General features: G+C 43.3%; 1 protein-coding gene across 1 annotated transcript; it reads left to right on the top strand.

The window, feature by feature from the left end:
* The first annotated feature begins 4,064 nt into the window (after positions 1–4,064).
* Positions 4,065–89,263, top strand: fbxo8 (F-box protein 8). Its single transcript, XM_070896176.1, has 6 exons — positions 4,065–4,395; positions 63,237–63,547; positions 68,534–68,660; positions 74,885–75,003; positions 82,291–82,487; positions 88,252–89,263. Exons 1-6 carry the CDS (start codon positions 4,210–4,212, stop codon positions 88,437–88,439), a joined length of 1,128 nt encoding a protein of 375 aa, XP_070752277.1. The 5' UTR covers positions 4,065–4,209; the 3' UTR covers positions 88,440–89,263.
* Positions 89,264–124,020: the final 34,757 nt, after the last annotated feature.

Raw genomic sequence — 124,020 nt, 5'->3', positions numbered from 1 at the left:
CTGTACATAGTCTTCAATGCTGGGAATATTAGCCTGAATGAAGACACTGATGTTGGTGCGCCTGTCTTCCCAGGGGATTTGTAGGATCTTGCGGAGATATCGTTGGTGGTATTTCTCCAGCAACTTGAGGTGTCTACTGTACATGTCCATGGCTCTGAGCCACACAGGAGGGCAGGTATGACTGCAGCCCTGTAGACCATGAGCTTGGTGGCAGTTTTGAAGGCCTGGTCTTCAAACATTCTTTTCGGCAGGCGGCCGAAGGCTACACCGGCGCATTGGAGGCGGTGTTGGATCTCGTCGTCGATGCCTGCTCTTGTTGATAGGAGGCTCCCGAGATATGGGAAGTGGTCCGCGGTGTCCATGGCCGCGCCGTGGATCCAAGGCAAAAATGAAAAAGGGCCACATTACGGCAAAATTCTAAAGGGACAAAGAGTGTTAAAAGACAAGCCTGAAGGCTCTGTGCCTCAATGCGAGGATTATTCGTAATAAGGTGGATGAATTAACTGCGCAGACAGCTATTAACGATTATGATATCATTGGGATTACGGAGACATGGCTCCAGGATGACCAAGGCTGGGAACTCAACATCCAGGATTATTTAATATTCAGGAAGGATAGACAGAAAGGAAAATGAGGTGGGGTAGCGTTGCTAGTTAAAGAGGAAATTAACGCAATGGTAAGAAAGGACATTAGTTTGGACGATGTGGAATTGGTATGGGTAGAGCTGCGGAATACCAAAGGGCAGAAAACACTAGTGGGAGTTGTGTACAGACCACCAAACAGTAGTAGTGAGGTTGGGGATGGCATCAAACAAGAAATTAGGGATGCATGCAGTAAAGGTACAGCAGTTATCATGGGCGACTTTAATCTACATGTAGATTGGGCTAACCAAGCTGGTAGCAATGCGGTGGAGGAGGATTTCCTGGAGTGTATTAGGGATAACTTTCTAGACCAATATGTCGAGGAACCAACCAGAGAGCTGGCCATCCTAGACTGGGTGTTGTGTAATGAGAGAGGACTAATTCGCAATCTTGTTGTGCGAGGCCCCCTGGGGAAGAGTGACCATAATATGGTAGAATAAGATGGAGAGTGACAGTGTTAATTCAGAGACTAGGGTCCTGAACTTAAGGAAAGGTAACTTCCATGGTATGAGACGTGAATTGGCTAGGATAGACTGGCAAATGATACTTAAGGGGTTGACAGTGGATAGGCAATGGCAGACATTTATAGATCACATGGATGAACTTCAACAATTGTACATCCCTGTCTGGAGTAAAAATAAAACGGAGAAGGTGGCTCAACCGTGGCTAACAAGGGAAATTAGGGATAGTGTTAAATCCAAGAGGCAGAGAAATTGGCCAGAAAAAGCAACAAACCTGAGGACTGGGAGAAATTTAGAATTCAGCAGAGGAGGACAAAGGATCTAATTCGGAGGGGGAAAACAGAGAGGAAACTTGCAGGGAACATAAAAACTGACTGCAAAAGCTTCTATAGATATGTGAAGAGAAAAAGATTAGTGAAGACCAAAGCAAGTCCTTTGAAGTCAGAATCAGGTGAATTTATAATGGGGAACAAAGAAATGGCAGACCAATTGAACAGATACTTTGGCTCTGTCTTCATGAAGACACAAATAACCTTCCGGAAATACTAGGGGTTCGAGGGTCTAGCGAAAAGGAGGAACTGAAGGAAATCCTTATTAGTCAGGAAATTGTGTTAGGGTAATTGATGGGATTGAAGGCCGATAAATCCCCAGGCCCTGATAGGCTGCATCCCTTGAAGTGGCCCTAGAAATAGTGGATGCATTGGTCATCATTTTCTAACATTCTATTGACTCTGGATCAGTTCCTATGGACTGGAGGGTAGCTAATGTAACACCACTTTTTAAAAAAGGAGAGAGAAAACCGGGAATTATAGACCGGTTAGCCTGACATCAGTGGTGGGGAAAATGTTGGAATTAATTATTAAAGATGAAATAGCAGCGCATTTGGAAAGCAGTGACAGGATCGGGATAAGTCAGCATAGATTTATGAAAGGGAAATCATGCTTGACAAATCTTCTAGAATTTTTTGAGGATGTAACTAGTGGAGTGGACAAGGGAGAACCAGTGGATGTGGTGTATTTGGACTTTCAACAGGCTTTTGACAAGGTCCCACACAAGAGATTAGTGTGCAAAATTAAAGCACATGATAATGTATTGACGTGGATAGAAAACTGATCGGCAGACAGAAAGCAGAGAGTCGGAATAAATGGGTTCTTTTCAGAATGGCAGACAGTGACCAGTGGGGTGCCGCAGGGTTCAGTGCTGGGACCCCAGCTCTTTACAATATACATCAATGATTTAGATGAAGGAATTGAGTGTAATATCTCCAAGTTTGCAGATAACACTAAACTGGGTGGCGGTGTGAGCTGTGAGGAGGATGCTAAGAAGCTGCAGGGTGACTTGGACAGGTTAGGTGAGTGGGCAAATGCATGGCAGATGCCGTATAATGTGGATAAATGTGAGGTTATCCACTTTGGTGGCAAAAACAGGAAAACAGAATATTATCTGAATGGTGACAGATTAGGAAAAGGGGAGGTGCAACGGGACATGGGTGTCATGGTACATCAGTCATTGAAGGTTGACACGCAGGTACAGCAGGCGGTGAAGAACGCAAATGGCATATTGGCCTTCATAGCTAGAGGATTTGAGTATAAGAGCAGGGAGGTCTTACTGCAGTTGTACAGAGCCTTGGTGAGGCCACACGTAGAATATTGTGTTCAGCTTTGGTCTCCTAATCTGAGGAAGGACGTTCTTGCTATTGAGGGAGTACAACGAAGGTTCACCAGACTGGTTCCCGGGATGGCAGGACTGACATATGAGGAGAGACTGAATCAACTGGGCTTGTATCCACTGGAGTTTAGAAGAATGAAAGGGGATCTCATAGAAACATATAAAATTCTGACAGGATTTGACAGGTTAGAGACAGAAAATGTTCCCATTGCTGGGGAGTTCCAGAATCAAGGGTCACAGTCTAAGAATAAGGGGTAAGCTATTTAGGACCGAGATGAGGAGAAACTTCGTCACTCAGAGAGTGGTTCACCTGTGGAATTCTCGACCGCAGAGAGATGTTGAGGCTAGTTCGTTAGATATATTCAAAAGGGAGTTAGATATGGCCCTTACGGCCAAAGGGATCAAGGGGTATGGAGAGAAAGCAGGAAAGGGGTACTGAGGTTGAATGATCAGCCATGATCTTATTAAATGGTGGTGCAGGCTCAAAGAGCCAAATGGCATACGCCTGCACCTAATTTCTATGTTGATGACTGGGGGGGCAGTGCTGTGCGGTGAGGTCAGGCTGGTGAGGACCTCATTCAGGCTAACATCCCCAGCAGTGAAGCACTGAACACACTCGATCAGCTGCGCTGGGCAGGCCACATTGTCCGCATGCCAAAAGACTCCCAAAGCAAGTGCTCTACTCGGAGCTCCTTCACGACAAACAAGCGAAAGGTGGGCAGAGGAAACGTTACACGGACACCCTCAAAGTCTCCCTGATAAAGTGTGACATCACCACTGACACCTTGGAGTCCCTGGCCCAAGACCGCCCTCAGTGGAGGAAGTGCATCCGGCAGGGGGGGGGCGCTGGCGCTGAGCACCTCGAGTTTCAACTCCGCGAGCATGCAGGAATCAAGCGCAGGCAGCGGAAGCCAGTCCCATCCACCCCTTGCCTCGACGATCATCTGTCCCACCTGTGATAGAGTCTGTGGCTCTCGTATTGGACTGTTCAGCCACCAAAGAACTCACTTCAGGAATGGAAGCATGATGTCTTCCTCGGTTCCTCGGGTCTGCCTATGAGGATGAGGATAATGATGATGATGATTGATGATGATGATGATGACATGATCCCTAAATCAGTCTGGAGCAAAACTTGAAGCCACAAACTTTCTGACTCGAGGCAGAGCCAGAAGAGCTGGTCACGTGAGCTGCCATCCCAGCCCAGCCCCGCCCTCTCTGGGGAGCCATGACGTCACTTCCACCAATAACAAACGTCCAGCGCGATTGCGTCACGGGCTTGACGTCGGACGTCGCTTTGACGCCGAGAGCAAGAAAAAAAAGTTAATGAGACGCAGGAGGGGTTTAAAGTGAAAGTATTGCGGCGGTTTTTCAAACATGTTGATTTTTTTTGTCCTCCTCCTCCCCCCTCCCCCTTAGCGCCCGCACTCGGATGGATTTGAATGAAGACCTTTAAGCGACTGATCTCTTTTTTTTCCGTCGGCCGATTTTACTTTCATTTTTTTTCTTCCCTCACCCCGGACCCTTTTTTTTTCCCTCTCCTCCTCCGCCGCCGTTGTTGTTGTTGTTGTTGTTTCGGAGGCCGCCGCCGCCGCCGCGGAAATTGGAGGAACTGCGGCTCCCAACAGGTAGGAGGGATCGCACGGCCAACCGAGCGCAACCCCGCTCCCCCCCCCAGGGTGATTGACAGCCGCCAGCCGCCAATCAGAGGCGGCGGCAGGCGGCCAATCGGCCAATCAGCGTGGAGATCCGTGTCTGTGGGGGGGCGGGTCATTGTACCCCGCCGCAGCAAGTTAGGTTGCGTCGTGGTGTATCTGGCAGGGTTATGTTGTGGGGGAGGGAATGGCTTTGCATTGCTGATGCTGTGTGGAGGGGAAAGGTTTGATTTCCGGGAGGGGGCAATTTAGCTCCAAATGTTATTTGTATGCATTTTTTTTTGTCATAAATACTGCTCAGGGACATGCTTTTTATTGAATAGCAAATCATTTTGTGTGTGTATATAGTGTCAGCAACACTCTCACCCCTAAATCTTGTGGGTTGTGGGTTCAAGCCCCACTCCAGAGACTTGAGCACATACATCTCTCGGCTGACACTCCAGTGCAGTGCTGAGGGAGTGCTTTACTGTCCGAGGTACCTTCAGATGAAACGTTAAACTCGCTCTCACAGGTGGATGTAAAAGCGGAGTTGAGGTAGAAAATCAGCCATGTTCCTATTGAACGGCGCATCAGGCTCGAGGGGCTGAATGGCTAACTCCTGCTCCTAATTCTTATGTTCTTAAAAGATCCCATGGCACTATTTTGAACAGCGCGGAAGTTATCCCACATACATCTCTAGGCTGACACTCCAGTGCAGTGCCAATCTTTATCCCTCAATCAGCATAACAAAAAACAGATTATCTGATCATTATCGCACAGCTGTTTGTGGGAGCTTGCTTGTGCGCAAATTGGCTGCTGCATTTTCCCACATTAAAACAGTGACAACACTCCAAAAGTACTTCATTGGCTGTAAAGCGCTCTGAGACGTCCGGAGGTCATGGAAGGCGCAATCGAAATGCAAGTCTTTCTTTAATTGTAGAAAACCTGCACAGTGAGTTTCGCAGACTCATGAACCAATGACCGACCCATCATTTAAAATTCAATCAAATTAAACCTAAAATTTACCTCTATTTTATCCAATCTACAATGATTCAGAAGGAATTGCACACTGTGCTCCTGTTTGTTTATTTTTTCTAAACTTCATAAACAGCTGAAGAAACCCAAAGTTGCTCCTCTAAATATTCAATCTGCAACTTTTTGAAAGGAATTTCAAACTATGCTCCTGTTGCTAAATCATAAAATCATAGAAATTCACAGCACGGAAGGAGGCCATTTCGGCTCATCGTGTCCGTGCCGGCCAACGAGGGGTTATCCAGCCTAATCCCACTTTCCAGCTCTAGGTCCGTAACCCTGTAGGTTACAGCACTTAAGGTGCACATCCAAGTAAGTACTTTTTAGCCCTCCTCAAATGCATTACCTCACACTTCTCTGGATTAAATTCCGTTTGCCACTGTTCTGCCCAGCTGACCAGTTGATTGATATCTTCCTGCAGTCCGCAGCTTTCCTCTTCATTATCAACTACACAGCCGATTTTAGTATCATCTGCAAACTTCTTAATCATACCTCCTATATTCAAGTCTAGATCATTGCTGTATATCACAAAAATGGGGTGTCTGCAGGACTGATGAAACCATAGGAATTTACAGCACAGAAGGAGGCCATTCGGCCCATCGTGTCTGTGCCGTCCCACTTTCCAGCTCTTGATCCGTAGCCTTGTAAGTTATGGTTTTAAGTGCATATCCAAGTACTTTTTAAATGCTATGAGGGTTTCTGCCTCTACCACCCTTTCAGGCAGTGAGTTCCAGACCACCACCACCCTCTGGGTGAAAAAAATTCTCCTCAAATCACCTCTAAACCTACCAGTTACTTTAAATCTATGCCCCTTGCGAAGGGAAATGGGTCCTTCCTATCCATTCTATCCAAGCCCCTCATAATTTTATACACCTCAATTAGGTCTCCCCTCAGCCTCCTCTGTTCCAAAGAAAACAACCCCATCCTTTCCAGTCTTTCCTCATAGCTAAAATGTGAGTGGTGCTGGGAGCAAATTGAAGTGATTCTAAGAGCAGGTTAAGCCTGAATGTGGTATTTCTTATAGTAAACAAGTCTGGTGACAAATGCTAACACAATGCTGAGGTTATTTAATCCACGTCGGGAAGTATTCTCACAGGTGGATTTGTCCCTATCACTGTGTGATCATGAATGCGGTGGTGGATTGACCGTGTTACTTTGTGGCTATTTTAGGAGATTGCAGTTGTTTTTAATTCTGAATTCATCATCATCATAGGCAGTCCCTCGAAACGAGGTGACTTGCTTCCATGCTAAGAAAGAATAAGTTCACAGTTGTTCCAATGAAGGACCTAAAATTCCAGGTCCTGAACTACATCCTGAAGGGTGGAAGATGCCTGTGTGTGGATTTTCTTCACATGTGGTGACTGTTGCACACCAGCCACCACACGGGCTTGACAGAGCTAGGTCTTGGTCCAGTGGCAAGGATTACCCAAGACGACTGGAGACCTGCTCTGCTGCACGGACCGAGCGTGCACACATATCGCAGTGTGGGCTGGACCGTGCTGCCCCGGGGCCCCTGGCCCCGAACTCACGCCTCTCCTACACCAAAATCTGTGCTTGCCCCAAGCATTTACTGTTGACTACTAATATGCAGTAGCAAAGAGTCACACAGGTTTTGTAGGATTTTGGGTGTATGTGAAGATTCCATGAACAGGATTTTAGGAAACATTTCCCAAGGAACTGTCAAACAAATATTTTTAAATAAACTGTAAGGCGCATAACAGCACATATTAGTATGTAAGCTGTTGTTACACTACTTTTCTCATGTCATAGTTTAATATGCATAATGTAAACAAAAAATGCTCGAAATACTCAGCTGGTCAGGCAGTATCTGTGGAGAGAGAAACAGTTAACGTTTCAGGTCGATGACCCTTCATCAGAACTGGAAGAAATTAGAGGGAGTGCAGTGTCAGGGAAAAGGTGGGAGGAGGAGTGGTGGGGAGTGAGGTGCGGAGGTGGAGAGATGACGAGAGAACAAAAGGTGAGGTATGTGATAGGGTGGAAGGCAGGAGTGATTAAATGACGAAAGGGATGATGGTCCGAGACAAAACAAGGTGGTAAAGAAACAAAAGATGCATTTAGAGGAGCTGTAAGAGGCAACACCAGAACCAGTAGCAGCCCCGCTGTCTGAAAACACAGCATTATACACATAAGCCGCTTTAACGTAACTATTCTGCTTTAGCATTCTGTTCAATATAATTTGTAAAGCACAAACATAAGAATTAGGAGCAGGAGTAGGCCATTCGGCCCCTCAAGCCTGCTCCACCATTCAATAAGATCATGGCTGATCTACCTCCAATCCACTTTCCTGCACTGTCCCCATAGCCCTTGATTCCCAAAATTCTGTCTTAAATATACTCAAAGACTGAGCCTCCACAGCCCTCTGGGGTAGATAATTCCAAAGATTCACCACCCTGAGTGAAGAAGTTTCTCCTCATCTCAATCCTAAATGGCTGACCCCTTATCCTGAGACTGTGGCCCCTGGTTCTAGACTCCTCAGCCAGGGGGGAACATCCTCCCTGCATCTACCCTGTCGAGCGCTGTAAGAATTTTATATGTTTCAATGAAATCACCCCTCATTCTTCTAAACTCTCGAGAATATAGTCTACTCAATCTCTCCTCATAAGACAATCCCTCCATCCCAGGGATCAGTCTGGTGAACCTTACTTCCTCAATGGCAAATATACCCTTCCTTAGGTAAGTAGACCAAAACTGTACACAATACTCCAGGTGTGGTCTCACCAGGGCCCTGCAATAAGACGTCTTTACTCTTATATTCAAATCCTCTTGTAATAAAGGCCAACATACCATTTCCTTTCTTAATTGCTTACTATACTTGCATGTTAACTTTCAGTGATTTGTGTACAAGGAAACCGAGGTCCCTCTGAACTCCAATCTCTCACCATTTAAAAAATACTCTGCTTTTCTATTATTCTGACCAAAGTGGATAACTTCACATTTCTCCACATTATATTCCATTTGCCATGTTCTTGCCCACTCATTTAGCCTGTCTATATCCCCTTGAAGTCCCTTTGCATCCTCCTCACAACTTACATTCCCACCTAGCAAACTTGGATATATTACATTTGGTCTCCTCATCCAAATCATTCATATAGATTGTGAATAGCTGAGGCCCAAGCACCGATCCTTGCGGCACCCCACTAGTTACAGCCTGCCAAACCAAAAATGACCCGTTTATTCCTACTCTCTGTTTTCTGTCCATTAACCAATCCTCAATCCATGCCAATATATTACCCCCAAATCCCATAAGCCCTAATTTTGTTCAATAACCTCTTGTGTGGCACCTTATCGAATGCCTTCTGAAAATCCAAATACACCACATCCACTGTTCCCCTCCCCCCCCATATCTATTCTGCTACTACAATCTCAAAAAACTCTTAACAGATTTGTCAAACATGATTTCCTGTTCATAAATCCATGCTGACTCTGCCCAATCCTTTTATTATTTTCTAAGTGCCCTGTTACCACGTCCTTAATAATAGATTCTAGCATTTTCCCTACTACTGATTTCAGGCTAACTGGTCTACAGTTCCCCGTTTTCTCTCTCCCTCATTATTTAAATAGTGGGGTTACATTTGCTACCTTCCAATCCGCGAGAACCATTCTCGAATCTATGGAATTTTGGAAGATGACAACCAATCTATCCATTATCTCTATAGCCACCTCTTTCAAAACCCCAAGATGTAGGACATCATATTGAGACTTTACCAATTGCAAGGCAATTGTTAGCTGGGTTTGTTTTATTTTATATATGTCCTGTGACGACAGATTACATGGTTGCAACTATTCCTCCTGCGGGTTCCTCACTTCCATGAGCAGCCGCTCCCATGAACATTATTTCATCTGCCTGGGAACCGCCCCTGAGGCCTATATTTTAGGGCCCAAATTTCAACCGACCCGAAGAACAGCGCACCTCCGAGAGGTCCGCCGACTTTCTAGAACGAAAAGTGCGCCTAATATTTACCTCGGTATTCTCCGCCATGATCAGGCCTGCTTTGGACTCGGCGCAGCGCAGCAGAAGCAGCGTGGGGGGGGCGGAGCTACAGTCCTGCACCGAAAAGAGTGCCGGCAGCTGAGCGCGTGCGCAGTGGAGTCTGCGTGCGTGCGCAGTAGCTCCTGGCCCTCCCAGCGCATCCTATATCTGGGCAACCCTATCCCTGGCCGAAGGGACGACACAATGTTCACAGCCCCTATCCCGGGTCGAGTGGCCTGCCGCACAGGCCGACCGCTGCCTTCCCGCAGTTCCCATGGCAGTATGGAGCATGTACAAGGGAGATTTAGACCACTTTGTTTGCAGTGCTCAGGAAATAATATTGGCAGTCTATATAATATATACTCCAGTATATAAACTTAATTACTTTGTGCATGCATATATGACATATTCACCTAGCACTCTTTTCAGGAGGCAGGACCTTTTGTTCTTGGATTAGCAGCCCTGTCAGAACTTACCCCTTTGATGTCTATGTATCTCAAATAGTATCAGCATTTTACACGATGACTAAGTATGCTACAGTAGGTGAGGTAGGAACTTTACATTTTTTATTTATTGATTTTTTAATTAATTTTTTATTGATTTTATTTATTATTTATTATTGATGATGGTTCTTTATTTTTAAAAGTTTAATGCTTTGGAAAACCCCCTAACTTCCCTTCCCCCCATCCCCCCCCATCTCTGGCTACCTGTGCCTAATTTCTAAAGTGTACGCTAGGTTTTTCTGAGCGTACAAAAGTCGACACTTACTCCGTTCTAAGTTAGTTTGGAGTAAGCTTTCGCTGCCTAAACTTGCAAAATAGGCGTAAGTGTCTGGACACGCCTCCTTTTGGAGAAAAAAAAACTGAACTAAAACGAAACTAAACTAACTCACTAGAACTGGAGCAAACTAAATGCCGAGAATTGTGATTTCTAAGATACTCCAAACTAAACTAGTTGCTCCAAAAAAGAAAGGAGCCACTTAGGCTGAAACTTGGGCCCTAGAATCTAGTGGCCTGGGCGGAATTATGACCAGCAATCTGGTGCAGGGTGACGGTGTTTATTTTTTTCTTTCTTCTCCCGCCTCCACCCTCCGCCCCACCCCCACCGTAGTGCCTCCCTTCTGCTGGATGTTGTGTCATAGTTTAACAACTGTATTACATGCTAAGATGTGCTGATACATGTCTTACAGTTCAGTAAAAATGCTGTAAAGTCAATTGGCAAAAGAACCAGAGGTGAGAAGAGGAGAATTTACTTTATGCAGCGCGTTGCTGTGATCTGGAGTGCGCTGCCTGAACGGGTGTTGGAAGCAGATTCAATAGTGATTTTCAACGGGGAATTGGAACAATACTTGAAGGCCAAAAAAAATTGCAGGGCTATCTATGGGAGAAGGCCATGGGTGGGGGCTAATTTCAGGGAGCCAGCACAAGCACGATGGGCTGAATGGCCTCCTGTGCTGTATCATTCTATGATTTGTTTGACAGTTCCTTGAGAAATGTTTGCTAAAACGATTCTCCTGATTGTTCTGTGATTTCTGCTGGTTCAGTAATAGTCTGTTTGGAGTGTATGAGCTTGCCGGCTGAATTCCAGCGCATCTTAGTCAAGGCTGGAAGTCTGCCAGCTACATGTTCAGTTGCGTTCCCCTCCAGGTTTTGCGGTTCAGTTGTCCTTTGAGCTTAACTAAATTCCCATTGCAAGAAAGTGTCAGCGGCAGTATGAAGTCAGGATGGACGTGGTGCACTTGCACCACTGTGAAGTGTAGTCGTGCAAGGGGAATGGACTCTGATGGTTGAAGTGGGTTGGATGCTGTACTTTCACCTCCAGGACAGTGACTTAAATCCAGCACAGATTAATGGGATTAAAGTCTTTGTTCGCTGGCTGTGAGGATCCTTTGTGAACTGAATTTGGGCAGTTTGAACCCAGTCCATCACAGGGCTGGACTTAACCTGGGACAAATTGTCCGTCTCATTGAGGCACCGCAGGATAGTTCGTGTGGTAAGTGGAAATTGTCACACTGGCTGAATCAGGAACACCCTTTTGGGATTAGGTCACAGTAGACTGAGGTTTACTGTTCATTTGCAGCTGACTCGGGAGCGTTTTATTCTGGCACTGCACGTTCAATATAATTTAATTCCCCAGCGCTAACATCCCTTATCATTCTGAGCATAAGTATTCATCGCCCTGCTCCCTCAAAATAATAGAGAACTAGTCTCTCTCAAGCTCGGCTTGAAAAGGCCTTATTGACCATTTTAGATCTTCAGTACGGCAGTGGGATTTTCCAAAACACCATGCCTGCAAAGTTCAAAAAGGCAAAACCAACAGTTTTTTGCATGCATATGTGCAGAGACGAAATGAGCCAGCAGGGATTAGTAGGATGAATCAGCAGAGCTCACGGGTTGGATAAAGACTGCACCTTGCAGTTTTGACACCCGAGACTCTGAAGGTACAGAACAGATGGAGTGGATTACAAAGCAATAATCAGATTGAGGTGTTCAGATGACATTACAATACAGTATCACATTCTTTGCCTTGTGAACGCTGAGATTGAATGATTGTCTATTATCCTCTTTGACGCTCATTTAATATTTTTATCATTTGTGATTTTCTTTTTAAAAACAATTACTAGTATCAACAACAACTTGCGTTTATACAGCGCCTTTAACTTAGTAAAACATCCCAAACTGCTTCAGAGGAGCGATTTATCAGGCAAAATTTGACACCAAGCCACATAAGCAGATTTTACAGGTGACCAAAAGTTTGGTTAAATAAGTTGATTTTAAGGAGCATCTTAAAGGAGGAAAGAGAGGCAAAGAGGTTTAGGGAGGGAATTACAGAGCTTGGGCCTAGTCAGCTGAATGCATGACCATCAATGGTGGAGCGATGAAAATTGGGGATGCGCAAGAGCCCCGAATTGAATGAGCACAGAGATTTATGAAGGGGAAATCATGTTTGACAAATTTGCTGGAATCCTTTGAGGATGTAATGAGCAGGTGGATAAAGGGAAACCAGTGGATGTGGTGCATTTGGATTTCCAGAAGGCATTTGACAAGGTGCCACATAAAAGGTTACTGCACATGATAAAAGTTCACGGGGTTGGGGGTAATATATTAGCATGGATAGAGGATTGGCTAACTAACAGAAAACAGAGAGTCAGGATAAATGGTTCATTCTTGGGTTGGCAACCAGTAACTAGTGGGGTGCCGCAGGGATCAGTGCTGGGACCCCAACTATTTACAATTTATATTAACGACTTGGAAGAAGGGACTGAGTGTAACGCAGCCATGTTTGCTGACGATACAAAGATGGGAGGAAAAGCAATGTGTGAGGAGGACACAAAAAATCTGCAAAAGGATATAGACAGGCTAAGTGAGTGGGCAAAAATTTGGCAGATGGTGTATAATGTCTGAAAGTGTGAGGTCATGCACTTTGGCAGAAAAAAATCAAAGAGCAAGTTATTATTTAAATGACGAAAGATTGCAAAATACTGCAATACAGTGAGGCCACACCTGGAATACTGCATGCAGTTTTGGCTTCCATATTTACGAAAGGATATACTTGCTTTGGAGGCAGTTTAGAGAAGGTTCACTAGGTTGATTTCAGGGATGAGGGGGTTGACTTATGAGGAAAGGTTGAGTAGGTTGGGCCTCTACTCAATGGAGTTCAGAAGAATGCGAGGTGATCTTATCGAAACGTATAAGATTATGAGGGGGCTTGACAAGGTGGATACAGAGACGATGTTTCCACTGATGGGGGAGACTAGAACTAGAGGGCATGATCTTGGAATAAGGACCACCCATTTAAAACAGTGATGAGGAGAAATTTCTTCTCTCGGAGGGTTGTAAATCTGTGGCATTCACTGCCTCAGAGAGCTGTGGAAGCTGGGTCATTGAATTAATTTAAGACCGAAATAGACAATTCCTTAAACGATAAGGGGATAAGGGGTCATGGGGAGTGGGCAGGGAAGTGGACCTCAGTCCATGATCAGATCAGCCATGATCTTATTGAATGGCGGAGCAGGCTCGAGGGGCTGTGTGGCATACTCCTGCTCCTTTTTTTTATGTTCTTATGTTCTTTTATCGGAGTGTTGTGGGGCTGGAGGAAGTTACAGAGATAGGGAGGAGCGAGGCCATGGAGGCATTTGAAACTAAGGATGGAGAATTTTAAAATCGAGGTATTGCCAGTATAGGTCAGCGAGCACAGGGGTGAACAGTTAGGATAAGAGCAGCAGAGTTTTGAATGAGCTTAAATTTACAGAGGGTGCAAAGTGGGAGGCTGGTCAGGAGTGCATTGGAATAATTGAGTCTAGAGGTAACAAAGACAGGGATGAGCCTCTTGTACAGCATAATACAATACAGAATATTTTATCCATTACATTTATAATGTGATCTCATCTCCTCGAAGTGGTACCTTACAATATGATAGATACAGGTAACTTTATCATATGAAAACAAATAATTAATTTGAAAATATTAGAATATTACATGAATGCTTAGACTGTTACTGTCAAATAAAATGTCGTTTTTCTCATGATTTCAGGAGTGATATTGTTATCAAGGTAAACAATCCACGGAAAAATACTGAGGTTTAATTGTGCCACCAGAGGGTTTGTTTAATGAAGTAACTGGAATTGATGCATATGATTCTCACAAATAACAGAATATAATAAGAACATAAGAAGTAGGAACAGGAGTAGTCACTGTTGTAGGAAATACTGCAACCAATTTGTACACAGCGTGCTCCCACAAACAGCAATGTGATAATGACCAGACTCTCTTTTAATGACATTGATTGAGCGATAAATATTGGTTAGGACACCGGGGATAACTCCCCTGCTCTTTTTCAAAATAAAAAAGAATGACTTGCATTTATACAGCACCTTTCACAACCACCGGATGTCTCAAAGCGCTTTACACCCAATGAAGTAGTTTTGGAGTGTAGTCACTGTTGTAATGTGGGAAACGCAGCCAATTTGCACACAGCACGCTCCCACAAACAGCAATGTGATAATGACCAGATAATCTGTTTTTTGTTATGTTGATTGAGGGATAAATATTGGCCAGGACACCAGGGATAACTCCCCTGCTTTTCTTCGAAATAGTACCACGGGATCTTTTACATCCACCTGAGAGAGCAGACCGGCCTCCGTCTAACGTCTCATCCGAAAGATGGCACCTCCAACAGTGCAGCACTACATAAATCTGGAGTGTCAGCCTAGATTTATGTGTTCCAAGTCCCTGGAGTATGATTTGAACCCACAATCTTTTGACTCAGTGTGCTACCCACTGAGCCATAGCTGACACAAATAGTGCTATGGGATCTTTTACGTCCACCTCCGAGCACCTCGGTTTAACGTCTCATCCGAAAGACAGAGCTTATTTAAAACTCTATCCAATATCCTAGCCTGCACCAAATCACACTCATCCATCACCCCTTTGCTCACTGACCTACATTGGCACCCTGTCCATCTACAACTTGATTTTAAAATTCTCGCATCGAAATCCCTCCACATCCTTGCCTCTCCCTATCTCTGTAACCTCCTCCTGCCCTACAACCTCAAAATGGTCTATAGGTCAGCAATGGGGTGATGCCAGCCATTTCTGTCCAGAGCTGCTCGTGACATTTCATTCATGTTAACGTTATGCTTGTTTACATCTCCAGAATTGTTTTAGCTTCTTCCTTGAGGTGCATCTATCATTCATTGTCATTACAGGTTGCACTCCCTTATCCAGAACCCTCGTGATCTGGTCTGTTCTGGATAAAAGATTTTTCCGGACGAGGGGTTAAATTGGATGGTACAGGTATTGAGCAAGGTGATATCGGGGCTGACTGGCTTCTGGCTGGGAGTGCGGCCGAGAGATCATGGGGTGGACAGGGGAGGCGGTGGATCGCAGGGTCAGGCCAGCGATTGCAGGAGTCGGCAGCGAGTAAGGACTCCAATTTGTTCATGTCGGAGCATGCGCCACTCGGTGGCTGGGAATGGTTCTGGACGAGGGGTGGTTCTAGATAAGGAAGTTCTGGATAAGGGAGTTTCAAGTTGTACATGACCATAGAATTGCTATTACAGAATTTCATCTTCTGTATCTTCACATTCGGCCTGTCAGAACTCCATATTGAAAGTCATTGAAAGTTGGCATGCAGGTACAGCAGGCGGTGAAGAAGGCAAATGGTATGTTGGCCTTCATAGCCAGGGGATTTGAGTATAGGAGCAGGGAGGTCTTCCTGCAGTTGTACAGGGCCTTGGTGAGGCCCCACCTGGAATATTGTGTTCAGTTTTGGTCTCCTAATCTGAGGAAGGACGTTCTTGCTATTGAGGGAGTGCAGCGAAGGTTCACCAGACTGATTCCCGGGATGGCTGGATTGACATATGAGGAGAGACTGGATCGACTGGATCTGTATTAACCGGAGTTTAGAAGGATGAGAGGGGATCTCATAGAAACATAAAAAATTCTGACGGGACTGGACAGGTTAGTTGCAGGAAGAATGTTTCCGATGTTGGGGAAGTCCAGAACCAGGGGACACAGTCTAAGGATAAGGGGTAGGCCATTTAGGACGGAGATGAGGAGAAACTTCTTCACTCAGAGAGTTGTTAACCTGTGGAATTCCCTACCGCAGAGTGTTGTTGATGCCAGTTCATTGGATATATTCAAGAGGGAGTTAGAATTGACCCTTACGGCTAAAGGGATCAAGGGGTATGGCGAGAAAGCAGGAAAGGGATACTGAGGTGAAGGATCAGCCATGATCTTATTGAATGGTGGTGCAGGCTCGAAGGACCGAATGGCCTACTCCTGCACCTATTTTCTATGTTTCTATATCTTGCCAAGCTTTTTGAAGATGTAGCCTTTCCATCTCTCCGCATATGCCTCCACTTGAAGGAATACTTGGTAAGCTAAGGCTCTTCAGCGTCAAAAAGACTTCTTGGTGAGGAACTTGCAGAGGTATATAAAATATTGACTGGTGCAGCAAAAATAAATTTCAGATTGGCCAGAACAGGGGCAGAAATGTGAGAAGAGAATGGCAAAATCAGGATAGTTGTTCGCCTGTAATGACATATGTTCCAACAACTTCTGGAATGGGTTATCAAGAAGGCTGGTTGAAGCATGGACACTGGACTAATTTAAGAAACTGATGCTGTAATAGGAAGACAATAGAGTTGGTATTCTGGAAGGATGAGTGTAAACAGGCTGATAGGTTCTCTGATGAAGAAGCACTATCTTGTTAATTCATTAAGTGAATTATGAGATTATGGGGTTGTTTTCCTTGGAACAGAGGAGGTTGAGGGGAGACTTAATTGAAGTGTATAAAGTTACGGGGGAACGAGATAGGAAGGACCCATTTCTCTTCATGAGAGATCAATAACCAGGAGACATAGATTTAAAGTAATTGCTGGAAGGATTAGAGGGGAGTTGAGAACTTTTTTCACCAGAGGATGGTGGGGGTCTGGAACTCGCCTCCTGAAAGGGTGGTAGAGGCAGAAGACCTCATCATATTTAAAAAGTACAAGGCTACGGACCAAGAGCTGGAAAGTGGGATTCGGCTGGATAGCTCTTTGTCGGCTGGCACGGACATGATGGGCTGAATGGCCTCCTTCCTTGCCATAAATTTCTGATGATTATGGTATTTGGTTTACACTGGATGGAATCTAAATTTTGATTCAGCTTTTATTTGCCACTGTAAACATAAGGAAGTAGGGAGAGATGGGGCTCATCTTTTTGGTGCCTTTCGTTTGTGAATGTTCTAAAGTTCTTGCCTGTAAGAGTATAAATGAGCTCCACAGGAGAATTAGCAATGACATCAGCCCTGCAGTCTTTCTATCTCCATCCCAGCAGTTTGGTGAGACCTAACCAGAGAATGGCATGGTGTTGCACTAAAAAGGAACACCTGTTATTTTTAAGCAGTGTTAATAAAGTGTTTAAATGACTAAGTACCAACACACCGACAGGCTAAACCTGTAAAAGGCAGGGAGAAGAACAGAAGTTGATGACGGTAATTGTTTTCCTTTGCTGCTGCCCTGTTTGCTTCCTGCATCCTGTTCGATGCTATCCCGAAATATGAACCAGGCAGATTAACTAGCGGTGGAGAAAGTCTTCCGTACCACAAGGTCCTTTCCAATGTGGCCATGTAGCACAAGCTCCGAGCTACTGGTGTTCTGGATAATGCCATCTGCATTTTATTTACACAAGCGTCTTACTCTGTTTTTAATACGATAAATCATACAGGGGCTTGAAAAACGACAGTGCAGTAGAATCAGGTGAAATTTGAGCTCCTAGACCTCCAGATTATTATTCATAGAAACATACATTATTCACGCTATGTCCCCTAATAGCAGCAACTCTGTTGGTCAGAGCATAAACCAGGAAATAGTGGGGGCTTGTAAAAAGGAACAGCAATAATCATGGGTGATTTTAACCTCCATATTAATTGGACAAATCAAAGTGGTCAGGGTAGCCTTGAGGAGGAGTTCATAGAGTGCACAAGGAACGGGTTCCTTGAGCAGTATGTAACGGAACCAACCAGGCTATCTTAGATCTGATCCTGTGTAATGAGACAGGATTAATAAACAATCTCCTCGTAAAGGATCCCCTTGGAATGAGTGATGATAGCATGATTGAGTTTCAAATTGAGTTGGAGGGTGAGAAAGTTGGATCTCTAACCAGCGTACTAAGCTTAAATAAAGCAGACTATGAAGGTATGAGGGCAGAATGGCGGAGCAGGCTCGAGGGGCCATATGGCCTACTCCTGTTCCTCTTATGTTCTATTGTTCTTATGTAGTCTAGGTATATGCCCCCCCCCCCCCCCGAGAAGCATTGAGGCAGAAATTGCAGTATCTTCCAACCAATAACCTTCCTCACATCTAATTGTATAAACCCATCAGGACCACACAAGCAATTTATAACCTCGCTCTTCCGACTGGGGACAAGATGGGCCTAAGCCAAATTTCAGCTGCACTGATATGCTATGCCCAACATCCACAGTATTGTATGTTGTCCTAATTCTTCTGAAAGGCCCCGCAAACTCCGGGTTTCTCCATGCATTGCGCAAGCGCGAAAACCCAGAACTTGTGATCTGTCACAAGATCACAAGAAATAGGAGCAGGAGTAGGCCATTTGATTCCTCGAGCCTGCTCCGCTATTTAATAAGATCATGGCTGATCTGATCATGGACTCGGTTCCACTTCCCTGCATACTCCCCATAACCCTTTATTCCCTTATCGCTCAAAAATCTATCTCTGCCTTAAATATATTCAATGGTCCAGCCTCCACAGCTCTTTGAGGCAGCGAATTCCACAGATTTACAATCCTCTGAGAGAAGAAATTCCTCCTCATCTCAGTTTTAATTGGGCGGCCACTTATTCTGAGACTGTGCCCCCTAGTTTTCGTTTCCCCTATGAGTGGAAATATCCTCTCTGGATCCAACTTGACGAGCCCTCCCATTATATATGTTTCGATAAGATCACCTCTCATTCTTCTGAACTCCAATGAGTATAGTCCCAACCTACTCAACCTATCTTCATAAGTCAACCTCCTCATCTCCGGAAGCAACCTAGGGAACCTTCTCTGAACAGCCTCCAATGCAAGTATATCCTTCCTTAAATACGGAGACCAAAACTGTACGCAGTACTCTAGGTGTGGCCTCACCAATACCCTGTACAGTTGTAGCAGGTCTTCTATGCTTTTATACTCTATCCCCCTTGAAATAAAGGACAACATTCCATTTGCCTTCCTGATCACTTGTACCTGCATACTAACTTTTTGTGTTTCATGCACAAGGACCCCCAGGTCCCTCTGTACTGCAGCACTTTGCAATTTTTCTCCATTTAAATTGTAATTTGATTTTCTATTTTTTCTGCCAAATTGAATAACCTCACATTTTCCCATATTATACTCCATCTGCCAAATTTATGCCCACTCACTTAGTCTGTCTATATCCCTTTGCAGATTTTTTTGTGTCCTCCTCACAATTTGCTTTCCCACCCATCTTTGTATCATCAGCAAACTTGGCTACATTACACTCTGTCCCTTCATCCAAGTCATTAATATAGATTGTAAATAGTTGAGGCCCCAGCACTGATAGAAACATAGAAAATAGGTACAGGAGTAGGCCATTCGGCCCTTCGAGCATGCACCGCCATTCAATAAGATCATGGCTGATCATTCCCTCAGTACCCCTTTCCTGCTTTCTCTCCATACCCCTTGATCGCCTTAGCCGTAAGGGCCATATCTAACTCCCTCTTGAATATATCCAATGAACTGGCATCCACAACTCTCTGCGGCAGGGAATTCCACAGGTGAAGAAGTTTCTCCTCATCTCAGTCCTAAATGGCCTACCCCTTATCTTAAGACTATGTCCTCTGGTTCTGGACTTCCCCAACATCGGGAACATTCTTTCCGCATCTAACCTGTCCAGTCCCGTCAGAATCTTATACGTTTATATAAGATCCCCTCTCATTCTTCTGAACTCCAGTGTATAAAGGCCCAGTTGATCCAGTCTCTCCTCATATGTCAGTCCTGCCATCCCTGGAATTAGTCTGGTAAACCTTCGCTGCACTCCATCAATAGCAAGAACGTCCTTCCTCAGATTAGGAGACCAAAACTGAACACAATATTCCAGGTGAGGCCTCATTAAGACCCTGTACAACTGCAGTAAGACCTCCCTGCTCCTATACTCAAATCCCCTAGCTATGAAGGCTAACATACCATTTGCCATCTTCACCGCCTGCTGTACCTGCATGCCAACCTTCAATGACTGATGAACCACGACACCCAGGTTTCGTTGCACCTCCCCTTTTCCTAATCTGCCACCATTCAGATAATATTCTGCCTTCGTGTTTTTGCCCCCAAAATGGATAACCTCACATTTATCCACATTATACTGCATCTGCCATGCATTTGCCCACTCACCTAACCTGTCCAAGTCACCCTGCAGCCTCTTAGCGTTCCCCTCACATTTACACCGCCACATGGCGATCCTTGCAGCACCCCACTAGTTACTGTTTGCCAACCGGAAAATGACCCATTTATCCCAACTCAGTCGTATGTTAGTTAGCCAATCCTCTATCCATGCTAATATATTGCCCCCAACCTTGTGAACTTTTATCTTTTGCAGTAACCTTTTATATGGCACCTTAGCGAATGCCTTCTGTAAATCCAAATACACCACATCCACTGGTTTCCTTTATCCACCCTGCTCGTTACATTGTCAAAGAACTCCAGCAAATTTGTCAAACATGGTTTCCCTTTCATAAAACCATGCTGACTATGCTTGATTGAATTATGCTTTTCCAAATGTTCTGTTACTGCTTCCTTAATAATGGACTCCAGCATTTTCCCAACGACAGGTGTTAGGCTAACTGGTCTATAGTTTCCTGCTTTCTGTCTGCCTCCTTTTTTTAAATAATGGCGTTACATTTGCGGTTTTCCAATCCGCTGGGACCTCCCCAGAATCCAGGGAATTTTGGCAGATTACAACCAATGCATCCACTATCTCTGCAGCCACTTCTTTTAGGATCCTAGTTTGCAAGCCATTGGGTCCAGGGAACTTGTTTGTTCGCCTTTAGTCCCATTATTTTACAGAGTGCTACTACTTTAGTGATAGTGATTGTATTAAGTTCTTCCCTCCCTATAGTCCCTTGATTATCCACTATTGTGTTGTTTTTAGTGAAGACCGATACAAAATATTTGTTCAAAGTCTCTGACATTTCCCTGTTCCCCATTATTAATTCCCCAGTCTCATCTTCTAGGGGACCAACATTTACTTTTGCCACACTTTTCCCTTTTATGTATCTGTAGATACTCTTACTCTCTGATTTTATATTTCGCGCTAGTTTACTTTCAGAATCTATTTTCCCTCTATTATTTTTTTTAGTCGTTCTTTGCTGGCTTTTAAAAGTTTCCCAATCCTCTGGCCTCCCACTGATCTTGGCCACATTGTATGCCGTTGTTTTCAATTTGACACCATCCCTTATTTCCTTAGCTGGCCATGGATGGTTATCCCTTCTCTTACAATTTTTCCTTCTCATTAGGATATATTTTTGTTGAGAATTATGCACTATCTCCTTAAATGTCTGCCACTGCTCATCAACCGTCTTACACTTTAATCTATTTTCCCAGTCCACTTTAGCCAACTCTGCCTTCATACTTTTGTAGTCTCCTTTATTTAAGATTAGGATACTGGTTAGAGCTCCAACTTTCTCACCCTCCAATGAATTTGAAATTCAACCATGATATGGTCACTCATTCCTAGAGGATCCTTTTTTCTAGTGGATCGTGTATTAATCATGTCACATTACACAGTACCAGATCTAAAATAACCTGCTCCCTGGTTGTTTCTGCAACGTACTGTTCAAGGAAACTATCCCGGATATACTCTATGAACTCTTCCTCAAAGCTACCCTGGCAATTTGCTTTGTCCAATTTATATGAAGGTTAAAATCGCCCAAGCAGGAAACTATAGACCAGTTACTCTAACATCTGTGGTTGGAAAAATGTTGGAGTCCATTATTAAAGAAGCACTAGCAGGATATTTGGAAAATCAAAATTCAGTCAGACAGAGTCAGCATGGATTTATGAAGGGAAAGTCATGTTTGACAAATTTGCTGGAGTTCTTTGAGGATGTAATGAACAGGGTGATTAAAGGGGAACCAGTGAATGTGGTGTATTTGGACTTCCAGAAGGCATTTGACAAGGTGCCACATAAAAGGTTACTGCGCAAGATAAAACTTCACAGCGTTGGGGGTAATATATTAGCATGGATAGAGGATTGGCTAACTAACAGAGAACAGAGTGTTGGGATAAATGGTTCACTCTCTGATTGGCAACCAGTAACTAGTGGGGTGCCGCAGGGATCAGTGCTGGGCCCCCAATTATTTGCAATCTATATTAACGACTTGGAAGAAGGGACTGAGTGTAACGTAGCCAAGTTTGTTGATGATACAAAGATGGGAGGAAAAGCAGTGTGTGAGGAGGACACGCAAAATCTGCAAAAGAACATAGACAGGCTAAGTGTGTGGGCAAAAATTTGACAGATGGAGTATAATGTCAGAAAGTGTGAGGTCATGCACTTTGGCAGAAAAAAAATCAAAGAGCAAGTTATTATTTAAATGGAGAAATATTGCAAAGTGCCGCAGTACAGCGGGACCTGGGGATACTTGTGCATGAAACACAAAAGGATAGTATGCAGGTACAGCAAGTGATCAGGAAGGAAAATGGTATCTTGGCCTTTATTGCAAAGGGGATGGAGTATAAAAGCAGGGAAGTTTTACTACAGCTATATAAGGTATTGGTGAGGCCACACCTGGAATACTGCGTGCAGTTTTGGTTTCCAAATTTATGAAAGGATATACTTGCTTTGGAGGCAGTTTAGAGAAGGTTCACAAGGTTGATTCCAGGGATAAGGGGGTTGACTGATGAGGAAAGGTTGAGTAGGTTGGGCCTCTACTCATTGGAATCTTAATGAATGGCAGAGCAGGCTCGAGGGGCCTTATGGCCTACTCCTGTTCCTATTTATTATGTTCTTCTTATGATTATTGCTGTTCCGTTTTCTACAAGCCTCCATTATTTCTTGATTTATACTCCGTCCAACAGTGTAACTACTGTTAGGGAGCCTATAGATTATGCCCAGCAGCGAATTTTTCCCCTTGTTATTCCTTATCTCCACCCAAACTGATTCAATATCTTGATCTTCTGAGCCAAATCTCAGTAACGCATTGATCTCATCCTTTATTAACAGAGCTACCCCACCTCTTTCCTTTCTGTCTGTCAAATACCTCTTGAATATTTAGTTCCCAGCCTTGGTCGCCTTGCAACCACGTCTCTGTAATAGCTATCAGATCATACCCATTTGTATCTATTTGTGCCGTCAACTCATCTATTTTGTTACAAATGCTGCGAGCATTCAGATGAAGAACTTTAAAAAAAAAATTTTTACCATTTTTTCCTGCTTTTACCCCAGTTTCTGATTCACTTTTATGTTTACACATTCTGTCCCTTGACAGATCATACTAACCGACTGGAAAATCAACTTCGCTGGCACAGAGTTGGGCTGTTTGCCCAGCAAATGCACACAAAACTCTTACGGCCTAATCGTATTATAAATCTTAAATTAAATTAAAACATTTAAATAGAAAATGATGCAAAACACTTAAAATAAATGTTTCTGCAAATATTGGCCTGGGTTAAAATGTTTGAAATTATTTTTTCAAAAAATTCCATTCTTATTGTATTTGGTGTAATGAAGAAATTTTTAATTAAACTTCAAAATCAGATCATTTTTATTTATGAGAATTGTCTATATTGTTTAATTATTTAGGGATTCCAATACATGTCATTAAGGTAAAAGCAAAATACTGCAGATGCTGGAATCTGAAATAAAAATAGAGACTGCTGGAAATCTCAGCGGGTCAGGCAGCATCTGTGGAGAGAAAAACAAAGTTAACGTTTCAGGTCGACGACCCTTCGTCAGAACTGCCGAATGTTCGAAAAGAGCACATTCTTAAGCGCATCGACCCGAAACGTAAAATTTGTTTTTTTCTCCACAGCCCGCTGAGATTTCCAGTATTCTCTGTTTTTATGTCATTAGGGATTCCGTTTAGAAATGACTGCAATGGAATCCTCCTTTCTCATTGGATGGCCTGGCCCACGTGATCCCAGGGACGCTTCCGAACTGCCTGCGTCGCTTCAATCCGTGGGCCTTTATGCAGGCGTAGGCCTGGAGACCCGAGACTGGAACTCTGCGTAGCTTTGGAGCCAGCAGTTAAATTCGGAAATGTTTCAAGGGTCGGTGGCGTACTCTGGAGGTACACATCCAACTGCAGATTCAGGGCCATTATGTTGTTAAAACATATTTTGTAGTCCTACATGTGCTATTCACATCTGTCAAATTGAACATAATTGGACTATGTAAACCCATATTTTCCCATGCCTGTTAGGTGCAAAGTACTTATTTCAACAGTAATTAGGGATGGCATCAGGGAATGTGGTCTTTATATTTCTGTTATGGAAAATGTTGTAAAATATGAGTGGTAGTATTAAATACCACTAAACATGAAATAACTTTATGGTATTATGGACTTCTTCACTAGTTTCTTGGGTCTCCCTACGTTTATGGATGTCATACAAAGCTAATAAGTCTACGTGATTTAGTGCTGCACACCACTATTCTTTTATTACTAAATTCCACTGTAGTAATTGTTGTTGGAAGAAATCAATTTTGGGGGCTTTGACAATGATTGCCACTCTTGCATTAACACTGAAGAATTTTGCGTGCATAGATGTGCAAAATAGCAGCATAATTTGGGAATCTGATTAGCTATCTGACTCTCCAGTAGAATAAAGCAATAGATGTGAGACCCACTGGTGGGTAGTTTGGCACTGCTTGAGATTTGCACTGGGTGTAGTGCAACATCAGCACCGGAGCAAAGCCAGATTGTTTTAAAAAAAAATGCTCGGCAGTTCTGGAAACGCGTACTTATTTTTCAATTATTTTAATGTGGGTACACACTGAACAGTGCCACCCAAGCTGTCCGTTGATGATGATAACATTCGATTTGGATGCCCAGAGAGCTGAACTCCACACGTATGCACGTGCAGGGCTCCATTATTGAGTTCCATGCACAGTTGCAAAATAACATGGGTCTGCCGGCTGTCTGTTGCACAGTTCAGTTACTGCTATAGTCTTAACTGCAGCCTAACATGACATTACTGGACTATTAACATATGTGTACACCAAATAATCCATCAGATCCGTTCATTCATTTTTGACGTTTATTATTTTATTTCACTGTGTTTCAACAGATCACAAGATTAGATGAAGAGCCCCCCTTTGGCCCTTCCCAACATATTTATCCAAAAAAAGCCTCCAGTTTCCCTCTCCCCATCACATTATCCAAAAATGTCTCTCATGATTCCAATAGTTTTGCCTCCAATGTCATACCCAGTAGTTCATTCCAATTGTAAGTCGTTCTTTGTGTGAAGAAGAATTTTATTGGTGCTTTGAGCAGTCTGTGGTGGTCATGAAAGGCGCTATATAAATGCAAGTCTTTCTTTACCGATAGGATAGAAGCGTGTGCTGATCGGGTGAGATAATGTGGGGTAGGAAGAGGCTCGTGTGGAGCACAACACCGGCATTGGACTAGTTGGGTCGAATGGCCTGTTTCTGGGCTATAAATTCAATGGAATTCTATAATCCACATCTTCTGAAATGTTGGTTTATGTCGTCAGTGGACAGACCAATAGCATTGTGTTTGTTCCCACAGAATTATTTTAACCTGGTGCAGTAACGGAAGGGAACTCCCAGGACATTACTGTAGTTGCACAGCATTTGCATTCATATTTGAATTAAAGCAAATTCATGTTTGCCATGATTCTTCCTTGGTGCTTTTGAGTGCCTAGTTATTTTCATTTTGTGTTCTTTTCCCCTCACTTGGATCAACTGTATGTATTATCTGCAGGTCAGGGATGCACAGTTCAATTTCAGGTTAAAAGAATACTTGTGAGAGTTTGCTTGGCAGCATCTCAGAATTTTCTATTAGCAGCATCTATCACAGCAGCAGTAAAGTCCAGGTAGGGACTTGGGCCATCCGTTGGGACTCCTGAGGGTAGAAATTAGTCAGGGCCCATCTTTGGGCCTATACATGCTCCCAAAGCAAAGAGGCCCAGGGATGGATAGAAATTGGTCCCCAGGCTTCATCTCCATACTCAGAGCAAATTGCCATCCTCTCCCTAAGCACCTCCATTTCCCTCAGCTGTCAGCCCGCAACTAAAAAGTGGGGGGGGGGGAGAGGGGGGGGGAGGGGAGGGGAGGGGAGAGGGGAGAGGAGGAGGGGGGGAGGGGAGAGGAGGAGGGGGGGAGGGGAGAGGAGGAGGAGAAGGGGAGGAGAGGGGGGGGAGGGGAGGGGAGCGGGGGGGGGGTGGCGGGAAAGGCGTCTGGTGAGAAAGGCGTCTGGTGAGGGGAAATTTAGAAATCAAAAGAGAAAGGTCAAGGCAATAGAGCTGTGAGACGATTTGGGTGAAAATAAGCAGAGTGTGACAGGAAGGGACAGAGTCTATTGGTAGCAGTGCAGCAGAGAATAAGGTCAGAGAATAATGGTTAAAAAAAAATAATTAAAGGCTCTTTATCTGTATGCACAAAGTGTTCGTAACAAGATAGACAAGCTAGTGGCACAAATAGAGATAAATGGGTTTGATCTAATGGCCACTACAGAGATGTGGTTGCAAGATGGCCAAGGTTGGGAATAAATGTTCCAGGGTACTTGACGTTTCAAAAAGACAGGCCGAATGGAAAAGGAGGGGATATCTCTGATAATAAAGGATGACATAAGGATAGTAGAGAAAAAGGATCTCGGCTTGGAAGATCAAGAATTTGAATCGGTATGGATGGAGATGAGGAATAACAAGGGGCAGTAAACACTGGTGGGAGTAATATTATAGGCCCCCTAATAGTAGCTGTACCATTGGACAGAATATTAATCAAGAAGGAACTTGTAACAAAGGTAATACAATAATCGTGGGGGATTTTAATCTTTATATAGACTGGACAAATCAAACTGGCAAAGGTAGTCTGGAGGACGAGTTCATGGACTACATTTAGGATAGTTTCCTAGAACAATATGTCATGGAACCAACCAGGGAACAGGCTATTTTAGATCTTGTATTGTGTAATGGGACAGGGTTAATTAGCAATCTCACAGTAAAGCACCCTCTGGGGCAGAGTGATCATAAAATGATAGAATTTCACCTTAAATTTGAGAGTGACTTGCCTTAGTACGAAACTAGAGTCTTAAACTTAAATAAAGCTAATTGCTAAGGTAGATTGGAAAATAGATTAAAAGGTATGGTGGTAGATAAGCAGTGGCTAGCATTTAAATAAATATTTCATATTTCTCAACAAAAATACATTCCATTGAGAAACAAAAACACCACGGGAAAAGTGATCCATCCGTGGCTAACTAAAGAAGTTAAGGATAACATTAGATTGCAAGAAGAAGCTTAGAATGTTGCAAAGAATAGTAGTAAGCCTGAGGATTGGGAGAGTTTCAGAACCAGCAAAGGATGGTCAAAAAGTTGATAAAATCATGTAAAAAGGAAGAGAGTAGCAAAAGTAAACATTGGTCCCTTAGCGGCTGAGATATGAGAAATTATTATTGGGAATAAGGAAGGAAATGGCAGAAACGTTCAACAAATATTTTGTATCTGTCGTCACACTAGAAAATACAAAAAGCATACCAAAAATGGTGGGGAACCAAGGGTCTAATGAGGGTGAGTAACTTTAACGTAATTAATACAAGTAGAGAAAAAGTACTAGAGAAACTAATGGGACTAAAAGCCGATAAATCCCCTGGACTTGACGGGCTACAAATAAAAACAGATAGTAAGAGTTTCTACGTACATGAAAAGGAAAAGAGTGGAAAAAGTAAATGTTGGTCCTCTTGAGGATGAGACTGGGGAATTGATAATGGGGAACAGGGAAATGGCAGAGACTTTGAACAAATATTTTGTATCGGTCGTCACGATAGAAGACACTAAAACATCCTAATAGGGGATAATCAAGGGGTAATACAATCACTATCACTAAAGAAGTAATACTCTTTAAAATAATGGGACTAAAGATGGACAAGTCCCCTGGACCAGAGGGCTTGCATCCTTGAGTCTTAAAAGAAGTGGCTGCAGAGATGGTGGATGCATTGGTTGAAATCTACCAAAATTCCCTGCATTCAGGGGAGGTCGCAGCAGATTGGAAAACCGCAAATGTAACGCCCCTATTTTTTTTTTAAAAAGGAGGCAGGCAGAAAGCTGGAAACTGTAGACCAGTTAGCTTAACATCTGTTGTTGGGAAAATGCTGTTGTCCATTATTAAGGAAGCAGTAGCAGGACATATGAAAAAGCATAATTCAGTCAAACAGGTTTTATGAAACCAAAATCATGTTTAACAAATTTGCTGGAGTTCTTTGAGGATGTAACGAGTAGGGTGGATAAGGGGGAACCAGTGGATGTAGTGTATTTGGATTTCCAGAAGGCATTTGATAAGATGCCACATAAAAGATTACTACACAAGATGGGGTTGGGGGTAATAAATTAGCTAGCCAATCCTCAATCCATGCTAACAGAAAACAGAGAGTCGGGATAAACAGTAACTAGTGGGGTGCCGCAGGAATAGGTGCTGGGGCCTCAACTATTTACAATCTATATTGATGACTTGGATGAAGGGACCAAGTGTAATGTAGCCAAGTTTGCTGATGATACAAAGATGGGTGGGAAAGCAAATTGTGAGGAGGACACAAAAAAATCTGCAAAGGGATATAGACAGACTAAGTGAGTGGGCATAAATTTGGCAGATGGAGTATAATATGGGAAAATGTGAGGTTATTCAATTTGGCAGAAAAAATAGAAAATCAAATTACAATTTAAATGGAGAAAAATTGCAAAGTGCTGCAGTACAGAGGGACCTGGGGGTCCTTGTGCATGAAACACAAAAAGTTAGTATGCAGGTACAAGTGATCAGGAAGGCAAATGGAATGTTGTCCTTTATTGCAAAGGGGATAGAGTATAAAAGCAGAGAAGACCTGCCACAACTGTACAGGGTATTGGTGAGGCCACACCTAGAGTACTGCATACAGTTTTGGTCTCCGTATTTAAGGAAGGATATACTTGCATTGGAGGCTGTTCAGAGAAGGTTCCCTAGGTTGCTTCCGGAGATGAGGAGGTTGACTTATGAAGATAGGTTGAGTAGGTTGGGACTATACTCATTGGAGTTCAGAAGAATGAGAGGTGATCTTATCGAAACATATATAATGGGAGGGCTCGTCAAGTTGGATCCAGAGAGGATATTTCCACTCATAGGGGAAACGAAAACTAGGGGGCACAGTCTCAGAATAAGTGGCCGCCCAATTAAAACTGAGATGAGGAGGAATTTCTTCTCTGAGGGATGCAAATCTGTGGAATTCTCTGCCCCCAATAGCTGTGGAGGCTGGACCATTGAATATATTTAAGACAGAGATGGACAGATTTTTGAGCGATAAGGAAATAAAGGGTTATGGGGAGCGGGCATGGAAGTGGAACTGAGTCCATGATCAGATCAGCCATGATCTTATTAAATGGTGGAGCAGGCTCGAGGGATCAACTGGCCTACTCCTGCTCCTATTTCTTGTGTTCTTGTGACAGATCACAAGTTGTGGGTTTTCGCGCTTGTGCAACGCATGTGGAAACCCGGAGTTTGCGGGGCCTTTCAGAAGGATTAGGACAACATACGCTATGCCCAGCATACGCAGTACTGTAACAGTGCAGTTGAAATTTGGCTTAGGCCCATCTTGTCCCCAGTAGGAAGAGCTAGATTATAAATTGCTTGTGTGGTTCTGATGGGTTTATACAATTAGATGTGAGGAAGGTTATTGGTTGGAAGATACTGCAATTTCTGCCTCAATGCTTCTCGGGGGGGGGAAATATACATAGAATACATAAGAACAACAGAACATAAGAAATAGAAGTAGACCATACGGCCCCTCGAGCCTGCTCCGCCATTCTGCCTTCATAGTCTCCTTTATTTAAGCTTAATACGCTGGTTAGAGATCCAACGTTCTCACCCACCATCTGAATTTGAAACTCAATCATGCTATCATCACTCATTCCGAAGGGATCCTTTACTAGGAGATTGTTTATTAATCCTGTCTCATTACACAGGACCAGATCTAAGATAGCTTGCCCCCTGGTTGGTTCCATTACATACTGCTCAAGGAACCCGTCCATCACGCACTCTATGAACTCCTCCTCAAGGCTACCCTGACCAATTTGAATGTCCAATCAATATGGAGGTTAAAATCACCCGTGATTATTGCTGTTCCCTTTTTACATGCCCCCACTATTTCCTGGTTTATGCTCTGACCAACAGAGTTGCTGCTATTAGGGGACATAGCGTGAATAATGTATGTTTCTATGAATAATAATCTGGAGGAATGGGAGCTCAAACTTCACCTGATTCTACTGCACTGTCGTTTTCCAAGCCCTTGTATGATTTATCGTATCAAAAACAGAGTAAGACGCTTGTGTAAATAGAATGCAGATGGCATTATCCAGAACACCAGTAGTTCGGAATTTGTGCTACATGACCACATTGGAAAGTACCTTGTGGTACGGAAGACTTTCTCCACCGCTAGTTAATCTGCCTGGTTCATATTTCGGGATAGCATTGAACAGAATGCAGGAAGCAAAGGAAAACAATTACCGTCATCAACTTCTGTTCTTCTAGCTACCCGGTTCCCTGCCTTTTACAGGTTTAGCCTGTTGGTGTGTTGGTACTCAGTCATTTAAACACTATATTAACACTGCTTAAAAATAACATGTGTTCCTTTTTAGTACAACACCATGGCATTCTCTGGTTAGGTCTCACCAAACTGCTGGGATGGAGATAGAAAGACTGCAGGGCTGATGTCATTGCTAATTCTCCTGTGGAGCTCATTTATACTCTTACAGGCAAGAACTTTAGAACATTCACAAACGAAAGGCACCAAAAAGATGAGCCCCATCTCTCCCTACTTCCTTATGTTTACAGTGGCAAATAAAAGCTGAATCAAAATTTAGATTCCATCCAGTGTAAACGAAATACCATAATCATCAGAAATTTATGGCAAGGAAGGAGGCCATTCAGCCCATCGTGTCCGTGCCAGCCGACAAAGAGCTATCCAGCCGAATCCCACTTTCCAGCTCTTGGTCCGTAGCCTTGTACTTTTTAAATATGATGAGGTCTTCTGCCTCTACCACCCTTTCAGGAGGCGAGTTCCAGACCCCCACCATCCTCTGGTGAAAAAAGTTCTCAACTCCCCTCTAATCCTTCCAGCAATTACTTTAAATCTATGTCTCCTGGTTATTGATCTCTCACAAAGAGAAATGGGTCCTTCCTATCTAGGTCCCCCATAACTTTATACACCTCAATTAAGTCTCCCCTCAACCTCCTCTGTTCCAAGGAAAACAACCCCATAATCTCATAATTCACTTAATCAATTAACAAGATAGGTTCTCTGATGAAGAAGCACTAGCAGCCTATCTACACTCATCCTTCCAGAATACCAACTCTATTGTCTTCCTATTACAGCATCAGTTCCTTAAATTAGTCCAGTGTCCATGCTTCAACCAGCCTTCTTGATAACCCATTCCAGAAGTTGTTGGAACATATTTCATTACATGCTGTCCTGATTTTGCCATTCTCTTTTCATGGTCCTGCCCCTGTTCTGGCCAATCTGAAATGTATTTTTATATATATAGTCAATATTTTATATATCTCTGCAAGTTCCTCCCCGAGAAGTCTTTTTGACGCTGAAGAACCTTAGCTTACCAACTATTCCTTCAATTGGAGGCATATGCGCAGTGATGGAAAGGCTACATCTTCAAAAAGCTTGGCAAGATATGGCGTTCTGAAGGGCAGAATGTGAAGATACAGAAGATGAAATTCTGTAATATCAATTCTATGGTCATGTACAGGCTTAACCTCCCTTATCCAGAACCACCCCTTGTCCAGAACCATTCCCAGCACCGGGTGATGGCACATGTGCTGAACTCCAACATGAACAAATTTAAGTCTTTCCTCACTGCCGATTCCCGCAATCGCTGGCCTGACCCCACCCACCCCACCATGATCTCTCTGCCGCACTCCTAGCCCCAAGCCAGCCAGCCCCGATATCCCCTTGCTTAGTACCTGTACCATCCAATTTAACATGACCACCTCTCATCTGGAAAAATCCCTTATACAGAACAGGCCAGGTCCCGAGGGTTCCGGATAAGGGAGTTCAACCTGTACTGACAATGAATGATAAGTGCACCTCAGGGAAGAAGCTAAAACAATTCTGGAAATGTAAATAAGCATAATCTTAACTCGAATGAAATGTCAAGAGCAGCTCTGGACAGAAATGGCTGGCATCACCTCATTGTTGACCTATAGACCATTTTTAGGTTGTAGAGTAGGAGGAAGTTACAGAGATAGGGAGAGGCGAGGCTGTGAAGGGATTTGAATGAGAGAATTTTAAAATCAAGGTGTAGATAGACAGGGTGCCAATGTAGGTCAGTGGGCAAAGGGGTGATGGATGAGTGGGATTTGGTGCGGGCTAGGATACGGGCAACAGAGTTTTAAGTGAGCTCTGTCATTCAGATGAGACGTTAAACCGAGGCCTCGTCTGCTCTCTGAGGTAATAGAAAAGCATAATTATAATTTAAATGGAGAAAAATTGCAAAGTGCTGAAGTTCAGAGAGACCTGGGGGTCCTTGTGCATGAAACACAGAAAGTTAGTATGCAGGTACAGCAAGTAATCAGGAAGGTAAATGGAATGTTGGCCTTTATTGCAAGGGAGAGAGAGTATAAAAGCAGAGACGTCCTGCTACAACTGTACAGGGTATTGGTGAGGCCACATCTAGAGTACTGCTTACAGTTTTGGTCTCCGTATTTAAGGAAGGATATATACTTGCATTGGAGGCTATTCAGAGAAGGTTCACTAGGTTGATTCTGGAGATGAGGGGGTTGACTTATGAAGATAGGTTGAGTTTGGGCCTATGCACATTGGAGTTCAGAAAAATGAGAGGTGATCTTTTCGAAACATATAAGATAATGAGGAGGCTCGACAAGGTGGATGCGGAAGATATTTCCACACATAGGAGAAACTAAAACTAGGGGATATATGGGCTCAATTTTCCCCAGTGATTTGTGCCGCTTTTTTGGCGTGCGCCGTTTTTTTTGGCTTAACTTTAAACATCCAAGTTTGCCCAATTTTGTGCGCCAGCGTAACTCAGTTATGATTTTTTTAGGTTCGTTATTTTGCATCATATGGGGCGTAACCTGATGTCTGTGCCGATTTTTCACAATTATGGCGAATTTAAATTTACCCTAGGACAGCGTATGTGACCACTCCTGAAAAACCTTCTGGGCACTTAAGAAAAACCACCGCACATTAAAAAATCGGCGCAGAAAGACGCTATTGTTTTTATGCAAAGTATTGGAGGGAGTCAAGAACACACACATATCCATAATCAAACTTACATTTTTAAAACTGACACGCTACCACCGAACGGCTCCAAACCGGGCTCGAGGGTCGGAGCGTCGCCCGGCTGGATCGGTCCCTCGCCCAGACACAGGGGCTCACAGCTCAGCTTCAATAGATGCCCAGTGTGGTGGGGGACTGTGAAAGGCGAATTGAAGGCATGCGAAGCCTACACTATGCATCAAATGAAGCCCGGGGGCGTGGGGTTCCCGATCATTGCGCTTGCTCAGACCTGGGTGTGGGCCATACTGTGGCGTCGACCTTGGGGAGAGAGAACAAAGACCTTGTCCTGCCTGCCATTTTGAGCTTCTTGCAAAGGTACAATTTAATCATGGGGGCAATACTGACAATGTCACACCTTGTGCAAGCCTTCTGCATGATGATGCTGCGGAGGAGACAATTGATTCGATATCATCGCATGCGGAACCTCAGAGCCTGTAGGGTGATGGGCAGGAGGCCTTACCCATGTCGGGTATATCGAGACAGGCGTTCGTACCTGCACCTGAGTGATGCAGATTGTGTCAGAAGGCTGCGTTTCCGCAAATAGGTTGTAACTGAGATCTGGGAGTTAGGAAAAGCAGACCTACAACCTAGAAGCATCAGGAGGACTGCTTTGTCAGTTGAAGTGAAGTTTACAGCCGCACTTTCATTCTATGCATCTGGATTGTTCCAGGCTACAACTGGGGATGTGTGCGCCATTTCTCAACATGCAATACATGTCTGCATTCGGCAGGTGACTGCTGCACTATATGCCTGGAGGAATGACTACAAAAAGTTCCCCATGACCGCCCAGGCAATGCATGAAAGGACTGTGGGCTTCTCCAGTATTGCTGACTTCCCAAAGGTACAGGGCTGTATTGATTGTACCCACATCGCCTTGCGAGCACCTTTTGGAGGATTCCGAGAGGTACAGGAGCAGAAAAGGCTTCCACTCCATTAATGTGCAGTTCGTGTGTGACGACATGCATCGCATCATGTCAATTGATGCGAGATACCCTGGGAGCACCCATGATGCATTCATCCTATGTGAGAGCACTATATCTGCCATGTTTCAGCAGCAGCCAGAAGGGCCGAGCTGGCTACTGGGAGACAAAGGGTACGGCCTCGCCACCTGGCTCATGACGCCCCAACGCGTAACCTGGACAGAAGCTGACCAGGAATACATGTCGCACATTGCGACGCGCAGCATAATAGAGAGGACCATTGGCATCTTGAAACAGCGTTCATTGTTGTGTGCTGCATGCTGCATTACTTAGCCATCATGAGGCAGCAGCAGCTCGTAGTGGAAGACCCACCTGAGGTGAGAGTGGCTGATGGTGATGAGCAAGATGCAGATGACGAGGACATTCCCTCCCTCATATTCCCGGACAGTGTTCCCATTTCTCATGAGAGTGTTGTTACTTCTCCCGACAGTCCCGATACCTCATCACCCATCCCACTGATGGTGTCCAGGATGATCGGGTAAGGTCAATGCTGTGTCTGCACTCATTGCCATCATCTGAACCACATTTGTTACATCCTGCACCTCAGGAGAGCGCTGTCAAGCTCTCCTTCCCCTCCTTACCCTGAGTGTGGCTTGCTGCATCCCATTGGGACCCGCAGCCTGGGACGGTGGGGCCCTGAGTGTGCTTCGCTGCACCCCACTGGAATCCCCAGCCTTGGAAGGTGTGAAACACTCATACCACTCTGGGAAGGGGCTCGCACCTCAATGGATGGCACCAGCATCTCCTCCAGAGTGAGTACAACAGTGGGGGATTCATCCTCCCCCTTCCCCTCACCCCCATGCTCTTGGTCTGGAAGATGTGATTGGAAGATGTTCTCCTCTTCAGGCTCGTCCACATCTAAATCATCTGCATCGTCAGGGTTAGCCTCAAGTATAACAGAACAGACAAATGGTTAGCAGCAGAAGAGGGGCCAGGGTGGGTGGCATGAGTAGGCTCACACAGTGCAGGCAACAGGCTGATTTGAAGGACCACGATGAATGATGGCACATTGCATCAACCGAAGCATAGCTGATGGAGCCATCCCCATGAACCGAAGCATGGCTAGACTGCGCGGTACTTAACATTTAGCAAAGCGAGCCTGTGGAATTTGCAGGACTTACCCTCTCCCTCGATTGTGGGCCCAGCTTGTGCAGTGGTGGTTGCTTTTCTCCAGGCAGGACCCATCAAAGCAGCGACCCTCTCTTCCAAGGGTGTCAGTGGGTGCAGATTTGCCGGGCCTCCTCCTGTTTGAGTTCTTTCTTGTTTGTTGTGTACAACTTTCCTCTGCAAAGATGAAAATATAACTTTTTAGAGAGGGTGTCTTGCTGCTGGGTGGGACATATACAACTGGTCACATTTACAATTGCAATTCCATTGAATAAATGAAAATACAGGTGTGACGTCCAAAATCCGGAAACCTTGGGACCGAGGCCGTTGCGGATTCCGGCTATTTCCGGATTTTGGAACGTCTTTTCCTGGGCCGGGGAAGGTAGGTGGGGGGGGGTTGTCAGCTGGGCTGCTGGAGTTCTGGGGGTCAGTCGACTGGGCTGCCGGAGGTCGGGGAGGTGTTGATCGGGCCGAGTCCGGATGAGGTCGGTCGGACCGTCGGGGGTGTCGGTTAGGCCGGGGGAGGTTGAGCGGCTGGAGGTCGGGTGGAAGTCGGGCGGTCAGAGGCTGGGGGGGAGTCCGGGATGCCAGAGGCTAGGGAAGGCCGGGCGGTCGGCCGGAGGCGGGGCGAGGTTGGGCTGAGGTCTGGCCGAGAGGGGAGGAGGTCGGACGGCCGGAGGCAGAGGGAAGCTGGACGGGGGGAGGCTGAGCGAGGTTGGGTGGCCGGAGTTCAGGCCGAGGCCGGGAAAGTCGGGCCAAGGCGAGGTCAGGTGGCTGGAGGTCGGGCCGAAGCCGGGGGAGGTCGGGCCGAGGCGAGGTCAGGCGGCTGGAGGTCGGGCCGAAGCCGGGGGAGGTCGGGCCGAGGCGAGGTCAGGCGGCTGGAGGTCGGGCCGAAGCCGGGGGAGGTCGGGTGGGGGCAGGTCGGGCGGCTGGAGGTCGGGCCGAAGCCGGGGGAGGTCGGGTGGGGGCAGGTCGGGCCGAAGCCGGGGGAGGTCGGGTGGGGGCAGGTCGGGCTGAGCCGTGGGGCGGTCGGGAGGTCGGGCCGAGGTGGGGCAGTTCGGATTTCGGAACATTTTCCGGATGACCCCGCCACAGATCCAATGGATTCTGGAACATTCCTAATTCTGGAACTCCGGATTTTGCACCTGTATTACTTACAATAACTATTTGACCAAGATCCTGCCACTTTTTGCACTGGCCTGCAGACCTCTGGGTGGCCACCATTGCACAGTAATCTTCTGTAGGTTGGTTCCAGCATTTCTTCTTTTCTTTTGCAGTAACTTTTATGTGACCTCTGCTGGTGTCCAGCTCGTGCCATCTGCCCTCAATCACAGTAACTAGTGCCTCCAATTCATCCTGTAAGAAATTCTTGGTCCTTGTGTCGCGTTTATCTTGTATTGCAGCTCCGATTTTTCCAATGAGAATTAAAGTTCTCACACACAACTGGCTCTTTAAAAATGGCTGAATGCAGATCGGAAACTGTTTTGGGCATGCGTGCCCATAGGAATAATGTAAAAAACATCCTTTTTTTTTCCGCATGCGCAGAAGGGGCGGCATCTTTTCGGCGGAGACTTTAGGCCCACCCCCCGAGACTATAGGACAGGCTGCGCGGCAGCAATTTCAAAAAATAGAGCGGGAAAACATGCCACTATTTTTTGGGGAATAGCTGTGGCCAAGAAAAATGGGCGTAACTCTGGCAGTACGCTAAAAAACAGCACTGGAGAAAATTGAGCCCATGGTCTCAGAATAAGGGGCCGCCCATTTAAAACTGAGCTGAGGAAGAATTTCTTCTCGGAGGAGGGTTGTACATCTGTGAAATTCTCTGTCCCACAGAGCTGTGGAAGCGGAGATAGACAGATTTTTGAGCGATAAGGGAATAAAGGGTTATGGGAGCGGGAAGGGAAGTGGAGCTGAGTCCATGATCGGATCGTCCATGATCGGATCAGCCATGATCTTATTAAATGGAGGAGCAGGCTCGAGGAGCCAAATGGCCTACTCCTGCTCCTATTTCTTATGTTCTTATGTACATCCAAGGGTTCTAAAAGAGGTGGCTGCAGAGAAATTGGATGCATTGATTTTGATCTTCCAAAATTCCCTAGATTCCAGAACAGTTCCAAAAGATTGGAAGGTAGCAAATTCAAGAAAGGAGGGAGAGAGAAAACTGGGAACTGCAGGCCAGTTAGCCTGACATCAGTTGTCGGGAAAGTGCTGGAATCCATTGTTAGGGATGTGGTATCAGGGCACTTGGAAAATCGTAACACGATTAGGCAGAGTCAACATCGTTTTATGAAAGGGAAGTCATGTTTGATAAATTTATTTGAGTTTTTTGAGCATGTAACTAGATGATATATATTTTGATTTTCAAAAGGTATTTGATAAAGTGTCACATAAAAGGTTATTACACAAGATAAGAGCTCATGGGGTTGGGGGTAATATAGTAGCAAGGATAGAGTATTAGTTAATGAACAGAAAACAGAGAGTAGGGATAAATGGGTCTTTTTCAGGTTAGCAGGCTGTAATTAGTGGGGTGCAGCAAGGATCGGTGCTGGGGTCTCAGCTATTTACAATCTATATTAATGACCTAGATGAAGGAACCGAGTGTAGTCCAAGTTTGCTGATGATACAAAGTACAAAGCTAGGTGGGACAGTAAGCTGTGAGGAGAATACACCAAGAGTCTGCAAAGGGATAGAGATGGACTAAGTGAGTGGGCAGTAAGGTGGCAGATGGAGTATACTGAAGGAAAATCTGAGATTATTCACTTTGGTACGAAAGTGGTGAGAAACTTTTAAATGTTGGTATTCAGAGGACTGTGGGTGTCCTCATGCAAGAAAGCTAGCATGCAGGTACAGCAAGCATCATCATAGGCAGTCCCTCGAAATCGAGGAAGACTTGCTTCCACTCTAAAAGTGAGTTCTCAAGTGGACTGAATAGTGCAATACGGGAATTACAGTCTCTGTCACAGGTGGGATAGACAGTCGTTGAAGGAAAAGGTGGGTGGGGAGTCTGGTTTTCTGCGTGCTTCCTTCTACTGCCCGCGCTTGCTTTCTGCATGCTCTTGGCGACGAGACTCGAGGTACTCAGTGCCCACCTGGAGTGCTCTTCCTCCACTTGGGGCGATCTTTGGCCAGGAACTCCCAGGTGTCGGTGGGAATGTTGCATTTTATCAAGGAGGCTTTGAGGGTGTCCTTGAAATGTTTCCTCTGCCCACCTGGGTCTCGCTTGCCGTGCAGGAGTTCTGAGTAGAGGGCTTGCTTTGGGAGTCTCGTGTCTGGCCTGCGAACAATGTGGCCCGCCCAATGGAGCTGGTCGAGTGTGGTCAGTGCTTCGATGCTGGGGATGTTGGCCTGATCGAGGCCAATAAGGAAGGCAAATGGTATGTTGACCTTTTATTGCAAGGGGGTTGGAGTACAAAAGTAAGGAAGTCTTGCTACAATTGTAGAGGGCCTTGGTGAGACCACACCTGGAGTACTGCGCACAGTTTAGGTCCCCTTATCTAAGGAAGGGTATACTTGCCTTGGAGGCAGTGCAACAAAGGTTCACTAGATTGATTCCTGGGATGAGAGGGCTGTTTTATGATGAGAGATTATGTAGAATGGACCTATATTCTCTGGAGTTTAGAAGAATGAGAGGTGATCTCATTGAAACATATAAAATTCTGAAGGGGATTGACAGGGTAGATACTGAGAGGTTGTTTCCCTGGCTGTAGTGTCTAGAACTAGGCACAATCTCAGGATAAGGGGTGGGCCATTTAAAACCGAGATGAGGAGGATTTCTTCACTGAGGGTTGTAAATCTTTGGAATTCTCTGCCCAGATGGCTGTGGATGCTTTAAGTATATTCAAGGCTGAGATAGATAGGATTTTTGGACTCTAGGGAAATCAGGTGGAGATCGGGCGGGAAAGTGGAGTTGAGGTTGATGATCAGCCATGATCTTATTGAATGGCGGAGTAAGCTCGAGGGGCGGTGTGGCCTTCTCCTGCTCCTATTTTTTGTGTTCTTCTGTCAGCTGTGGCTCAGTGAGTAGTACTCTCGCCTCTATGTCAGAAGGTTGTGGGTTCAAGTCCCACTCGAGTAGCTTGAGCACGAAAATCTAGGCTGGCACTCCAGTGCAGTACTGAAGGAGTGCTGCACTGTCGGAGGAGCAGTATTTTGGATGAGACATGAAACCTAGGCCCTGTCTGCGCTCTCGGATGGGCGTAAAAGATCCCATAACACTATTTCAAGGAAGAGCAGGGGAGTTACGAACATAACAAAAACGAATTATCTGGTTATTATCACATTGCTGTTGATGGGAGCTTGCTATGCTCAAATTGGCTGCCGTGTTTCCTAGAATACATCAGTGACTATACTTCAAAAGTACTTCATTGGCTGTAAAGCGCTTGGGACCACCTAAGGTTGTGAAAGGTGCTAAATAAATGCAAGTCTTTTTATTTTTCTCGTTAAAACCTACCTCTTTGACCCATCCTTTTGGCTTGGCACCTATTTTATTTTGATCAGGCCTGCTGTGAGATTTTTTTTCTGCATTTAAAGGGTGCTATATAAGTGCAAATTGTTGTTGTTCAGATGGGGTGTCGGTTATGAGAGAAATAACTGAAATTATTTGTTACAAAGATTCATAAAACATAAACCTATCCTACGTAAACTAGAGGTGATCCAAAACTCGGCTACCCGTGTTCTAACTTGCACCAAGTCCCGCTCACCTATTGCCCCTGTGCTCACTGACCTACATTAGCTCCCAGTTAAGCAATGCCTCGATTTCAAAATTCTCATCCTTTTTTCAAATCCTTTCATGTCCTCATCTCCCTATCTCTGTAAGGGACGGCAGTGAAAAGGGCTACTGGATTGGACGTCATCCAAATCCAGGTCGCTGATTGGAGCACGGGCAGGTACAGCAGGAGCGGTGAGGTCGGTGCGCAGGAGCGGCGAGAGATTGCAGAGCAATGTGATCGGGGCCCAGGAAAGCTGTGAGTTCGGGGCCAAGAAGAAGCGTGGGCCCAGGGGCAGCACGGGCCAGCCCACACTGCGATATGTGTGCGCACTAGGTCCGTGCAGCAGAGCTGGTCTCCAATCGCCTTGGTTAATCCTTGCCACTGGACCAAGACCTAGCTCTGTCAAGCCCGTGTGATGGCTGGTGTGCAACGACCACCACTGGTTAAAAAAATCCACGCACAGGCATCTTCCACCCTTCAGTATGCAGTTCTGGAATATTAGGTCCTTCATTGAAAACACCTGTGCTCTCATCAAACTCATCCTTTTTTGGTGTGGAAGCAAGTCATCCTCGATTCAAGGGACCGCCTAAGAATAAGAATTTCCACCAGCCACCCCACCGAGATGTCTGCGCTCGTCTAATTCTGCCCTTGTGAGCATCCCTGATTATAATTGCTCAACCATTGGTGGCCGTGCCTTCTGTTGCCTTGGCCCTAATCTCTGGAATTCCCTGTCTAAACTTCTCTGCCTCTCTACCTCTCCCTCCTCCTACAAGACGCTCCTTAAAACCTACCTCTTCAACTAAGCTTTTGGTCACCTGCCCTAATTTCTACTTATGCGGCTCGGTGCCAAATTTTTTATCTCATAATGCTCCTGTTAAAGACGCTATCTAACTACAAGCTGTTGTAAGTATAGTGCGATGACAACCTTTTGGGCATATTTCATGTGAACTAATCCAAATTGCTGGGACTTTGGCCATTAGTCTCTGTACGGGTAGGTGGTCTTGAACATTAGTTTCACTGTAATGTAACCTGGATAGTGCAAAGGATACCATTTTATCATGGGTATCTTTAGACCCTTCTGTCTTTTTTGTGTTTGGAGTTCAGTTACAGAAGAACGAGGGATGGGGAGTGGAGGGGGCACCTCTGCTGTTGCCGAAGAAACCAAATCCTACCTGTCTCCTACAAAACCCTTCCTGCTGCAGTCTTTTGCCTTAAGTAATGACTTCTTTGCAGGACTTTTGAAGCCAGCATTTCGGCATCAGTTTCAATGAAGCCTTGAGGCCCTGAGACTGTTGCAGCCCTATTAGTGCTATTTGTACTTTGAACCTGGTGCGCAGTAAGGCCTGACATTCTCTAATTGGCTTCCCAGGCAGACGTGGACGATGGTGATGAAGTGCTATGTGGAAATGCTTAGCAGATGGGGAGAGGAACACAAATTTGCGTATTCACGCAAGCGTGCTGCTGAGCTTAAATGTGACCTGCTGCCTCCGATCTCACCATTTCATTTGCCGGGTTTATGTTGATGCCATGGGTAAACTTGCAATTCTCCAAGGGTTCCAAAACATTTCTATTTAATACGGACACATCACTCCTTTAATATCTAGTTCTGTGCACCGTCAGCTAGTAAATGATCCTGTGTGCAGGAAAAATAAGCTTCCAAGTGGATGTTTTGCACTTGCTGAGAGAGTCCACCTTGATTACCATGGAGGGAATATTAGCAGCACATGTCCACAGATGCTAATTGCTGTTGGTTGAAATTCCAGACAAAACTCAAAATTCTATATTTTAAGTAACTTCCCCCCGCCCCCCCCCCCCCCCCCGCCCCGCAACACTAACATTATCAAAGTGCAAGATACCAACACAGAACCCTTCTGTTTAATCGCTTGTAAAAAGCTGTGTTTTTTAATTTTCCTAATTACACAAAATCCCCCTCTGTTAGCATGGTGTTGCAGTGTCATGGAGCGTAAGAGGCAGACTTGAGTTTGTGATTCAAGAAACGGGCTCGAGGGGCTAGATGGCCTACTCCTGTTCCTAATTTTTATTACAACAAGTTCATGATTTCAGCAGTAGTTCAGGGAAAGATCCCAGCGGAAGACATGCAAATCTCATCGAATTAATGTCCTCATTGTCTTTAAATGCATAACTCAGCACCCTATTAAATTAAATTACTCTGTCTCTGATTAGATTCAAGTTCCACTCCAGAGACTTGACAGAGATAATCTAAGCTGACAGTTCAGTGCTACACTGTCTGAGGTGCCCTCTTTCGGATGAGTTTTTAAATCTAGGGCCCCTCTGCCCTGTCAGGTGGATGTAAAAGATCATGTGTCACCATTTTGAAGAAGAGCAGGGGAGTTCTCCCTGGTGTCCTGGCCAATATTTATCCCTCTATTATAACTTTGTTCTTGATTTTCTGTCTCTCACAGGCTTCAGGTGTTTAATACCCAAACTTCCTGATTTGTCTTTTGTCTTTTGTTTCATTCTTCAACCTTTTAGTACATTTGTGCTATTGGCATTGGCCCTTTGCCTTGGATTCTCTTTTTTTTTAAAAAGCAGGGAAATCAATCCAAATCTTTTATTGAATAATTTAAAATGAAGAATGGTGAGAGCAGATCACCAACCCACCTAGTTAGTGAGCAAATGGCACACAGGAGGCCTAATGTATGGAGGCAAAAAATTAGACATTAATAAATTTAGCGGCAAAGGCTTCTCGTATAATTAGCAGGGTAAGGAAGCATAGTGGTTCTGTTACTAGACTAGTAATCCAGAGGGCTGGACTAATGATCTGGAGACGTGAGTTCAAATCCCACCACAGCAGCTGGAAAATTTAAATGTAGTTAATTAAATAAATCTGGAATTAAAAAGCCAGTATCCGTAATGGTGACCATGAAACTACCGGATTATCATAAAAACCCATCTGGTTCACTAATGTCCTTGGGGAAGGAAATCTGCCGTCCTTACCCGGTCTGGCCTATATATAACTCCAGACCCACAGCAATGTGGTGACTCTTAACTGCCCCTCTGAAATGGCCGAGCATGCCCCTCAGTTGTACCAAAACCGCTACGACAAAGTCAGCACTGAGAGTACCTTCCCCACAAGGACTGCAGCAGTTCAAGAAGGCGGCTCACCATCACCTTCTCGAGGGGCAATTCGGGATGGACAATCAATGCTGGCCTTGCTAGTGACGCCCATTCCAGGAACAATTTTTTTTTAAAGTTATGCAAAGTTGTTCATTTCTGTGTAGCACAAAGTGACTTTTCTCAGTAGAAAGCATCAAGTTTGAGAATTGATTGCATTTCCTACTTGAAGTGATAACAATAAATTAAAACTAGCGATTAGATTTTCCAGATGTTCTTTGCGTTAAATGAAAACGATCGTGGGTCTAGACTTTAATTAGGGCTAAGAAAAGAAATGGATTTGGGGAGTATTGTGCGATATTATTCTAGCCTGAACAAAGCAGTGATGCAGACACTTCAGACCTCTTGGGAAGTATCTTGGTTTCAATTGTGTATTATGCTTGCCACACAGACCAGACATGTTGAATCTCTGCTCATTTATGTATACTATAACTGCCATGCAGCATTTCAAAACAAATTTCGGCAGTGTTGCACTGCCCAGTATTAATTAGCTCCTCCGACACAGCACAATGCCAGGTTCAGCGTGTGAGTTTGAACACTTTATACCATCACTGCATTGTTCAGGCTACATGATTTATTTCCATGTATGGGTATAACAAAATTCACCGTTCAAATGGCAGCAGCTGAGGCAGACCAACGATGCCACAGAGGAACAGCAAAACAATCCACAACAACTTTAATTAATCTGAAAGCTTTAAAATCAACATAAGGTCACAACATTGCGAAAGAATGAGGCACAGGAGCTTTCTATTGTGGAGGAACGTGTGCCCTTTCCAGATGTGCCGTATGATATAATTTTGTGTCTCATGGGGACGGAAGTAGCCTATTTAATAGCTGGAGTGGGTCATTTTTTTGGATTCATGAAGAAGTAATAATGAAGCGAGTAACTTGCGTAGTATTTTTGCTCTTTTGTATTAAAATGTTCCCGCAATTTTTTTTGTGTGCGCGGTCCCTTTAAGTTTGCTTCGTGGCTGCAGGTGCACAGTGTCTTTTCCAGCGGGAAAGGACAAGGAAAGACCAGGAACTAAAGTTCTAAATTGCGGAAAAGTCAATTTTGCTAAGCTGAGAGGTGATTTAGCCATAGTGGACTGGAAACGGCTACTTGAAGGTAACTCCGTGTCAGAGCAGTGGGAGGCATTCAAGGAGGAGATCAGGAAGGTTCAGACCAAATATGTGCTCTTAAAGAAAAAGGGTGGGACTAACAAATCAAGAGCCCCCTGGATGTCTCGGGACATACAGGGTAGGATAAAGAAAAAAAGGGAAGCTTATGATGAATACCGAGGGCTAAATACTGCACAATATCTAGAGGAGTATAGAAAGTGCAAGGGTGAAATTAAAAAGGATATTAGGAAAGCAAAGAGAGAGCATAAAAAATTCTTGGTAAATAAAATCAAGAAAACCCAAAGATGTTTTATAAATATATTAAGAGCAAGAGGATAACTAAAGAAAGGGTAGGGCCTATTGGAGACTATGAGGGTAATCTGTGTGTGGAGGCGGAAGACGTGGGTATGGTTCTTAATGAATACTTTGCGTCTGTTTTCACAAAAGAGAGGGGCGATGCAGACACTACTACCGGGGAGGAGGAGTGTGAAATATCAGATGAAATAAACATAGTGAGAGAGGGGTATTAAGGAGTTTAGCAGCTTTAGAAGTGGATAAGTCTCCAGGCTCCAGGCCCGGATGAAATGTATCCCAGGCTGTTAAGCAAAGCAAAACAGGAGCAAGAATGTCTTACTACAGTTAAACAGGGCCTTGGTGAGACTGCACCTGGAGCATTGTGTGCAGTTTTGGTCTCCTTACCCAAGAAAGGATATACTTGTCATAGAGGGAGTGCAGCCAAAGTTCACCAGACTGATTCCTAGGATGGCAGGACTGTCGTATGAGGAGAAATTGGGTTGACTAGGCCTGTATTCACTAGAGTTTAGAAGAATGAGAGAGGATCTCATTGAAATGTATAAAATTCTGACTGGGTTGGATCGACTGGATGTGGGGAGGATGTTTCCCCTGGCTGAGAAGTCTAGAACAAGGGATCACAGTCTCAGGATATGGGGTAGGAAATTTAGGACCGAGATGAGGAGAAATTTTTTCACTCAGAGGATGGTGAACCTGTGGAATTCTCTACCACAGAAGGTTCTGGAGGCCAAGTCATTGAATATATTTAAGAGGGAGATAGATAGATTTCTAGACACAAAAAGCATCAAGGGGTATGGGGAAAAAGCAGGAATATGGTGTTGAGATAGAGGATCAGCCATCGGTGAATATTGAATGGCGGTGCAGACTTGAAGGGCCGAATGGCCTACTACTGCTCCTATTTTCTAAATAGCAGAAGTTCTGACCTTCGTTTTCCAATTCTCTCTGGCTTCAGTTGTGATGCCAGAGGACTGGCGGACTGCTAATGTGGTATCTTTGTTTAAGAAGGGAGAAGGGGATAGATCGAGTAATTACATGCCAATCAACCTAACCTCGATGATGGGAAAATTATTAGAAAAAATTCTGAAGGACAGGATAAATCTTCATTTTGAAAGACACGGATTAATCGAGGACAGTCAGCACGGATTTGTTAAGGGAAGGTCGTGTCTGACTAACTTGATTGAATTTTTTGAGGAGGTAACAAGGAGGGTCGATGAGGGTAGTGCATATGATGTCGTGTATATGGATTTTAGCAAGGCAGACTGGTCACAAAACGAAAAGCCATGGGATCCAGGGCAAAGTGACAAGTTGGATCCAAAATTGGCTCAAAGGCAGGAAGCAGAGGGTAATTGTTGATGGGTGTTTTTGTGACTGGAAGGCTGTTTCACAGCCTAAGGATAAGGGGTAAGCCATTTAGGACCGAGATGAGGAGAAACTTCTTCACCCAGAGAGTGGTGAACCTGTGGAATTCTCTACCACAAAAAGCTGTTGAGGCCAATTCACTAAATATATTCAAGAAGGAGTTAGGTGTAGTCCTTACTACTAGGGGGATCAAGGGGTATGGCGAGAAAGCAGGAATGGGGTACTGAAGTTGCATGTTCAGCCATGAACTCATTGAATGGCGGTGCAGGCTCGAAGGGCCGAATGGCCTACTCCTGCATCTATTTTCTATGTTTCTATGTTTCAAGTGGGGTTCTGCAGGGCTCAGTACTAGGTCCCTTGCTTTTTGTGGTATACATCAGTAATTTAGACTCGAATGTTGGGGGTATGATTGGCTGTGTGGTTGATAATGAAGAATGCTGTAGAATGCAGGAAGGTATCAGTTAACTGGTCGGGTCGGCAGAACAGTGGCAAATGGAATTAAATCTGGACAAGTGTGAGGTAATGCATTTGGCGAGGGCCAACAGGGAAAGGGAATACACATTAAATGGCAGGACACTGAGAAGTGTAGAGGAACAAAGGGACCTTGGAGTGCATGTCCTCAGATCCCTGAAGGTAGCAGGCCAAGTAGATAACATGGTTAAGAAGTCATACGGAATGCTTGCCTTTATTAGAGGAGGCATAGAATACAAGAGTGGGGGGGGGGTTATGCTTGAACTGTATAAAACACTAGTTAGGCCACAGCTGGAATACTGCGTGCAGTTCTGGTCACCGCATTACAGGAAGGATGTGATTGCGCTGGAGAGGGTACAGAGGAGATTTACAAGAATGTTGCCGGGAGTGGAGAATCTTGGCTATTAGGACAGATTGGATAGGCTGGGTTTAATTTTCTTGGAACTGAGGAGGCTGAGGGGTGACCTCATTGAGGTGTATAAAACTATGAGGGGCCTGGATATAGTGGATAGAAGGGGCCTATTTCCCTTGGCAGAGGGGTCAACAACCAGGGGGCAAAAATTTAAAGTAATTGGTAGAAGGCTTAGAGGGGATTTGTGGGGAAATGTCTTCACCTCGAGGGTTGTGGGGGTCTGGAACTCACTGCCTGAAAGGGTGGTAGAGACAGAAACCCTCATCACATTTAAAAAGTACTTGGATATGCACTTGAAGTGCTGTAACCTGCAAGGCTACGGACCTAGGCTGGATAGCCTCTTGTTGGCCGGCGCGGACATGATGGGCCGAAGTGGCCGCCTTCCGTGCTGTAAATTTCTATGATTCTATGAGCAGGTTGTGCGGGCCGTCCCAATCGATGCAGGCCATCCTCCCACACAGCTTAGGGGGAACGCTGTTTGTAATGCATATTGCTCGCCGCAGCATCATTATCACACCATCAAAAAAGGCATTGGGGAAGGGTGGAGAGACAGTCATGAAGGCCCCGGTTTTAACTGGTGCGACAGTTTTGAGCGGGTGATGTCCGTTCAAAACTCACCCGCTGCAGCAAAACTGAGGCCCAGGATATTTTAACTCCCGGACTTCGTTTAAATGCCGCCGTCCGACTTCCCACCAGTGCGAGCGGACAAGATGTGTTCAATTATCTGCTTGCACCTAATTGGAGAAACCCCATTACAAACACACTGATGCAGTGAAACACAAACTGGAGAGTGCTGGGGTCAGTCAGCATCTGAAAAGAGAAGAGATGAGTCAATGTTTTGTCTTTTTGGAGTCCAAATCCGGACCCTGAACCCGTCTGGTTGTCTCTCCATAAATGCTGCTGAGTGTTTCCAGCATTTTCTGTTTATGTCTCTGCATTTAGCAATTTTTGCCTTTTTTTTTGTTGCAGTGATTATTCCAACAAATAGACCCAGCATCAAAACAGACTTGCAATCAATGTTCCTTTTAAGCTGCGCGGCCGTGCAGCTCTCGCGCAGCTCTCGCGCAGCCGGCTCACCAGCTTTTAAATAGGAAAAATCGCGCACGCTTTGAATTTTGAATAGGTGGCGCGCAGCCCCTGAAAGGGGCCACGCACCCAAAAAAAAATTAAAGGGAACATTGCTTGTTACTCCATCGTATGGTTTGTCCATTAATTAGATAAGTTAAGGGGTTTTATTCTCTACACTCTTTGTCATGTGATGTTGTGAGATTGTTGTGTGGTTACTGGAAAATGTTCTTCTAGCTCAAGAAGCGGGGTCTTGTTTCGAAATCCATTGTATAAAAGGCAAAAGCTTTTTTAGAAAACAAGCCAGTACGGTCTCAAAACACACCTGGGGCCCTTTATCCTTTTCCTTATCTGCCGTTCCCCTTACACATTGGCCTTAAATTCCGCAGGGATCTTCCCAGGTTTCTGATTGTTGTGCCTGTCTCCCATTTTGTTCCAACGGGAGCCCTAGAGGAAGTACCCTGCCGAAACACCACAGGAACTTTCCCAAACCACTCTTTTTGTTGGCCATTACAAGTCAAGTAAGGCAGTACTTTCTTGTTGAGCCCAGTATTACATTGACTATATTCCAGTGGCATTTTATACCTTTCTGTGCTGCAGTGTTTAGTGTAGTGACAGCAGGGTTTCCCCACAAGCTATCTTAGTCTTTCTCCACACCACTTGTATGCCAGCCTTCTCCTATCTGCTCTTTAGCAGCCTCTCGTGCTGTGTTCTCAGCTGCCTTTTTGACTAGTTTCACAAGTCGATATGGTAATATTCACAGCCTTGCATCAAATTGATTTTATATATATGTACATATATATAATGATGGAAAATATTAAATAGGAGCACTAACTGGCTCTAAGCATATGACATGCTAATGCGTGGCATTTACTAAGCTGTCGATCTCTATATAAGCAGCCATGGGGTGCTACAGTTATGATCTGGAACACACTACCTGAAAGGTCGGTGGAAGCAGATTCAATAGTAACTTTCGAATGGGAACTGGATCTGTACTTGAAAAGGAAAAATTTGCAGGTCTGCAACAACAACAACAAGAACAAGGAAAGAGCAGGGGATTGAGATTAATTGGATAGCTCTTTCAAAGAGCCGGTGCAGACACGATGGTCTGAATGGCCTACTTCTGTGTTGTATGATTCAGCTCACCTCAGTATCAGTGACTATTTCCATAATCATCCAGCGTTCCTGGTATTTAGTCAACCCTGCTAAGAATCTCTGTGGGTGTCAGGTGCTCATCTGTGATGGTCGCTATGGTCAAGTAACATACTGACAAGCCATCCCGCCCTCCCACCCCCCACCAAGAGCCTCACACATCAAGATTGGTCATCTGAGTGAGGTGTCAGGGCAACGCCATACTTTAGAAGGTATGATAAGGTTCTTAGTGTTAATAGATCCAGCATTCATCAGACTCGTGCGTGAGTTCCGATTGTTGTGATGTGTGAAGATAGTCTCATTGAAATGCAGGGGGGGAAAATTTACAAATACTACAATGGTCATTATCCCATTGTCTGCCGAGTTGTGAAGCCTATTCAGTTTGTTTGCTTGACTTCTTCAAGGGTGCTTGCTGACTTTCAAAGGAGTTCAGAGGGATTAATATCTCGTTTCTCTCTAAAAGAGAGATAGCTGCCAGTCTTTAACTTGGCTCCACTTTAGAGGGTCACATATTCCAAATGCTGAAAAATGCAACTTGAGACGACAACCAACTCTGCCTCTGAACCCCATCTCCCGACCCCCTCCACTGCCTCTCTGTTGTCTGACATTGTGTCTTGGAAGAGCCTCAATTTCGTCCAGTCTTTCCAGTTTCAGCCCCTGCTACAAACTCCGTACCCTTGGCCCTTGCCACCAATTCCATCCCTTTCCCCAGTCACTCACTCAGGTTGAACCAGACTGTTCACAACCGTTGCATCCTATTTGACGCCAACAACAACAACTTTTATTTATATACTGCCTTTAACATAGTAAAACGTCCGAAGTCGCTTTGCAGCAGTGTTATAAGACAAAACAGATAAATTTGACATTGAGCCACATAAGAATAATTATGGTAGATGAACAAAAGCTAGGTTAAAGAGGTAGGTTTTAAGGAGCGTCTTTAAGGAGGAAAGAGAGGTGGAGAGGTTTAGGGAGGGAGTTCCAGAGCTTAGGGCCCAGGCAGCTGAAGGCGCGGCCACCAATGGTTGAGCAGTTATAATCAGGGATGCTCAAGAGGACAAAATTTGAGGAGCGCAGAGCTGAGCTTCCAATCTCTTATCTTCTCCATCACAAATACCGGTTGAGTTCACCTTTGTAATGTGACCGACATCCATCCCTACCTCAGCCCATCTGCTGCTGAAACCCTCGTGCCTTTGTCTCCTACAGATTCCAATGCTGTCCGGGCCAGCCTCCTATACACCATACTCCATAAACTTCAGCTCATTCATAACTCTGCTGCCCATATCCTGTCCCACTCACACATCACCTCTATCCTTGTTGTTTTTAAATCCTTTCACAACGTGTCTCTCCCTATCTCTGTAACCTCCTCCAATCCTACAACCCCCTCCCCCAGAACTCTGCATTCCTCTGAATCTAGCCCCACTCCCTTTGCCCTAATTTAGGTGGCCGTCTTCAACCATTTAGGCCCTACTACTATGCAATTCCCTCCATGAAACACTCCACCTCTCCACCTCCCTCTCCTTTAAGACCATTCTTAAAATTCACCTCTGACTAAGCTTTTGTCATCTCACCCAATATTTTGTTCATTTGACTTGGCGTCCATTTTTGTTTGATTATGCCTCTGTAAAGTACCTTGGGGTGCGTTAAGGTGCTATATTAATGCAAATTGCTGCTGTTATTGAGACTACATCTAGACTTGACTATTCCAACGCACTCCTGGCTGGCCTCCAACATTCTACCCTACATAAACTAGAGATGATCCAAAACTCAGCTGTCCATATCCTAACTCTCACCAAGTCCCGCTCACCCATCACCCCTGTGCTCACTGACCTACATTGGCTTCCGGTTAAACAATACCTCGATTTCAGAATTCTCATCTTGTTTTCAAATCCCTCCATGTCCTCGCCACTCCCTATCTCTGTAATCTCTTCCAGCCCCACAACCTCCCCGAGATGTCTGCGCTCCTCTAATTCTGCCTTCCTGCGGATCCCTGATTATAATCGTTCAACCATTGTTGGCAGTGCCTTCTGTTGCCTCGGCCCCAAGCTCTGGAACACACTGCCTAAACCTCGCTACCTCTCTCTTTCCTCCTTCAAGAGGCTCCTGAAAACCTACCTCTTTGACCAAGCTTTTGGTCACCTGTCCTAATTTCTACTTGTGCAGCTCGGTGTCAAATGTTTTATCTCACAATACTCCTGTGAAGCGCCTTAGGACGTTTCACTACGTTAAAGGCGCTATATAGAAGAAATAGCGGGACATCTAGATAGGAATAGTGCAATCAAGCAGACGCAGCATGGATTCATGAAGGGGAAATCATGTTTAACTAATTTACTGGAATTCTTTGAGGATATAACGAGCATGGTGGATAGAGGTGTACCGATGGATGTGGTGTATTTAGATTTCCAAAAGGCATTCGATAAGGTGCCACACAAAAGGTTACTGCAGAAGATAAAGGTACGCGGAGTCAGTGGAAATGTATTAGCCAACCAATTCTCTATCCATGCTAACAGAAAGCAGAGAGTCGGGATAAATGGGTCCTTTTCGGGTTGGAAATCGGTGGTTAGTGGTGTGCCACAGGGATCGGTGCTGGGACCACAACTGTTTACAATATACATAGATGACCTGGAAGAGGGGACAGAGTGTAGTGTTAACAAAATTTGCAGATGACACAAAGATTAGTGGGAAAGCGGGTTGTGCAGAGGACACAGAGAGGCTGCAAAGAGATTTAGATAGGTTAAGCGAATGGGCTAAGGTTTGGCAGATGGAATACAATGTCGGAAAGTGTGAAGTCATCCACGTTGGGAAAAAAAACAGTAAAAGGGAATATTATTTGAATGGGGAGAAATTACAACATGCTGCGGTGCAGAGAGGCCTGGGGGTCCTTGTGCATGAATCCCAAAAAGTTAGTTTGCAGGTGCAGCAGGTAATCAGGAAGGCGAATGGAATGTTGGCCTTCATTACGAGAGGGATGGAGTACAAAAGCAGGGAGGTCCTTCTGCAACTGTAGAGGGTATTGGTGAGGCCGCACCTAGAGTACTGCGTGCAGTTTTGGTCACCTTACTTAAGGAAGGATATACTAGCTTTGGAGGGGGTACAGAGACGATTCACTAGGCTGATTCCGGAGATGAGGGGGTTACCTTATGATGATAGATTGTGTAGACTGGATCTTTGCACGTTGGAGTTCAGAAGGATGAGAGGTGATCTTATAGAAACATTTAAAATAATGAAAGGGATAGACAAGATAGAGGCAAAGAGGTTGTTTCCACTGGTTGGGGAGACTAGAACTAGCGGGCACAGCCTCAAAATACGGGGGAGCCAATTTAAAACCGAGCTGAGAAGGAATTTCTTCTCCCAGAGGGTTGTGAATCTGTGGAATTCTCTGCCCAGGGAAGCAGTTGAGGCTAGCTCATTGAATGTATTCAAGTCACAGATAGATAGATTTTTAACCAATAAGGGAATAAGGGGTTATGTGGAGCGGGCGGGTAAGTGGAGCTGAGTCCACGGCCAGATCAGCCATGACCTTGTTGAATGGCGGAGCAGGCTCGAGGGGCTAGATGGCTTACTCCTGTTCCTAATTCTTATGTTCTTATGTATATAAATGCAAGTTGTTGTTGTACTTATTATGTATCAAGAAGTAAGTGAAGACTTATCAGATTGATCTAAAGAGACTTTAAGAGCTGAAGGCAGCATTTAGAGAAGGGTATATTAACCTCTTGTGTTTCTATTTCTCTTATCCAAGTATTGTGCTCCTGAGTATTTTGTTTGTGAATCATTTTTAATTAAAAATTAATGTGGCCTGCAGTTTAGTCTGTATAAAGAGGCACTACCCTAAGCAATGGAATTCCCTCCGTTCCCCTCACCGCCTCTCCACTTCTCTCTCACCCTATGAGACCTACCAAACCTGTCCCAACATCTCCTTATGTGGTTCGTGTCAAATGTTGTTTGATAATCGCTCCTATTAAGTGCCTTGGGATGTTTTACTATGTTAAAGGTGTTATTGGATATCTTGCATATTCTCTAGAAAGTAGTATATCATAATCGGGGTTGTTAGATAGGGCCTCCATCACCTCAGAACGATATGGAATAAAGAAATAGATTTTAGTTTGCTTACGGAAAATGTCTTCAAGTAGTTTATACAGAAATGTCTAAAATCTGCTTGCAGGAAAAGATGGGCGTAGGGAGGGTGAAACAAAATGATACGTCTAACAGTTTTATTCTAATTAGTCCTTTTCCCTTGCCTCCAGCTACCTCCATTACATTTATTTTTCTACAACAGCTATACCGTCTCTAACCCAAGTCACCAATCTGAGGGAACCTAAACAGCGAGTTTCAGCAACTACTTGACCTAGGAGGGCATCACAGCTGGCCCAATCCTGCCCTTAACCTGATGTTCACGCGGTTTTTTACCATTCGAGCAGGGTTAGTGACGACAACAACAACAACTTGTATTTATATAGCGCCTTTAACGTAGTGAAACGTCCCCAGGCGCCTCACGGGAGTATTATGAGACAAAAATTTGACACCGAGCCACATAAGTAGAAATTAAGGCAGGTGACAAAAGCTTGGTTGAAGAGGTATGTTTTAAGGAGCATCTTGAAGGAGGAAAGAGAGGTGGAGAGGTTTAGGCAGGGCTTGGTGCCTCGGCAACAGAAGGCACGGCCACCAATGGTTGAGCGATTATAATCAGGGATGCTCAAGAGGGCAGAATTAGAGGAGCGCAGACATTGTGGAGGCGGGCGGGGGGGGGGGGGGGGGTGGGCTTGTGGGCTGGAGGAGAGTACAAAGATAGGGAGGGGCGGGCCATGAAAGGATTTGAAAATAAGGATGAGAATTTTGAAATCGAGGCGTTGTTTAACCGGAAGCCGATGTAGGTCAGCGAGCACAGGGGTGATGGGTGAGCGGGGCTTGGTGCAAGTTAGGACACAGGCTGCCAAGTTTTGGATCACTTCTATCACCACAGTGATCGAGAGTGGGAACCCAAACGGATTGACTGACTGCTCCATTTGCCCCAGCTCAAAATGGTATGGAGGTAACCTCGGCCCCCCTCCCCCCGAGATTAACTAACTGGGCTTCATAGCTTCGGTTTGAGCTTGGGATCCTCCTGATCTGCTGTTTAAAATGTGCCCTTTTCTCTCTGATGCATCCCCACTGTCGACACTGTGTATTGCAGCGAATAGATTGATAATTATAGTTCAGCAACCACTCCCATCCCCTCTGGGTGAACATGGAAAAGTTAAGCCTGTTCATCTCTAACACCTGACGATGATAAATGAATCACTTGGCTTCATCAACACATTAGCAAGCAATCAAAAAATTAAATGTTTTGGCCTGAGGAAGTTTAACTGAAGGCAGGAATATCTAGTTGCTATCACTTGACGCAGCAGAAAGTTTTCTTGTAGTGATCACCGAGCCAAAGGGAGTGTAAAAATGATCGCAGTGTTGCAGTTTTTAAATTTGATGCACCGTCTCAGAATACGAAAAGTAGGACCTCCCTGTCCGCTGATTATATCACCCCCTACCAAGAGGAAGCTCAAATGGCATCTGCTTCAACAGAGCACATTCTTCTTGTATCAACAGATTGTGAATGTGACCCTTTCTTTCTCCCAGAAATATTAATCATCATTTAGTGGCTGCCTAAGGTCACTCATAGAAGCGTTTCAAATGCATCTCTGTACAAAGTGAATTGGGATATCAAATGACCAGCTTTTTAAAAAGAATGTGGCTTCCAAACTATGGGATGTTCATGCTAAGAAATGGGACCTTTCCCATTCTAAGCACCCATATCAGCACCAAGCATTCCCAGGTCAGGTACAGCCCAGTTCAATTCAGAGCAAAGCTCCAACCTCAGAAAACCACCCAGACTGCTCTATTTCCCATGCCAACATATTTTACATAAAGATATGAACATAATATTTTGTTTCTCTTTCCTTCTCCCCACCCTAACTCTGCTGTAACATGGCCTTGTGTTATGCAGAACCATTGTATTTGCTTAAAATAGGCACAGTGGGTGTGTCCACCAGTTAGTAATGCACAGACACCTACAGATCAGGAAAACGTCCGACTTCCACGCCTAGTTTGTGTCAGCTGTAGCTCAATTGGTTACACTCTCACCTCTGAGTTAGAAGATTGTACATTGAAGTCCCACTCCCAGAGACTTGAGCATGAAATCTAGGCTGACACTCTGGTGCAGTACTGAGGCAATACTGCACTGTTGGAGGTGCCGTCGTTCGGATGAGACATTAAGCGAGACCCCATCTTTCCTCTCAGATGGACATAAAAGATCCCATGGCACTATTTTGAAGAGGAGCAGAGAAATTCTCCCCTGTGTCCTGGTCAATATTTATCCTTTAACTAACATCAGTCAAAAACGATTATCTGGTCATTCCTACATTGATGTTTGTGGAAGCCTGCTGTGCGCAAATTGGCTGTCGTGTTTCCTACGTTGGAACCGCAATTATGCTTCAAAAGTACCTAATTAGCTCTAAAGCATTTTGGGACATCCTGAGGTCGTGAAAGGCGCTATATAAATGCAAGTATTGTTTCATTCTTTCTTACTATTCAGTATCCCTAGAACTGAAGATAGGCAAAATTTGCTAGGATTTGTTTTACTTCTGACCCCCCTACTTGAAGTGATCATATGTGGATGTCAGGTGAGGACAGGATTCAGTTAAGCTGTGATGGATCATGTGATCGAACAACTCACCAAATAGCTCTCATTTCAGGCTTAGTGGTCATTGTACTGGACTAGCAAGAGGTCATGAGCAATATTCTGTCTAATTTTTTTTTGTGCGCTGTCCCTTTAAGTTTGCTGTGCGGCCTCGCATACGTGATGTCTTCCAGCCTGTGATCGGCCTGTGCGGGACCTCCAGATTGATGCGCGCCCTTAGGGGGAGCGTTGGTCATGAGTATTAATCTCGGCATGGCAAGTTGTGCAGTTGAATTCAATAAATCTGGTAAAATAGCCATGAAAGCTATGGATTGTCATAAAAAACCCAACTGGCTCACTTAGTTCATTCAGGCAAAGGGACCTATCCTTACCTGGTCTGACTTAGATGTGACTCCAATCCCAATTACATAGTTGACTTTTACAATGCTTTCTGAAATGACCTAGCAAGCCACTCAGTTGTAACAAAATCCCTTCAAGCAGTAGGCCACCACCTTCTCAGGCTGCTAGAATAAGTGAAGCCTTTGCAGTGTTGTTCACATTCCCAAGAACAAATTAAAAAATACGTGAAGAATGGTCACTTGGGCAAGACATCAGACAAACACTCCCAGGGGTCTAACGCTACTCAAAAAGATTAAGGAATCAATGGAGAAAATTGGAGGACAGGAACAAAGTAAGATCTGAACTTACTATGTTCTTGGAACTGATTATCTGGTCATTATCACATTGCTGTTTGTTGGGAGCTTGCTGTGCGCATTTCCCACAAGTGACTACACTTCAAAACTACTTCATTTGGCCGTAAAGCGCTTTGGGACGTCCTGAGGTCATGAAAGGCACTATATAAATGCAAGTCTTTTCTTTCAATTTATAGCATTTCCAAGAGATATGTTAATGTAAGGTTTACAGTAATAACCCTGTTTGTTACTGCTTCAAGTAAGAGTGATTTTCAGCAAACGCTACACCAATAAAATCTCACAATACCACACTTGTGGCACAGTTTTCTTTTGCAATGGTGTATTCGTGGCCCTATGACCTGCCTTACTTCTTTTACTTTATTAGTATGTATATGATGTCAATTCTGTAGAAGTGAGCTTTTTTCATAAATCAGAGGACAGTATCTTAAAAAGATCATTCTGAGCCTCCAGCTCACCATGGGGGAGAGTTACCTCTGGGCGCTGTGCGTAACAAAATGGTAAACCCATTCCTTATAACATCCATATAGCACAGAGCAAATATCCTCCACACCGTGCACACGCTCCACTTAGTTAAGGCCTCATTCTGTACCTAACCTTTTTTCTTAACTGTTCTGTCCATCGGGTGCTAAGCCCATATACGTCAATCCATAAGTCTGCTGAATAAAGATTGTAATATATGTGACCTGCCTTACTACTTGTATTTTATCAGTACAGGGTATGTATATGATGTCAATTCTCAATTTAAGTTTGTTTGCAATCCTTCAGATACTTGCAGTTATATTGAAAGCTGCATACTTGGACTGTTCTGCCTGAATAGCTATCCATCAGGCTCCTAGCTCAAGATGTATACAGTGCTATACCTTTTTTTTGGCTTCTAGCCCTAGCACCATCACGAACCAGTATGGTTACTTTCGTAAACACTGGCTGAGCCCTCTATCTTTTAGGAGGCTAGTTCTTTCAGAATGATGCATTGGATAAGTGCAGAGGGTCTTTCCACTGTTTGGCATGAAATGCAGCTCTTTGTGTTTATGGAAATGTCCGTGTTCGATAACAGAATATTTTTTGTTTGGGAAAAGTGCTAATTTATAGAGTGCAGAACTCATTTGTTAAGTTATTCTCTGTGATGTATTGTAGGTTACTAAGCTACAAGCAGTCGGCGGCGGTGCGGGAGCTGTGAGCTGCTGACTACTAAACTTGGCACTTCAGATGGCAGAGTGGAATTTGAAGAAATATTTCATTATGACGACCGTATATTGATATTTGTTATTGTTAATCACTAAACTGCTAAAGTATTAGAGTGCTTGGCAGAGCTCCATTAAATTGTTCCTCATTTCATATTTTTTCTGTCCTTAATTAATACTCTACTTGCTTTTGCATTGAAAAGGACATTGAACCTTCTGGTACTGGGCTTGCATGCATAATTAGTTCTTATTACCAACATAAAAACCCATATAACAAAGACCTTTGCCAATGTTTTTACATGCAGAGTACAAAGGAGTGAGTCTTCATTGTGACAAAGATTCTGTGTTGCTGTTACCATTACAAAATTCCAAATTTAAAATAAAATCACTCCAGTTTAATCCTCTAGAAATCAGTTAAACTTGTATAGAACCTTGTTTACACCACACTTCCATGACTGTGCTCAGTTCTGGTCTCCATATTACAAAAAGGAGAGCGAGACACTGGAGAAGGATGACACCATGGGGCCGAAATTCAGGCCCGCCAGAAACCTGGCACACTGACCGTTTTTTAAAGTGTTTTCACTGGTGGGTCGGATGAGGTCAACTCTTGATCGATTATTCAGCTCTTTGTCTTTTTTTGAAGCGGCCAGGAAGCCGGTCATAAAGGGGGCGGAAGTGCGGCGGTAAGTGCTGTTGAGGGGCGGAAGTGGAGGCGGGATGGGTCTCCACTGCTGTCGGTCAGCAGCGGCGTGGTGATGACATCATTGCGCATCTGCGTCACCACGCTCTCCCCTTAATAGAGTATGAGAGTAAGCTTGCAGGGAACATAAAAACTGACATCAAAAGCTTCTATAGATATGTGAAGAGAAAAAGATTAGTGAAGACAAACTTGCAGTCAGAATCGGGTGAATTTACAATGGGGAACAAAGAAATGGCAGACCAGTTGAACAAACACTAAGGAAGACACAAATAACCTTCTGGAAAAACGAGGGGACCGAGGGTCTAGCGAGAAGGAGGAACGGAAGGAAATCCTTATTAGTCAGGGAATTGTGTTAGGGAAATTGATGGGATTGAAGGCCAATGGGCCTGATAGTCTGCATCCCAGAGTACTTAAGGAAGTAGCTCTAGAAATAGTGGATGCATTGGTGGTCATTTTCCAACATTCTATAGAATCTGGATCAGTTCCTATGGATTGGAGGGTAGCTAATGTAATCCCAGTTTTTCAAAAAGGAAGGAGAGAGAAAAGGGGGAATTATAGACCGGTTAGCCTGACATCGGTAGTGGGAAAAATGCTGGAATCAATTATTAAAGATGCAATAGCAACGCATTTGGAAAGCAGTGGCAGGATCGGTCCAAGTCAGCATGGATTTATGAAAGGGAAATTATGCTTGACAAATCTAGAATTTTCAGGATGTAACTAGTAGAGTGGATAAGGGAGAACTAATGGATGTGGTGTATTTGGACTTTCAAAAGGCTTTTGACAAGGTCCCACACAAGAGATAGGTGTGCATAATTAAAGCACATGGTATTGGGGGTAATGTATTGACGTGGATAGAGAACTGGTTGGCAGACAGGAAGCAGATTAGGAATAAATGGGTCATTTTCAGAATGGCAGGCAGTGACTAGTGGGGTACCGCAAGGTTCAGTGCAGGGACTCCAGCTATTTACAATATACATGAATGATTTAGATGAAGGAATTGAATGCAATATCACCAAGTTTGCAGATGACTCTAAGCTGGGTGGCAGTGTGAGCTGTGAGGAGGATGCTAAAAGGCTACAAGGTGACTTGGACAGGTTAGGTGAGTGGGAAAATGCATGGCAGATGCAGTATAATGTAGATAAATGTGAGGTTATCCATTTTGATATCAAAAACAGGAAGGCAGAATATTATCTGAATGGTGACAGATCAGGAAAAGGGGAGGTGCAATGAGACCTGGGTATCATGGTGCATCAGTCATTGAAAGTCGGCATGCAGGTACAGCAGGCGGTGAAGAAGGCAAATGGCATGTTGGCCTTCATAGCGAGAGGAATTGAGTATAGGAGCAGGGAGGTCTTACTGCAGTTGTACAAGGCCTTAGTGAGGCCACACCTTGAATATTGTGTACAGTTTTGGTCTCCTAATCTGAGGAAGGACATTCTTGCTATTGAGGGAGTGCAGCGAAGGTGCACCAGACTGATTCCCGGGATGGCAGGACTGACCTGAGGAAAGACTGGATGGACTAGGCTTATATTCACTGGAATTTAGATGAATGAGAGGGGATCTCCTAGAAACATATAAAATTCTGACGGGATTGGACACGTTAAATGCAGTAAGAACGTTCCCGATGTTGGGGAAGTCCAGAACCAGGGCTCACAGTCTAAGGGTAAGGGGTAAGCCATTTAGGACCGAGATGAGGAGAAACTTCTTCACTCAGAGAATTGTAAACTTGTGAAATTCTCTACCACAGAAAGTTGTTGAGGCCAGTTCATTAGATATATTCAAAAGGGAGTTAGATGTGGCCCTCACAGCTAAAGGGATCAAGAGGTATGGAGAGAAAGCATGAATGGGGTACTGAAGTTGCATGATCAGCCACGATCATATTGAATGGTGGTGCAGGCTCGAAGGGCTGAATGGCCTACTCCTGCACCTATTTTCTATGTTTCTATGTTAACTTAAAGGGGAAAAAAGCAGCGATTATTTATGATCAGCCACTGGGCCACCAACCAGGGAGGGTTTTGGTCAGGCCAGCGGCCTGGCACCCAAGAGGGGGTGCCAGAGGCTGCCTGTTGTCAGCCCGGGGGCACAATAGTCCGGCTGACATGGAAGTCGGCCAACGAAAAAAATAAAATGGCGGCCACGCCAATGGGCCCTTGCCTTTATTGGCTGCCGCGGAAACATGGCTCACAGACAGAATGTAAGGTGCACCAATAGAAAAAACTGTCGGGAGCACCGCTCGGCGGGCATTAGATTTTTGGGTCTAAATTTTGCTAGAGGTGGGGGTCCCGGTGGTGCGTGCACTGATGACTCACTTATAGCCGCTCAGCAGCGGCAGGCGGAAGTGGGGACCGCCAGAAAACCCTCCCGTGCTAAATTTTGCTGGCGGCAGCCATTCGACCACAAATCGACGGCCATTTGATTCTGGCAGTAACGGGCCTTATTGGGAGGCTGAATTTCGGCCCCCATAACTGAGAGGTTATAACTATCAGGAACCGCCCCCATAACTGAGAGGTTGTAACTGTCAGGAAGGATTGAACAAGCTGGGAATCTTTTCTCTTTTTGGGGAGGCGTAGAGGTCTTTAAAATAATGGAAGGGTTTGATAGGTAGGGTAGATGTAGAGAAGGTATTTCCACCTGTGGGTGCGTCCAAAACTAGAGGTCATAAATATGATGGTCATTAGTAAATTCAGTGAGAAATTTAGGAGAAACTTCTTTGCACAGAGTGGTTAGAATGTGGAACTCACTAACATATGGAGTGGTTGAGGTGAATAGCATAGATGCATTTAAGGATATATAAACACACGAGAGAGAAAGGAATAACAGGATGCATTGATATGGTGGGAGGAGGCCCATGTGGAGCACAAACACTGGCATGGACCAGTTGGGCCGAATGGCCTATTTCTGTGTAATAAATAATATGTAAATGCTTTTGTATATTATTCTTGATAAAAATTTGAAATTAGTAAGTGCCAGTTTTCATTCAAAAATTCTCTTCACGTCTCTATATGCTTTTTTTATATACAGTTTGCAATATTAGAATTGTATAGGGACAACTTTTACTTAATGGCTTTTGAATACAACCATCTGTAACTTGTACAATAAAAGAGACATTGCATTTTTGACTTCATTTTTTACCTTACATAGTATTTTTATAACCATCATTATCATAGGCAGTCCCTCGGAATCGAGGAAGACTTGCTTCCACTCCTGAAGTGAGTTCGTTGGTGGCTGTACAGTCCAATATGAGAGCCACAGACTCTGTCACAGGTGGGACAGATAGTCGTTGAGGGAAGTGGGGTGGTGGGACTGGTTTGCCGCACGCTCTATCCGCTGCCTGTGCTTGATTTCTGCATGCTCTCGGCGTTGAGACTCGAGGTGCTTAGCACCCTATCGGATGCACTTCCTCCACTTAGTGCGGTCTTGGGCCAGGGACTCCCAGGTGTCAGTGGGGATGTCGCACTTTATCAGGGAGGCTTTGAGAGTGTCCTTGTAGCATTTCCGCTGTCCACCTTTGGCTCATTTGCCGTGAAGGAGCTCCGAGTAGAGCACTTGCTTTGGGAGTCTCGTGTCTGGCATACGAGCTATATGTGGCCTGCCCAGCGGAGCTGATCGAGTGTGGTCAGTGCTTCAATGCTGGGGATGTTAGCCTGGATGAGGACGTTGATGTTGGTGCACCTGTCCTCCCAGGGGATTTGTAGGATCTTGCGGAGACATCGTTGGTGATATTTCTCCAGCAACTTGAGGTGCCTACTGTACATGGTCCATGTCTCTGAGCCATACAGGAGGGCAGGTATTACTACAGCCCTGTAGACCATGAGCTTGGTGGCAGTTTTGAGGGCCTGGTCTTCAAACACTCCTTTCCTCAGGCGGCCGAAGGCTGCACTGGAGGCGATGTTGGATCTCGTCGTCGATGCCTGCTCTTGTTGATAAGAAGCTCCCGAGATATGGGAAGTGGTCCACGGTGTCCAAAGCCGCGGGGTGGATCTTTATAACAAAGTGAATAGCACTACAATGCTAGATCTAATGTTTTAGAAAATAATAAACCATTTCCTGTGGCTAATCTAAGCTTTTTCTTCAGTGTAATAACCCGGGTTAGGTTAGAACAGTTTAAAGACTGAATGATGCAATTTTGTTGGAAGTGGCGTCTTTCGGATGAGACGTTAAACAGAGGCCCCGTCTGCTCTCTCCTGTGGTTGTAAAAGATCCCACGGCACTATCCTGAAGAAGAGCAGGGGAGGTATCACCGGTGTCCTGGCCGATATTTATCCCTCAACCAACATCACAAAAAAACATATTACCTGATCATGATCACATTACTGTATGTGGGAGCTTGCTATACCCAAATTGGCTGCCACGTTTCCTACATTACAACAATGACTACACTTCAAAACGTACTTCATTGGCTGTAAAGCAATTTGGGACATTCTGTCAAATAGGTACAATAGGATACAGCAACCTACCACAATACGTTTGTCTTTAACCAGCATGTGATGGCTTTTAAAGTGGAGACATCTTTTGTAACAATTGGCAGCCAGCACCTCATTCGAACGCACCCTGATACTGTAGATTTAACATTACACCAATATCTTAGTCATAGAACAAACTTATACTGGTTGCTCTTGAGTACAACATAACAAATACGCCTCGATCACATCACTTACTTGAGTACTGCCTCCTCACCCCATTACAGCTGAGGCAGTTTCTTGTTCATTGACTGACTACTATTTGCTTTCATCAGTGCTCTGTTTGTGTTTCATGTTTACAGATGGGTCAGGCGCTGTGGAGGGTTGCAAGGAACCAGCAGCTGCAACACCGACGATACAGTGAGGAAGGCTACTACCTTGGGGAGCATGAGCGGAGGCTCGCTGCTGCGGCTCGCAAGCAGGCCCAGGTTGGGAGCGACATCTACCACGTTCTGAGAGTTGGCAGATCGAGGGAAGAGCACAGATTCCCAGACCTGGAACTATTGCCCCCAGAGCTTAGCTTAACCATTCTCTCCTACCTGAATGCGACTGACCTCTGCCTGGCTTCGTGTGTCTGGCAGGACTTGGCTAACGATGATGTCCTCTGGCAAGGGTAAGTGCCATTCTGCACTGTTGCTCATAACCCCGTCCATTCGGAAACTTAAAGCTTTGTTGCTCAAAAGTGAAGGATGGCTTTGTGAAGTGCAGATAGGAGTCAGCTTAATGTTTGCAGTCAAATCTGAGGCAAAGTCTGAGAAAAATTCTTTGTAAACCAAGACCAGAAGTTCTCTTGATTCTCTGACAGTCTAACATAGAAACATAGAAAATAGGTGCAGGAGTAGGCCATTCGGCCCTTCGAGCCTGCACCACCATTCAGTAAGATCATGGCTGATCATGCACTTCAGTATCCCTTTCCTGCTTTCTCTCCATACCCCTTGATCCCTTTAGCCGTAAGGGCCACATCTACCGCCCTTTTGAATAAATCTAATGAACTGGCCTCAACAACTTTCTGTGGTAAAGAATTCCACATGCTCACAACAGTGAGTAACATTAATAATTTGAGATGTAATCAGAGTATCCTAACCAGCACAGATACCAACTCTATACACATGCCAACAGTAGAATTATGCAACTTAAAAAAAATAATTAGACCATCCCAGTCATTTTAGAGGAACTGCTTTCACTTAAGAGTTGTAATCGTATAACGTGCCAGTTGTAATGTTATATTATCTGCCACTGAACTGTCCTTCATACCCCATTTCATAGAATCATAGAAATCGAGTCTTCCTCGATTTCGAGAGACTGCCTATGATGATGAGAAATTTACAGCATGGAAGGAGGCCATTTTGGCCCATTGTGTTCGCACCGGCCGACAAAGCGCTATCCAGCCTAATTTCACTTTCGAGCTCTTGATCCGTAACCCTGTAAGTTACGGCACTTCAAGTGCACATCCAAGTATTTTTTAAATGTGAGGTTTTCTGCCTCTACCACCTTTTCAGGCAGTGAGTTCCAGTCCCCCACCACCCTCTGGGTGAAGAAATTTCCCCATATATCTCCTCTAAACTTCCTACCAATGACGTTAATCTATGCCCCCTGGTTGTTGATCCCTCTGCTAAGAATATAAGAACATAAGAAATAGGAGCAGGAGTAGGCCATTTGGCCACTCGACCCTGCTCCACCATTCAATAAGATCATGGCTGATCTGATCTTGGTCTCAACTCCATTTTAACTAAAGGAAATAGGTCCTTCCTATCCACTCTATCTAGGCCCCTCAAAACTTTATACAGCTCAATAAGGTCTCCCCTCAGCCTCCTCTATTCAAAACAAAACAAACCCATTATATCCAATCTTTCCTCATAGCTAAAATTCTCTAGTCCAGGCAACATCCTCGTAAACCTCCTCTGTACCCTCTCTAGTACAATCACATCTTTCCTGTAACGTGGTGAATCTTTTTCATACATTTTAGTGAAATTGTCTCTGTTGCCTAAAGGGTTAGCATTACAATCAGTTACAAAATCAGTTACAATGCAGTAGAATTCTACTTTCCCAAACTGCTCCTACTATTGTTGCTATAGAAATTATGATTATGAAGAGGATTATTTCCTCAGTCAGAAGATTCATGGATTTGCAGACACAGCACAGCAGATGTTCGATGTCTAATCAGATTTAAGCTCAATCCTGCCAGCACATTTGTAGTTGTTCCCCTGACAGCTCAATTAGTATTTGTGTTACATGGTTTGAAACTTGGCTGCAAAGTTTGCAAAGCTCCCAGGTTTCCATTCCTGGCCTACATAACAACATAGGTCTCGCTGTCCCTGGAGAAAGCTCAGGTTCCCACCCTGAATTGCTACACAGTAGAAGGTACCTGTGTGGATGCTGAGTGAGGACAGGACTAGGCTCGGCTCAGAGTCCCCAAAAGTCAATTAGCCTCCTTAAATTGAATGATTAGGCCCAAACATGAAAAATAGCCACTATGATAAGGTGCCGGAGGAAACCATCGTCTTTTTTATAGCGGCAGCATTAAAAACTGTTTGGGAATGTAGAATTCTGCGACACTGTAATTCAATATGTGACTGATATAGCCCTTGAGGAGGGGGGAAAATGAGAAATAACCGCAGGAAATACAGCTGCTCTAATGAAACATGTCTTTACAAGACTAGCTTATTGTTAATGCAGTCTTTTTAAAAAAAAAAACAGTAAGACAATCACCATAGAATAATGGAAGTTTGTAGCACAGAATGGCCATTCGACCCATAGGCTTCGAGGTTGCAGGCGAGGCCGAAAACAGCTGAAGAACCTGGCAAGGCCGGAGTGGCAGAGGTGCTTCCGAACTTAACGGCAGAGCCTCATTTGTATTGTAGGTTCATCTCCCGCCCAGCAGACGGTGAAATTGACGACCTGGCTGACGGGCAGCAGGAAAAACTACCGGCAGGAGGCCGCAGCCATCTATAGAGGGGGGGAGGAGGCGTGTGATTGGGTTGGGAGGGGGGAGGGTCGTCAAATGAGGCGGGGGGGGGTGCAGGGGGAGGGGGGTCGTCAAGCTGGGTTAGGAGGAGGCTGCCGATCAGGACTGGGAGAGACCTAAGGTTTCCTTGAGAGGGGCCTGGGGGGGTAGCACTCCTGTTCCCGCCCCACCCTCCCCAACGGCTCACAAGGAGCACTAAAAGAGAAACTTAACTTGGAGAAATGACGGTTTCCCAGCCCCTGGAAAACCCACGCAGCAGCAGTAAATTTCAAATCGGGCATCCAATTGCAGTGTGGGTGCTGGATTTAATTATGTTCATTGTGTCCCGCCTCTCCACTGTGGGATACTTGGACACTCCGATATCCGCCGCTGTTAAAAAAAAAAAGGCAGCAGGCACGTACGTGACTGGTTGGGGTTGCGTTGCGAATATTTCACTTTTTAGACCCCTGACCCCTTCCAGCCCGTTGTGGGGAGCTACTGTCGATGCCATTCTGCCTGTTCCGTCTTTGCGAGAGCAATCCAAAACTACATTGCAACAGTGACTACACTCCAAAAGTACTTCATTGGCTGTAAAGCACTTTGAGATGTCCGGTGGTCGTGAAAGACGCTATATAAATCCAAGTCTTTCTTAATCCTGTTACCCTGCTGTTCATGATATTAAATGTTATATATCCATGTTACTGAGGATTTAATGTTAAATTTCACAATTTAACTTGTTAGGGTTTCTACCTGTAATTATTTTAAATGCGCAAATGAAAATTCATTCATTGAAAGTTAAGCATTTTAAAAGATAAAGTGTATTTGGTTTATATAAAACTTGTGAAATTATTTGCCTAATTGTGAATATCAAAAATATAGAACTAATTAACTAAATGGTATGCTTTATAGATAATTTGAAGCGTTTCAATAGATTGACATTTCTATTTTAGTGCAGCGCTGTTACTGTACCCCTCAAAGGGCCAATCCAAGATTAGTTTTGTTTATGAACACAATAGCTGCCAACTAACCGGAAGTAGTTGCACTTTCGCATTTCCAGTGGTTTTTTGTTTGTTCTCGCCAGATTCCCCAAAATGAGGAATAAAGAAATGGATACAAAAAAATTAAGTTGTAGTTTAATTTATTAATTGTGTGAATTGTAGAATTTATTCAGGTATGAGCCACTTGTTTGTGCATTAAATTGTAGGTGGTCAGAGTCGGCAGATTTAAGGTGGGGGATAGTTTGGCCCCAGCACCGTCTATTTTGCCGACGGGTAGTTAGGTTTGTTAATAGTTTGCAAATGACTGTTCTGAGACTAAACGTCGTAGGAACGGTCGATTGGGAATTGTAATGTATTTGCTTCATTGGTCCTTTGCTTAAGAATTCATAGTAACACATTGCTATTAAGAACTAGTTGGTTTATTAACAAAGGTTTAACAATCACACTACACATTACCAGTTCATCCACTAGGCTCACAACTGCATGCCTCCTTGTGGTTCCCTAAACCCAACTGACTGGGGTTTTATTGAATCTTAGCCATTCACAATGCAACAGCTCTACAACTATTTTTGTGGACACCAATAATCAAGTGCCCCCTTATTAAAGGGGGAACACACGCCAAAAACTTTAAGTGCCCTTTTTTTTTGAGGGCACTAAAACACAAATTATACTCTACAAACCTGTGAGCATAGTCTCACTGGTGCATACATTACAGGAATCTCTCACATTAATGAAACGTTATTAGTGATGTGCTTCAGCACGTCTCCGATCCTCCGTCTGTTATGGTGAACGTTATAGTTTACATTTGGGATCTGAGAGTTATGCGCAGAATGCTTCTGCGCAGCTTCCGGTTCGTTGGCAGCAGTCACTCCGTTTGTTTAAATGCAGACAAAATTTTCTTTCATCGATAGTCTAAGAAAGCATTAAGAGGAATTGAACGGTGGATGTTTCGCATGTTGTCCGCCTTGGTCATGAATATTATTAAAGATACAGCAGACGGGGAGGCGGGGGCGTGGGGGCGATATAATCAACTTCAGTTACGTGGATAAACTGGAGACGCTGGGCTAGTTCTCCTTCAAGCAGAGAAGATTGGGAGGAGATTTGATAGGGGTGTTCAAAATCATGGGTCTGGACAGAGTAGATAGAGAGAAACTGTTCCCATTGGTAGAAGGGTCAAGAACCAGAGGACACAGATTTAAATGATTGGCAGAAGAACCAAAGATGACGTAAGAAAAAAACTTTTTTATGTAGCGAGTGGTTAGGATTGGGAATGCGTTGCCTGAAAGGGTGGTGGAGACCGACTCAATTTTATCTTTCAAAAGAGAGTTGGATAAGTATCTCAAGGAAAAAAATTTGCATGTCTATGGGGAAAGGGCAGGGGACTGGGACGAGCTGAGAGTCGGCATGGGCTCGACAGGCAGAATGGCTGCCTCCCGTGCTGTGATTTTATAACCTTATTTATCACAAAACCTGAGAACATTACATGGATTTCTGTTCATTTTAAATGAAGATCGATCAAATGGTTGCGTCTCTATGTTAGCATTGAATCTGTGTAAATTCAGGCTGGGAGCTCTTGTTAAATAAAACCAAAAAAAAAGTGCTGAGTGAAAAGCAAGTGTTGATAAACTACCAACAGAATGCTTGGATTTTGTTTCAGGTTGTGCAAGTCCACCTGGGGTCACTGTTCCATATATTATCGAGACCATCCTTCAAATTTGAACTACAGGAAACTCTACATGCAACTAGATGAAGGCAGCCTCACCTTTAATGCTAATGCTCATGAGGTAATTCAGTGCTACGTGCTCATGTTACATTTATAATGTAAAATTTCACCGTGTCATTTGTGAAGGTTTCTATTTGTAATCCATAGCGCCTCTTGCACTTGAATGGCAATAAACTGGTCAACACCCAGAACTTTATTGGTTTATGTGTAATCTGCTAGTTCATTGAGGCTCATATAATAGCCTAGAAACTCAGTGGCCCGATTTTCAGGCGCAAAATGGATGCCTAAGCGCTCATTACCCGCCGGAAGTGTGCCTGCCGCCCGCCATACTGCTAAAGACAGAAAAAGAGACATCCAGGGCTCGCGCCTGAAACAGGCCCTTTCCAAATGTAAAAGCAAAAATACTGCGGATGCTGGAAATCTAAAATAAAAACCGAAAATGCTGGAAACACTCAGCAGGTCAGGCAGCATCTGTGGAGAGAGAAACAGAGTTAACGTTTCAGGTCGATCACCTTTCGTCAGAGCAGTTCTGACAAATGGTCATCGACCTGAAACATTAGCTCTGTCTCCCTTTCCATATCTAAATAGGGAGCCTAACACCTGTTTGAGGCCCCCTTTGCAAAATTGGGCTGCCCTGAACGGGCCAGGAAATCTGCGCGCCGGTCTAACCAGAGGTCCGTAAAGCGCCTGCTGGAGCCAAGAGGTGCAGGAGTGTTCCTCTGGGATTCACTGCAATGCCGAAGATTGTTGCCAACCCTTGTTTGACCCAATCTGGATCGCACTTCCGATCTCCCTCTCCCTCCCAATTGCTTTCCCTCCTCTCACCACCTACCTGCCGGCGACTGAGCGACCAAAAATGTAAATCCTCTTTGCCTGGGAATGCCTTACATGGAAATGAGGCCTGAAACCCAATATCTGGGTAGATGGATGGAGGATGTTTCCCTTGACTGGGGAGTCTAGAACCAGGGGTCACAGTCTCAGAATAAGGGGTCGGCCATTTAGGACTGAGAGGAGGAGAAATTTATTCACTCAGAGGGTGGTGAATCTTTGGAATTCTCTACCCCAGAGAGATGTGGAGGCTTAGTCGTTAAGTATATTCAAGACAGAGAGAGATAGATTTTTGATTATTCAGGGAATCGAGGGATATGGGGACAGTGCAGGAAAGTGGAGTTGAGGTAGAGGATCAGCCATGATGTTATTGAATGGTGGAGCAGACTCGAGGGGCCGAATGGCCTACTCCTGCTTCTATTTTTTTACATTCTTATGTTCTTATCAGGTGTGCCTAAGGCCTGCCCATCCTGCAACAGGGATTGTTCCCGGTGCTAAGTTCATTAAGCAAATGTTCTTGGTAGACATAATCTTGTACTATCAAGTTAACCAAATATTAATAGCAACGATGTGCAGAAAGTGCTACAATAAATGTAGTCTGTATTATATAACTGAAACAATATTTCTTTTAAACTGTGTTTTGATTTAATTTATGCCATTTAAAGTACCAGTTTATGCTGAATAAACATTTACATCATAAAAATAGCAGTCTAAATGCATTTCAGCTCTTGTAATAAATGTTTCACCATTCATTTATTATACAGTTTATGGCTTAAAAAGGTTTTTTCCCTCGAACTAGGAGTGGTGCATAATTATGCTCCTAAGAGGTTTGAGATGTGTTCATACTCCATATGCAGCTTTTATAAAGTTGTATCTGAAGAATTATGGAAATTAGATAAATTTGGTATGATGGCATATACCACTGAACAAGTTAAGCTGTACAGCCAAGAGATCAAAAATGCTTGACTACTGGCATGGACTGGTTGGGCCGAATGGCCTGTTTCTGTGCTGTATATCCTTTGTAATCCTATGCAACCCTTGAAATAATTTTTTGGATTGGTGCAATTTGACACCTTACCCCCATGACGTACTTTGCCACTGACCATAATGTATTGTTCCCTCTGGAAATCAGATGTTGTGTGTGGTAATTCTCTGTAGACTTGTGCTGAGTCCCAATGTAAAATCACTGTTGACTAAATGAAATCTTGCTCTAGGATTGTACGCCACAGTCAGTACTTAACTGTCAACCAGAATTTCGTAGCTTTGTTTCTGTCACACTTCCAGAGATGTAAAGCAACAGCAGCTTCCTCAGGTGAAGAAAAGTACAAAGAACGATCATGCTGAGGTCTACTTAACACACAAATCTCTGCCACCCCCCACCCCACCGAACAAAGACAATACCTTTCATTGTAACGATTAAGCATGAGAAAAGTGAAGCAATAGGCACTACAGAAATTTAAATGCGCATGATTTCAGTCAGCGACCTTTCTTGTTTGTGGATTTGGGATTCACCACAACATCCATGCAAGTTTCCCATTGGTGTGAAGCAACTGTGCATTAGGTTAAAGGGACACCGAAAAGGAGAACTAGCAATACGTTCAAAGGCCTGATACTTTGGTACAGAAGCAGACTCATTTCATCTTGTCTCTGGCTTTATGCCTTTGTCCTTTACCTGGCTCCCACCCCAGCCAAAGGCAGTGACCTCCAGGGTTACACAATGATGCCAAGGAACCACTCAACCAGGAAGCATTGGAACTGGGTCAGTTGGATTCATGAGCCATTAACATGTGGGTAAACAACTCCTAAGTAGTACTTTTCCGAAATGAGACAGTTGTGCCATTGGAGGTTTGAGGTTTACTACAGACTGTTGAATGAAGTGGATTTATTTTTACATTCCTTACTGCTGCTACTGTTTGGGCAGGGCAGGAATGGTTAGCCACTGAAAATAGCTTCATTCTTTAACTGTCAGAAAGAAATACTGGTTCATATTAATGGGCTAAATTAGTGGTACGTTACTCGATGCTGAAATGGCTTTGTGTGGATAATGCCAGTTAAGATGCCCCGATCATACACTATGTGCCCTGTATCACAGCCACAACAAGCTGCACAGTATATAGTAGGCGTGAACAGCAGAGTATGCCTTCATCATATGAAAGGACACTCGGATAAGAAATTAAGCTACTTGCTTGCAAAGTGGCTAGAATGGATTCACAAGTGGAGCAGTACAGTACCTGGGCTGGAGCGTTCAGATTGCTGTTCATCAGAAATTGCAGCGGTGCTAAAAGCTGTGGCAAGAACTATTGTAATAATTTTGATTTTTATCTGATTTAGTTTTGGACTTTGCAGTCCTGTGAATTTAAACGGGTAGAGAACCATAGCACCCAGTTCCAGCTAACCTGAAGTTTAAAAATCTTGTGTGCGCATGAACCTGTGCCTCCTATTATCTCTAAAGAAGACATTCACAAACACAGCTGTGCAATATTTAAGGACAAGGATTTACTTAGAGTTTTAGGGCAGTGGTTTGTATTCCATGTTGTGTCTTGGTATCCTGATCCTTCAAAGGATAGCTTTAACCCAAATTAGGCAAGGCCCATGCAGTAGCCAATATAGCATCCTTCATCATATTCCTGAATAGAAATGCCAGTCCACTTGAAGACTTTTGCTTATTCCATAGATCCAAATTTGGTCCATAAATGATTTCCTTCCCATTTGAGGCATGGAACAGAGGATATCAAAAACAAAAATCCTTCTCAATTATGTGTGCCCTAACGAAGCTAAAGCTGTGGGTGAGCTGGTAATCAAGGAAAGGAAAGTTCAACAATTGTGATGGCCATTTTGTTTTGCTTTTTAAATACTGGATGAAACAAAAATGGTCGAGCTGGCGATGACAAGTCCCACTCGCCCATCACTCCTGTGCTCGCTCCCCGTTAAGCAACACCTCGATTTCAAAATTCTCATCTTTGTTTTCAAATCCCTCCGTGACCTCGCCCCCTCCCTCCCTATCTCTGTAATCTCCTCCAGCCTCACAACCCCTCCCCTGCCACCGAGATGTCTGCACTCTTCTAATTCTGCCCTCTTGATTATAATCACTCAACCATTGGTGCCTTCTGTTGCCTAGACCCCAAGCTCTGGAATTCCCTGTCTAAACCTCTCCACCTCTCCACCTCTCGTTCCTCCTTCAAGACGCTCCTTAAAACATACCTCTTGAACCAAACTTTCTCTAATTTCTCCTTATGCGGCTCAGTATCAATTTTTTTGTCTCCTAATACTCCTGTGAAGCGCCTTGGGACATTTCACTGCATTAAAGGCGCTATATAAATATAAGTTGTTGTACATATTGCTGTTCCACAGCCCATTCAGCCTGCACAGCTTCTGACATCATCATGTAGTACCTGATTGCTTTTTCTTAAACACCATAACATCATAATGACAGCCACCCAGAATTATTTTACATTTTCCTGGTGCAAAGATTTCTCAGTGTTAAATAAGAACATAAGAAATAGGAGCAAGAGTAGGCCATCTGACCCCTCGAGCCTGCTCCGCCATTCAATATGATCATGGCTGATCTGATCATGAACTAGGTTCCACTTCCCTGCCCGCTCCTCAAAACCCTTTATTCCCTGATCACTCAAAAATCTGTCTATCTCTGCTTTAAATATATTCAAGACCCAGCCTCCACAGCTCTCTGGGGCAGTAAATGCCACAGATTTACAACCCTCTGAGAGAAGAAACTCCTCCTCATCTCGGTTTTAAATGGGAGACCCCTTATTTTGAAACTATGCCCCCTAGTTCTAGATTCCCCCATGAGGGGAAACATCCTCTCTTCATCTACCTTGTCGAGCCCCCTCAGAATCTTATACATATCAATAAGATCACCTCTCATACGTATCAATAAGATCACCTCTCATTCTTCTAAACTCCAATGAGTATAGGCCCAACCTGTTCAACCTTCCCCAGTGTTAAAACATGTTTTTTTTTTCCCCAATTCAGGCTTTGTCCACTCCTGACTCCCTATTCTGAATGAAAGTTGTTTTTTTGACTAGGCTGGAGTTACTCTTTTGGGATTAAAATGGAAAAAAAAAAGTAGGAAAGACAGCAGCCCTGGCTGCCAACCAGCCAGATTTTGCATGTGCTGTCTGCAGTTTTAAAAATGAACTGAAGTTCTTTTTTTCATTCTGGATCTGAGACTTGAACAAAACAAGGTTCTTCAAACATTTCTTGATGAGCACAGTAGGTCCTTTTGAGGAATTGAGAAGCGTGCTGATGGTTGTTGCAAGCACCTAAGAAGGAGACCTTGCATTTATATAGCGCTTTCCACCTCCTCGGAATATCCCAAGTGCTTTAGAGGCAATTAATTATTTTTGAAGGATAGTCACTTGTTCTTTGAGCTGATACAGCAGCCAATTTGTGCACAGCAAGGTTTCACAAATGACAAAGGGCTGAATACCCAGTTAATCTCTTTTGGTGGTGGTGTTTGAGGGATAAATGTCTGCCAGAACACCGAAAGAACTCCCTACCAATCTATGAAAAAGTTCCATGAGATCTTTTACATCCACCTGAACAGGCAGACGGGATCGCGGTTTATTGGGGGCGATTTTAACCTTACTCGCTTAGCAGAAACCTGGCGGGAGGGCAGTTAAAATCGCCCCAGGTCTTACCTGTCCGAAAGCCGCCACAATCACAACATCTGCCATATTAACTTGCTCTCCTGAGCATGCAGCAAGGACACGCACCCTGAGCCAACAGAGTCCCTCTTTATATGTACGTGTTGTGCCCAATGACAACATGAGACCTGACTGTAATTTTAACTCAGGTCTGAGCGGGGAATCTACCTGCTGTTAAAATCGGGGCCCCAGCATTTCCCGAGTACAGCACTGAAATGTCAGCTTAGATTATGTGCAGGAGTGGGCTTGAACCCAGAGGTGTGAGTGCCACCACTGTGCCAAGTTGATAGCCAGAAAAAAAATGTATTTCTACTTGTGGCCCAAGTTAGAATTTTCCCACAGCGATTTATATAACTTTATATTTCTCATTTCTGACATTTGCCTTCCTTGGCATGATATTTTCATGGTTCCCACAGTTCAAAAGCCATCATGTTCCACATAGCATTTGATCATCTTCATCTGTGCACTCTATTTATGCAGTGGTAATAGCCTGGGTGAATGCGCAGAGGCTATCGATAAGGAAACTGCCTAATTTGCAAGCTTTTACTAATCTTTATTATGTGGACAGGGAAGTTCAGGATGATGAGTGCTACAGGCTCCAAGCAGCCTCGAAGGTGTAAATTCACAGAGCCTACCTACAGCTCTCTGCTCGTTTGATGTGCTTAATTTGTAAATGATGCTGGCAAAGAACTCCACCGCTTTTAGGGAATGTTTATTTATCATGTTAAGAGCAACATTTCAGCAGTTTTATAAATGTTTAAACACATATTACAGAATATGTATTTCCTTATAGGGAATAGGCTACATTTTTCGCAAAGGCATTCTGGACAATGTTCCGAAGGAAATTGCAAAGTTTATTTTCTACACAAGAACACTAAATTGGAAGAAACTTCGAATTTATTTAGATGACAGGTAACATTCTTATAAATCTATCTGATCCCAAAACCAGAGGATATTCAGAGTAATGTGTGCTAGGAGTCACATATAGATTAGAGTGGGTACCCGTTCTGGCCTATATGTGACTCCAGTCTCACACCAGTGCTCTTGACTGTTAATTGCTCCCTGAAGTAGCCTAGCAAGTCACTGATTTGTATCAAAGCGCTGTACTGCAGTGGTTCAAGAAGAAGGCCCACCACCACCTCGAGGCAACAAGGGATGGACAATAAATGCCGACCTTGCCGGCGACTCCTCCATCCTGGGAATTAATTCACTTTTAAAGAATCGTGAGGCTGATCCCTAGTATTAAAGGACTAAGTTATGAGGAAAGACTGAGGGAAGAATTGCTCAACACCAGTCGGGAGAAGAAACCCTGGTTTATTTTCGTGTTAAGAGCAACATTTCAGCAGTTGGAACGTTCCTGGTCTGTATGGCATACTGAGACCATTTTGTAGCACCCGACCATTGACTGTCTCAGCACCAGGGATTGAATCTGGAATGTTCTTGGTCTGTATGGCTCAGCGCCTCGTGGGATAAATTCATTGAGGCTTTGGGTGGGTTTAGATGACCTTTTCAACCATAGATGTAAGACAGACCCGTGGGAAATTACTTGTCTTGCCAGTTTTTAGGTTTCAGCTCCCATATTGTAATGCTGAACTGCTAATTACAATAATAAAGGGATTGTAAATTGGATTAAGAAATAATGGGGGTGAGGAAGGAAAATGTAGTGAGTACAAAGTTTCTTTTAATTTATAAAGTTTTGTTTGATTTTGTTGTTTGGGTGAATATTACAGTAATGTGTGCCATCTCCATAAGCGGCCTGCCCATCGTCACTCTTCCATTCAAATATTCCCATGCATAGTCTCATCATTGCAGCATTGGCTTTTGACATGGTCTTTTCCCAACTGAGACCCATTCTTCCTGAGCATTTTGAACCTTAGTCATATAATAAACACTCTCCTATCTTTCAATATTTCACCTTAACGAGCCCTGTTGCGCACAAACCACTCACCCCTTCAGCCTTGGTCACTTTATGTTCCCAGCTGATACCCAGAAGCTTCCTCGCACAGTACATGCCAAAAGCATCCAACCTCTGGTTCTATACCATCGTCAACGCCCAGCTCTCTGCACCATATTGAAATGTTGATTGGGCATGAGCTTTATACACTCTCTCTTCCATATCCATTGATATGTCTCTTGCCATCCAGACTGGTCTTCCACAGTACATCAATAAATACTAATGGTTAAAGCACTTCATATCTTCACTTTCTTACTTCTCCTGTTGCCAGGTTACACGACCTCTTTCACCACCTTCACCTCCTTCACATCAGTAGCCATTCTCTTCAGTATTCCTTCGTTCTTCTGTACTTTTTTCATGCATTGAGAGTATGTTGTATATTTTGAGTCCCTTAAACGGTTCTAGTCTTCCTTTTACATCTTTTAGCTTTCTGCCTTTAGTGTGTCTGCTTTGCCCTATTCATGATCCAGTCCACTACAGCATTGAGTAGATGCAGCCCTGAAAGTCTTGTATTTTCACTTCGAATCATTCTGCCATATTCCTGTCAATCACTTCTTCCCTCATGCATTATCTTTCGCACTTTTGGCTTTCTCAGTTGCTCTACAATGTTCACAAACACCATTTTGTTTGACACTGACACGCCTACTTAAAGTTTGCCAAACAAATCTGCAGGGTTTTTTTTCCCCACAATCCTGGTGCTTTTTATCTCTGTGTGAGCATCTGATCAACACATCCACATACGGCCTTCTATCAGTGTATCCCTGCTTCCCATTCAGGAGCACTGTCGCAAAGACCTCCCTTGACACGCTAGCGGAATGGTACCTCTGAAATTCTTATACTCCTCTCTGCTCCTCTTCTCTTATAATGGAGCTCTTTCACCACTGCGGCTCCTGAAAGAGAAACTCTTTCCTCTGGTGGGGGAATTCAGAACTGTGATATATTCACAGAGCACAGCACACACAGCTCCTAACATGGCAGGCAGCTCTCTCGGAAGCCTCCGGAAATCTGCCTGGTTTTGTTTATTATTAACCCTGCAGTTGCAGTACACAATACGTCCACATCCACAGTGTGGAGTTACAAACATTACAAGCTTACAGACATTACACTTCTCCCTCCTTAATGAAGAAGCCATCATAACAAACATCATACATAACTTTCATGTTTATACATAACACAGGATATAAACTTATTTTTTTCCATATTTACAAATTTAACTTTACCACTTGTTTTCTGTTTCGAAGAGCATACCTTCGTTCTCGAACAGAACCTTCCAAACATGGTGTCGATTTCACACTCATTCGAGGCTCATCCTGAGGAACGTTTTCCTCCACGGAATTTCCTTGATTTTCATTTGAACTCACTCTAACTTCAGGCTCTTTGTTTTCCTGACTCGGACTCAGACTTTCATTCTGATTCTCTCCTGGATTTGTTTCCAATACATTGGATTTAGGATTTGCTACTGGTGTATCAACACTATCTAATGAGTCAGAAATAATTGAATCATTCCCACCTTCAACTCCTTCCATGTCTGTAGATAAAATATGATCAATATGAACAAACCTAACCTGTCCATTATCAAACATCTTTACCAAATATGTGCGAGGACCACATATTTTCACCACTCTTCCTGGTAACCACTTTACCCATTTATGGTGATGGTTCTTCACTCTCACCTTCTGGTTTAATTTCACACTTCTCTCTTTTACTCTACCTCTATCATGATTCTCTTTCTGTCTTAATTGTGTCTCTTCTACAGACTGTGTCAAATTTGGCTTTAACAACAAGAATCTGGTTTGTGGCTGTCGTTTGAAAACAACTCTGCTGGTGTTCTACTAGTAGTTGTACGAGGAGTATTTCGATATGTAATCAAAAAATTAGACAATTTGTGATCCAATGACAATTGTCGTTTCTTTGGATTTGGATCTAACATTTGTTTTATGAGGGCACGTTTTACAATTTGTACAGTGCGCTCTGTTGCACCATTCGAAGCAGGATGGTATGGTGGAACCTTGGTATGTTTCACACCATTTTTGCTTGTGAATTGTGCAGATTCTTCTGAATAAAATTGTGGTCCATTATCCGAAACAATTTCTTCAGGGAGGCCAAATGAAGAAAATAATTTTTGCAAAATGTCCAATGTTTTACTTGTTATTATTTTCCACATTGGAAACACCTCAACCCACTTTGAATGGCTATCAATCACAATGAACAATTGTTGTCCTTCTAACTCAGCAAAATCAATATGTCGCCTTTGCCACACCCTGGAAGGCCATTTCCGTGGCTGTAATGGTACTGATGGTGGTTGTGTGCTTACCGATTGACATGTCGTAAACTGACTCACGATGTACTCTATATCTTTATCAAGACCTGGCCACCATAAATAACTGCGTGCAAAACTCTTGGTCAAGCACATTCCCAGGTGCTGGTCACGGAGGTCTCCTAATAATTAGGACCTGAATTTATTTGGTATAACCACTCTTGCACCCCACATGATACAATCTTTATTGACTGATAATTCATTCCTACGAATGAAGAACGGATGTGTATCTTTGTCTGTTACCTGGTTTGGCCATCCATTTGCAATATACTCATACACCTTTGACATCACTGGGTCACGTTTGGTTGCTCTACCAATCTCTTCAGCTGTGACTGACAGTTCATCAATGTATGAAAAATAAAGCACTTCTTTCCTATCGGGTGTAACTTGGGATGAGGAAGGCAATCTAGACATTGCATCAGCATTACTGTGATTAGCTGATCGTCTGTATTCAATATCATATGAATATGCTGACAAAATCAAAGCCCATCTCTGCATTCGGGCTGCAGCTAATGTTGGAACTGGGGACTTTGGATGAAAGATTGCTGTTAGGGGCTTATGGTCCGTAACGATGGTAAACTTACGACCATACAAGTATTTGTGAAACTTCTTGACCCCAAAAATTAATGTCAAAGCTTCCCTTTCAATTTGCACATAATTACTCTCACTGGCACTGAGAATGCATGAAGCAATAGCAGTTGGTCTCTCCTCCCCACTACTTAATACATGAGAGATTACTGCCCCAACTCCATACGGAGAGGCATCACATGCTAGCTTAATCTCCTTAGATATGTCATAGTGAACTAACATGGTGCTCTCTACCAATTTGTTTTTACACTCCTTGAATGCTATATCGCATTCTTTTGACCACTTCCAATGGACCTGTTTTTTCAAAATTTCATTCAGTGGATGTAATACTGTAGCCAAATTTGGTAGGAACTTCCCATAATAGTTCAAAAGACCCAAGAATGAACGAAATTCAGTGACATTCCTGGGAGTGGGTGCATTTCTGATTGCATCCAATTTTTCCATGGTTGGATGTAAACCATCTTTGTCTACTCTGTACCCTAAGTACTCCGCTGAGTTTTTAAATAACTCACACTTACGAGCAGACACTCGTATTCTGTGCTTCGCTAGCCATTTGAGGACTTCATTCAATATGTTATTAAGAATTTGCCCATTTGGTGCTGAAATTAGTATGTCATCTAAATAACATACTACCCCTTCAAAACCTTGCAAAATCTAGTTCATCACCCCTTGGAATATGGCAGGGGCGGAAGACACTCCAAACGATAGCCTATTAAATTGATATAGGCCTAGATGAGTATTTATAGCCAAACATGACTTGGACTTCTCATCTAGTTCAAGCTGTAAGTAGGTATTTGTAAGATCCAGTTTTGAGAAGATCTGACCACCTGTTAGTGTTGTGAACAAATCTATATTCGGCAATATATTGGGGACATTACCCTCTAGAGCCTGGTTTACGGTTACTTTATAATCACCACACAATCTTACCTTGCCATCGGACTTGGGTACAACAACAGTGGGTGTAGCCCAATTACATCGATCTATCTTACAAATAATGTTCTCAGTCTCTAGTCTTTGGAATTCTTGTTCAACTTTCTCCTTGAATGCATATGGTATGGAACATGGCTTGTAGTAAACCGATTTAGTGTCCTTCTGTACCCTGACACTCGCCTTGAAGCCTTGGGTCGGACTGCCCGCTTCGCAGAACACCTTCGGATACTTCTTGATAACCTCATCTGTTGATGAAAATCTCACTTCCACACAGAAAATCTTACTCCAATCCAGCTTCAGTGAGCTCAATCAATTTCTTCCTAGTAAGGCAGGCTTGTCTCCTTGCACTACTATTAAAGGCAAGTTCTGAAATTGATCTTTATATTTCACCGGTACGGTGATACGACCTTTCACAGGAATTTTCTCTCCCGAGTAGCCTTTCAGCTCTATCTTGGATTTCTCCAGTTGAAAATCACGCAATTTGTCGCGATATAGTGACTCCGGTACTACATTCACGGATGCACCCGTGTCAATTTCCATTGGTATCTTGAATCCCGCAACATCTGTGTGGATTTTGATGCTTTCCGAATCGCTGTCCATTAACCTCGTGCTCCTAATGACGTGTAACTCTAACATCTCCTCGTCCTGTTGTTCTTCTTCCATGCTATGTAGTCTCTTGGGATTTCTACTCATAGCTTTGAACGCTGGGCTCATAGCTTTGGTCGGCATGCCTTCGCAAGATGCCCAGTTTTCCTGCAGAAGTAACACTCTGCCTTCACATATGGACAACTTTGAGCAATGTGTTGTCCCAGGCACCAAAAGCACGACTTTGACGTTCTGTTAGAATTTCCAGTTTTTGAGACTTTGGGCCCCCACCGTCTTTTACGTTGAACCTGCAGGTGATTTACCTCGGTTGACTGACGACCATAATCATTATTTAATTCTCGGGAATATTGTTCGGCCATGCCCATCGACCTCGCTGTCTGACAAGCAATCTCAAAAGTCAAGTCTTCCGTCGTCAATAACTTCCTTCTGATCGCATCATTTTTCACCCCACAAACAAAACAATCCCGTAATGTGCGGTTTTGAAAGTTTCCAAAATTACAGTGTATCGACAGCTTCTTTAATACTACGATGTAATCACTGATACTTTCATCAGCCTTTTGATTCTGAATCCCGAAACGATAGCTTTCAACAATTTCACACTTTTTGGGGTTATAGTGCTGTTCCAGCTTCGTTAAAATCTCTTTAAGCGTTGAGTCCTTTGGCTCGTCAGGCACAAGCAGATTTACAAGGGTTTCGTATAATGCCAGACCCGCCTCCGATAAGAAGATAGTTTTCTTACGTTCCACACAGTCCAGTTCTGGACTGCATTGCCTGGAACTTCGATTATGTTATTTACAGTGAAATACATTTCAAACTGATCCACGTACGCTTTAAAATGTTCCCAGTCGTGTCTATATTCCCCCAAATGTCTGATTACATCTGCTATTTTAATCTCTAGCTGTTCACACCGTGTGCTGTATTTTACCTCGGATTTTGTAGCTTTTTCCCAAAGACAGAAACTTCCAAAGTCGCTCTGTCGGCTGGCTAAATCCTTCACCAACAAAATTTAAATCATCCGAAAAATCCCATCTCAATCGCCAAATGTGATATATTCACAGAGCACAGCACACACAGCTCCTAACATGGCAGGCAGCTCTCTCGGAAGCCTCTGGAAATCTGCCTGGTTCTGTTTATTATTAACTCTGCACTTGCAGTACACAATATGTCCACATCCACAGTGTGGAGCTGCAAATATTACAAGCTTACAGACATTACAAGAACAAGGGGGCATAACCTTAAAGTTAAAGCTAGGCTGTTTGGGGTAACATCAGGAAGCACTTCTTCACACAAATGGGAGTGGAAATCTGAAACTCCTTTACCCACCTCCCCCCCCCCCCCCACCCCCCCAAAAAAAAAACTATTGAGGCTAGGCCAGTTTAAAATTTTGAAACTAAGATTGATAGATTTTTGTTCGGCAAGGGTGTTGAGGGTTTCGGAACCCAGGCGGGTAGATGGAATTAAGATACAGATCAGCCATGATCTAATTGTATGGTGCTACAGGCTTGAGGGGTCTGAATGGTCTACTCTTATTCCTGCCTTCAGTTACTTCAGCAGTAATTCTGCACACACTTAAGAGCTTCCCTCGCCTTCTGTCTACACTACCTCTTCTGCTTCCTCTACCTTAATTTCTCTCGCTGAGCATCTCTTTTTTTGCTAACTCAACTAGATAGCTCTCCAGTCCTGATGTCAGCGATTGTCTGAGCTGACAGAGGTATATATAATTTACTTTAGTGACCCTAAATCACAAAAGCTTTGTGATTGATAGAATGTTTTTCTTATCGCTGCAAACCTTTACTTTCTCCAGGAGGGACGTGTTAGATGAGCTTGTGAAGCTGCACAATTTCAGCAACCAGTTCCTACCTAATGCACTAAGAGAGTTCTTTCGGCACATCCACGCTCCTGAAGAACGCGGCGAGTACCTGGAAACTCTAATCACCAAATTCTCACACCGATTCTGTGCTTGTAACCCCGCCGTGACCAGAGAGATTGGCCTGAGCCCAGGTAATAACCTCCTTTGACCTTTTACAACCTATCCTAACCTGTAGAGTGGCAGCAGGCGTTTGCAAAGGCCGGGGCCAAAGAATTTGGCTTGAATTCCTGCAGAGATTGTATAAACATGATCTCTTCAGCTCGTTGCAGCTCCTGAGTGTTTTTGGAATCTGGCCCAGCAGTTCGTTAATGAAAGAAAAGAATGCGCAAGAGTGCAGGATGCAGTTGACATTTTGCAATCTCAGAAAGTAGGAAAAGGCAGTCGAGCTTCTGCTTTACTTTGTTAAACTGCGCCTTATTGGAGAAACTGAGCATGATGCATGTATATTTTTCCAGGACAGAGTTAAGAGTGATTAAGCTTTCTGACAATTTAATCAGCATTTGCTGAAGTATTTATTTATCATAAGGAAGTAGGGTAAAGCAAGTTATACTATTTTATAGAGTGTTCAATGTATACCAATAGTGGCACAAATCATGCTAAATAACCAACTACATAGACAGCTCCAATGTGTAATCTGATTCTTACTCTGTGCTTACACTGCACTAACCAGTCAGTTGCCAACAGCCAGGTTGTGTTGCCACTTAGGAGAGAGCTCTGCTCATGTGTGTTGGGCTCAGAACTCTGCAGTTGTGGAGGAAAGCTCCCTCCAGGTAAATATTTCACGGTTTGCAGGTACCGATGGGGAGTGCCGCTTTGTTGTCCACGCAACATTCAAAAGATCCTGAAGTAAATTTATAAAGGGCTTGTGAAAGTGCCCACCGGTTGCACACAATATAAAGCTCAACCGATGTGAGGGTTTTTACACTACTACACTTCCATATGTTCTGAAACCTAATCAGGACTTAGATCTGGATTTATGTTACCATTTGTCTGGCAATGTGCAACCAGAATTCCTACACGTCAATGCAAGTGTGGCAGTAGCGCCATTAAATCAAGTTTGTTATCGTCTTCTAAATTAAACTGCAAGTCTGAAACCCAAAGAACGGACTAATTGCAATTTGGTGTTTAGAGTATAACATCTTCACCATGAATATACTCTGTCAACTTAAATTAGTAAGAGTGAGCACCAATGAGCAGTTAAATACGTAGGGAATATGGATAGAATTTTCTGAGGCTCCAGGCCACCAGTGGGACCTCGCACACCATGGGCAGCTTATCGGGGCAGCGTGAGTGCTTTGCCCAACCTCAGAAAATTCTGCCCTTCATGTGGAAGGACTAGAAGGCATAAGCTGTCAGCTCAACTGAAGTCATAGGACTAATTCGTTGGCAACAGAGCCAAGTAGTACCATTACTAATGTAATAGCAGAGTTTTTAAAAGAAATAATTTATTGATTAAACCTACAATGTCTAACACTGGCATGGCATTAATCTAATAATTTCATCAGAGTAAACTTGAGAAACGATGTTCAGATTCTGGGCTAAGCAATATTTTGAGTTTCAAAATCTCATGAGGAGAATAAACACCGGCATAGACCAGTTGAGCCGAATGGCCTATTTATGCATTGTAATTTCTGTCAAGTCAGCCCAGAAAGTTTAATGCCGCACTGGATACAGTGCTTTTAATTCTATTTACATTTTCTGTATCGCAATAGTTCAAACCACGGCATTAATCTGCCATGACGTTTACTAGCAGTTCTTTTTTAAAAATAGGTTACAAAAATAGAATAATGCCTGTTGCAAGAACTCCTGATGCATGTTATGAATTGTATCGCAGGTTAGAATGATTTTTTATGGAATGAAGTTTGCCTGCCAGTCATCAGTCCAGGATGTTGTCCAGGTTCCGACTGGAGGCTGACATGAGCTATTTAATGTCCGAGAAGTTATGAATGGAGCTGGACACTGTGGGCTCGTCAGCAAACAGCCCCACTTCGAGCCTGATGATGGCAGGAAGATCATTGATGAGGCATCTGAAGATGTTTGAGCTGATGACGCTGTCCTGACAAACTCCTGTATGGATGTCCTGGGGCTGCAAAGATTGGCCTCTGGCAACCTCGACTCTCTTCCTGTATGTCAAGTATGGCTCCGGCCACTAGAGGGTTTTCCCTTTGACCCACATTGACCTCAGCTTTGCTAGGTTCCTTGGTGACATATTTGGTTGAGTGCTGCCTTGACGTTAAGGACAGTTGCCCTCACCTTTCATTAGGCATTCAGCTTTTCCATCTATGGCCCTGAATTTGATGCTTTTCGGGGTTCCAATTATGCTAAACGGCTTGAACATTATCCCTTTAGCTTATGCCATTATTTCAAGCCACCTGTGATAATATATTTTTTTAAATTAAAGAAATATAGATACTTGTGTTTATGTAGCACCTTGGAATGTCTCAAAGCACTTCACATAATGAATTACCTTTGGAGTGTGGTGACTGTTATATAGAAAATTTCCATACCATGGGTCACATTATGTATTGTTACTTACGTTTTCTTTTAAGATTTTAATCAAGGGAAAACTTTCAGGGCTATGGGAAAAGGTGAATGGAGTGGGACTAAATGGCTAGCTCATTCAAAGAGCCAGGGCAAGCATGATGGGCCTAATGGCCGCCTTCTGTAGACATTCTGCGCACTAAAAGGTTCAATGTAAAACCACGCACTGTGAACCCTTGATTTTCCGCAATACCTTCCTTGAGAGCATTGCTCCCCACTGGGAGAGTGGAATCTGTCCTGTAGTGTTTATTTAAAACACTTTATAACATCTCATATATTACGCCCTTAGCTGCCTAAGCTCTTGAATTTCCTCCCGAAACCTCTCCGCCTCTCTATCTCTCTCTCTCTCTCCTCCTCTAAGACACTCCGTAAGACCTACCTTTTCGGACAAACTTTTAGTCACTTTTTAAAAATTTATTCGTCCACGGGACGGGACAATTGGGGAAAAGAATTCTGGGAAAATTTCTCTCCAACCCATCCAGGCGATCGAAACTACGCCAGGAGATTATTCTGGCCGTATTAGATTCCCTGAAGTACTTACCATCATATTTGTGCCAGCCAACAAGAGGTTATCCAGTCTAATCCCACTTATCAGCTCTAGGTCCGTAACCCTGGTTATGGCACTTCAAGTGCCCATCTAAGCACCTTTTAAATGTGGTGAGGGTTTTTGCCTCCACCACACTTCCAGGCAGTGAGTTCCAGACCCTCACAACCCTCTGCATGAAGAAGCTTCCACTCAAATCCCCTCTAAACCTTCCACCAACCACCTTAAACCTATGCCCCCTCGTATTTGACCCCTCCAACAAGGGAAATAGACTCTTGCTTTCCACTATATCCAGGCCCCTCAATTTTATATACCTCAATGAGGTCTCCCCTCAGCCTCCTCTATTCCAAGGAGAACAAATCAAGCCTATCCAATCTGTCCTCATAGCAGCATCCTCGTAAATCTCCTCTGTACCCTCTCCAGTGCAATCACATCCTTCCTATAATACAGAGACCAGAACTGCATGCAGTATTCCAGCTGTGGCCTAACCAGTGTATTATACAATTTAAGCATAACCTCCGTGCTCTTGTATTCTATGCCTCGGCCAATAAAGGCAAACATTTCGTATTTCTTCTTAACCACCTTATCCACCTGGCCTGCCACTTTCAGGGACCTGTGGACAAGCACTCCAAGGTCCCTTTGTTCATCTACACTTCTAAGTGGCCTACAGTTTAATGTGTATACCCTTTCCTTATTAGCCCTCCCAAAGTGCATTACCTCACACTTCTCCGAATTAACTTCCATTTGCCACTGCTCTGCCCACCTGACCAGTAGATTGATATCCTCCTGCAGTCCATGACTTTCCTCTTCATTATCAACCACACAGCCAATTTTAGTGTCATCTGCAAATTTCTTAATCATACCCCCTATATTCAAATCTAGATCATTGATGTATACCACAAAAAGCAAGGGACCCAGTACTGAGCCCTGCGGAACCCCACTGGAAACATCCATCAATCATTACCATTTGCTTCCTATTTAAAAGCCAATTTTGGATCCAACTTGCCACTTTGCCCTGGATCCCATGGGCTTTTACCTTCGTGACTAATCTGCCATGTGGGACCTTATCAAAAGCTTTGCTAAAGTCCATATACACTACGTTGTATGTACTACCCTCATCAACCCTCCAGGTTACCTCTTCAAAAAATTCAATCAGGTTAGTCAGACACGACCTTCCCTTAACAAATCCATGCTGACTGTCCCTGATTAATCCTTGCCTTTCTAAATGTATATTTATCCTATCCTTCAGGATTTTTTCCAATAATTTACCCACCACTGAGGTTAGGCTGACATGCCTGTAATTACTCGGCCTATCCCTTTCTCCCTTCTTAAACAAAGGTACCACATTAGCAGTCCTCCGGCACCCTGCCTGAATCCAAAGAGGACTGGAAAATGATGGTCAAGGCCTCTGCTTTTTCCTCTTTTTTGCTTCACTCAACAGCCTGGGATGCATTTCATCCAGGCCTGGGGACTTTCAAAGCTGCTAAACCCATTAATACCTCCTCTCTCACTATGTTTATTTCATTCAGAATTTCACACTCCTCATTGATAGCAGTATCTGCATTGCCCCTTTCCTTTGTGAAAACAGATGCAAAGTATTGAATCATTGCAGTCCGTGTGGTTAAGGCACTCCCACAGTGCTGACTTTGTCTTAGTGGTTTGGTACAACGGAATGGCCATTTCAGAGGGCAGTTAAGAGTCAACCACATTGCTGTGGGTCTGGAGTCACATATAGGCCAGACCGGATAAGGACGGCAGATTTCCTTCCCGAAAGGATATTTTTGAACCAGTTGGGTTTTAACGATAATTCAGTAGTTTCATGGTCACCATTACTGATACTAGCTTTTTAAAAAATTCCACGTTTATTTAATTAACTGAATTTCAGTCCCCCAGCTGTCGAGGTAGGATTTGAACTAACGTCTCTGGATTATTGGTCCAGGCTTCTGGAATACTAGTCCAGTAACATAACCACTATTCTACCGTACCCTAAATATCTAAATCTTATGTGGCTCTGTGTCAAATTTTGTTTGATAACGCTTGTATGAAGAATCTTGGGCATTTTACTACATTAAAGACAATATTTAAATACAATTATTATTCTATAAAAGATAGTTACTGTATAACATTAATCGGGACTAGAGTGCTCACCTGAATTTAGAACGCCTAAAGGGGTCGGAGAGGAATTTTCCAGATCTCTGTCCCTAATTAGATTTTATCTGTTTTTCACACGTCCCAGAAGATTGCATGGCCTTTGGCTAGGCTGATCAGTGTATATTTTTGTGCTACACAAGACATTGTAGTTGTGTGTGACAGGCTGGATGGACCAGACACTCGCCTTCTATATGATGTGATCTCTGTCCCAGTCACAAACCGGTACAGCTCCCTTTTGACGGCAGACAGAGAGTCAGTACCCACCACACCAGCCGGCAATGCATTCCAGAGGCTCAATACTCACAGGGAAATGAAGAACATCCAATCTATTCCTACTCTTGCATAGTTTAAACAAAAGTGACAAGATTTTTTTTTTAACGTTCTATTGAAAGTTGGAGTTGTTTTTAAAATGTCAGTAAGATAAGTAACTGGAATGCTATCGAATGAATGCGTTATTAGATCTGACTTCCACTGCAAGTGTGAACAGGTGGCATCTGTCGATTAAATGGAAAAATCTGCCTTTGTGTAAAATGCTTCTGTAGCGATCCAGCTGCCCAACATTGTCAGCAGCAAGACAGCAATTCTGTATAATTTGGGTAATCCTATCTAATACTGCATCGTTATATAAATTGACTGCGAGTTCTGTTTCTTTCATGCAGATGCTGTTTACGTACTTTGCTATTCTTTGATCCTTCTTTCCATCGATTTGAATAGTCCGCATGTGAAGAACAAGATGTCCAAGCGGGAATTCATCCGGAACACCCGCCGTGCTGCCCACAATATTAGTGAGGATTTTGTAGGACATCTATATGACAATATCTACCTTGTTGGTCACGTGGCTGCCTAAAAGCACCATTAACAATATTTACAGAACATTAGGGTCAAACCGATAAAGTTGCACAATGAAGTATATTGACCTTTTGTAAACACGAGGATTATTTTAGTGCTGGCCATTGTAACCTCTGTGTACAATCAAATCCTTTTTGTTTCCATCTTGCCATTGTTAGCACTTTTTGGTAACTGAATACCTGTTTGCGTTTTATATTATTTAGTTATCATGAGTTGCACATAGTCGTGCCAATGACCTGATGCAGCAGTTTGGGAAATAGATTCATCTAAAACTGGCGTAAAAGTACAAGGTCTACAAAAGCATTAGAAATTGGTGGTTGGGCTTACAAATTAAGTGGGACTATGAACTCCCTAACCCCCCCCCCCCCCATTTTTAAAATGCATGTGATGTATGTAAATATTGCAAAATAAGAGAGATTTATAATCATATAATTATTTTATTGTGAAGTATTTTAACTAAAAGATTTTTCTCTGTACAAATTAGGTGACTATTTTCTCTTTATTGAGTTTGAAGATTTATGTTATAGAAGCAAAAAAAAAAGCACTTTGTTATGCAGTCTTTGACTTTGGTTCAAATACCAAAACTTTTTCTATGGGTTGATCTCCTACCCAGATTGTAGCAACAAAAGATCTATTTTCACATTTAGTACCCAGTCATAAAAGAACACTATTTTAACTTTTATCTTTGAAAATATTTTCAAGTTATGTGTGCTGGTTTAAAGGATGTATGAATGATTAACTTTGTAACTTTTATGAAATCCTATTTAAAACTTTTTCAAAGTATCACCTTTCCTCTGCTTTCTTTTCTTCTACTCTTTTTAAACATCCACTGTGATTTACCTTAGCTTTTCATGTTAGTTCTGTTTTGATAGGAAATTGTCTTGATATATTTGGCATGCTAGGAAATCGAGAAGCTCATTCGAACCAATCTCGTGTTGTAGGGTTTAAACCAGTTATTATTTAAGCTGGTTCTTGTTGGCTGCAAGAAAATCACATTCTCAAGTTTTTGAAAAGTTGCGTGCTCCAGACGCCCCAGTTTTAATGCATTAGTAGCCGAACTGTACAGAATCACACACAGTTCCACATTTGACATCTGATCTGTGCTGCATTAGCTGTTCTCAGCCGCGGTGACAGTCAATGTTCCCTCAAATTATTTTTTGGGGCCGCGCGGCCACTTTAATGGGCTATGCGGCCCATTCAAGATTCCGCGCATGCGCATTTTTTCCATTTTAAAAGCCGGTGATCCAACTGCACGGGACCTCCAGAGCACTACTCAGCCACACAGCTTAAAGGGAACATTGGTGTCAATGCAAGCATTAAAATTGGCCTCAAGTTAGAAAGGGGAAAATCAGCCAGCATTTCCATGACTGGTGCAGCCCAGTGATTCTTGCAATACGTGCACCTGAAGGTTGGATGAGGATGGGGTCAGACTTGGGTGTGGTGCCCCACGCAGTCAAATAGCCTGCCTGCAGTCGCAGTCAAGCCTTGCACATAAACAATGTCTGCAGGGGCAGGGCACCAGAAGGCAGCCATTGAGGAGAGGAGAGACATGTAGGAAGAAGATTTAAAAACTCTGTTTTTGAAAATATTTGCGAGTGAGAAAAATTGAAGTCTGGTTTCTAAAGATCACGTTTTATCAGACGAGGAGTGCAGCAGCAACGTCAGAAAGAACCGTGTATTACAGAAATCGCTATACTAAAATGTACATTGCTCCTGTATCAGTCTTTAAATGCCTTCCATTAACAACATGTGCACTCGAGGCAAGACAATTCTACAGTCACTTGAAGGAGGAAGACAAAATGTAATTCAGGATTTTACAAGTAGTGTGGATCAGATACTTACCACCTGGATTTTAGTTCCTGCACATGTCACTGGTAAATATTCCATAGAGGAGTGATTTATGTAGTGCAGAGTTACATGATTTAAGAAAAACATATACACTCAGACGGGATAAGGGTCCAAAATGGTCTTTTTTTTAATTGCTCCTCTATAATGGGCTGGAAATGGTTTCTGTTTTCTTTCATGTGATATGTTTCCAGTTCCGTAATGAGAACCCAATATCATTCTAGCGTTCCAAAGGCCTCCTGAGTATTTATCATTAGTGCACGTTACAGATTAAAGTAGATAAATTAGTGTTTTGATGCATGAAAGACACAGTGCACCAACAGATTGATGGAAAAATAATATTTAGGGTAGTGTATTTGGCTAACACACCATACTTTCTCTGGGAATTGGGGTTTCTACCTAGCCCAAACTAGTGGAGTGCAAGTCTTTCAGTTGGCTGAATGGGTTCAATGCGAGGTGGGTTTTGGCAGCCACAAACATTGTCCTGAAAGAGCACAGGCCTGCAGCACAAAATAGCAGAGATCCAGCCCACATTGGGCAATAACTTGGCAGTATCACTCAGATGTGTCGGAAAACTGACTGCAGGAATGGGGGAAAAAAACTCACGCCCGTGAGGTAGGGCAGCAGTAAGGTTAGAGAAAAAGCTCGTCGGGTCTTTATTTTGTGAACTAGGAGTACTTTTTACTAAAAATTGAAGGGGAAGAATAATTTGGTCCAACATCAGTAAACAGAGAAACATAGAAAATAGGTGCAGGAGCAGGCCATTCGGCCCTTCTAGCCTGCACCACCATTCAATGAGTTCATGGCTGAACATGCAACTTCAGTACCCCCTTCCTGCTTTCTCGCCATACCCCTTGATCCCCCTAGTAGCAAGGACTTCATCTAACTCCCTTTTGAATATATTTAGTGAATTGGCCTCAACAACTTTCTGTGGTAGAGAATTCCACAGGTTCACCACTCTCTGGGTGAAGAAGTTTCTCCTCATCTCGGTCCTAAATGGCTTACCCCTTATCCTTAGACTGTGATCCCTGGTTCTGGACTTCCCCAACATCGGAAACATTCTTCCTGCATCTAACCTGTCCAATCCCGTAAAAATTTTATGTTTCTATGAGATCCCCTCCCATTCTTCTAAATTCCGGTGAATATAAGTCTAGTCGATCCAGTCTTTCTTGATAGGTCAGTCCCGCCATCCCGGGAATCAGTCTGGTGAACCTTCGCTGCACTCCCTCAATAGCAAGAATGTCCTTCCTCAGGTTAGGAGACCAAAACTGCACCACAATACTCAAGGTGTGGTCTTACCAGGGCCCTGTACAACTGCAGCAAGACCTCCCTGCTCCTATACTCAAATCCTCTCGCTATGAAGGCCAGCATGCCATTTGCTTTCTTTACTGCCTGCTGTACCTGCATGCCTACCTTCAATGACTGATGTACCATGACACCCAGGTCTCGTTGCACGTCCCCTTTTACTAATCTGTCACCATTCAGATAATAATCTGCCTTCCTGTTTTTGCCACCAAAGTGGATAACCTCACACTTATCAACATTATACTGCATTTGCCATGCATTTGCCCACTCACCTAACCTGTCCAAGTCACCCTGCAGCCTCTTAGTATCCTCCTCATAGCTCACACTGTCACCCAGCTTAGTGTCATCTGCAAACTTGGAGATATTACATTCAATTCCTTTGTCTAAATCATTAATATATATTGTAAATAGCTGGGGGTTCCAGCACTGAACCTTCCGGTACCCCACCAGTCTGAAAAGGACCCGTTTATTCCCACTCTTTGCTTCCTGTCTGCCAACGAGTTCTCTATCAACGTCAATACATAACCCCCAATCCCATGTGCCTTAATTTTACACTAATCTCTTGTGTGGGACCTTGCCAAAAGTCTTTTGAAACTCCAAATACACCACATCCACTGGTTCTCCCTTATCCCCACTCTACTAGTTACATCCTCAAAAAATTCTAGAAGATTTGTCAAGCCATGCTGACTTAGACCGATCCTGTCACTGCTTTCCAAATGCGCTGCTATTACATCTTTAATAATTGATTCCAGCATTTTCCCCACTACCGATGTCAGGCTAACCGGTCTATAATTCCCTGTTTTCTCTCTCCCTCCTTTTTTAAAAAGTGGGGTTACATTAGCTACCCTCCAATCCATAGGAACTGATCCAGAATCCATGGAATGTTGGAAAATGGCCACCAATACCTCTACTATTTCTAGGACACTTTCTTAAGTACTCTGGAATGCAGACTATCAGGCCCTGGGGATTTATCGGCCTTCAATCCCATCAATTTCCCTAACACCATTTCCTGACTAATAAGGATTTCCCAAAGTTCTCCCTTCTCGCTAGACCTTCGGTCCTTTTGTATTTTCGGGAGGTTATTCGTGTCTTCCTTAGTTAAGACAGAAACAAAGTATTTATTCAGTTGATCTGCCATTTCCTTGTTCCCCATTATGAATTCGCCTGATTCTGACTGCAAGGAACCTACATTAGTCTTCACTAATCTTTTTTTCTTCACATATCTATAGAAGCTTTTGAAGTCAGTTTTTATGTTCCATGCAAGCTTCCTCTCATACTCTATTTTCACCGTCCTAATTAACCCCTTAGTCATCCTCTGCTGAATTCTAAATTTCTTCCAGTCCTCAGGTTTGCTGCTTTTTCTGGCCAATTTATATGCCGCTTCCTTGGATTTAACACTATCCCTAATTTCCCTTTTTAGCCACGGTTGAGCCACCTTTCCCGTTTTATTTTTATGCCAGACAGGGATGTACAATTGTTGTAGTTCATCCATGTGATCTTTAAATGTCTGTCATTGCCTATCTACCATCAACCCTTTAAGTATCATTTGCCAGTCTATCCTAGTCAATTCACGTCTCATACCATCGAAGTTACCTGTAAGTTCAGGAGCCTAGTCTCTGAATTAACTGTGTCACTCTCCATCTTAATGAATAATTCTACCATATTATGGTCACTCTTCCCCAAGGGGCCTCGCATGACAAGATTGCTAATTAATCCTCTTTCATTACACAAGACCCAGTCTAGGATGGCCTGCTCTCTAGTTGTTTCTCGACATATTGGTCTAGAAAGCCATCCCTTATACACTCCAGGAAATCCTCCTCCACAGTATTGCTACCAGTTTGGTTAGCCCAATCTATATGTAGATTAAAGTCACCCATGATAACTGCTGTACCTTTATTGCACGCATCCCTAATTTCCTGTTTGATGCCATCCCCAACCTCACTACTACTGTTTGGTGGTCTGTACACAACTCCCACGAACGTTTTCTGCCCTTTGGTGTTTCGCAGCTCTACCTATATAGATTTCACATCATCCAAGCTAATGTCCTTCCTTACTATTGCATTAATCTCCTCTTTAACTAGCAACGCTACCCCACCTTCTTTTTCTTTCTGTCTATCCTTCTTGAATATTGAATACCTCTGGATGTTGAGTTCCCAGCCTTGGTTACCCTGGAGCCATGTCTCCGTAATCCCAATTATATCATATCTGTTAACAGCTATCTGCGCAGTTAATTCATCCACCTTATTATGAGTGCTCTTCGCATTGAGACACAGAGCCTTCAGGCTTTTTTTTTAATACTCACCTTGAGTAGCCTAAATGTTTTCAAAGATGTGTAACTTTCCCATGTAATTTTAAAATTCAGACAAAATCATTCCTTGAGCTCTACGGGTTGCAGTGCACGCTAATCACATCAGTGCAAGGGTTGAATTGAAAGGGAAAATGGTAGAAGATGTCAACCGGCACAGCATATTAGCCTTGAGAAGTAGCAATGGTGAAAGATGGCTGCTATTTTGCAAAGGCCTATTTATCGATATCATCCCATTGGCCAGAAACATTGATCTGAGAATGCTCTGCATCAGCCATGGGAGTGGGACTTTCCGGGGATTCATCAGTGCTCCATTGTAGTAATGTAAAAAAAACTCAAAGAATAACTGAAGATGATCATTAAGCCACTTTTCAAATTTTAAACTGACTTCTCGGTTGACTAGAAACAAATTTTATAATCAAGACATAGGATAATCTTTTCAGTACTGTTTACCGACTCTTTTTTTTAAAAAGTTAATATAAATGTTGCTGTAAATAAAATTTATTTTAGTTGAATTGTAAGAAGGCAATTGCTCTTTTGCACAGGGATTCATTGTAGAATTAGCTGTCATTTGAATGTGTGTGTGTGTATATATATATATATATATACAGTTATTCTATATTTGTCTCTGACAATTGCTGCTATCGTGTAGTACAGGTAGCAGCTTTTGAAAATCTAGCCCCCAGAGGCAAAATACAAAACGTGGGGAGAGGGGGCGCGAATCTCTTTTCAGCTTATTTTTAAAATATAGTTTTAGTTATCCTTGAATAAGTTTAATTTTTAAATAATCTTTTGTTGATCGATTGTCTATATAACCTTGCCATGAGGTCAGTTTTATATTGAGGACATAGGACTTGCAAGATGAAAAAAAGACCAAGGTCCATCTCGCTTCTACCATCCTGATAGTCATGTGATCCAACAATAATGGAGTTGTTGACTAATCGTGACAACCAGACTCTACCAATCAGTCTACAACAAACCCAGACGTGAGTGAGAGAAAAAAGCCCTGTGGTGGAGAGCTTTGGGAACCATAGGCCTAAAGTCACCTCGGTTCCTCCCAAGCATATTCTTCTGCTCAATGAACCAAATTGCATTTTGGAGAAGACTTTAGTCAAAGGTTTCCACCCTGCACTTGCCAGCTTCTGATTTTTTTCACCCTTTTTTAAGTCATTTTGAGGAAAATTAGGGGCTGGCGAACACAAGCGGAGAAAGACGGCGTTTCTGTGTAGCGAAATAGTAAATGTGTTTATAAAAGAATACATTTACAATTTTTCCACACACAGCGCACACACAGGTAAACTTCCCTGTCACAATTTTGACTCTCATAGGATTGGCTGCGATCAAATAGAGAAAGGACTGGTCATTCATTTTATCAATAATTATAAACAGGGTTTAACTCCAATCTCATGTATCCATCTTCCAGTTAAAAGGCTGTTATGGCACTGTTGTGCCTTGTGGTGGAGAAGTTTAGCTTTCTATTTTATTTTGAAGTTTGGTAAAAACCTCGAGAATTAACTTTCAGTGACTTAAGTTGAATGAAATCAAGCCTAACTGCTGGAGAACTGACAGATCCAAAAATTAACTACAAATTGCATTGTGTTCCCCTCAAAATATTGAACAAAATGCTTAGAACAGGGAACCCCAAACCGTTTTTATTGATTCCATCCTCATCGGACTTGGAGTAGAAGCAGTGTGTTATGCTCTAGAATGCTACATGCCCTGGTGCCGCATGGCCTATCAGAAATAATAAACCCATTCATTTCAGATATAGTTCTAGTTGGGAGTTTTACAGCTTCATTTTGCTGCTATATGTGAGATTCGGGGTTCAGTAATACCGACTATAATGCAGGGAATGCAATTTTGTTTTAAAACAAGCATATACATTTTAAACTAAGCATGACCATCTCCAATCCTCATTTTATATTCATGCACTGAAAGCTACTGCATTCATTTAAAATCTACTGCATCTTTTTTAGTAAAAGTTTTGAACAACTCATTGTGTTTTTTTTCTTGTTTCTTTTCATTTTTACTCAAGAAACATCCACATTGAATTGATTGCAAATACTTTCCACTTTGTGTGTCTTTTTTTTTAATTAATAAAAATCTGTTGTGTTTTTACTTTTAACAGAGGACCTTATTCTGGCATGATGAGGTTTTCTCTTCAGCATGTTTTTTTTGATTCGTACTTTGGTTATATAATTTAAATAATGTGCTATTTCATGGTTTTACTGTAAATGATGGTAAGAAAAAAGTGGAACGTTTCAATATGCAACCAGCTGGGCAGGAAATCTGATCAACCAGCAGTGGAGTTTTCAGATTTTACTATATGATTAACAGTAACAGGAAGTGGGTGAAAAAGCTGACTATGTATTTGAGACATAGGCTGCGACAAAATTATTTTTTTAAATCCCATGTGTTATTACAGAACACCATTTCTTGAACAATCCTCTATAGACTGAAAATTATTCATAAAATGAATGTGCATACTATTCACTTTGTGAAAAATCTTACGTATTAAAGATACAGCAGTATGCAAACTTGCATTTTTAATTGCCCTTTTGTATCAAAAAGTTACTATTTTAATATTTTACACTGCTTTGTATTTGAGCGGCAATAAACCATTTAGGTGTTTTGATATTCGATCGGAGATATTTATTGTATGTCAAGGGATAGTCACATGCTCTGAAGAAATAGATTTACTCGCATTGCAAGCCCTGTACTTGTGGGCTTCAAGTAATTTTTATTCGTGCCCTTTCAAAGTTGACTTATGAGCAGGTTATGAGAAGGTTTTCTATGTGCACTGAGTACAGCAAAATTGTAGACTTTTTTTTATATATTCGAAGTATCATACCCAGAGGAAACCTTCCTCCAGAGTGGAATATTTTACTTTTTGTTTCCCACCCTCCTCTTTAAATGTCTTTTAAAATCTGCAATTTTATGCCTGAGAAGATTGAAATTGCCTGTATCTTACGAGGCATCTTCAAATGTGTACATTTTCAATGTGGGTGCATTTGCCAATACCTACAGACTGAAGTAAAGGTTTTTTACACCTCCTGTCAATTATGATCTGTACCTTGAGGTTTATAACTTTTATTAAAAACAACTTGTCAAATTGCTATCATTTTGTTTTCTGTGTGGTAAAAAAAATATCTTGCATTCAGCACATACCAACTTTAGAGCGTTATTTCTGAATCTTTACCAAGGAATTTTAATTATTTTGAACTTTTAACTTTCAATGAGAGAATTACATTGATAAAATGTTCAAGGATATCGAATTTGTTCAGCAACTTCACTAAACAACTAGTGCTTTTACCTTATTATGTGAGGTGTCTGTATAATAAATACTGTGTTCCGTGTTTTGTATAAAATTACTAACAAAAAAAACTACAAATATAGGTCTAATTCTTCTGTAATATCTTCAGTTTTTAAAAACTTGCTGTTTGAATAATTTTAAGATACACATTTAAAGTTTATTGGAAAAATAGATTTTGGTTTAACATCGTCAACAATAACTCGTAATTATGTAGTGCCTTTAAAGTAGTGAAACATCCCAAGCCGCTTCACAGGAACAATTTGCAAACAAAATTTGACACCAAGCCACATAAGAAGATATTAGGGCAGATGAGAGGTAGGTTTTATGGAGCGTCTTCAAGGAGGAAAGAAAGGATGTGAATTCTAGAGCTTAGTGCGTTGGCAGGTGAAGCGATTTAAAATTGTGGATGCTCAAGAGGCCAGAGTTAGATGGGTGGGGGGAGGGGGTTGTGTGGCTGGAGGAGGTTAGGGACAGGCAAGGCCATGGAGAGATTTTATAAAAAGGAGGTCTCTCCATTTACCTTCATTAACATAGAAATTGGAACATAGAATTAAAATGTTTCAATAGGCGAAACATTTGTTGTCAAAACAAAATGTATTGGGTTAAAGAGTCTAAGTTAATTTTAGTAAATACACAAGCGACCCATCTTGACTTTTATGGGGTAACGAAAGACAAGATGCTCTACTGTTTCTTGGTTGAATTTTATACATTGTATTGCTGAGCACAATTTGTCAAGTTGCACATAATTAAAGATGATCTTGAAGTGGTTAATCTCCTATCTTACAGTAAGTAGTGCTAGTCCAATCTTGTTTATGGAACATTTGAGCTCAACGAATCCCATACAATATACTGAAACAGGATCACCGAAGGATAAGATACCAATTTAAGAATATAAGAAATGGGAGCAGGAGTAGACCATTTGGCCCCCTCGAGCCTGCTCCACCATTTAATAAGATTTTGGAATTTATGAAAGTTATCTCAACATAAAGTTGTTTTCTTCCCACCGCACAAACACAATTAAGGTCAGAATTCCACCAATGGTCAGGTTGTGATTTCTTTTAAACTGAGGCAGAGAATTAAAAGCTCTTCCTAGTGACTTTTAACTCCTTTAATAGAAAGACCAACTACAATTTCTGTCGGGAGTCAGCCTTTTCCATCTGCGGCCCTAAGCCCCAACAATCCCAGTCCTCCCAGCCAACTCTACCCTACTTGCATTTATTATTTACTGATTTGTACTGCATGAAATTTTGGGGCCTCGAGCTTTGGAAAGGACTGAATTTAAACTTAATATGTGACCCCCTGAGGCATATAGTAGACACCTAGGTAGCCCTTGAATGACAAAAGCTTGAACACATGCTCAGTCTGGAGTACATTGTAGCTTTAAAGCTGATCAGGAGAATTGCTTCACTTGATAGGAATAATACTGCTTTAATCCTTACTCATTGAAAAATGTGAGATAGATAACTTGTATTGAAATGCTCATTGATAAATCTCAGATCATTTGTATTGAAATGCTCAACAAACTTGCACACTTTGCAATCACAGTGCAGAAATGCTATATGGTGTATCAGTGGATCATTTTTTTTTTCTTGGGAGAGGTAGTTGTATGTTTTCAGTATCTAGTACATCCCTAATTTTACAAAATATTTTTATTTTAAAATAAAAGTAGCTGCTTCCTAGTTGGAGGCAGGCATCCTGTATCTAACAGTTGCAAGTAGTCTTGAATTTTGCACTGATTTGGTGCACTGTGCTCTACATAACATAAATTTGACTACTACAATTTGAGCATAAAAATATAGGAGGTTGGCGTTTCCTGTGAAGGTGTAATTTTTAAAAATTCATTCTGATATGTGTGCATCGCTGGCAAGGCCGGCATTTACTGCCCATCCCTAATTGCCATTGAGAAGGTGGTAGTTAGCGCGTTTCTTGAACCGCTGCTGTCCATGTGGTGAAGCAACTCCCACAGTGCTATTATGGAGGGAGTTCCAGCATTTTGACCAACTGACAATGAAGGAACGCCGATATATTTCCTAGTCAGGATGGTGTGGAGACTTGGAGGAGAACTTGCAGGTGATGGTGTTCCCGTGTGTCTACTGCCCAATGTCCTTCTAGATGGTACAGGTCGCGAGTTTGGGAGATGCTATCGAAGTTGCCTTGGTGAGTTGCTGCAATGCATCTTGTAGATGGTACTGGGGAAGTTACACCTAAAATTAAGCCCATTCGTGCATCCATTTTGTTTTCATAAACGCCAATCTCTTTAATATACACTAGTACTGTTGAGGGGGATGACTCATCGGGGGAGGGCAGCAGCAGCCAAGTTCATGGCACCGTGGTTGGCTCTGCTGCACAGGAGGGCAGGAAAAAGAGTGGGAGAGCAATAGTGATAGGGAATTCGATTGTAAGGGGAATAGATAGGCGTTTCTGCGGTCGCAACCGAGACTCCAGGATGGTATGTTGCCTCCCTGGTGCAAGGGTCAAGGATGTCTTGGAGCGGGTGCAGGACATTCTGAAAAGGGAGGGTGAACAGACAGTTGTCGTGGTGCACATTGGTACCAACGATATATATAAAAAAAAAGGATGAGGTCCTACGAGACGAATTTAAGGAGCTAGGAGCTAAATTAAAACGTAGGACCTCAAAAGTAGTAATCTCGGGATTGCTACCAGTGCCACGTGCTAGTAAGAGTAGGAATAGCAGGATAGCTCAGATGAATATGTGGCTTGAGCAGTGGTGCAGCAGGGAGGGATTCAAATTCCTGGGGCATTGGAACCGGTTCTGGGGGAGGTGGGACCAGTACAAACCGGACGGTCTGCACCTGGGCAGGACCGGAACCAATGTCCTAGGGGGAGTGTTTGCTAGTGCTGTTGGGGAGGAGTTAAACTAATATGGCAGGGGGATGGGAACCATGCAGGGAGACAGAGGGAAACAAAAAGGAGACAAAAGCAAAAGACAGAAAGGAGATGAGTAAAAGTGGAGGGCACAGAAACCCAAGGCAAAAAACAAAAAGGGCCACTGTACAGCAAAATTCTAAAGGGTCAAAGTGTAATAAAAAGGCAAGCATGAAAGTTCGGTGCCTCAATGCAAGGAGTATTTGAAACACAGGAGAGGGCTCTGAGCTAGTTAGAATGAGCGAGAGCTCTGATGAACAGGATCCCAAGAAAGAATGCAAAAGGCAGGAGGCAACAGAGCAGAGTAGCACTGGGGTAAGTGTAAACCACAAGGTGATAGGAAGGGACAATATGTGTCAATATAAAGGGGCGGCAGGAAGGGTCAAAACTAAAAATCATGGTTTAAAAACTAGTATTAAAACACTCTACCTAAACGCACGCAGCATTCGAAATAAAGTAAATGAGTTGATGGCATAAATCATTACAAATGGGTATTATTTGATGGCCATTACAGAAACGTGGTTGCAGGGTGGCCAAGACTGGGAATTAAACATACAGGGGTATCTGAAAATTCGGAAAGATAGACAAGAAGGGAAAGGAGGTGTGGTAGCTCTGTTAATAAATGAAGATATCAGGGCAGTTGTGAGAGACGATATTGGCTCTAATGAACAAAATGTTGAATCATTGTGGGTGGAGATTAGATATAGGGGAAAAAGTCACTGGTGGGCGTAGTTTATAGGCCCCCAAATAATAACTTCACAGTGGGGCGGGCAATAATCAAGGGAATAATGGAGGCATGTGAAAAAGGAACGGCAGTAAACATGGGGGATTTTAACCTACATATCGATTGGTCAAATCAAATCGCACGGGGTAGCCTTGAGGAGGAATTCATAGAATGCATATGGGATTGTTTCTTAGAACAGTATGTTACAGAACCTACAGGGAGCAAGCGATCTTAGATCTGGTTCTGTGCAATGAGACAGGAATAATAAACGATCTCCTGGTAAAAGATCCTCTTGGAATGAGTGATCACAGTATGGTTGAATTTGTAATACAGATTGAGGGTGAGGACTAAACGGTGGCACAATTGAGGAACAGTGGAAGACTTTTAAGGAGCTCTTTCATAGTGCTCAACAAAAATATATTCCAGTGAAAAAGAAAGGCGGTAAGAGAAGGGATAACCAGCCGTGGATAACCAAGGAAATAAAGGAGAGTATCAAATAAAAAACCAATGCGTATAAGGTGACCAAGGTTAGTGGGAAACTAGAAGATTGGGAAAATTTTAAACAACAGCAAAGAATGACTAAAAAAGCAATAAAGAAAGGATAGATTACGAAAGTAAACTTGCGCAAAACATAAAAAGAGATAGTAAAAGCTTTTACAGATATATAAAACGGAAAAGAGTGACTAAAGTAAATGTTGGTCCCTTAGAAGATGAGAAGGGGGATTTAATAATGGGAAATGTGGAAATGGCTGAGACCTTAAACAATTATTTTGCTTCGGTCTTCACAGTGGAAGACACAAAAACCATGCCAAAAATTGCTGGTCACAGGAATGTGGGAAGGGAGGACCTTGAGACAATCACTATCACTAGCGGGGTAGTGCTGGACAGGCTAATGGGACTCAAGGTAGACAAGTCCCCTTGATGCATCCCAGGGTATTAAAAGAGATGGCGGAAGTTATAGCAGATGCATTCGTTATAATCTACCAAAATTCTCTGGACTCTGGGGAGGTACCAGCGGATTGGAAAGCAGCTAATGTAACGCCTCTGTTTAAAAAAGGGGGCAGACAAAAGGCAGGTAACTATAGGGCAGTTAGTTTAACATCTGTAGTGGGGAAAATGCTTGAAGCTATCATTAAGGAAGAAATAGCGGGACATCTAGATAGGAATAGTGCAATCAAGCAGACGCAACATGGATTCATGAAGGGGAAATCATGTTTAACTAATTTACTGGAATTCTTTGAGGATATAACGAGCATGGTGGATAGAGATGTACCGATGGATGTGGTGTATTTAGATTTCCAAAAGGCATTCAATAAGGTGCCACACAAAAGGTTACAGCAGAAGATAGAGGTACGCGGAGTCAGAGGAAATGTATTAGCATGGATCGAGAATTGGCTGGCTAACAGAAAGCAGAGAGTCGGGATTGTCGAAATCTCGACCTCCGAAAAGAATGACTCCGACACTTACAGCTCCGGTAGAAGTTTCCTTTTTAATTTACTTGCTCGCAAGGGGTAGGTTTCACTCAGTCAAGGGCTAAATGAACACCTCCGAAATGGTTCAGTTTAACAAGATATTTATACAGTAAAACCAAAGTTCTGGCCTCTCCCTGTGTATTGCTCTGTCTCACAGTCAGTGAATACAGATAAAGAGTTAATTACTATATCCTGGTCCTGACATGGTGTCCAGATATTTCCTTTTGTCAGGGTTATCAGAAAGCCATGAGTCATAGGTAATGGGCTATCACCTGTCTTGTATTGTGTTAGGATTGTTTCAATTTCCTGGTCAGTTTATCTGTTTGCATCAAATGGATGAGGTAAAGGAAAGAGATAATGGCTAGAAGATAAGGGTGGGGTGACATGGAACTCCTGTAGTGTAGACAATAGGAGAGCACCATGGGGGGTTACTTGTCTCAGCATGACTTGTCTCCTAGCTGTCTGATGGCCATCAGCCATCTAACAGCAGGTTTAGCTGTTTATGCAAGCTGACTGCTAAAATGCAGAAAGTTCTGGAAGGGCCAGGACTCCATTTTAATCAAAAGGCACACAAATACCGTATGGTATCAGCTTAGATAAAAATACTTTCCACAGGATAAATGGATCCTTTTCGGGTTGGAAATCGGTGGTTAGTGGTGTGCCACAGGAATCGGTGCTGGGACTACAACTGTTTACAATATACATAGATGACCTGGAAGAGGGGACAGAGTGTAGTGTAACAAAATTTGCAATTGACACAAAGATTAGTGGGAAAGCGGGTTGTGTGGAGGACACAGAGCGGCTGCAAAGAGATTTAGATAGGTTAAGCGAATGGGCTAAGGTTTGGCAGATGGAATACAATGTCGGAAAGTGTGAGGTCATCTATCTTGGGAAAAAAAAACAGTAAAAGGGAATATTATTTGAATGGGAGAAATTACAACATGCTGCGGTGCAGAGGGACCTGGGGGTCCTTGTGCATGAATCCCAAAAAGTTAGTTTGCAGGTGCAGCAGGTAATCAGGAAGGCGAATGGAATGTTGGCCTTCATTGCGAGAGGGATGGAGTACAAAAACAGGGAGGTCCTGCTACAACTGTACAGCATATTGGTGAGGCCGCACCTGGAGTACTGGGTGCAGTTTTGGTCATCTTACTTAAGGAAGGATATACTAGCTTTGGAGGGGCTACAGAGATGATTCACTAGGCTGATTCCGGAGATGAGGGGGTTACCTTTTGATGATAGATTGAGTAGACTGGGTCTTTACTCGTTGGAGTTCAGAAGGATGAGGGGTGATCTTATACAAACATTTACGATAATGAAAGCGATAGACAAGATAGAGGCAGAGAGGTTGTTTCCACTGGTCGGGGAGACTAGAACTAGGGGGCACAGCCTCAACATACGGGGGAGCCAATTTAAAACCGAGTTGTGAGAGAATTTCTTCTCCCAGAGGGTTGTGAATTTGTGGAATTCTCTGCCCAAGGAAGCAGTTGAGGCTAGCTCATTGAATGTATTCAAGTCACAGATAGATAGATTTTTAACCAATAAGGGAATTAAGGGTTACGGGGAGCGGGCGGGTAAGTAGAGCTGAGTCCACGGCCAGATCAGCCATGATCTTGTTGAATGACGGAGCAGGCTCGAGGGGTTAGATGGCCTACTCCTGTTCCTAATTCTTATGTTCTTATTTTCTTATGTACACTAGAATATAAAAAATGGGCGTAATGAACAACCATCAGCATAAATTATCGGGGATCCAAGAAAAACACTGAATTTGCACCCTATATTCCATCTCTATGTATGAAAATTAGAAGTTTAAAGCCATTTAACCATAAATCATGCACTTTGAGCGTGACGGGGTCGAGTTTCTGCTAGTTATATCACCACAATCCAGCCGGAGTCGACTGAAACAGCGTAAACAGATGATGGAATTTGAATGCGAGTTATGGCCAAATTCACATGTTCGAGCTTTCCACAATCTTTTACAGTGGTTCAAGATTAAATTCATCTGCCCACAAAACTGACCCGCCCCCCCCCCCCCCCCACCCCCCCACTCCCCGGATCAAAATTGCAAGATTGCGCTGGTTCGGGAAGGCTCTTCAAATTGTGCTCAATTTCTTCGGCACACAGTCACATCTTAAAAGTTTTCTTATCAAAAAATATTTAATTTACTAAGAAATTCACTCGTGTACACCAATGAAACTATTAAATGGTTTAGTATAGTTTTTTTTATAAATCATTTTTAGTGATTTTAAAATAGGGATTCTCCCAGATGGAGGGCTTATTTTGGGTGATAACCCCATTTTCAGCTGCATTAATAAAACTGCACCAGATTAACACTCTTAAATAAATCAAGGAATACTTGTTAATGGAAAGAAAAATAAATAAATAATTGTGTTCTATTACGCAGCTGGTTGTGCTAGTTCATAGAAGATTTTACATTTGCGAATTTTAGCCTAAACCTGAAGTGTAGCCTAATTAGTACAATTTCAAGCACTTTTTGTGTGCAATTTCCAGGCAGAAACTCTACCCCAACATGTTTCAGAACATGCAACATGCAATAATTGAAGCTCTTCAATTTTTATTGTGACTAATACTGGTGCCTTAAAACATTCAAAGAAACTGAAAAATATAGTGTAATCAGTGATCATTAATTTTAAAATTTGCTCGAGAACACCAGAAGAATTACTTCCTGCTGCCCCTAAACTCTTACACCTATTTTTACCAGCATAATTGCAAAAAAATTTGCATGCACAACTCTTTAGCATGGGACAAAGCCTTTATAATGCGGATATGCAGCAGGGCACAGGGGTCGATAGATGGGCATAAAAGATTGAGGGCTAGAATGTCCTATGGCTTACCGCCTGGTTTCTGGACAGTATTGGCCATTGTAGGCGGTAATCAGATGAGCGAAAATGTCCTTACCTGAGTTACGCCGGCGGTTTCGAGGTACCGCTGGGGAGTTGACCGCCGGCATGCACCGTCCTGAGATTGCCCTGGCCCAATATTTGGCTGAGTGGTGACCCGTTGGTAAGTTTTTAAAAAGCTGCCCACAAGGATCAGCGGAGCTGGGCGGTAGGTGAGTAGCTCTTCAAAAAAAGGTTAGTAATTTTTTTTTTTACTAATTTATTTTTAAAATGTGTTGTGGTGATTTAGTTTTAAAGTGTCTTGGGGATGTTTTTTTGATTTTTTTTTTTAGTTGATGTTTATGAAAAATTATTTTCATTGTTTTTCTGGTGTTATGCCCAACCCGCAGCCTCGGGTAAAGTTTTATTGCTTTTTAAAAAATATTTCACCCATTTAGTTTACGAACCACCCAATCGACCCTAAATTACACTTTTTCGCCCAGAATGTGGGTGCAAGGCCCATGTTTTTCACTGGGTGGATTTTTAAATTTTTGGGTGGGGGAGTTTTCACCGGCGACAAGCTTCCCAGTCTTAGCGGTCTTTTGGGCGGCAATCGGGCGCTGGCGGGCTGATAGGAAATTCTAGTCCCGAGGAAATTTGGACGCATCATTGCATGTCAACACATTTGCGCCGGAGATATTCCTCCACCTTTTGCGTTATGCTCCAATTATGTCTCTGGGCACAAATATACAGGAAATTTGGCCCTATGTATCCCCTGGTCTGGAGACGTTAGGTTGCACGTATCAGATCAGTCGATCATTGACTGGCTTCAGCCAAGCTGAAGTATAATTGTTTCTGCTGCTGGAGGAGTTCCACAGAGGCTGGAATGTGATGATCCGTGCTCGGATGAATGTATCCGAGCAGTGGCTTACATCTGCCGGTCTACACGATCGGATCAAATTTTAAAAAAATAACAGGAAATACTCAGCAGGCATTTAAGTTTACTCGATGTGGCTGATGTCATCTGAGCGGTTTTGGAAAGACTAAATATGATGTCTATCACATCCTACAGGTGATTCTTTAGATCAGCGCCTAAGCTAAATCGCTAACTACTTAGGAGAATGATGGCAAATTTAACTTCCAAGGAAAATAAGGTTCCGGCACTAAATATTCCCAGTCGCAAACTCTAATGTTCCAACAAACATTCCAAAAGGCTTGATAAAAGGCTATATTATTAGTGATCAGAGCGATACACAGTAATTCCCCAGTCTGTCCATATGCTCTTTTCTATCTTGACGGCCAATGAGATTTCCATCACTTTTTCATAGCTTTGCTATGTTCTTGGGACTGGACTTGCTTTGGACTCCAGCACATCTTTGTGCTGAGATTAGACCCGCTCTTTTTTCTTCGGCGAAGATTCTCCCCTTTCCTTTCCGGTACATGTTGCTGCCCGTTTGCCGATGGTGCGGTCTATTGAATGCATTGCTTGCTGGCACCCGATAACAAACTAAAGGTTACAAGCCTCTCTCACTGCCGGATAAAGTGCAGCGCGTAACAGTTCCAAATCAGCCGAACCTAAAATCAATTTATCTGCAAAGACTTACCTTCAGATTGATGACCACAAAAATAAAGTCAGCCGATTTGTTTTTGTCCTCTTCCCTTAAAACTGATTGATTCGACTTAAATTGTCACTTGCATTCACTATCTCAATTGCCTGGAGGTGTTTCTGGAAATGACAGGCAAAATAACACTAAATAATCCCAGTCACATACTCTACAGTGTGTACAGTGAAAAGTATCGATAACGAAACGATTATAATTCATCCTCAGGATCAATCTCCCTTCTCAACCCACTTTTCATCGTGCCTTTGAAATGACATTACTGCTTTGAAATGACTCTTGGGTATTTCTTGCGGTTAATTCGACCCAGACTCTTAAAATGTCTACGCATTAAATGTGTTTTATTTGGTTAAAAAAAATCCCCATTTCATTTTCTTTAATAATAGGTGATTCATTGCTTGATTGAACTTGCAATGATTACTTCACGATGGTAATGTTTCAGCGAGAATGTCATGGTGCAGCGGCCACAGTTGGAACTCACGCACTCATTGGCTTAGCTCGAACAATCACCACGCCCCTTGTGGGATTACACAATAGCATCACGCATCGATAGATTGATATTCCGCTTACATTCCGTTCAAAATGCTACCATGGTGGCCTTGTAAATATAAAACTCAACTAAAAAAAAATGTACTTAATAAGGTAAACTATTTGGGCTTTTAAAGCCCCATCCCCACCAAAAAGGCACGAGAAACGATTATGTTGCATGTTAATTTGTTAAGCGCAGCCCTCGACAATGTGGACCACTTCCCATACCTCTGGAGCCTCTTATCAACGAAGGCAGACATTGATGCGGAGATTCAACATCACTTCCAGTGCAGCCTTCAGCCGCCTAAGGAAAGGAGTGTTCGAAGACTAGGCCCTCACCAAGCTCATGGTCTACAGGGCTATAGTAAAAACTGCCCTCCTGTATGGCTCAGAGGCATGGATGATGTACAGAGGACACCGCAAGTCGCTGGAGATATATCACCAACGATGTCGCCGTAAGATCCTGCAAATCCCCTGGGAGGACAGGCACACCAACATCAATGTCCTCGTCCAGGCTAACATCCCCAGCATTGAAGCACTGACCATACTCGATCAGCTTCGCTGGGTAGGCCACATAGTTCGCAAGCCAGACACGAGGCTACCTAAACAATTGCTCTATGCTGAGCTCCTTCAAGGCAAATGAGCCAAAGGTGGGCAGCGGAAACATTACAAGACACCCTCAAATCCTCCCTGGTGAAGTGCAACATCTCAATGGTGCGACCGTGAAAAGGTCAGGCGCGGGCAGCGGAAGGATCGTGTGGTAAAACAGTCCCACCCACCCCCCTCCCCTTCTCCGACGAATGTCTGTCCCATCTGTGACAGGGTCTGTGGCTCCCATATTAGACTGTTCAGCCACCAAAGAACTCACTTTAGGAGTGAAAGCAAGTCTTCCTTGATTCCGAGGGATTGCCTATGATGATGGAAGAACTCCACAAGACTGAGTACTGTGAGCTAAAATGGATGTGACCTTAGTCTCTTTAATACAACCACAGAGTGCCTAAGCAGCACGGCAGACAATCTTTTATACTCCCTTGCACGGTGTGCAGGTGACCCTTGGGCCTCCAACAGTTGCGCCCTCTGGTGGCAAGTCTTACATAGTTACAATGTTTACATACATAACATTAATGAAGCAGATTGCTAAATGTACAAAGTTACAGTACATTGGGTGTCAGTTTTGACGACCTGAATGTAATTATTAATGAACTAAGGTTTTTTTACACTAATGCCATAAAACGCCTGTTTCTAAAAGTTCCAAACATAGAACTGCTGTACATGATTGTAGTTTTGCGTTAACTAGTACAACTACCTTTCTACTAATCCCTCCAAAGTTCCCTCCACCACACAAGCCGAGTTCACTGTTCATTACATTTATTATGTTGGTTTTATTTGGAAATCTGTGGGGGTTTCCCCCCCAAAAAAAAAATTAAATAAAGAGACGCTTTATGTAGTTTTGCATGAATCCGTTTCTACTAGTTAAATATTTGCATTTATAGAGCTTCACCAACCCTCTTAGAAAGGAACCAGTCGCCTTGAAGTACATTGACGGCTGCTATGTAGTCTCAATTAAATAATTTATCTGGGTTTGAAGTATATCTATATTCTTCTCTGAGGGTTGTAAATCTATGGAATTCTCTCCCCCAGAGAGCTGTGGCGGCTGGGTTATTGAATATATTTTAAGGTGGAGATAGACAGATTTTTGGGGAGTAAAAGGTTATGGAGAGCGGGCAGGGAAGTGGAGCTGAGTCCATGATCAGATCAGCCATGATCTTATTGAATGGGAGCAGGCTCGAGGGGCCAGGTGGCCTACTCCTGCTCCTAGTTCTTATGCCAATGTGTCCTCTGAGAAAATTAACCCAGTGGAGAACATATACTTAGAATGTATTTAATAAAACAAATGAAAGTTTGCTTTCCATAAAAGGCGAGTCAGATATAAACTCTACAAAACCCGTCCATTAAAGAGACTCGGCCGTTGCAATAGGTTGTTCAAGTTTGATTGCTGTTCCTTGCTGTTTTTATCACATCAATTGGAAGTAAGCATTTTTATCCCAATCTATTGTCAGACGGCGGGAAGGAGGAGCATAACATTACCTCTCGCTAAATCTTCCTAGTAGGGGAGTAGGGGGGATACGGTATACGAGAGGAGATTGTTGGGGAGTTGTCGAAGGTTTTCTCTCTCGAATGGCCGAGAAGTGCCAAAGGTAAGTTTGCGGCAGATGATTAATGAGAGTTGTGTCAGACTCACAGACTTGACACTGCAGTTTGTCAACACAAAGACTTGGGGAAATCGCGACGCCACACTGACTGACGCCCGGCGCTGCCTCTTTCGGAATAAAATTGCAGGCACATTACGGTTGTTTAGCACATCTTATATAAATAAAAGCCCACCGCTCGTCGTTGCGTATTATTTGTGTTTAAAGGCAGCCCTCCGCGCGTTGTATGGATGCAGAGATTATTTCATTGTTGCTGTATAAATATTGCCCAATCAAAACAAATTACCTCAGAATTGAAGCAACTTTGCAAAGGTCACACAGTCTATCAACTCCATCAAAATAATTCTATTTCACATGTTTAAAAAAAACACGAATACGAGACAAATGTTTAATTTAACCACAAATAACATGCTGTGACCATATCTGCTATTCAATAAGAATTTCTGGACGAGACAGTTGGTGCAATTGGATGTATTAACTATTCCAATTAACTTTTCCAGAGCTTTTGACTCGAGTGTCTCCCGTTTCCTATCACTTTTCAAATGGTATAAATGGACTCGCTTTCTGGCCGATCAATTGAAATAAAATGCTTGTAATACGATAAATATTAGAAGCGACTATCTCGGTGAAAAGCAGAGTTCGAAATCTTCGTCCGCTGCTTTTCACTAAAAACAATTTTAGCGTTTAAAAACAAATTCTAAGTTTAAAATTCACTTTTAAAATGAAAGTAAAAGAGATCGGTCCCGTCTGAAGCCAAAAGTTATACGTAATATATTTAATTATTGGTAAAAAAAAATAAAGCACATTACAATGCTCGAGTCTTTATTTTTGCAATAAAATAATACTATTACTCTCCAATATAGCCCAGTTTAGACTGGGATGACTTAATTTTCCTCCTCTGAATATTGAGTGTCTAAGGAGGACACACACACAATTGAGCACATTCTTGCCAATTACTACACTTCTGTTTCGTTTGCTTGGCGTTTTGATTGTGTGTTTGGGATTAAAGTTTGTGTAAAAAGCGCGCAATGAATGGCAGAAATTTGTTTTCACCAGTCTAAGTTTCCGCTTTTCACACAGTTTGACCATGATCGGGGGGATTCGAAGCTGTTTTCTTTCGCGGTGATAGCCCCTTCGCCCGGATCTTTGTATTAACCTCTACAAATTCTGCACTGCTCTCGCTCTTTGCCTTGTGCGCGGTCAACACATTAAAGTCCAACAACCAGCGAAAACCTAACACACTTGCGAACCCAATTGCCTTGGTTGCAAGAACTTGTATTTATATAGCGCCTTTAACGTAGTAAAATGTCCCAAGACGGTTCACAGGCGTGTTATCAGACAAAATTCGACAGGGAGCCACATAAGGAGAAATTAGGGCAGATGACCCAAAGCTTGGTCAAAGAGGTAGTCAGGAGTGCTTTCAAAGGGGCAGAGAGAGAGGCAAGAGGTTTAGAGAGGGAATTCCAGAGCTTAGGGCCCAGGCAGCTGAAGGCACAGCCGCCAATGGTGGGGCGATTAAAATGGGGATGCTCACAGCCTAGAATTGGAGCAGCGCAGATATCTCAAGGCTGGAGGCGGTTACAGAGATAGGGAGGGGTGATGCTATGGAGGGATTTGAAAATAAGGATGTGAATTTTGACATCTAGGTGTTGCTTAAGTGGGAGCCAATGTAGGTCAGGGAGCACAGGGGTGATGGGTAAGCCGGACTTGGTGCGAGTTAGGATAATGGCAGCAACGTTTTGGATAACCTCCAGTTTATTGAGGGTAGAACTTAGGAGGCCAGCCAGGAGTGCGTTCTTGACCATAACAATTACATGGCAGGAGATGGCCTGGAGTAAAATGAGATACTTCTTCCAAGTCTCTTTTTTTATTAAAAATATATTAATAGGATTTGATTGTCATTTATTTGAGCCGAAACGTGAGTACATAGAGAAGAAAATATGCTTATGCAGTTGCTAGGTTCCAGCATTGTATTGTGCTTCGTTTTATGGGCCAGATGCAACTCACTGAATTCGTTTTTTATATATAAAGAATTTCCTCCTATAAACATGCACTTGCAATATGAGTATTGAGAATGTGTAATCATTCTGTGCTCATATTTCACTTCTTCTTGGTACCTGTTTACCAGAAGATTGAAAACAATTGCTAGTAAATCCCATCTGGAACGCATTAAGCGTGTTATTACATTATTTTACTTCTCATTAAACCTACTCAAAGTAAAAATTAATTCACAGATGCTACAGTTAAATGATTATGAAGAGAACTGGGGGTTTGGGCGTGACTCGTTCGCACTGGCGGGTAGTTTTTCCATACTGTACTTTAAAGGGGTTGGGGGGGGGGCGTTCTCTGAGAACACGCAACTGCAGGGGTCGTGTGCTGGAGAACATTATTTGGGTTTATTCACCTGACAACACAGACGTTGTCTAATGGTGCTAATAATGATGGCGGTGAAGAGGGGGGTAATATCATGCTGCAAAATCGTAAATGGGAGTGCATAAGATACGCAGCAGGTCCCTCGGCATCTGTGCAGAGGAAAGATTCGGTAATGGACCCCTCATCATAACTGGGAGAAGGGTCTACACCCGAAATACGAACCTATCTTTGCGCGCAGATGCTAGCAGACTGTATCCAGCATTTACTCGGGGACTGGGAGTGAAGAGTTTTCATGCATCGATATAGGGGCAACGGCGAAGCTGTTCTTTAGAAGTGTGTTTATCATGTCGACACGACCACAGATTGCAAAGGCTGGCAATCTAAAAAAAATTAAAAGAGAGGGAAAATGGTTGGAAAGCAAAGTTGGAAATATTCGTCGTCTGCTTTTAATCATTTTAAAAAGCCAAAATAAATGTATTATTTTAAGCAAATTCTATCCCTTTAAAAATACTTGGTAGGAGAGATCAGCCCTCCCCGAAGTCAAAATTAATATATTTCACTTTAAAATTATATTAAAATAATAAAATATTTTCAGTGGCATTCTGTAGTTGTCCGATTGCTGGGAACCGTCCGATGAATGGGCAAACGAGTTGTATACTGTTATTTATTAATTGCTAAAAGCAAGCAGACATGCCAATATTTGTAAGTGCTACAGTGACCGTTAAAGACGGAATGACCTCGTAAACCTTATAGTTGTCGTTCACACAGTCTGTATCACACTGTCCTTCCTTGACAATCATTATCAACAACAGAAAAATGCAGCAAACGTGAAACGATACAGTTCGGAGCTAAAACCTGCCTTCAAAGGGAGGCGAGGGGGAAAGCATTTAAGATCTCGAGTGGATTGGCAGATTTATCACCAGCGCCAAACCAAACAAACAGCCCATTACCTGAAGCCTCGCTGGGATATTTATTTGTGCTCCGCCCACTTTGCTTTTAAGACCGGGGACAAATAAATCAGACGTGGCTCCATTGTCATGTGTCCCAGAAATGGGCAGGAGATGCCTCATTGGACAGGAGGTAAATCCTGCCAATTTAGTGTGTGTGCAAAGGAAAGGTGCGGTTACACTACAGTAACTGCAACTGACAGACAGCAACCGACCCAGACGCTTGTTGCGAAGAATATTGCGGTTTGGGGACGATTTTGTTTCCCCATGGAGCTAGATTCTGTAAATAAAACACTTGCATATTTCTGGTTAAACGTTTCGATTACTGTCTTTATGCTGTTTAAACTGATAGATGTATTCCAATCAGTGTCATCAATTTCAAGGTGTTACTATATATGTGTTTAATATCGATTTATCGAGAGGTTTAATACCACTCCGCCTCTCGACCTCTTTCCTCCTCCAAGACAGTCCTTAAAACCTACCTCTTTGACCAAGTTTTTGATCATCTACCCTAATTTCTCCTTATGTGGCTCGGTGTCAAATTTGTGTCTTATAACATTCCTCCGAAGCGCTTTGGGACGTTTTACGATGTTATTTAATTGTATTTATATATTTTTTAATCAGAAACTGATTTTTCAGCACTCACCCGCCCCCGTCAATATCTGGGGCGCTTTCTTCCATTAAAGACGCTTAAAAATATATATCACCTCTACACGCCCCGAACTGTTACAGATCTGTAACCGTTTGCTGTTCTACAATTAGCAACACCTCTGAAATCGGTGGTTTAAAAAAAATCTAATTTCCCGAAGCGCTGCTGGTTAATTTAGATGTTGTCTCCATGCGAGTGGGAGCTATGTGCCCCCAGAGAGTTATCTCGCATTTTCAGCGAGGTTCCCGTATATGTTCTAACTGAGGCCCGCCGCTTGCAAACTAACTCCCGTCAAAATAACCTCACTTTACCATTCGCTATAAGTATTTTTTCCGACCCCCGACCTTATTTCTTCCTCTCCTAAAGACACTGACACATTGTATTATTTCCCATTTTAATACAGATACTCAAGAACTAGTTAAATACGCCCGGCAGTTTTGATTCTGCCGTCTAATTTTCGACAGATTGGGAAATTGCTCATCCGTAAAATATATGACACCACAATAGATAGTTTGGTGAAACGAGTGACTGGGTGAAAGTTGTATTGTGTTAGCAGTAATTTACATCCAAATATAATCTTTTTTAAGTGGATTAAGTATGCGTAGGGAATGGTTTAAATTCCCTTAACTCAAGATGTCAGGTACACTATTAGTGGAAATATACCTTTATTTGGCTAGAATTGCCAAATGAATGTTACAAATGATGATCTATCGTTATACCCAATGGCATTAGGAGTGAGATGAGAAGAATTTAACACAATTGGGAATAGAGATATGTGAAGGCCGGCACTAGATTACTTTGAGAGCCCTGAACACAAAGCCTGTGGCCATTGAACAGCCCGAATAAGATAATTTGGGCAGATAACACATCACCAGGAACCTTCTTTCATATGCCAGTCTTTAGCTAAATGCCTAGCATTTATAATTCATTTTTTTTCGACTAGACTAACTTGAACAGAAAGCTAGGTCGAGGGAATAAACACCTTAAGTCACTATTGTGTACAGTAGTGGCGACATTTGTCCATATTGAAACATACATCTTCCTATATCTACAGATTAAAAACATGCTTTGCTTAATGGGTGAAAACATTCAATCCGTTGTATGACGGAGGACTGAATGACGAAGGAAGCATCCAGGCTCACACTTTAGTGTATATTTGAGCTAAGTTGAGAAACCTGTACTTCCATACTCTCAACTTCAATTTTGGTTCAAGTAAAGTCAGAGTCTGCGTTAGTGGTCAGGACACGAATTAATAAAAATCGTTCAAAGTCTTTTGGAGTCTATCCACGTTTTAGTTGTTGGCCCAAGTTTCACTTTCTTCCGAAACGTCACAGAATTTTCTAATGATGCCATCGCATCTGCTGTTACATTGAGCCAGCACATCTTCAAATGGCATACAGGGAAAGGTGAATCTATGGCTGGAGACTCATACTAACGTGCAATTGGGTTCCGTGCACTTTATATGCTCGCTGACACTTCAGTCAGACCTTGCCATAACAGTTTACATTGCTGAACGTGGTTTGTCTGAAGTGCAGTCACATACGCCTGTTAAATAACAACACGCAAGGTCACAGGACCCAAGACGTAACGGAACCAACAGTGGCAAGAGGTGTTGATTTCCTCCGTCATTCCCTTCAAGCTTGTGTGGAAGCGAAACTCTAAAAATAGAGATTGCCATTAGTCATTTAATCGCAAAACCCATTCCCCCTTTCAATTTTATTTGCCCCCCTCGCTGTGTCTACCTTAAATTGTTCATTCTCGAGTTGGCAATCAGTAACTAGTGGGGTGCCGCAGGGATCAGTGCCGGGTCCCCAACTATTTACAATCTATATTAACGATGAAGGGACCAAGTATAACGTAGCCAAGTTTGCTGATGATACAAAGATGGAAGGAACAGCAAAGTGTGAGGAGGACATAAAAAACTTGCAAAAGGACATAGACAGGCCAAATGAGTGGGCAAAAATTTGGCAGACGGAGTATAATGTTGGAAAGTAAGAGGTCATGCACTTTGGCAGAAAAAAAATCGAAGAGCAAGACATTATTTAAATGGAGAAAAATTGCAAAGTGCTGCAGTACAGCTGGACCTGGGGGTCCTGGTGCATGAAACTCAAAAGTTTAGTATGCAGGTACAGCAAGTGATGAGGAAGGCCAATGGAATCTTGGCCTTTATTGCAAAGGGGATGGAGTATAAAAGCAGGGAAGTCTTGCTACAGTTATACAAGGTATTGGTGATGCATAACCTAGAATACTGCATACAGTTTTGGTTTCCATATTTAAGAAAGGATATACTTGCTTTGGAGGCAGTTCAGAGAAGGTTCACTAGGATGATTCCGGAGATGAAGGAATTGACTTATGAGGAAAGGTTGAGTAGGTTGGGCCTCAACTCATTAGAATTCAGAAGAATGAGAGGTGATCTTATCAAAATGTGTAAGGTTATGAGGGGGCTTGACAAGGTGGATGCAGAGAGGATGTTTCCACTGATAGGGGAGACTAAAACTAGGGGACATCATCTTAGAATAAGGGGCCGCCCATTTAAAATTGAGATGAGGAGGAATTTCTTCTCTGAGGATTGTAAATCTGTGGAATTCTCTGCCTCAGAGAGCTGTGGAAGCTGTGTCATTGAATACATTTAAGACAGAGATAGACAGTTTCTTAACCAATAAGGGGTTATGGGGAGTGGGCAGGGAAGTGAACCTGAGTCCATGATCGGATCAGAAATGATCTATTAAATGTTAGAGCAGGCTTGAGGGACCGTAAGGCCTACTCCTGCTCCTATTTCTTATGTTTTTATGTTCTTATGTAAATGATTTTTCAGTGAATAGCAACCAGCATCACGTACTCCAGTTGGGGACTTCCATCTATGCTAAACTGGCAAACTCAGGCTGAATGGCAGGGCTGTCTCTACCATACATAGTTGAAATATAATGTACTTCACGTGTAAATACAATCACATCAATGTTTAGCATCTGTCAATTGAGAAGAGAAAAACAATCACGTGTCTGACAGTGTAATCTCAGACATACGACCAGACACATCATAATTCAATTAAAGCCCTTGTTTTCATTGGCAGGTCTTCCAGTGGTACTTGAAATCCAATGCCACAGATTTTGGGATCAGTTGAAGGTAATAACTCGTCCATTCGCTGTAATTTCAACATCAGTCCTTTTATGGTCATTCATGAATTCTTACACATTTCAGAGAGGCTCTCAAATTGCTTCTCCCTAGCCATCATGATATTGCTGAAATCATTCATGGAAAATCCAGCTGTCTCCCCCGCCCCCCGTGATACGGGTCTAGGTTATTGGATTATGTTTTTTTAAAACAGTAATTTTGAACGCAGTAGATTTATTTACGTTGGTAGTCTTACGCGAAAGATCACTGAATACAAACGCCAGCCAGGTGGCAAGGCAAGAGAGTGATTCGGGATCAAGGTGTCGGAGATACTCGCCAACTCAACAATCACCCTAAATCCAACAGCAGCCGGTGAAGGAGGGTTGCACTGTTTAATCACTATCCTGACAGCAGCAAACTACTGTCACACTGTCCTCTGGCTCAGCAACTGTGCCAGTCTGAAGCTACACAGCCCTCGGCTTAGCCCGAAAACCCATTCAGTTAAAACAGTAAGGAATGTATTTAAAATAGACAAGGGAATGTGAAGTAAGGATGAGTGAAAGATTTTACGATCAGAAAATGACTGACTGTCATATTAACCTAGAATGACATTCTACCGTCACTAGGTGTGAGCTCATTTAAAATTAGAGAGTTAAAATAACGGGCGCAGGAATATCTTCCTATCCTAATATCCTAAAATAGCATTTTTTCATAATTTGAGATTCCAACATTGTGTATAAATTGGTGTTATTTAGCCAAGTATTTTCAAATATGCAGCAAAGAATTTGTATTTTTAAAATGATAGAAGTTCAGAGCACAGAAGGAGATCATTGGGCTATCCTGTGCCAATGGGGTTGGAGCAATCCAAGACGAATTCCATTGCTCTTCTCAACAACAACAACTTATATTTATATAGCACCTTTAACGTAGTAAAACATCCCAGGGGGCTTCACAGGAGTATCATAAGACAAAAAAATGGACACTGAGCCACATAAGGAGAAATTAGTGCAGATGATCATAAGCTTGGTCAAAGAGACAGGTTTTAATGAGCGTTTTAAAGGAGGAGAGAAAGGGAGAGAAGTGGAGAGAGAGGGAATTCCAGAGCAACAGAAGGCATGGCCACCAATGGTTGAGCGATTATAATCAGGGATGCTCAAGAGGGCAGAATTAGAGGAGCGCAGATATATAGGGGGGTGGGGGGTTTGTGGGGCTGGAGGAGATTACAGATATAGGGATGTTCTCATGAGAATTTTGAAATGGAGGCATTGCTTAAATGGGAGCCAATGTAGGTCAGCGAGCAGAGGGCTGATGGGGGAGCGGGACTTGGTGCGAGTTAGGACACAGGCAACCAAGTTTTGGATCACCTCTAGTTTACGTACGGTAGAATGTGGGAGGCCGGCCAGGAGTGCATTGGAATAGTCAAGTCTAGAGGTAACAAAGGCATGGATGAGGGTTTCAGCAGCAGATGAGCTGAGACAAGGGCGGAGATGGGTGATGTTATGGAGGTGGAAATAGGCGGTCTTAGTTATGCTGCGGATATGTGGTCGGAAGCTCATTTCAGGGTCAAATATGACACCAAGGTTGCGAACAGTTCTCTTCCCATAAACCTGTCTGTATCTTTCTCAGCTACACTTTTCCCTTGAAAAAAATATTGATCCCGGTCTTACCACTACCTGTGGCAAAACATTTTATGCTCTCACAGCTCTCTGTGTAAAACATTTTTCCTAAACTCTCTCCTCAATACTTTTAGTGACAAATTTAAACTGATGACCTCTCATCGCTGTCTCCCCAATCAGAGGAAATAGTCTTTCCCAATTCACTCTATCAAAATCCTGCATAAATTTGTAAGTCTTTATTAAATCTTCCTGCGTCTAACCTGTCCAAATACGACAGAATTTTATATGTTTCTATGAGATCCCCTCTCATTCTTCTAAATTCCAGTGAATATAAGCCTAGTCGATCCAGTCTTTCTTCATATGTCAGTCCTGCCATCCCGGGAATCAGTCTGGTGAACCTTCGCTGCATTCTCTCAATAGCAAGAATGTCCTTCCTCAGATTAGGAGACCAAAACTGTACACAATATTCAAGGTGTGGCTGAATGGCCTGTTTCAGTGCTGTAAAATTCTATGCACTGTTCTTTCTATGTCAGCTGTGGCTCAGTTGGTACCACCCTCGATCTGAGTCAGAAGATTGTGGGTTCAAGTCCCACTCCAGAGACTTGAGCACAAACATCTAGGCTGACATTCCAGTGCAGTACTGAGGGAGCGCTGCACTGTCGGAGGTGCTGCCTTTCGGATGAGACATTAAACCAAGGCCCAGTTTGCTCTCTTATGTGGGAGTAAAAGAACCCATGACTCTATTTTGAAGAAGAGCAGGGGAGTTATCCCTGGTATCCTCACTAATATTTATCCCTCAATCAACATCACTAAAACAGATTATCTGCCCATTATCACATTGCTGTTTGTGGGAGCTTGCTGTGCACAAAGTGGCTGCCGCGTTTCCTGCATGACAACAGTGACTACATTTCAAAAAGTATCTAATTGGCTGTAAAGTGCTTTGGGTCGTCCGGTGGTTGTATAAGGTGCTTTTTAAATGCAAATCTTTCTTTCTTTCTCTAATGACATTCTCAAAATTTCTCACAATTCTATGCAACTATGTTCTAATCTGGACCTGTCCAAATATCTCCTTATGTGACACGGTGTAAAATTGTGTTTCACAATTGCTCCTGTGAAGCGCCTTGGGACATTTTACTATGCTAAAAGTGCTATATAAATGCGAGTTGTTGTTGTTGTCATCCATTCTGTTAGCCTGGCTATATCTCCCAGAAGTATTTTATAGCCCTCCTTGCTGTTCCCACAGCCCCCACCCTATTTTGTGTCACTAGCAACATTAGATATCATGCTCCCTCTGTTCAGTCCCAATTATCTATAGGTACTGAGAACAAAAGTGGACCCAGAAGTGAGAGTTGTGGGAAATCACTTTTAACTCTTCTCCATTCTGTGGAACACCCATTACTCCGAACATTTTGTTTCCTGCTGGTCAACTCGCTTTCTCTCATGCTGCTCAGTTTCTCTTTTACCAAAGGCCTGGATTATTATAACAGCTCATCAAATCCATATCTGAAAATCCATTTACATATCCAATCAGTTACTTCTTCAAAAAAACATGAGAATCAGAGAAATCCTACAGCAGTGAAGGAGGCCATTTGGCCCATCGTGCCTGTGCTGGCTCTTAGAGGTCGTAAATCAGTTTAGAAAAATGAGAGGTGATCTTATTGAAACGTATAAGATTTTGAGGGTGCTTGACAGGGTAGACGCAGAGAGGATGTTTCCCCTTGTGGGAGAATCTAGAACTAGGGGGCACAGTTTCAGAATAAAGGGTCGCCCATTTAAAATGGAGATGAGGAGGAATTTCTTCTCTCAGAGGGTCGTGAATCTTTGGAATTCTCTGCCCCAGGGAACTGTGGAGGCTGGGTCATTGAATATATTTAAGGTGGAGATAGACAGATTTTTGAATGATAAGGGAGTCAAGGGTTATGGGGAGCGGGCAGGGAAGTGGAGTTGAGGCCAAGATCAGATCAGCCATGATCTTATTGAATGGTGGAGCAGGCTCGAGGGGCCAAATGGCCTACTCCTGCTCCTATTTCTTATGTTCTTATCCAATTACTCCCACTCCCCCTTACTCTTGACCCATAGCTCTACATTTTTTTCCTTTTCAAGTATATATCCAATTCCCTTTTGACAGCTACTATTGAATCTGCTTCCACTACCCTTTCAGGTGGTACAGTCCAGATAACAACACATTGCATAAAAAATTCTCCTCATTTTCCCGTCTGTTACATTCTGTTAAATATATATAGCACTTATTATGCCCTCAGGGGCTCCCAAAGTGTTTCACAGCCAATAAATTATTTTTGAAAATGCAACAATTATTGTTGGCTCCCGGTTAAGTAACACCTCAATTTCAAAATTCTCATCCGTGTTTTTAAATCCCTCCATGGACTCGCCGCTCCCTATCTCTGTAATCTCCTCCAGCCCACAACACCCCGAGATGTCTGCACTCCTCTAATTCTGCCCTCCTGAGCATCCCTGATTATAATCGCTCAGCCATTGGTGGCCGTGCCTTCCGTTGCATAGGCCCCAAGCTCTGGAATTCCCTACCTAAACCTCTCTGCCTCGCTACCCCCCACCCCTCCTCCTTCAAGACACTCCTTAAAACCTACCTCCTTGACCAAGCTTTTGGTCACCTGCCCTAATTTCTCCTTATGTGCTTGCTGTCAATTTTCTTTGTCTTATAATACACCTGTGAAGCACCTTGGGACATTTTACTATGTTAAAGGCGCAATATAAATACAAGTTGTTGTTATTCTGTAGTCAAAATCTGTGTTCAGGCAAGATCCCATAAATAGCAAAGGAGATGAATGACCAGTCACTCTATTTTTGGTGAACATAAGAACATAAGAATTAGGAACAGGAGTAGGCCATCGAGCCCCTCGAGCCTGCTCCGCCATTCAACAAGATCATGGCTGGTCTGGCTGTGGACTCAGCTCCACTTACCCGCCCACTCCCCGTAACCCTTAATTCCCTTATTGGTTAAAAATCTATCTATCTGTGATTTGAATACATTCAATGAGCTAGCCTCAACTGCTTCCTTGGGCAGAGAATTCCACAGATTCACAACCCTCTGGGAGAAGACTCCGATTGTGATACTGTTCAAGTTTCGAGACTCACTTGACCCGTAGGCCGCGATGACTGCCAGGGAAAACATGACCGTCCAGCCCTGCCGGCAGCAGTAAGTTGGAAAACCTGAAAAAAAAAGGTAAGTTAAAGATTTAATTTTTAAAAGTATTTTTGCTGCGAGTTGTCAGGTAATGTTTTTTGAATGTTTTTTTTGGCCTCTCAAGGCCTCTCTAGCAGCGCTCCTGGCTCCACACTAAATTTGGTGAGGATCCCGTTTTTGCACCCCAAATAATAGCGCAATGCCTCCCTTTGCACTGCGCCTCTGGTGTAGACCCCACACGCTGAAATTTAGGCAATTAATCGCTAATGCTAATTGAGCAGTAATTTTCACACATCGCCTCTGTTTTCGCCCCTGTTATGTCTCAAGTAAAGCAATGTGACTGAGTATTGTAGACTTGTGTAAGTGTGACCTTAGTTTCTTTATCCTGACTCCAGAGTGCTCGCACAGCATGGGAGGCCTGCTTATTTGCAGTGCTCCCAAGGGATGCTGGGATCCCTTGGGACTCCAACAGATGCACCCTCTGTTGGTGGTAGAATGCTGGTTACAAGGTGTTGCATACATAACATCACTTCCCCCCTCCCCCCCCCCAAAGTCAATAGTACACTTATTTACAGGGTGAGATGATCTGGGGATTTCTACTCCCTAGTCGATCGTCTCGGTACAAACACAGGTGCAGGTGAGTTGGTTAGGCCTTGCTGGGCTGCTGGGGATGATGGTTTCAGCTTCGTGCTCAACCGTGATGTCGGTTGCCACTTGTGTGTGTATCGGAGGGTCGAAGAAGGAGAGTCTTCTTCAGGTTGCTCGTGGCTGTCTGTGAATCGCAGTTTGGTTTGGTCCAAATGCTTTCTGCAAGTTAGTCCATTTGCAAGTTTGACCTCAAACACCCTACTCCCTTCTTTGACTACGACAGTGCCAGCAGGCCATTTGGGACCATGTCCATAGTCGAGTACAAATACAGGGTCATTGACTTCAATATCATGTGACAAATTTGTGCGAACATGGTACATGCTTTGTTGATGCCGCCTGCCCTCGACGTGATCATGGAGATCAGGGTGGACTAGAGAGAGCCTTATTTTGAGTGCCCTTTTCATGAGCAGTTCGGCAGGGGGAACCCCGGTGAGCAAGTGGGGTCTTGTGCGTTAGCTGAGCAGGACTCGGGACAGGTGGGTCTGCAGGGAGCCTTCCGATATGCGTTTCAAGCTTTGCTTGATGGTTTGGACTGCCCGTTCTGCCTGGCCGTTCGACATGGGCTTGAATGGGGCAGATGTGACGTGCTTGATTCCATTGCGGGTCATGAATTCCTTGAATTCAGCGCTGGTGAAGCACGGCCCATTGCCGCTGACAAGGACATCGGGCAGGCTGTGCATGGCAAACATGGCTCGTAGGCTTTCGATGGTGGCAGTGGTTGTGCTTACAGACATTATTACACACACAATCCATTTTGAATAAGCATCCACAACAGCCAAGAACATTTCACCTAGAAACGGGCCAGCAAAGTCACCGTGGATCCTAGACCACGGTTTGGAGAGCCATGACCACAAACTTAGCGGTAATTCCCTGGGTGCATTGCTCAGTTGAGTGCAAGTGTTGCATTGGCGCACGAAAGACTTTAAATCTGAGTCAATGTCGGGCCATCACACATGGGATCTGGCTATAGCTTTCATCGTTACTATGCCTGGGTGGGTACTGTGTAGGTCGTGTATGAACGTTTCCCTGTCTTTCTTAGACAAAACCACGTGATTACCCCAGAAAAGACAGTCCACCTGTATGGTGGACATTTCGTCTTTGCGTCGCTGGAATGGCTTGATCTCTTCATGCATCTCCACTGGGATGCTGGACCAGCTCTCATGGAGGACATAGTTTTTTTTACAAGGGACAGTAAAGGATCCTGGCTGATACAGATCCTGGTCTGGCGGGCTGCAATGGGTGACTTTTCATTTTCAAATTACCATTACCAAGAGCAAGTCTGCAGGCTATGCCATTTCCACCCTGGTTGTGGGCAATGGTAGCCGACTGAGAGCATCAGCGCAGTTCTCTGTGCCTTGCCTGTGGAAAATTACATAGTTATATGCAGACAGCGTGAGCGCCCATTTTTGGATGCAAGCAGAGGCATTGGTATTAACACCTTTGCTCTCTGAGAATAGCGATATGAGCGGCTTATGGTCAGTTTCTAACTTGAACTTAAGCCCAAACAGATACTGATACATTTTTTTCACCTCGTAAACGCGTGCCAGAGCTTCTTTTTCAATCATGCTGTAGGCCCTTTCGGCCTTGGACAAACTCCTGGACGCATAATCAACCGGTTGCAATGTTCCCGATTCATTTTCTTGTTGTAACCCACACCTGACCCTGTACGAAGACGCATCGCAAGCTAGCATGAAATGTTTACATGGGTCAGACAGAACAAGCAGTTTGTTGGAACATAACAGATTTCTGGCTCTCACAAAAGCAGTCTCTTGTGATTTCCCCCATACCCAGTCATCTCCCTTGCGTAGCAACACATGTAGAGGTTCTAGCAAGGTGCTTAACCCGGGTAAGAAATTACCAAAATAATTGAAGAGTCCCAGTAACAACCGCAGCTCCGTCACGTTCTGTGGTCTCAGCGCGTTCTTGATGGCCTTCGTCTTGGCGTCGGTGGGACTGATGCCGTCTGCCACGATTCTTCTCCCTAAGAATTCGACCTCTGGCACCAGGAAAACACACTTCGAGCGTTTC

The sequence above is a fragment of the Pristiophorus japonicus genome, chromosome 1 (genome assembly GCF_044704955.1).
Source record: "Pristiophorus japonicus isolate sPriJap1 chromosome 1, sPriJap1.hap1, whole genome shotgun sequence".
In the NCBI taxonomy this organism is placed as follows: Eukaryota; Metazoa; Chordata; class Chondrichthyes; family Pristiophoridae; genus Pristiophorus; species Pristiophorus japonicus.
Note: the sequence above shows the minus strand (reverse complement) of the source record. Positions and strands in the feature narration are given on the sequence as shown.

Excerpts from the sequence above, each read along its gene's own strand:
- fbxo8 (XM_070896176.1), top strand. The coding sequence starts at position 4,210 with ATGAAGACCTTTAAGCGACTGATCTCTTTTTTTTCCGTCGGCCGATTT. Across the intron at positions 68,661-74,884 it reads TTAATGCTAATGCTCATGAG|GGAATAGGCTACATTTTTCG; the intron begins GTAATTCAGTGC and ends ATTTCCTTATAG. Across the intron at positions 82,488-88,251 it reads AGAGATTGGCCTGAGCCCAG|ATGCTGTTTACGTACTTTGC; the intron begins GTAATAACCTCC and ends TCTTTCATGCAG.